This window comes from Lactuca saligna, chromosome 5, assembly GCF_052625555.1.
Source record: "Lactuca saligna cultivar CGN05327 chromosome 5, ASM5262555v1, whole genome shotgun sequence".
In the NCBI taxonomy this organism is placed as follows: Eukaryota; Viridiplantae; Streptophyta; class Magnoliopsida; order Asterales; family Asteraceae; genus Lactuca; species Lactuca saligna.
Window position 1 is genome coordinate 228142801 of NC_136421.1, and position 144179 is coordinate 228286979.

General features: G+C 35.1%; 6 protein-coding genes, 1 long non-coding RNA gene, 1 other non-coding gene and 4 pseudogenes across 12 annotated transcripts; 9 read left to right on the top strand and 3 right to left on the bottom strand.

Moving 5' to 3' along the window:
• Nucleotides 1-8623: 8623 nt before the first annotated feature.
• On the top strand, nt 8624-11094 carry LOC145046326 (aspartate carbamoyltransferase 1, chloroplastic-like; annotated as a pseudogene).
• Nucleotides 11095-11115: 21 nt separating this feature from the next.
• LOC145046327 (uncharacterized) lies at nt 11116-15817 on the top strand (annotated as a pseudogene).
• A 12695-nt stretch (nt 15818-28512) lies between these two features.
• Nucleotides 28513-31732, top strand: LOC144998727 (uncharacterized). The gene is made up of 5 exons (XR_013660413.1): nt 28513-28648; nt 28754-29486; nt 29581-29682; nt 30372-30460; nt 31438-31732. It is a non-coding gene; the product is annotated as an uncharacterized LOC144998727 (long non-coding RNA).
• A 506-nt stretch (nt 31733-32238) lies between these two features.
• Nucleotides 32239-32312, top strand: TRNAR-UCG (transfer RNA arginine (anticodon UCG)). Its single transcript has one exon. It is a non-coding gene; the product is annotated as a tRNA-Arg (tRNA).
• Nucleotides 32313-35904: 3592 nt separating this feature from the next.
• LOC145045794 (coatomer subunit beta'-2-like) lies at nt 35905-42925 on the top strand. Its single transcript, XM_078994108.1, has 24 exons — nt 35905-36138; nt 36291-36311; nt 36393-36454; nt 36661-36715; nt 37146-37182; nt 37280-37605; nt 37697-37828; nt 37907-38055; nt 38141-38209; nt 38311-38461; nt 38575-38640; nt 38762-38950; nt 39055-39195; nt 39324-39398; nt 39866-40042; nt 40112-40203; nt 40279-40395; nt 40485-40599; nt 41146-41217; nt 41298-41494; nt 41607-41700; nt 41805-41911; nt 41994-42123; nt 42599-42925. The coding sequence occupies exons 1-24, from the start codon at nt 36136-36138 to the stop codon at nt 42725-42727; spliced, it is 2706 nt and encodes a 901-aa protein (XP_078850234.1). The 5' UTR covers nt 35905-36135; the 3' UTR covers nt 42728-42925.
• A 1298-nt stretch (nt 42926-44223) lies between these two features.
• LOC145045797 (nuclear pore complex protein NUP50A pseudogene) lies at nt 44224-46361 on the top strand (annotated as a pseudogene). Its single transcript, XR_013681885.1, has 2 exons — nt 44224-44356; nt 45051-46361. The product of XR_013681885.1 is annotated as a nuclear pore complex protein NUP50A pseudogene (transcript).
• A 775-nt stretch (nt 46362-47136) lies between these two features.
• On the bottom strand, nt 47137-48127 carry LOC144997580 (thionin-like protein 2). Its single transcript, XM_078957474.1, has 2 exons — nt 47739-48127; nt 47137-47428 (listed from the first exon to the last, which is right to left on the bottom strand). Exons 1-2 carry the CDS (start codon nt 48052-48054, stop codon nt 47352-47354), a joined length of 393 nt encoding a protein of 130 aa, XP_078813600.1. The 5' UTR covers nt 48055-48127; the 3' UTR covers nt 47137-47351.
• Nucleotides 48128-55525: 7398 nt separating this feature from the next.
• LOC145046328 (zinc finger protein BRUTUS-like) lies at nt 55526-58985 on the bottom strand (annotated as a pseudogene).
• Nucleotides 58986-68430: 9445 nt separating this feature from the next.
• Nucleotides 68431-72344, top strand: LOC145045804 (Noc2p family). Of its 3 annotated transcripts, none has more exons than XM_078994115.1 (14): nt 68431-68548; nt 68621-68763; nt 69033-69090; nt 69204-69312; nt 69397-69448; nt 69527-69621; nt 69729-69794; nt 69867-70376; nt 70461-70763; nt 70894-71217; nt 71291-71497; nt 71669-71758; nt 71837-71916; nt 72010-72344. In XM_078994115.1, exons 2-14 carry the CDS (start codon nt 68655-68657, stop codon nt 72149-72151), a joined length of 2145 nt encoding a protein of 714 aa, XP_078850241.1. In that variant the 5' UTR covers nt 68431-68548; nt 68621-68654; the 3' UTR covers nt 72152-72344. The 3 variants fall into 3 exon arrangements, with proteins under 3 accessions (XP_078850241.1, XP_078850243.1, XP_078850242.1); XM_078994117.1 differs by having other exon boundaries at nt 68484-68533; XM_078994116.1 differs by lacking the exon at nt 68431-68548 and having other exon boundaries at nt 68555-68763.
• Nucleotides 72345-95774: 23430 nt separating this feature from the next.
• On the top strand, nt 95775-100464 carry LOC145045806 (CASC3/Barentsz eIF4AIII binding protein). 2 transcript variants are annotated; one of them, XM_078994119.1, is made up of 12 exons: nt 95775-96553; nt 97316-97418; nt 97580-97779; nt 97859-98580; nt 98661-98772; nt 98894-99034; nt 99114-99169; nt 99342-99387; nt 99502-99541; nt 99626-99689; nt 99995-100081; nt 100206-100464. In XM_078994119.1, exons 1-9 carry the CDS (start codon nt 95982-95984, stop codon nt 99527-99529), a joined length of 1980 nt encoding a protein of 659 aa, XP_078850245.1. In that variant the 5' UTR covers nt 95775-95981; the 3' UTR covers nt 99530-99541; nt 99626-99689; nt 99995-100081; nt 100206-100464. The 2 variants fall into 2 exon arrangements, with proteins under 2 accessions (XP_078850245.1, XP_078850244.1); XM_078994118.1 differs by having other exon boundaries at nt 99502-99689.
• Nucleotides 100465-103110: 2646 nt separating this feature from the next.
• On the bottom strand, nt 103111-105160 carry LOC145046329 (uncharacterized). The gene is made up of 6 exons (XM_078994614.1): nt 104650-105160; nt 104519-104544; nt 104231-104405; nt 103346-104106; nt 103237-103242; nt 103111-103116 (listed from the first exon to the last, which is right to left on the bottom strand). Exons 1-6 carry the CDS (start codon nt 105158-105160, stop codon nt 103111-103113), a joined length of 1485 nt encoding a protein of 494 aa, XP_078850740.1.
• A 2310-nt stretch (nt 105161-107470) lies between these two features.
• LOC145045807 (N-terminal acetyltransferase A complex auxiliary subunit NAA15-like) lies at nt 107471-114576 on the top strand. The gene is made up of 25 exons (XM_078994121.1): nt 107471-107700; nt 108990-109068; nt 109150-109232; nt 109337-109486; nt 109642-109757; nt 110174-110279; nt 110359-110430; nt 110521-110636; nt 110710-110842; nt 110916-110993; nt 111098-111151; nt 111234-111359; nt 111434-111529; nt 111633-111761; nt 111852-111934; nt 112027-112257; nt 112340-112472; nt 112557-112661; nt 112741-112872; nt 112982-113038; nt 113104-113201; nt 113296-113354; nt 113518-113632; nt 113820-113920; nt 114144-114576. The coding sequence occupies exons 1-25, from the start codon at nt 107650-107652 to the stop codon at nt 114302-114304; spliced, it is 2664 nt and encodes an 887-aa protein (XP_078850247.1). The 5' UTR covers nt 107471-107649; the 3' UTR covers nt 114305-114576.
• The last annotated feature ends 29603 nt before the right edge of the window (nt 114577-144179 follow it).

A 144179-nucleotide genomic window follows, 5' to 3' on the forward strand; every position in this document is an offset into this window, starting at 1 on the left:
TATTTTTATAGAATATACATATTTGTATAATTATTATACAAACATTATTGAACTAACATGGATGAATAGAAGTGCAAATGAAATTCTAGTTAGAAGTGCAATAGTAACACGGTAACATAAAAATTATAGGTAACAAATGATCGTAGCTATATATATATATATATATATATATATATATATATATATATATATATATATATATATATATATACCTCTTTATTGAGTTTATAACTTTTAAAAGCATATTATATTAATATTTGATATTAAGGATTAAAATAAAATTATTTGATATTGTATGATCGATAAATAAAAGATGATAACTATTATGAAGTTTAAAAAAATGAAATTAACCTCCCTTTATCCATGTATTTTCCCAAATTTCAAACAAAAATTTCATTTTAGAAAAAGGTTTAAACATAAAAATCCATTCTATTAAATACATATCATAACATTCATTTGTATCAAAAGGAAAGTGTTAAATCGAAATATATTATAAAAACTAGTGGAAGTCTCAAAGTAACCATATAACATTGATGTGAATGTACAATCATGTTGCGCCCTTCCCCTTCACACTTGATGTAATGTCACAACTAGCAATTTAGGGTTAAGATGTGAAGCTTGTTCACACCAAATTCATTTATGTAACCTTGTTGCGTCTTATTAATAAAATTCAAACTACAATGTTATTTGAATTCATACATGCATATATTGTGATTCAAGTCGAAATAGCCTCATACAAGCCCAAAAACTTGATCCAATAGCTAAGCCCAATCAACTTTGGGCATTGGTCCAATAATTCTTAGCCCAACACCCTATTGGGCCGAAAACTCTTTCTTGGGCCCTATTGGGCCGAAAACTTCTTTTAGGCCTTCCATTGGGCCGAAAAACCTTCTATTGGATCAAATAAAAACCAAAGACCCATACACACATCAAAAACTACAAACTCTTTATGGAATTAGGGTGTTTTCGGCCACCCTAAAACAGAAAACCCATTTAAAAGCCTTGAGAACGGAAAACCCCATAGTTTCGGTTGGGATTAGACAAAAAAAAGTGCAAAAAGTGAGTGACACCTCATTATTATCCCACAAACCTCTAAGTAATTAGCCATCATGTATCTAAGCACTTGTACTAATTACCACCACCATGCTTCTAGGCCACAAGAAGTCAACCATTTCCCCTATTTAGGGTGTGTTTGGTCGCAAACCCCCCCTCCCCCATACCCTCACCAAAATTCATCTTTCACTCTATTCTACTCTCAAGAACCTCTATTCTTTCTCTCCCAAAAAAATTGTGCGGGTGTGCGTGTGCCATCCTCAAGGGTGATTTCTTTAAAACCTCTCAAGAATTTGGTAAGTATCCTTGTAACTCCAAGTATTCTTACATCTTTCCAAGATAAAACTATTGTTTACACACTTTTGTTGTGTGTAAAGCTTTTAGATACACTTGAAATTTCAAGAATATCATCAAGTGGTGTCATACTTTGGGGTGGGGGGGGGGGGGGGGGATAAAAGTAAAGTTTCATTTAACCGTTGGGTAATTACATGGACCTATGTGTTATGTATTTAACCTTTGGGTAATTGCATGAACATGGATTTTATTTTATTCATCTTCATAAAAATCATGAGAAATGTGTTTGTTAACATATATGTTCATGAAATCTCGTGGATATGGGTTGCACACTCCAAAAATGGCGAAAAGGAAAGTGTTATGCTCAAACATGCTTAACTTTTAGACATATATATATATATATATATATATATATATATATATATATATATATATTTAACAATTATACTTACACAAATATTTGCATATAATAAATTTCATGGTCATATATGTATTTTTTAGAAATCGTGACTTGCTAGAGTCACAACAAATTAGAATATTTTGTGTTACAAACTCTCAAACTAATTTTTGGTGTATTAAACAAACTACAAAAGTTGATATTTTGCTAAAATTCATTTTATTAGTAAAATATTCTTAACTATGTCAACACTATTTTTGGATGGCTTAAGAACTTGAGAAATTATGCTATATGACATGTTAATTAAGGATTAGTTGCAAAAAGTGTTATAAATAATCTAACCGAAATGATATACAAAGCAAAAGTTATGACAGAAAAATAAGCGTGCGATAAACTGTGTGTCATAAAAACTCTAAAGGCATGGATAATAAATCTGCGTGTCAAAAAATCTGAAAAGCACGTGTCATAGGCTGTATAATATGAAATCTGCCAATCGCGTGTCATAAAACAGTTGTCACAAGTTTGCAATGGAAATTTTATTTCCTTAATCGATAAAGGGACTCGAAATTTGCGTAAATCCGTTAAAGCTCTAGTGAGACACCTTCCTTCACTGTACCTACCTAGCGTACACCGTAAGTCCTGTAGTTATAACAAGAGTCTCCTAGAGGGACAGTGAGGTAATTGTGTATAGATCTATACGGGGTTGACACCCCCACACCTGAGTTATTCGCTATAGCTAGACGGGGTCAGTCTAAGGTAACAAATATCTTACCGAAACTGACGCCTGAAGAACGTCATGACAGGCATATCAATCACATCAAGCATGGTTGTAATGACTCACATATGGATTAACAACGTTATTTTGGATTTACGTAAAGTATACACTTCACTGGTTTTATAAAATACAAAAGTACGCTTTATTTTTCAGTACGCTATTACCACCGCTCTAGTCTTAGGGTTTAAGATTATAATTTTTCATACAACAAAAAATATTGGATTTTATGGGGACCTACACTTTACAACTACAAACAAAAAGAAAACAAAGGACATGTATGCAATTATTCACAGTTTTAGAACGAGACTTACAAACCATTTTTCACTGAAAATATCGGATTTTCTGGAGTCTTTAAATTCATTACAAACAAAGACGTTACAAACCTTTTCTTACAAAAATGCAAATGAAGTCACCAACATTCAATGTTGATGATTTTCAAATGACTTGTATTCTTAGGGAACCAGTAAGCAAGTACCTAGGAACCGGATTCACCGCATTTTGAAATTTCATACATTATGTCATTTTTGTGTAATTTCATGAACATATACAACATGTAAAAAATGTAAGTGTATTATCTCAATGTATGTTATTTGGTTGCTACGCTTCATTTATATTCAATTGTTGTGATATTATGCAATGATGTCATCCGCCCCCAAACGTTTCCTCCATTCTGGTTCGGGGGTGTGATATGTAACATCCAAAAATATGGTCCCAAAAATTTCATTTTTATAACAGATAAAATAGTATTTTTGAATATCATCCATACATCTCAACAAAACCAATGTATTAAGTATTATAAAAAATCAGAGTAAATATCAAATGCAGAATCACAATGGTATGTGCAATGCAGTCAACCCGAGCTCTTCCCATTGGAACCGGAAGTACCTGAAACACAAACTAAAACCCGTAAGCACAAAGCTTAGTGAGTTTCCCAAGATATCTGTCACACCCCCAAACCAAGGATGGCGGAAACGTCTGGGGGTGGAGGACTTCATGTATAGTATCATAACCACAATTTCAATAGTAATTTAAGCAAACACAACCAACATATATATAATTGAAAAAGTTACATCACTTGTATGAATTACATGTTTCAAAATCAATTACAATATGTTGTCAAAATATGAAAAGTTTGACGCCTTAACGTCCCATCCTCAAAAGCACCTGATTACCTGTTTAGTGTTTTCCTGAGAATACAAGTTGTTTGAAAAGTGTCAACACAAAGGTTGGTGAGTTCATAAGCTTTTATTAATAATCTTAGTAAAAGTCTTTCACATGTAAATGTCGCGTTTGTTTCAGAAAAATCTGATATTTTCCTTGAAATCCGTAAAATGTTGCCTTATAACCAAAGACCAAAATGTATAAGAAATCATCATTACTTAGTAGAAATGTCGTGAGTTTAAAATGATATGGAAAGTAAATTTTTAATCAACCTAAAACCTACTTCGGTTTTATGAAATCCCGTAAACTTTATGAATTGTTAACTCTCTAGGTGAGTCGCTATAATCATACTGTGACTATGTGAACCTGCCACAACGTTTCTCAGGCGTCGCGAAAATGAAATGACATTTGTCACCCGTAGACCTGCAGGTCCCACTGTAGCTAGCAGCAAGGTGTGGGGTGTCAAAACCAATATAGATCTATATACAAGTATCACGTTCTCCCTCAAGGAGATTCTGATTATAACTACCAGGAATTATATCCCACACTCGGACGTACGGGGAGAGAGAGAGTCTCACAACATAGGTTAACAAGTTTACGTGAAATGTGTGTGAATATAAATCTTTCTTGTATGAATGTACCCTTTTTGTACGAGTGTGTTGAGTGATATATCATAAACTATACCTATTATAGTTTATCTAAAATGTATGTAATATGTATGAATTCTTTTATGGAAATGTATTAGTGTTGTGAATTTATCAAACTATACTTTTTATAGTTAAATAATACGTGTTCCAAAATGAATGAATAATATTTAGTATGAATGACTTAGTTTCAGTTCATAATGATAAACTAACAAGGAAACACATTCAAATATTAGAACTTATGATTATACACTTTGCTCAACATAATACAAAGTGTTATGATATTTACATGCTGTTGGCTAACTTTAGCCATTCTGCCCTGTTTTGTAAAAATCATAGAAAAATCATACGAAGTCAAAAACTAGATCCGTAAATTCTGAGAGTTCACAAAATGTGTCTAGTTTACTCATAATTTTTATCACGATTTTTAATGACCTTCAACTTGTGTGAAAAAGTCCACAATCACAGACTGGTCCGGATTGTTGTTTGAAATGATAGGCAGTTTTGTAAAAATCACCATAAATTGTAGAAAAATCGTATGGAGATGTGCAAGTAGTCATTTTAAAGCTACAAACATGAACTATTTTCACCTTTTACATTTTTGAAAACAAAAATGTTTAAGATGCCCAAAACAGTCCGTGAATGGAGTTGAACTTTTCTGATGAAGGCTGTTAGAAAATTTTAGTTATGTTCTTGGTGTTTTAACTTGTATTCCCCCCCTGAAAACTTGAGAAAACATGAAAATGTAGGGGTATGAACTCACCTTAAGTGATTTCAGTAGATGATTGTTGAAGAATGGAAGTGTTTAATTCAAGAACACTTGGAGATGCCTTGAAGGTTTTCGAGAATCTAACATTATGGTTATGGAGTTTGTGTAAGCAATCAAAGATTTGAGTAGAAGGAAGTGAAATAATAATAGGGAGGATGAATTTTTACTTACTAAGAGTGGAAGAACACTTGAAATCAGCCTTGAATCTCGAAAATTTGTGTAGAAAAAGTTTGAGAGAAAAGTGGTGTTTGTTACTTAGTGGAATGAGAGAAATGAGAGAAAATGAGGAGTGTGGTTGTTTGTTCCAGCTCAAAAAAAACGTGGGGGTGAGTGAAATTTGAGTGTAAGGGGACATTGAAGTGACATAGGTAAGGTGGGGAGGTATGGCTGGTCATAGAGTGGGTGTGGGGTGGTTGCTTGTGTCATAAGTTAAGGCAAAGTCAACACTCCACCTTAAATAAATCCCCCATTAGATCTTTATTATTTAGATAATGATTTTCATAAAAATATGTTTAAATTATGAATATTTAGAGTTTATTATGTTAAAATATAATTTCTGGAGAAAATCCCGCTTTAAAATCACGAAAAACGGGCTTAAAATGTTAAAAATATCAAAAATGGGCTAAAAGTGACAAATTCCCGAAGTCTGGCCGAGGTTCGGCCTTCTGATGCTGAAATCGAGAGGAGGGAGGGTAGAAACCGAGAGGGGAGAAGAGAGAGGGAAGGAACCGAGAGGGGGGAGGAGAGAACAGAGGGCGCGAAGAGACAGAGGGGCGGAGTAGAGACCGAGAGTAGGGAAGAGACAGAGAGGCGGGTAGAGACAGAGCGAGAAGAAGGGAGCAGATGAGGCGACAGAGAACCGAGGCTCGGTCCTCGCGTGCATTTAGCCAACAGAGGCTCGGTCCTCGCATTCTTTAGCCAACAGAGGCTCAGTCCTCGCATGCCACAGCTAACAGAGGCTCGGTCCTCGCATTCTTTAGCCAACAGAGGCTCGGTCCTCGCATGCCACAGCCAACAGAGGCTCGGTCCTCGCCTAAGAAGCCTCTCTTCTTGGTTTCGGTTCCTAAAGCCTATTTTTCTCGTTTTCGCCCCGTTTTAAGCCGTGTTTGACCCGGTTAAGGGCCGGAATGACCCAAATGATTCTAAAAAGTTACGGGAACTATTTGAGGGAGATTTGGGAGAGATTTCTCATACTTGGAGAGATTTGGGAGAGATTTGACATTCTTGGAGAGATTTCTCATACAAAGAGATATTTGAGAGAGATTTCGCATACTTGGAGAGATTTGGGAGAGATTTGACATTCTTGGAGAGATTTCTCATACAAAGAGATATTTGAGAGAGATTTCACATACTTGGAGAGATTTGGGAGAGATTTGACATTCTTGGAGAGATTTCTTATACAGAGAGATATTTGAGAGAGATTTCAAGTGTGGCATTTGTGAGTGTTTGGCTCCGCAATGCAAGTCTCTTGAGCCCCGTTAAGTCATGGTTAAGGATCCCACACACTCCCAATGAGTATGCAACATGGTTTTTATCAGTTTAGTTCATTGATTAGCACTAGGGCTTAGGAAATTTTTAACACGAGACTTTTCTCAAGTGATGTTTTCCCATTAATATAGCAAGTTATACAGTACGAACATAACACAAACCCTAATACACAAGGTTTAATCGAGTTGACCGGCTTGACCTGATGACTTGACTTGACTCAAGATTGACGATTGTCACAATATCGCATACCAAACATTTCACATAACGGTCCCTACCCACAGATATACGGGCCCCACCCACACTAGCATAACGGTCCCCGCCAAATGAGATACTGGCCCCGCCCACACTCGCAATATGGACCCCGCCTACACTCGCAATACGAGCGCCGCCCAAAAAGCATACATATACGAACGCATACAAGTATCACACAGACAACAAGTATATCAGCATAATCATCAAGGGTCGGCCTTGGTGCCTTAGACCCGCTAAACCTCGGTGAGGAAAACTCACCTCGAATGCTTAACAATAGTTGAATAGGTCCTGGGTCCAAATATCAGCTCTACCTAACCCCTAAACAGAAACAATTCCTTAGATACAACTCAGAATACCTCAACACCCCCTATAGGTCAATCTTGGTCAAAGAAAAAAGTCAAAAGTCAAGGTCAATGGTCCATGTTGACCCAACACACCATGTTTCTCCATCATATACAGATTCGGGTAAAACCAAGCCAGCACGCTGTGTTTACCAATAAACACCTCGTGTTTGCCTGAAATCCAATAACTTAATACATTAAGCTTCCTTCATCAGATCTAAGGGCTCCAAAGCTCAGATCTCGACCAAAATGCTATCTAGAAGGGTAAAGTTTCCAAATTTACCCTTAGGAACCCCCACAATGGGTCCAAAACCCAAACCCTATGATTAATAGAGTGAGGGATTAACCATTGAGCACTTAATCTTCAAAGACATAGCCCCAAAATGCAAATCTAACAGCCTAGAGCTAGAAGACCACGTAAAGTTTCCAACTTTACATTCATGCATGCCAAAGGGAAGCTCTAAAGCTCAAGAAGGGCTTAAAAAAGGACATAATGCATGCATGGAACCTATGATGTTATAAAGCTTGCACCTTTAATCCAAAGGAAGCCACAAAATGATCAGATCTAACAGAAAACCCATGAAACAACTTAACTCCTTAGACAAACCAACAATAAGCCAAAAATCATAACAAAACCCCATAAGAGAAGACCTAATCAAGAATAAATCAAGGTATGAACTTGATACCTCGAAGAGACTACAAAAAGTGATGAGATTTTGGATCTATAGCCTTCCTTCCAAGCAAGGCACCTTCAAACTCCAGAGCTCCTTCAAATGAGCACAAAAATCCATAAAATCCACTCAAAACTTCAAGATCACCACCAATAAAGCTCAAAACTTGATTTAGGGTAGTTGTTAACAAAGGAGGTTGGTAAGGAGGACGATCAAGGGGACTTAATTCCTTTAAATAGGGTACAACACCCTAAGAGTTAGGGTTTCCATCCCAAATGCCAGCACGCCATGTTGAGGCACCTCAACACGCCGTGTGGGCTTATTAAACGCCACGTCCAATGACATCTTGACAGGACATGTTAAGGCTCCAACACATCGTGTCCCAAAGAGAAAACATGAAGAACTTGGAAATAAATTCATACAAGGAAATCAAGCGTTACAATTCTCCCCCACTTGAATTAGACTTCATTCTCGAAATCCGTCAACTCAAACAACTCCAGGTAGTGCTCCCTCATCCTCCAGCTCCCAAGTCCACTCTGACCCCTTATAGCGCAGCCACTGCACCTTCACTAGCTCCACAACCTTGTTCCTTAAGGTTTTCATCCTCCGATCTAAAAATTGTCACCGGTCTCTCAATATAATGCAGGCAGTCATCCACCTGAATATCCTCTAAAGGTACAACTGCGGAATCTTCCACTAAACATTTCCGCAACTGAGAGACATGAAATGTGCTATGAGTATGGTTGAGCTGGGCTGGAAGATCTAGACGATACGCAACATGATCCACCCAAGCCGAAACCCTAAAGGGACCAATATACCTGGGGCCCAGCTTGCCCTGCTTCCAGAACCCGGTGACAACTTTCTAAGGTGACACTTTCAATAGAATCATATCTCCCACCTGGAACTCCAAGTCTGAATGACGTCTATCGACATAGTTCTTCTACCGAGTCTGAGTTGTCTGGAGCCTGCTCCGAACCTGTTAAATCAGCTCAGTAGTCTTGAGTACCACCTCAGTACTCCCTATAACTCGCTGACTGACCTCTCCCCAACAAATCGGGGTCCTACATTTCCCCCCATAGAGCATCTTAAAAGGTGGTTAATCGATGCTATAGTAATAACAATTGTTATTTGAAAAATCCACTAACGAAAGATATGTATCCTAACTCCCACCAAAATCCAACACGCATGCATACAACATATCCTGAAGAGTTTGAATAGTCTTCTCACTATGACCATGTTCTACGGATGAAATGTTCTATTGAAATGGAGGCGAGTGTCCATCTCGTCATGAAACCCCTTCAAAAATATGGAAATAAAAATAAACATCTCTATCTAAAACCACTAATATCGGCACCCCATGACGTTCCACCACCTCCCGAATATAAATCTCGACTAAATTTTCTGCAGAAATGCCCTCTTGACTTGGAATGAAATGCACAATTTTGGTCAATAGATACACGATGACCCAGACAGAATCCACTCCGCACGCAGTCTTAGGAAGCTTCATGATAAAATCCATAATGATGTCTTCCTATCTCCATACGAGAATCTCTAACGACTGCATCTTGACGTGAGGTCGCTGATGCTTGGCCTTGACTTCCCTGCAAGTCAAGCACTGCTCCACATACCATGCTCCATCCCGCTTCATGTAGCACTACAAGAAAAATAGCTTTTTACGATGCGCAAACCACGACACTCATTGATTTATGTTACGTAAAGGAGAGTGACGTTAAAAAAGTGTCATCTCTTCAAAAAATTTAAGGATTTAGGTCACGCATTATTGTGTGCCCTTAAAATAATGTCATACGAGAAAAAATTAAAAACACGGAGGGCGTTGTATCTTAAATGGGCGTTCTATGAGTGTCGCATTATAATTTTAATGAAAAGCGCGTTTAGTAGATAGGGGGAGAATGAAAACCCTAAAATTTTGAACACCCGCCTTCTTTTTTATCCTCCACTTTTGTTTCCTTCTTGCCCTAATTACGATCCTTTATTCCCCCTCCATAGATTCGACTGCCGCCTTGCCTAGTTATCGACACTCCTTCCTTCGTTCCTCACTTGCCTTCTTCGCCTGAAAAATATCTCAAGAAGTACAACTCCAAAAGCGTAAAAGTTGGACTTATGTGTCGGAACTCCGGTAGACTAAAATTCAGGCGACATGTAGCCTCGTGTGCCCTAGAATTTCACGAATCTTGAATTTGGCTTACTTGAATCTCGTTCCAAGCTTAAACTTAAACCCTTTTAGCATAGCTACTCTCTTTTACGAGCCTTCAACAAGAACCATGCTTTCATTTGAGTCAGCAATGAAGCGTATAGGTGGCGAAGTTTTAACAACATAAAATGCACGCGTATTCTCTTCTGCTGCAAAGGGAGAAACACTTTAAGGTAGTGCCTTCTTTCATCTTCTTTCTCTCATTCTGAGTTTATTTATTAGTTTTTATTCAGATTCTATTAGAACTATGGAAGGGTATTCGGATATAATTGTAATGAGTCATTTTGAAAGTGGTGCTGCCAGAAGAGCAGCGATGACAGCTAACATTCTGGGGATGGTCCAGGTCAGCATCCTTCTCAGGCTCTTCTTGATGTGTACACCATTGAAAGAGAGATAGGAAAGCTGGATGGAATCAAAGTCGCACTTGTTGGGGATCTTGCAAATGGGCGAACAGTTCGCTCTCTTGCATATCTTTTAGCCAAATACAATGATGTCAAGATCTACTTTGTCTCTCCGGAAGTTGTAAAGATGAAGGTATGCAGTTATTATATATTATATTATATGTATCTGAAAAGAAGGTGTGAATGTCTTGATGGATTAATTTAGGAGGACATCAAAGAGTACTCAACATTAAAGGGAGTTGAATGGGAAGAAAGTGCTGATTTGAAGGAAGTGGCATCGAAATGTGATGTGGTGTATCAAACTCACATCCAGAAGGAACATTTTGGAGAGAGAAGCGATCTTTATGAGGAAGCCGTGGGAAATACATTATTGATAGAGATGTATTGGGTGTCATGTAGAAACATGCCATTGTCATGCATCCTCTCCCTAGGCTTGATGAGGTACAAATTCTTGTCTTGTTTTTGTTTTTAGTTTTATATATAGTATAATATAATATAATTAAGTAGAGTTTTGTTTGTGAATTGTAGATAACAGTGGATGTAGATGGTGACCCAAGGGATGCTTATTTTAGACAAGCTAAAAATGGACTCTACATTAGAATGGCTTTGCTCAAGCTCTTACTTGTCGGTTGGTGAATGGTGATTGATTGATATGCAATGGTCAATGGTCAATGGTCTTAGTTTGAAAGGGAGAGTCCTTTTGCTGAATAACTACACTTTCTGTCTGGTCTCGTCAAAACTGCAACAAATTCCATTTCCATGTGTTAGATTAGATATATCACCTAAAGTCTAAAGATTGCAACTTATTAGATAATAATTTATGCTTATGGATTTTTGGGAATTTTTCTTGCTCTCCTGTTTAATGGTGATTTATTGTGGACACTGTTTAATGGACATTGATATTAAAGCAGACTTATTTTCATTTTTCAGTTAAATGTTGGGTTCTTGAGCGCCTATGCTTCTTTGAGCACCAATCTAAGGGTATTTTTTGTTATGTTAAACTTAAACCCTTTTATCAAAGTACTTTTTGGATGTGAATTGTAGTTTGGGTTGTTTGATGAGACTTGAGTGTTTGTTGACTGCAGATTCTGATTCTAGCAGTGCTTCTGAAAAGGAGGTAAAACATGTTAAAGCTTCTACTTAGTTTACTAGGGCAAAGGTATATCTAAAGTTATCCTTTGTAGTATATTATATGAATTATCTGGAAATTGCAAGATATGTTTTTTTTTGTCTTGGGTGGAATCTTTACGGCTGGTTTTATATATATATATATATATATATATATATATATATATATATATATATATATATATATATATATATAATCTTAGAAAAAGAGACCTGGAGAAGCCAAGGCAGCTGAAGATGCTCGGAGGCGAGTGGAGGCGGAAGCTACTGCAGAAGCAAAACGGAAAAGAGACCTGGAAAGGGAAGCAGCCAGACAAGCATTATTGAAGGTATTCTGTATTTCTATTTTGCAACATATATTTTATTATAATATGTAAATATTATTGTACTTTTCTCCAATTGAAAAGACGGTTGAGATCGATGAGGCGTCTTGGTTTCTGAAAGACTTGGAAATGCTAAGGGCTGCAGAGCCAGACCAGATCCTACCGACCTGCTTAGATGAGATAAGCCCTGGACCTGACAAATAAAATTTTAACTTAAATCTTAAATCTTATTTTTATCAATAGTTTGAAGTTGAACTTTGTGATAACTATGTAGTGAGTGTTAATGTGTTATCTGGTTATTGCTATTACCGATTCAATTAGCTCCCGTAATCTGTTATGTGATTGTATCACTGTTAAAGAAGCTAAATAAGAACTACATTGAAGCCTCTTTCCTAGTTATATGCTTTTTTATTAGCTATCTCTATTGTTCAAATAGCTTTGAAAGAGATCCCTCAACTCTGTTTTATAATTGCAACTGGGAGTGTTTCTTGTAGGGACCTTTTGATTTATCCAAGGACAACATAAAGAATAAGGAGCATAAATCACATGGGATATTGTTGTCTGGAGTAACAGAAGTATGTTTCAATATCTTTCATATGGAATCTTCTAATTTGTTTCATTTCCCTATCAGCTTGAAAGATAATTAAGCTTGTACAGATCCCAATACTAGATGGTGAAGAAGCATTAAAAGTCCTATGTGTAAGATCAGAATTTTACCTTAAGTTTTCCTAATTCAAAAATTCTATTTAAGAAAACTAAATATTCAATTATCTTTTACTTCTTAACCTTGGTAATGCAGAGTGGGATAGCTAACAAAGCTGTTGGAGAGACTCGTATTCCTCTCTCTTTCTCTCTCTCTCTCTCTCCCTCTCTCTATCCATTTTTTTTTCTAACAGCTATATCCAGGGACCAAAAAATATTCATTTTATTTGGAACACAGGACCAAAAATGTTATAATATTTTGAAATAAGGACCAAAGTTGTTAGAAAAAACTTTTTGGGACCAAAAGTTGTATAAAACCAGCCATCCACAAATAGTAGAAAGAAAAACAAAACAAAAATGTAGAGGTGAAGAAAGAAGAATAAATACCATATGCAACAGGTAATCAGTAACATCCATTCGAATTTCTCAATCATCCGTCTCCTGGTGTATATTTTTATCTTCCTCCATTCTCCAAATATTAGACATTAAAGGACTTCCTTCATCTTCAATCAGATGCTAAACAAAGGTAATTACCTAAGCTATCATGCATTCTCTCATATTGATCAGTCATCATGTTTTCTTGAAAAGGCATAGATAGAAGAAAGCTATCACAATCCCAGAAAAAAATAGATAGAGGAAGATGTAGGAACTGAACTCATATTCATCAGTCATCATGTTTTCTTTCGTATTCATTAATATATAATCTGTAGGAATTCAACTAATATAATCTGATCACAATATATTCTAAAAAAGTTCTCTTTTCTTTCATTTTTCTGTAGGTGTTCAACTAATAGTTCAAGTTCGGCTGAAAAAACCCTAGTTATGGACTCATTACCAGATTCTATATTAAATGACTTGAGAAAAGTTGAGGAGATATTAACAAAAATAGATGAGAATCAAACTCAAAGTGGTTACAGTTTAGAACATGTTTTAAACAACTCTGATAACATAAACATGAGAAGTGAAATGATGAAATTTGTTAGAAATGTTAGTTTACAATGTTTAAATGTATTTCCACATGACCATATTTTAAAAGAAGCTGCACTTGTTGCTGAAGAGATTTCAAACACAAAAATGAACTCCTCTAGTGTTGCTATTACTCCATGTAAGACATTGGCAAAAAGCCTCTTGAAAAGCAATCATCAGGTATGTTTATTTTGTTTATATTTAATTATTTATTCGATATAAAAATATGTTTTATATAACTTAATAGTAAATAACTAAATACATATAGGATGTACATTTACGTGGTGTTTATGCAAGAAGAGAAGCTGCATTTGGGAATATAGAATATGCAAGAAAAGTATTTGACATGGCATTATTATCCATTGAAGGGCTTCCATGGGTAAGAAATAAAAATCATGATTATCTTTACTTTACAAATTACAAAAACTTGATATATATATATATATATATATATATATATATATATATATATATATATATATATTATCATTTAATTTTATTTTATACGACTCACAGGATCCCAAATCAAACGCCTCACTTTTATTCTTTTGGTATGCTGAACTTGAACTTGAACTTTCAAACAACAATTCTTCTAGAAGCTCAGAATCATCATTATCATGAACATTACACATTCTTTGTTGCTTGGGATGTCGGGTAAAATTTAGTCAATTCAAAAGTCAACCATCAAGTTTACAGCTGTTAAGGGCACGTCAGGGATTTAAAGAACAAATAAGGGTAATTCAGGAAACATGGATACATGGGAGTATTAATGAAAATTCTGTTGCTTCTATTTGTTGTGCTTCATTATTTGAAGAGTTGACTTCTGGATTGGAATATGGAATAGAAATTTTAAATCAATCTCTTTCCATGGTGCTTCCAGGTGATTTCATGATCATTTTAAATCAGTCATTTTTTATCATATTTAATTTTGTTAGATTGTAGAATCTGTTTAGTTATTGTGGATAACATAATCTTTATAAATACAGAAAGGAGAAGAAAAATTCATCAACTTGAATTACTATTCAACTATTATATACAAATGCTATGGAAGCATCATTCAGAAGTAGAGCTTGCAAATATTTGGAATATTTTGGTGCAAGAATTACAGATATACCCCTTCAATCCCAAACTCTATAATACAATTATTCAAATTGGACATCTTCATACTTCCCCTAGTAAGCTTCGATGGATCATTGATGATTACTTACACAAGTAAGATCAAAATGTTAATCTGTCCTCATAGGGGTGATTGTGTCATTAGTATGAATCTTTGAAACTGGATCATGTTGTTGTGGTGTTTACAGGAAACCATCAGTGAGTGTTTATCTGTTTGCATTATCATATGAGATTAGAAAAGGAAGCTCTCATCATAGAGTACATAGAATCTTTGAAAGAGCATTGGGTGATAACATGTTGAAAAGCTGTGTACTTTTATGGCGATTATATTTGTTGTATGAAATCCATGTCACACATGACATGTCAGCAGCTAGAAGAATTTACTTTCATGCCATTCACTCATGTCCATGGTAATATAACATCTTCATCTTTTACAATTTCAAATTTCAAATTTCAAAATTCAAAATTTTTGGTTATCGGATTTGTTAGAAGTTATGCGTGAGAAAGAGATGAATGTGAGGACTGATGTATATGAAATCCTTTTGCAAGATGAGATGGATGTGTCCAAATAACTTTAGGCAAAAAAGGGATTGTATTGTATACTACAGAATATTCATCAAACTTTGCATGGATTTGACTTTTGTTGATGTAGGAACTGAACTCGGAGTCGGTTATACCTGGAGGTTTCCTCGAATGGAAAGAGACCATGGATTCTTGGGGTTCCAAAATGATATCTGCTATAAAGGTGAAGTGATTTTGCATCATAATTTCTAATATTACAGGATATAATTCAAAATTAAATTTCCTCAAGCTGTTGCTGAAATGGCAGCAATTGGTTCCACTGAGGTCACTTTTTATCTTGGACATGTGACACATAAGTAAATGGTTAAGGTCATAGAAAAGTAATATTCGTTAATTTTCACTTATCCTAACCAAACTTTGTTTCGTACTTATCATACTCTGGTTTTGATTTTATGTGGCATGTTATCTAACAATCCAAGAGCTACCCCAATTTGTTGATGTTTGAATTATATTTTTCTAGATTGCAGGGTCTGCATTTTGTTGCTCCAACAGGGAGTAACCTTGAATGCCATGGGAAAGAGGGTACTGTGTTTGTAGGATAAAATTATGACCATTCATGAAAGAAGTAGATTCCCTGGAGAGGACCCAAAGCCTTTCATTCCATGACAAGTACAAACAGGGCCTGCTATCGGTTGTAAGTATTGTATTTCTAGCACCATTTTATGAATTTAGCCACTCAAACTCAACCTGCTATTAAAATAAATCATAAATAATTAATTCATAATGTTTGTAATTATGCAATGCAATGCAGATATGGAGCACTGGAAGTTGTGTCACCTATCCCTTCCTAATTTGTTCCAATCTCCTTGCTTAGTCTAAGCCCAGCCCACCTACTTGCAGGTTGATCTTGAATAAGCAAAGGGGCAATGGACCGTATTTTTTGTATCTAATTCATTTGTAAATTTTTGTTACAATTTCTATTGATTTGTTTTATCTTTCCATGGAACGATCATTTGTATGACATTAAATTTATGCAATGGATTCTATTTTTTGTATATGATATTTATTTTATACTATGAAACCTTAAATACAAATTTAATTTGAAAATAAGTAAATCTATAAATAATATTTTTTTAAACAATTCAAATTATGATACACAAAAATGTGTGTCATCTTCATTAATGACATGGCCTTTCTTGACAGGGTTTTTTTTGATACGTACTGCACGTCATTGACACGCGCGTCGTAAGGTTACAACACACGAATGCGTGTCGTCTTCCTTTATGACAGGGCCTTCCTTGATACACATTGGGTGTCGTAAACGCGTGTTGTAATTGCGTGTCGTAAATGGGCATCGTAAATGCGCATCGTCTCTCTTTATGACAGGGCTTTCCTTGACGCGCATTTGCGCGTCGTCTGAGCCTTTTACGACGCGTAATGAGCATCGTAAAAGACTATTTTTCTAGTAGTGTAGGGCCACCAATAATTAGTACGAAGATTCCTATACATATTTGTTGCACCGGTATGAATGGAGAATCTCGACTTGTGAACCTCCTCCATCAAAACTTAGCGTACACCTCCCCAATACGGAACCCGGACTCTCCAACAATCTGTGGCTATCAGAATCGAAGGAAGCGACTTGACCCACAATACGCTCACTCTTTCGGTGGTCTTCCTTCATAGCCTCAACCTGTACGTCACGAATCTGATCGGTTTTGAGCACTATAACAACCATATGGTGCACATGCAACCCTATATGCTTTGGATCTAAGTTCTCTCTAATTATACATGCAAATTTGATTTTCCAAAGCATACTTCCTAACTAGCATACAACGCATAGGTAATTGAATAAGAAAACTAGTTAGATAACTTACATGTTGTGTAACGACCCAAATTTCAAGGCCAAAAGTTTCATTTTTGAATTAACGCATTTAATAAACATTTTACCAAAACCTTGTCAATAAAACATTCCATTACAAAATCATAATATTATATTTCAAACCATAACATCATAAGTATTGAAAATCAGAGTACAATCCTAAAAACTTATTGCAGAAACATGTTGTTGTGTGTGTGTGATGCGCTGCTACACCGCCGGCTCCTTCCCCTTCGATGAAGAGGTACATGAAACCAAAACCAAAACTGTAATCACGAAGCTTAGTGAGTTCCCCCATCATACCACATACCATACAATATCGTCGGTATCTTTCAACCGGTAACCTTCATCGGTATCTTTCAACCGGTAGCCATCATCGGTATCTTTCAACTGGTAATCAACATCGGTATCTTTCAACCGGTAACTGGGGACTATTTCACCCCTACCACTAGCATACAATCAACAGATATAAGCATACAATCAGGCATATCCGGGTACTGACCTACCTTGGATCCTAAGGACCGCTGTCAGGGAAACTAATCCATACCATACACATAACATAAACCCAGATAAACCTCATAACCAACACATAACCAGACCAAGATAATTATCACAAAGACCATTATCTTCTAAATACCCTTTTTTGGTGGGCCGACATTGTGGCCTTAGACCCACCCCTACAGGAAGGTAATTTGCCTCAATGTCGTGCAGTGTCTGAACTAGCCTCGGCGCATAAGTCGACTCCCTACGACTCTTCGATCCCTACACGACAACCTTCAAGTCAACACACATCACATACAACCCTAAACGGGGTCAGTCCAAATTTAGTCAAAGTCAACATTCAGTTGACCTGACTCGCCGAGTTGGCCTACCAACTCGTCGAGTCCATGCTTCTCCAATCCCACACAAAACCCCGGCTCCACTTGTCGAGTCTAGCAAAAACTCGATGGGTTCTCCTTCAGTCATAACATCGGGACCATCTTCATTCGACTCGCCGAGTTCCTTCTTGAACTCGTCGAGTTCATCTCCAACTTAAGAACTTGTCCAATCTATGACTCGCCGAGTTGTATGAACAACCCGTCGAGTCCATCTTCAAAGATTGGGAGATTGCTAGGGACTCGTCGAGTCTGCTCATACCACTCGCCGAGTCTCATGGCTTCTAGGTCCCTTTTCGCGTCTAAATCCACAAGGGACTTCCTTCCTAACACTTACCCATTCACAGAAAGGGTTTGGTGCACAATGGTCACCGACTTGTCGAGTGCCAAGAACAACTCGCCGAGTTCGACCTTGACCAATTCCATACAGTCGATTTAAATGAGGTCTAACACACCAAAACCATAGATTTTGACTCCTAATGTCCATTTTATACGTAAAGTTCCAAACTTGATGCACATGCATGGGGTTTTTAGCTCAAAAATCCATATAAAATGTCCTACAATGTGCATGGGGCTCTCATGGCCCTAAAGTTGGCACCTTTATGCCATGAGACCCCTCTTAAGGCCCAAATCTGAAGTCAAAACTCACTCAACACTTCCAAATCCAAAATATGACTTAGAAATCCATAAAGATTCCAAGTTATAGATGAATAACCACATAGATGAGTCAAGTTAGGGGCATTTTACCTTGAAGCTGCTGAAAATGAAGTAAGATCTCCGGATCTACAAGCCCCAACTCGATTTCCAAGCTCCTTTCTTCCTTTCAAGTTTTACAATCCACACAAGAACACCAAAAATGGCCTTAACTCACACACAAACAACTAGGTTTCGATATGAAGCTTTCAAGAGAGTGTTAGGGACAAGGGAGGTTGAGTTAAGTTGTTTATATAAGGTGCAAACCCTCAAATTTAGGGTTTCACTTATCCAGCACCTACTCGCCGAGTCAGTCTCCCGACTCGTCGAGTTGGTCACTTAAAATGTCCGCAGTCACGTCCCTACTCGACGAGTTGATCCTCCAACTCGTTGAGTCCCAGAGAAAAATACATATATTGAAGAAAACATACCAAGTGTTACAAATCTCTCCCACTTATTTTAGACTTCGTCCTCGAAGTCTACCGCTCGATCCTAAAAAGCTTTGGGTAACGCTCCCTCATCTCGTCCTCCGACTCACAGGTCCATTCCGAGCCCTTTCGATGCTGCCACTGGACCTTTACCAGATCCATCCTCTTGTTCCGCAGATCCTTTGATTTCCTATCAAGAATCGCCACCGGTCTCTCGATGTAGTTCAGGCTATTGTCAAACTGATTATCCTCCAAGGGTACCACCTTTGATTCGTCCACCAAACATTTCCGTAACTGGGAGACGTGAAAAGTGCTATGAATCTGACTATGTTCGGCTGGCAGATCCAGCCTATACGCAACCTTGCCCACCCGGGCTATAACCCTGAAAGGTCCGATATACCTGGGGCCCAGCTTGCCCCGCTTCCTGAATTGGATGACACCCTTCCAAGGTGACACCTTCAGGAGAACCATATCACCGGCCTGGAATTCCAAATCTGATCGATGCTTGTCGGTATAACTTTTTTGCTGACTCTGAGCAGTCTGAAGCCTGCTCCAGACTTTTTGGATCCTCTCCGTAGTCTTGAGTACCACTTTGGTACTCCCCATAACCCTCTGACTAACCTCACCCCAACATATCGGGGTCCTGCACTTCCTCCCGTACAACATCTCGAAGGGAGGACGGTCAATACTCGCGTGATAGCTATTGTTGTACGAGAACTCAGCCAAAGGATGGTAAGTATCCCAACTACCTCCAAAGTCTAAGACACACGCCCGCAACATATCATCCAAATTTCAGATGGTCCGCTCACTCTGTCCATCTGTTTGTGGGTGAAAAGCGGTGCTAAAATGCAAACGAGTTCCCAGCTCGTCATGGAACTTCTACCAGAACCTGGAAGTAAATCGAACATCTCTGTCTGAAATCACCGATACTGGAACCCCGTGCCGCGCCACCACCTCCCTAATATAAATGTTGGCCAACTTGGTCAATCGAGATAAATGGGTGTTCTTGGTCAATCGATCGACGATGACCCAGATCGAATCCACTCCCCGCGCGGTCTTGGGAAGCTTTGTGATAAAGTCCGTCATGATGTCTTCCCATTTGCACAGCGGAATATCCAACAACTGGATCTTGTCATGAGGTCTCTGATGCTCGGCCTTGACCTTCCTGCAGGTCAAGCACCGCTCTACGTACCATGCCACATCTCGCTTTATGCAGGGCCACCAATAGTCCAGACGAAGATCCTTATACATCTTCGTCGCCCCGGGATGAATGGAGAACCGAGATTTGTGTGCCTCCTCCATCATAAACTGGTGCACACCCCCGTGGTATGGCACCCACACCCTACAATGTGGTGTCAGTAATCCTCGGTTGTCATAGTCGAAGGAGGAAACTTGCCCCACGATCCGCTCGCTCTTCCGATGTTCCTCCTTCATGGCCTCCTGTTGTGCCTCCCGAATCTGCTCCAACATCGGAATCACCATTTTCATCCTCAGGCAGATATCCCTGATTGGTGCTGCCTTGCCGCTAAGCGCGTCGGCCACCACATTGGCCTTCCCCGGGTGATAAAGGATCTCGTAATCGTAATCCTTTACCACGTCCATCCACCGACGCTGCCTCATGTTTAGATTCAGCTGATCCATGAGGTACCTCAAATTCTTATGGTCCATGTAGATGGTACAACAAACCCCATATAGGTAATGACGCCAAATCTTGAGGGTGAACACAACAGCCCCCAGCTCCAAATCATGCGTCGGAAAATTCGCCTCGTGAGGCTTCAGCTGCCTCGATACGTAGGCGATGACATGCCCTCTTTGCTTCAGAACTGCGCCCAAACCTGAGATGGACGCATCGCAATACACAATAAAATCCTCCATGCCCTCTGGCAAGGCTAAGATTGGCGCCTCGCACAATCTCTGTCTTAGAGTCTCGAATGCGGCCTGCTGCTCAGGCCCCCAACGAAAGACCACGACTTTCCTTGTTAGCCTGGTCAGGGGTACGACTATCTTGGAGAAATCCTGAATGAATATCCGATAGTAGTCAGCTAATCCTAGGAAACTCCAAATCTCAGATGGAGACTTCTGTACTTCCCATCTCATCACGGCCTCCACCTTGGTCGGGTCCACTGAAATCCCATCCTGGTTGATGAGGTGCCCAAGGAACTGCACCTCGCGCAACCAGAACTCATACTTGGAGAACTTAGCATACAAGTTCTCCCTCCTCAAAGTCTCCAGAACCTCCCGCAGATGCTCCTCGTGCTCCTCCAGCGTCTTGGAGTAAACCAAGATGTCATCAATAAACATTATCACATACCGGTCTAACATCGGTCTACACACGCGGTTCATGAGGTCCGTGAATGCGGCAGGAGCATTGGTGAGCCCGAAGGGCATCACCACAAACTCGTAGTGGCCATAGCGCGTCCAAAACGCAATCTTCTGTACATCCTCCTCTCTGACCCTCATCTGATGATATCCTGAATGCAAATCAATCTTGGAGAACCAAGACGCTCCCTATAGTTGGTTGAAGAGGTCATCAATCCTCGGGAGTGGGTAACGGTTCTTCACTGTTACCTTGTTCTACTCCCGATAATCTATACACATCCGATGCAACCCATCCTTCTTCTTCACAAACATAATCGGGCTCCCTAGGGAGAACTACTCGATCTAATGAATCCTTTGTCTAACAGCTCCTGCAGCTGTATAAACAACTCCTGCATCTCAGGAGGAGCCAACCGATACGATGCCTTGGCTATCAGAGCCTCACCGGGGACTAGGTTGATCCTGAATTCCATCTGCCTCTCCTGAGGTATCCTAGGAAACTCCTCGGGGAATACGTCCGTAAAATCACGAACCACGGGCACATAGCCAACTGTCGCCTTACCCGCCTCCCGGGTGTCCATAACATAGGCGACATATCATGCACAACCCTGCTGCAGGTAACACCTAGCTCTCGTTGTTGAACATACCATTGGTCCTTGTTGTGGCCTCTCTCCCTTAACTACCAACTCTCCCCCGCTTAGGGTTCTGATCCGAACCAGCTGATGCGCGCAATCTATCACTGCCCCATTGGGGCTCAACCAATCCATGCCTATAATCACCTTGTTCCCCCTCAACGAAATAGGAACCAGGTCTACTAGGTAACGCTCCTCGAACAACCTCAAAACATAGTCCCGATAGACCTCTGATGCTCGTACCGACCGATCATCCGCAATCTCGACCTCTAGATGGAAATCCAACATGCCTGAAGACTCCGGAAACTTCTTGCTAAGCGCAAAAGAGACAAATGATCGGGTGGCACCCGAATCAAACAACACCTGAATTGGGATTCCGTTCACATGGAACGATCCTAAACAAGGCACATGATATATCAAAATCACAACGACATAATATAAAAGCATAAGGATAAGAAATCATACCTGTCACCACATCGGGTGCAGCGCGTGCCTCCTCGACTGTCAGCTGAAATGCTCGGCTCCGAACCACTGGAGCCTCTAACTTGAGCTTCCGTCCATCCACAACCTGCCCTATCGCTGGAGTCGGCGCCACTGCCAGAGCCGCTGCTGCTGCTGCCAATCTAGGGCAATTGGCCTTTTTATGGTCCTTCTGATTGCAATGAAAGCAAATCAGGTCTGACATCTGTATTGCCGGAGTAGGGGCAGTACAATCCCTGCCAAAATGCCCAACATTGCCGCACTTATAGCATCCTGAACCCGGCCCAGTGCGACAAGCTCCCTCGTATGACCGACCGCATTTCCCACAGCGGTCCCACCCTGACTGGCCTTTCGGCCTACCATTGGATCTCTTGGGCTTCTTCCCCGAAGCCCCCGCCGTTTGTCCCTCCTCTGCCTTCCTCTTTCGGATGTGCTCCAGATCAATCTCCCTCCCCCTAGCCTTAGCAATCATGGAATCCACGGTAGGTCAAGTTGAAAAACTGACATGCTCCCGGATGTCAGCTCGTAGCATGGCATGGTAGCGGGTCCTCTTCATATCCTCATCACCCGCATACTGGGGCACCAACAAAGCCCTCTCCCAGAACTTAACGGTGATCTCCAACACAGTCTCCGTAGTCTGTCTCATATCCAAGAATTCCCTGGCCAGCTGCTGAAGCTCCACAGCTGGCGCAAACTCTGCTCTAAACTGGGTCACATAATCCGACCATGTCATAGCCTCAACAGCCGAGGCTCCCAGAGAGTCACCAACCAACGCCCACCAGTCCCTAGTCCGGTCCCTCAAACACCCTGCTGCAATCCGTACCTTCAACCCCTCGGTGCAGAAGCTGGTCAGTTGTGCAGACTCAATGTCTGCAATCCATCGTCTGACAGCAATGGGGTCCTTCGCCCTGTGGAAATCTAGCGCACCACTCCCTCTGAAGTCCTTAAAGGACAATGTGTGTGGTCCTGACAGGCTGGTCGCCATGTCACTCCAGAACGCCCTGAGGCAATCCTCCATCAGCTCAATGATCCCCTCCTTGATCGACCCGAAGATACCCGACGTTGCATCAAGGATACCCCTCGTGATCTCGGACGTGATGAACTCGTGTAACCCATCATCCACATGCTCGGATCCTGCCCCCCGAGCCCGATCCTGACCCGGATCCTGAACCTCCTGCTCCATGTCGCGTGACTACCATTCTGAAACAATAAACATACGAATGTCAAGGTCACATATACTTTCTGGAGGTCACCCACACTTCCAAGTTTCTCAGTTCCATCTAGGCCCTCCTTGGTTCGAGTACGGATCCTATGCTTTCAGTAGTACGGGTCCATATTACCTTCACATCAATCCGTACTTTCCTCAAGAATTGCTTCGACTTCACCAAGTCCCTTTTTACCAATACCCTTTCCACTGACCTCATCCTAGGCTTCCCTAGGGCACTCTCCGACCTACTCTCCGTTATCAGCTGCACTAGAAGTCCCCACCACCTCCACCTAACTAGCTTGTGGATACTGTTACATATCCGCTCCTTAGTTGAAGCTGGCCAGAACCCCCATAGCACAAAGCAAGCAACATTCGTGCTTTGAGTAACCAAACCAGGCATAACCTACACAGGCCATCCTACTGTTGATTAAACAGTCCTAGCATACAGCTCATACAACAGGCACATAAAGCATCCTTCCTAGATCCTTAGCCCTAACTAGCATGCAATTCTCAGAATCATATATCATGCACACAAGGCATCCTCCTAGATCCTTAGTCCTATTCTAGCATGCAGTTCTCTGAATCAAAACCATATAACATAACATAACAAGTATGGGTATCTTGGGGAAAACTTACTTGAGCCCGGCCGATAGCACGCATCACACACTTCGTCTTTCTTAAAATTTCTCAGTTTAGAATTTAGAAAACCATTTTTCCTTGAAAGATCCTTTAGTCCCTCGGTTTGAGTCCAAACACCCCCGAGGGTGTGTCCGAATCCCTCAAACCAGGGCTCTGATACCAACTTGTAACGACCCAAATTTCAAGGCCAAAAATTTCATTTTTGAATTAATTCATTTAATAAACATTTTACCAAAACCTTGTCAATAAAACATTCCATTAAAAAATCATAATATTGTATTTCAAACCATAACATCATAAGTATTTAAAATCAGAGTACAGTCCCAAAAACTTCTTGTGGAAACATGTGTGTGTGATGCGTTGCTACACCGTCAACTCCTTCCCCTTTGACGAAGAGGTACCTGAAACCAAAACCAAAACTGTAAGCATGAAGCTTAGTGAGTTCCCCCATCATACCACAAACCATACAATATCGTCGGTATCTTTCAACCGGTAACCTTCATCGGTATCTTTCAACCGGTAGCCATCATCGGTATCTTTCAACTGGTAATCAACATCGGTATCTTTCAACCGGTAACTGGGGACTATTTCACCCCTTACCACTAGTATACAATCAACAGATATAAGCATACAGTTAGGCATATCCGGGTACTGACCTACCTTGGATCCTAAGGACCACTGTCAGGGAAACTAATCCCTACCATACACATAACATAAACCCAGATAAACCTCATAACCAACACATAACCAGACCAAGATAATTATCACAAAGACCATTATCTTCTAAATACCCCTTTTTAGTGGACCGGCATTGTTATATATATGGCATATCATTATATTGTAACTACTGTTGAACTCACTAATAGTCATGTACTATTGGAAGATGTAGAATAAATAATATTATAACTTTTGTACTTAGTGTATAAATTCCTGGGAAGTTATGTAATATACAAAACTTTGTAAAAATCTTAATAGTTGGTTTGTATCCAGACGATTGTTAATTATATTATAAATATGCATGTAGCAACTTTGGAGTAATAATAATACTGTAAAGTTTAGAGAAGGGGTCCTCTCATGTTTGTTTTTTCGAAACGAAAATGTCTGAAGTCTACAAACCACCTCTGCAACCTTCTGTAGCAGAAGAGGTGGACCAAACGGCTGCATCATTTAATAAAAAGTTTGTTTGTTTTTTAACGTCTGCAGACTATTGCCGTAAGATAAAGTAAGATGTGAAGAGGATTGAAGCAGTTGGTCTACTGTTGCGCCACACAGTACACGCGCAACAGTTTTTAAGTCAGAAGTCTTCTGAAAAACAAACAGTTGCGAAGGGCCAAGTGTCACGCGGTGCAACAACAAGTGGTCTGAAATGATTTTAAAAAAAAAATACCTAAAATTTTCAATCTCCCTGAACTATTGTAGTTAAATTTTATAATGCATAAAAAACACTATTCATAAGGTTAGCATAGAATTAATATATACATATATATATATATATATATATATATATATATATATATATATATATATCATTTCATTATTATATATGAAAATCCCATGCCTTAAGAAACCTCTGTTTGAAACGAGAATCATTCTGGTGAGATCGTGAAGTACAATTGCTAGCCTATTTTTTTGTAACACCCGCAGATCCGGCCTAATCAAATTAGAGGCAATAAGGGTCGAAAATGACTTTTTGGCAAAATATTAATTAGAAAAGTTGTAGTATATGTTACAAGGTTTCCGTACATATAAAGAACGCTGAAATCCGAGTTATAACGAAGAAGTTATGACTCGTCGAAGTTTCGCGACGGAACCGGCACGGTATTGGGAAGCGTAAATAGTGAATTTACGATAGAGTGAGTTTTAGACTTAGCAATATAAACGAAAGTCGTAGAATATGTTAAACTAAGAACATCGATAAAAAGAACGCCCAAATATGACTTCGTATGAAAAAGTTATGATTTTTCGAAGTTTCAGATTAGTAATGTATAGCCCGAAATTCGAATGTTAGATCGAGCAGTTTTTAGCCGACACGACCTAAACGATAATCGAATATCTCGTTAAGAGTAGCGTAACGAGAAAAAGATGAGCGAAAACGGACGTCGGATGAAGAAGTTATGAGGATTTAACGGACTAATCCTGTTCCAGTCTGTTAATAATATAAAATTTAAAATCGAGTCAAAATTAGCCGATGGAGTCTAAACGAAAGTTGTAGAGTATGTTCCCACCTCCGCGTGGATATAAAGAACGTCGAAAACAAAGCTCGTATGCGAAAGTTATGATTTTTAGAAGTCGAGAAGGAAAATGGCGAAACTGAGATGACGTGGCAACATCTTGACCCTCCTTCGCTAATCAGACCTCGCTTCGGATCATGCCACGTAGCCTTCGCATTACGCCCCGTGTACGAGGTCCGGGACGCCCCGCGTACCTTCAGTCTTATCCGGGTCTTCTTCCGAGTGCGAGCCAGTTGTGCGAAGCTGGCAACCTTATCCGAGACTACGCCCAGCGTAGCTGCTGAACGCGCAGCGTAGTCCGAAACCCCCAGCCCCTAAAAATAGATGTGAAGATGGCCGACTTTCCACACCATTTTTCACTTCTCTCTCTAACTTCTTTCTCTCTCTAGGGTTCCAAACCCCTCCTAAACCCTAGGTAAACCCCCTAGCTCCCGAAGGAAGCCCCGAGGCTCCCGGAGTCCCGAGAAAATGGGTCTTTCGGTTTCGAAACGCTCCTCCGAACAAGCCCGGTTTTCTCTAAAATCCGCTGTAAGTGAGCTACGCTTATGCAATTTTTAATATAACTTTCAAATAATTATAGGAATGTTATTAGGTCCTTAAAATAATTATTTGGGTTATTATTATGAGTTATATTGAGTGTTATTAACGCTTATAATAATAATAATAATAATAATAATAATAATAATAATAATAATAATAATAATAATAATAATAACAATAATAATAATAATAATAATAATAATAATAATAATAGTCAGACTATTAATTTGTCGCAGTTATCGTTAGACTAAACCCTAGTGGTATTGATACTAGGTTTTATTGAAGGAAAATTGTTTTGAGAGTATCGAAGCGCTGTCCGAGTGCTGAGTCACCACCTTTCAGGTGAGTCCATAGTCCCTTTCATGAACATTTTAATACAAGTATCGATTGAAGTATTGAATATATGTTTATGTGCGAATTATTTGATGTTGCCTGAGATACTTGTTAAAGAACATACCTGATTATATATGCTGATTTAGGATAAAGAGTAAACCTTAATTGATTATGAGGAATATTGGGTAGTGTTTTCTTACGAGAACGAGTGAATTATACTCAGAGAATAAAACCTTAGTATATGTCATTGATCTGGGAGCATGGATTAGACATAGTCGTTGTCCCTAGTCCGAGAGTATGGATTAGGCATAATCATTCATCATTAATACGAGAGTATGGATTAGTCATTCGTCCCTAGTCCGAGAGTATGGATCAGGTAAAGTCGTTCATTTCTGATCAGGGAGTATGGATTAGGTAAAACGACTAATCTTAGGTCCGAGAGTATGGATAGTATCGTTGTGAGGATCGACGGGGTGGGATAAGAGTTGTTTATATACATGGTGAAATTGTATATTTTGTGAGTTTTAAACTATATATATGGTATAACATTGTGGGATTGAAATCCCTATGTACTCACCAGGTTTCCCAACCTGACCCACTCAGTTTATTTATATCACAGGTGTTAATATGAAGTCACATTACACTAAGAGATTAAGGAGATATAAATCACTAGTGATAATGAATGTAAGTTCTGTTTATGCTTATGTTTCTGTATTGACGATGACATCCCAAATGTTTTAAAATGAATAAAAAAAATACTTTTTTTCGGAAGTGCTTTGATAACGTATCTATCATGTTTTACTGGGAACAAATTCCGCAACATTTTTATGAAAAGAAGTACTCTGATTTTTTATAAAGCATAAATAAAATCGGTCCTTTCTAGCCGTGAAAAATGGGGATGTCACATTTTTCAACCATCAGTTTTTAGCGCGTGAAGACATCTGCAGCTCTTTCCCTAGATTTTTTCGCCACCGATTCTCTTTTTCATTTTTAAAACCGAGTTACCTCTTTCTCTCTCTCTCAACTACCAAGCTCTTTCGCCTCCATCTCGACTCCCAATGTCATGCACACCACCTTCTTCTGTCTTTATTCCACTGCCCCATTGACATTATCTCGTTCTCTTCGTCTCTCTTTAGGAAATCCATTGTAAAGGAAGAAGACGAGGAAAATTTCATAAATTCAGGTTTTCTTTAAATTTCTCTTTTATCAATCTTCTTTTTATGCTCTCCTTCTTAATTTGTTGTTTAAAAAAATCGGATGCTTTGTTTATTTTGGGGTATTTTTGTAGGTAGATGGGATTCCTAAAAGGTTTATATGGTATGGCTTGAGCGAGATGCTCCTGTACAATCGTGGTTCTGGTTCTGGTTCTGGTTGAAAACAAAACTAGAGGTTAATGAAACTCTTTGTTGAATTATGTTATCTACTTGTTAAAGCCCTAATTTTTTTTTTCTAATATTCCTTGTTCTTCCTTGCTCTTTATAAGTTTAAGGTTGTTTGCTTTCTGTCTATATTATGTTTGAAGCTTCTTGCAAAAATTTTAATGTTTTTAGTCATTATAGTTACTAACCCCTTCTGAATACGAAGTCATTCCATCACACCTATTTTGAGTTCTATAAACATAGTTGCAAATGTATATTGAGTGTAAGGTGTTCGTTGAAATGCCTGAATGGGTTTAACTGCTTTTTTTTTATTGTGTAAACATTATTTTCTTGGTTAAATTTTCATTTTATTCATGAATACTCCATGAAGATACTTACCAAGTTTAATTAATTTTTATCTTGAGGGCCGAACTCTTTGGGTTGTGGTTGTAAAATCCCAGATTGAAACAGTAACCCCTTAAATGCTCTTCAAGCTCAAGGTTGTTCTATATATTGGGTTGGAATACTGTATGTTTTCTCTTCATATTGGCACCATCAAGTCATCAAGTCTTTATACAGAGAATATTGATCACACAAATCCAACAGATGCTATATGATTTAGCATCCATTGCATTGCCACCATTTTTAAGACAAAATAAAAGGGTATTGTTTTAGTATTATATTCTTAAATATGATTATCATGTTCCATATTTGTTAATCCTTCATTTGAATTTGCATTTGATCTCTCTTCATTCAGGGAAAGGGAGTACAATATACTAGAGGATATGAACCATCCCGAAAGCTTGTTCGAAGTAGAAGTGGTGGCAACCAGGAGTTTAATTTATCAAAACCAACTAAGGTTTGACTCTGAAACTTATTGAGGGTTATAATCAGCGCACCAATTCTATCAACACGGGAGGAAAATCAAATTAAATAAGACACACCATGTGTTTTATATCTTATTCAGTCATTAACCTCCACCAAAAGGGTTCACGTTGAAATAATAGATTGTTTACTATATCAAGCTTTGAAGCTTCTATTGTGAATGCATAAAATTATCATCCAAATACAAAGTCATTACTATAAATAGGTAGATTTTTCAAAATATAATGTCTAAATAAGAAAAAGATGGAAGTAAAATGTTATAATTGGTGGATCCTTAAAAGAATGACGCTTTAGTAAGAAAAAAGTTAGAAAGTACTGTACAATGATGTTTCCAGTTCCATTGATTTTGTAATTTATCCTTTCTTTAAATTTGGTATTTTACCTTTAAAATAGTGTTTTGGGAATCGAACATATTATAGTTCCCTACCATATGTTTGGTTATAAAGTGGAAATGGTAGATGTTTCTTAGGTTACAGAAGCCGTTACTGAAGTTTTTGAATCAAATTATAGAGTATCATATCGTCTTACTTTCATTTCTTTTTTGTTACAATATTTTACTTCCATCTTAAACACCTCAAAGTCTTTTTATTTCAAAAGATTTAACCACACCGCTTTCGTTTTTGTTCCATTGTTATGAAGCTTTATAATGTGTGTTTGTTGCAGGTTGCAAAGGGTCGTGGGGAGACTTTGGTTACACAAAGAGCAGCTGTAACGAGACTAGATGTTCCAAGACCAGCTGTTACATGGAACTTGTAAGTTATCTTTTTGTATATTGCTCAAAATGAAAAGAGGAATATGTATCTTGGAGACATTTATCGCAAAATAGCAAGCAATTGTGACATTTGGACATGTTTAGCTTATCATTTGTTCAATTGCTAGAATGAAAACTAGAACTGGTCAAATTGTTTGCCTATATAGTGGTTTCAAATTGTTTGCATGTTTGGGCTATTCTAAAACCGAATTCATGGCTTTGTTAGAAGATCTATTTACTAGAAGCGGGTCATGTAATGAAGAAAACCAAAAGTACAAAAGTTCTAAATTCCAGCAAATGGTAATCTTCTTGTCATGCGTGTCAATGTTTCTAGAATTAGAATGAAAACTAGAACTGCTCAAATTGTTTGCCTATATAGTGGTTTCAAATTGTTTGCATGTTTGGGCTATTCTAAAACCGAATTCATGGCTTTGTTAGAAGATCTATTGACTAGAAGCGGGTCATGTAATGAAGAAAACCAAAAGTACAAAAGTTCTAAATTCCAGCAAATGGTAATCTTCTTGTCATGCGTGTCAATGTTTCATTTATTTTGCCATCTTCTTAGGCCTAGAGGCAGAGGCATGGGATAGGAACCAAGAGATGCAGACCAATTTTATTTTGGATAACTTCCATGTTTTAAACATGAAGTTGAACAATAAAAGAGTTGACAAACAGAAGTTGCAAGATAAGTTGTGCCTAAATGTGCATTATTCATAAGTAGTAAGAATAAGTTGGATGTTTGTTAGAATATATAAGTATTTTAATCAACTTTAAAAATCTAAATTTATAACCTTGAAAGATTCAAGATTAACCACAATTAATGCTAAAGAACATTTCATTTATTGACTTCCCAGTTTGCAAGTTTGTTGTCTATTTTAGTATTTTTAGTCTTCATAAATAATTTAATATTATACATTTTTTATGTTGAGTACTCTTCAAATCCAGAGTTATTTTTAATAATTCAATTTTTTTGTGCAGGGATGTTTCTACTTCTCTCCAAATCCGAACAAAACAGAAGCCAAATTAAATGTGTCCTTCCTAAGAACCTCTGTAACACTTCTAAGGAATTCCATCAATGAAGGTTCAATGGTTTACTATATTTTTTTCAATTACATCAGTATATCTTCATTTTATTTTCTTATGAAAGAATCACACCAGAAAATTTTTATCTATTTACAACATTATACTTCCACAAAGTTCTTTATGCATAATTCATAACCATTATTAGGCTTGAGACTTTCTTACCATATATAAAATAACCATTTTACATAAAATTTTGGACCAATCATGGCCATGCTTAGCACGACCTTTGTATTTTTCTAGTATATATATATATATATATATATATATATATATATATATATATATATATATATATATATATATATATATATATATATATATATATATAATAACTAAATTTTATTAATTAACGTGTTAAGTTTTTTTTTTGCTGGAGAATATATAATAATGTTGATTCATAATAATTTAAAGTTTCATGTATATTGTTTGCAAAAGTATTCACACTTGCTTTTTCTTGGGAAAAATAATGATGAAACATCAATTTCATAAAAAATATCGTATTTAATTTGATAAATACTCTTTTTAAATTTGGGATACTGTAAATCAATTTATAGTTTATGTTTCAGAATTATACTTTAAAATTAGAATCTACATTTTCTTTTAATCCTAAGTTACATAATTACATTTGCTATATCATATTTGTAATCGTTTCTAATGTTATGTTTTATTACTCTGTACGCAAGAATATCACCAGCAGACCGCATAGCGCAGTGGATTAGCGCGTTTGACTTCGGATCAAAAGGTCGTGGGTTCGACTCCCACTGTGGTCGTTTTTCCATTTTTCAACTAAATATCTTCTAAATCGTTAATATTTTTTAGTTTATATCTATTTTGTTCTCAGTATTATTTGGCTCATTATATATATATATATATATATATATATATATATATATATATATATATATATATATATATATGTTCTAACTCGTTAATTCTTTTTTTTTTTGTTTAATTCATTTTGCTCTTACCGTGATTGGTTACATTTTGCTCATTACATAACGGTTTCATTTTATTCATTATATTTTATAACTTTCCTAGGTTGTGCAGATTAAATTGCATGTTATTTTTTGATAAATATATGTTTCATTGATATCAATTATATAATAATTGTTATACTAAATTGCTATTATAGTAATTGATTATATTTCATTGCGCCTTGTACGTTCATAAAATTAAATATAAATACCTCCAAGTCGGGATGGAGCTTGGAGACTTTCTTTTTAGATCTCTATTAAAGTTATGCTCTACTAGGACTGGATCTAAGCCTGGCATATCGTTATATGACCAAGCAAAGACGTCCCGGTATCGGCTAAGAAATTGGGCAACCCTTGCCCGCCAACTAAAAAGAGCGATTGAGAGTGGATTTCAGGTTCGATAGTGTCGAGAAGGTATTAGCCACCGGTGACCGTACTTTCGTAAAAGCACCATTGGGCGGGGGTTCCTCTTCTCTTCTTCCTCTTGAACCTCGAACAAAAAAAAGATCTCGCCATCAGCTCGACTAAGAGTTCCGAATCAAAAAAGTCAACTGAACTTTACTTAAGACGAAGGAACCGAGTGCCAAAAAAAACCGGTTTCGCTTCAAACTATTAGTAATTAAGACTAAAAGTAAGGAAGTCCTTTTCTTGACTTGGCCTGCGTTCATTATACCTACCCTTATTTAGTGTTACTTTTAAAAATTATGATGGTCAACTAATTAAAAATTACTTATTTTATCATTTTTAAAATTTGATTATAATATGGTTATTTGAAATATCAACAATATAAATTATAAGTAACTAATGTAATTTAATTTATTATTTTTTGTTATTTTTAATTATTATTATCATTAATTAATCATTTAACATTAGAAATTTATGAAGAATTATATATATATATATATATATATATATATATATATATATATATATATATATTGCATTAATCCTACATTAATTAACATATTTAGAATTTACGAACAAATCTCAAATTAAAATATGTTTATGAAAAAACATGAATTACCAGTAAACGTGATAGTTTTGCCATTTTCTATTGGTAACATATATTTTACCGATTTCATTGTTGATATGAATGTCTAGACATTAAATGAATTGATGAGATGGTTATGATATAATAATCAATCTCTATTATATTTTCATTAATTTATATTATTATATAAATAAATCTTAAACTAAAATTTATTTACAAAAAATAATAAATTGCTGGTAAAAGTGGTGATTTGACATTTTTCTCTAGTATATACATTTTTGCCAACTTCATTGATAACATATATGCCTAGTCATTAAATGACATGTATGTTGTGATACATAAAATTAGATAGACAATTTAAAATTTCTTATATACTTCAAATATAATGAAGTTGTTAGTTTTATGTATTATTATAATCTTTGTTTGATGCCTTTCATAGGGAAAATTCTAGAAAAATCTCAATATTTTGAATTTTTTTAATAAATTCTTAATTTTATTTTTTTAATAGAAAATTCCCGATTATTTATTTTTTTAAATAAAAAAGAACTTAAGAAATCGTCTAATTTATTCACTTTAACTCTTTTTGACATGTTCAGCAGGTCATGAAACAAAATCGTTAACTCTTGCAAAATAAGGGGACTTTTATGCAAATTTCGTCAAATTTTGTATATAATTATAAACGTATTTTTTTACGTATTTATATGTATTTTTAGGTATTTACGTATATTTTAAGTTTTTATATATATATTTCTTGAAATATGATAACAACAATGACCATATCTTTTGTGCTATTTCCATCAACAATTTCACTGGTCAAATGAAGTCTAAAGTGTTGTTTTGGACAAATGAAATTAATGGGAATTTTCGTTATTTAGTTTTAATTGTATCTTTTTTTTTTTCTTTTTTTTTTTGTTGTACAGTTATAAACAATAACTTTTTCATATTTATTTCTGTAACATTCATTCACTTCTTTTACATATTTGTTTTTCATCTCAGACTTGTGAACCCGCTTTAACTTTTAACATAAATTTGAAAGGCAAATGGCAGGAAATAGCAACCTACTTCACTATTGCTATTGTCCATAATTTGCTCTATATTTGAAAAAATAAACCCATATTTTTATCTTTCATCTTTATGTGAATGAATCTATCCGATTCAGAAGGGAAGAACTTGTATCAGTATCTCAATTTCAATTCAAACATGAGTTTGATTCACACTCCATGTTATGAGAAATATTTACCATCCGAAAAGAGGAAAAAACGGAGTCTTTGTCTAAAGAAATGCGTTGAGAAAGGGCAGATGTATAGAACTTTTCAACGAGATAGTGCTTATTCAACCCTTTCAAAATGGAATCTATTCCAAACATATATGCCATGGTTCCTTACTTCGACAGGGTACAAATATCTAAAGTTTTTCTTTTTAGATACTTTTTCAGACCTATTGCCGATACTAAGTAGCAGTGACCAAAATTTTAATAGTAATAAAGTGTGAGAGCTTTACCCTAAAAAACTTCTTTTCTTGAATATGTGAGTTTGTTTTATATTATTTTATTTATTATATTGTTACAAGATTATAAATAATATGTTAAATTGTTCCATATACTAACCTTAATTAACACTACATTTAATTTACTTAATCAATATCATGTTTTACAATAGAATACCTTCTAACCCCCGCAACGTGAAGATCTTTCTTTAGTTTCTATTAATATTTCTAATAACACAAAAAATTAAACATTAAATGAGATTGATAAGATGACGATCATGCTCTTAATGAATTAATTTTGATATAACCTACTTTTAATTATCGGGTTCTCGGAAAACTATGAGTTCTCAACTGATCTTATCACTATATAATCAACAAAAATGACTACTTTACGAGTGTGTTTGGGTTAACTTTTTTTTTTTATCATAAAAGTGATTTTTAAGAAAAATACTTATTAGCTTATGGTTTTTAGGAAAAATAGATTTTAAAAAGTGTTTGGATAAGAGAAACTTTTTTTAGGAGTAAAATGACTAAAAAACTAAAAAAAATCAAGATTTTTCAGTTTTATTTTTTTCTATCTAAAAAACTATTTTAAAAAACGCTTTTTAAATATACAAATATTTTTTTAATATTATCTTTTTAAAAGTTAAAAAACTAATAAACTATTTTTAAAAGCTATTCAAAAAACATAGTAATTTTTTTTTTGATGAATATAGGTTTTATCGTGATTTCGGCGTTATTTTGGCCAAGATAGGTAAAAGATTTTAACTTGGAGATTTTGATCTTTGCCGTACAAGTTAACAGGTTGGATCGATCAAGCAACGGTGGTGCAAACCAAAGATGACGCAATAAATCATTTTCATTTTAAATATTTAATAAAAACTAAAAACTAAACAAAATTATACTGTATTTCTTTGTATCTTCAAACCCCACCCCCTTTCATCAATCCCTCGCTCACGAATCAGAGGGGCGTTGTTACAAAAGCACAAGGAACCTTTCGATCTCAATCAAATCGCTCAATTGGGAAGGATATTCATTGTTGCTCAATCGTTTTCAGTTCGAGTTGTTTTGTGGGATCGCTCACTCGAATCTTAGGGTTCAGGAGCTAACAATCGATTTAAGGCTTAATTCTGATATTAAACAATGGTGAGCTTTCAATTTCTACTTGATTCTCATTTTTGGTGTTGTAGTGTAGATCCGGTTTTGAATCTTTGATGAATTGACATTTTATCATTGTTCAATCACATTACTAATGTTGGAACTTCAATTGTTGGTGTTTCTTTTTCGCTCTGGGACAGCCTCTCAGGCTCGATATCAAGGTACCTTTAGTTACTTCAATTCGTGTTGATATTATTGCAAAACATTTGTTCGATAATGATAAGTACTTATTTTTTATGCAGAGGAAGCTTGCTCAAAGATCAGAAAGAGTAAAATCAGTGGACCTGCATCCTACGGAACCATGGTAACGATTCACATGTCATAGAGTAGTATACCAGTATGCATGTTAGTAACTGTTTTTCTTCTTGTTCTGAAATTGGCTGACGTTGCTCCTTTTGGTTATGGCTTCTATATTTTTAATAGCTTAACTTTGAGCCTCAATGTGAATTTGTGATGAAGTGGTTATATGTTTATTTATTGATGGACGTGTCTACTTCTGTCTTTTCACAGGATCCTCACAAGTTTGTATTCGGGAACAGTCTGCATATGGGATTACCAGTCTCAGGTATGAAACCATTTTAATGATTCAAAGTAAGAGTGAGGTCTAGTACTCTAGTTAAAGTGATATACTGCAATGAAGATAATCAGGCACCTTCAAAGATACATATGTTCATCAGTTCATGTTTATCCCATGATACTTCCTATCCATGTAGTGTAGAAATGCAGTTGGATACAGTTGAGGAGCACACAATTCTGGGTTCAAATTCTTTTCATTGTAATATAAATTGGAATAGTTTTCCACTTTTCCCCACCCATTGTGTATATGGAGCTAAATCCATGGCCTGGTATAGAATGTCACGATTTAGATTTACATTGAAGCCTAGCTAACAAACTTATTGGGAATGAGAATCAAAACTGTTGATGACAGACATAATTATAGGTTCATATATACTGAATCTTAGCTAACAAAAGTTATTTGGTCTTTGTTATTGTAGACTATGGCAAAATCGTTTGAGGTTACTGAGCTACCAGGTTTGTGATTGATATTTCTGTTATAACATCTATTCCCATTCATGGTTGTACCCCTGAAACTTATATCTGATATTTGATGCTTATAATTTATTCACAGTCAGATCAGCAAAGTTCATAGCACGCAAGCAGTGGGTTGTTGCAGGTGCAGATGACATGTATATCCGGGTATACAATTACAATACAATGGATAAAGTCAAAGTATACGAGGCACATACAGATTATATTAGATGTGTTGCTGTTCACCCCACTCTCCCATATGTATTGTCATCATCTGATGACATGCTTATAAAACTTTGGGATTGGGAAAAGAACTGGCTTTGTACTCAAATTTTTGAGGGTCATTCCCATTATGTGATGCAAGTGACAATCAATCCAAAAGACACCAACACTTTTGCAAGTGCATCACTTGATCGTACCATAAAGGTAATTTCAAGAGTTCTTACATTATCCATCAGCCAAAAATGTCTTTTCAGCAATGCTGATGTCATTGCCTCTTATTTATTTCTTGTTCTAGATTTGGAATCTTGGCTCACCTGATCCTAACTTCACACTTGATGCACATCTCAAAGGAGTGAATTGTGTGGATTATTTTACTGGGGGCGATAAACCCTATCTAATTACTGGATCAGATGATCACACTGCTAAGGTTTGTGCTTATAAATTATAATCTTTATGTTCTTTTCTAATCTGTATGTATGGCTATGCTAATAAAGATTTGAAACAGGTGTGGGATTATCAAACCAAAAGTTGTGTCCAGACTTTAGAAGGTCACACACACAATGTTTCTGCTGTATGCTTCCATCCCGAACTCCCAATAATTATTACAGGTTCTGAGGATGGTACTGTACGTATATGGCACTCCACCACTTATAGGTAACTAAGTTCTTATGAATGCTTGAGGGTTACAAATGACATGGTTGCCCCTTATTCCCCCTTTTTTTTTTTTTTTCTGGTGCAGACTAGAGAACACATTGAATTATGGACTTGAAAGGGTCTGGGCTGTTGGGTGCATGAAAGGTTCACGAAGGTAACTATGCTTTCTAACTACACATTCACATGTCTAGCACTAGTGTTTGCATCTAAGGCATATTCAAGTTTCTTATCATAAGATTGATCTCCTATATACAGGGTTGTTATTGGATATGATGAAGGGACCATAATGGTGAAAATTGGTCGTGAGGAGCCTGTAGTTAGCATGGATAATAGTGGGAAAATTATATGGTCTAAGCATAATGAGATCCAGACTGTTAACATCAAAAGCGTGGGTGCTGATCATGAGGTGTGGGCTTTTTTGTCCTACAAAGACATCGAAAAATAATAATTCCTTTTCTGTCCTTTTTTTTTCTTCTTCTGTGAAATGACTTTTTTTGCCCCTTTTTCTTTGCTTCTCAGGTTTCTGATGGAGAGAGGTTACCTTTAGGAGTTAAAGAGCTGGGAACATGTGATCTCTACCCACAAGTAAGTTGTGCTTGTTTCCTCATATATCTTTTTATTTTTCTTCCTAAAACCCTAATATCAGATATGGTGACAAAAGGTTTGTAATTGTGTTGATTATGTCATTTTTTTTTTTTTGATTCAGAGCTTGAGGCACAATCCAAACGGGAGGTTTGTGGTTGTCTGTGGTGATGGTGAATACATTATATATACAGCTTTAGCTTGGAGAAATAGATCCTTTGGTTCTGCTTTGGAATTTGTTTGGTCAACAGATGGTGAGTATGCTGTTAGAGAGAGCACATCTAAAGTCAAGATTTTTAACAAATCTTTCCAGGTTTGTGAACTCCCTATACCTAATGATTTGATCAATGACGAAATCGCCCCTCTTCTATTCATTCTATTCATTTTTTATTTTTTTTGGATGGTCTTTTTAATCAGGAAAAGAAGAGTATCAGGCCGACATTTTCAGCTGAGCGAATATATGGAGGATCTTTGCTGGCAATGTGCTCAAATGATTTTATATGTTTTTATGATTGGTCTGAGTGCAGATTGATTCAACGGATTGATGTTAATGTCAAAGTAATAATTATTACCCTCATGACCTCATCTTGATTTTGCTTATATGTTACCATATCACTTTTTTTGTTACCACATCCACTTAAGTGTATGAAACAACATTGTTTTTGTTTTTCTTTCTTCATTTTTAGAACCTATACTGGGCTGATAGTGGTGATTTGGTGGCAATTTCCAGTGATTCATCATTCTACGTGCTAAAATATAATGTAAGATCCTTAATCTTTATCATTTTTCTCCATTTACATTTGTGCAAAGGGCAATATACAGAAAAGCATTATATCAATTTAGCCATTTGACTATTTTCTATAGTAATTAGACCGTTAAATACTTAAAAAAACCATTTTGCTGGTTACCCGGGTTTATATCAAGGTAAAATACATAAAAACACAATGTACTTTTACAATGTCGATTTAGCCATCAAACTATTATTATAATAAGCGTAACAGTAGTTCAGTGGCTAAATTGGTCAAAATTGAAAGTTAGTTTTGCTTTTCGGTATATTAACGTTTTTCAAAACCAATTAATGAGAAAAAATGGTTTTCATAAACAGTAAAAAAGAGTATAAATGGTTTACTTAAGTGGCTAAACCGATAAAATGTTCAAAGTACATTGTGTGTGTGTGTGTGTAGTGCAAAAATGTGATTAATAATATATAAAATTTGTTATGTTGCAGCGTGATGTAGTATCAGCACATCTGGATAGTGGAAGACCTGTAGATGATCAAGGAATTGAAGATTCCTTTGAACTTCTATTTGAAGTAAATGAAAAAGTTAGAACTGGATTATGGGTTGGAGACTGTTTTATATACACTAATGCTTCATGGAGACTCAACTATTGTGTTGGTGGCGAGGTATTATTATAATAGCAACTTACACTTCTTTTATTTATTTAAAATTATTTAATGTGACATTTGTTTCAGGTTAACACAATGTTCCATTTGGATCGACCTATGTATCTTCTTGGGTATCTTGCTAATCAGAGCAGGGTTTATCTCATTGACAAAGAATTCAAGTGAGTGGGTATAATAATCTTAAACAAACAATTGTCATCAACATTTATGCTAATTTTTTTTTTTTTAAATTTTAGTGTCGTTGGATACACTTTGCTTCTGACGTTAATCGAGTACAAGACACTTGTGATGCGTGGAGACATAGAGCGAGCTAATGGAGTTTTACCCTCAATCCCAAAGGAGCATTATAATAGGTAGAATTTGAAAAGTTATATTGTTATTAACAAATTTTGTATCTTAAATATATAGATTTAAAAAAAAATCTGTTTGTTTTCTTCAATAGTGTTGCTCACTTTCTGGAGTCACGGGGCATGGTTGAAGAGGCTTTGGAAGTTGCTACAGATCCTGATTATAGATTTGAGTTGGCTATTCAGCTTGGTAAACTTGATATTGCTAAGGTAATAAATAAATAGCTCTTTACTTGGGAAACCAAGGGTGTTAGTGGAATTGGAATCTGAGATTCCATTCCATGGGCATGTTTGGTTGGCAATGCTAAATAGAGGGAATTCAATTCTGTTGGAGTCCCTACAGTTTCTATGTTTTCTAGGGAAGGTGGAAGGAATTCAATTCCATTCTTCATTTTTTTGTTAAAAGAATAAAATATCCTTGTTATGTATATTAAAATAAATAAAAACAAAAATTCAGTTATATATATATCTTCAATAAACAAAAGGTTTGTATATACAAATATCATTTTTTTTTTTTAATTATAAATCCAAAATACCCTCATTATATGCACACTGAATTAAGTAAAAACCAAAAAATATGTAGATATAAATAAAAACTTGAACATTATTTAACTTTTATTATTGAATCCCATTCCATTCTTGCCACAGATTATGATTCCTTCAGATTCCAATTCTTTTGACAAATTATTTAATTTCTATGATTCCATTTATTTCAGTAGTTATAAAGAGCTATCTCAACTTCCTTGATGTGTGCAGGACATTGCACTAGTAGCAGAGAGCGAGTCAAAATGGAAGCAATTGGGTGAATTAGCCATGTCTGCTGGATTGGTATTTTTCGTTTCAAAAATCGAATTATTATTTTATATATTTATATATTTTTTAACAAAATATATATGATTGGAATGCAGTTGGACATGGCAGAGGATTGTTTGAAACATGCAAACGATTTGAGTGGTTTATTACTTCTTTACTCTTCCTTAGGAGATGCTGAAGAGATATCAAAACTTGCATCTCTTGCTAAAGAAAACGGAAAAAACAACGTTGCATTTGCTTGTCTCTTTATGTTGGGCAAATTAGAAGACTGTTTACAGCTGTTAATTGACAGGTTAACCCTTTAATTAATCATCCCATCCCATCCTATCCCATTTTATAATATAAAATAAAACACATTTAACATTTATCAAGATACAATTGCTGAAATATTACTGTCCTTCCAGCAATCGGATACCTGAAGCTGCTCTAATGGCACGATCTTATCTTCCCAGCAAGGTTTCAGAGATAGTCGCCCTTTGGAGAAAAGACCTTAACAAGGTTAATTTCGGAATTCCACTACTTTTTCATATTTAATTTCTTTGTTTAGAATTAGAATATATTTATATGTATATTAAAATTCAAACTTATGATGATGACAACAGGTTAACCAGAAAGCTGCAGAATCTTTAGCGGATCCTCAAGAGTACCCGAATATGTTTGAGGACTGGCAAATTGCACTTGAGGTCGAACAAAAGGCTGCAGAGACAAGGTTTCATTTGTTTTTCTTCTTACATTATAAATTATAATGGATTTAAGTTTAAATGTGATTTTTTTTTTAATAAAAAAAATAGGGGTAGTTATCTTCCAGCAGCGGAGTATGTGAAGTATGTTGATAGATCACATATGAATCTAGTGGAGACTTTTAAAAACATGCAATTGGATGTTGATGAACCCATGGAAAATGGAGGCTTAGATCATGAGGTACCTTTTCTTTCTTCTTCTTCTTCATGTTTCCATGAAGATATCTATGTAATTGCGACTTCTTGATACTACAGAATTGGTGGGTGAATAGAATTTGCTCATTCCATTGTAATATAGTATTTTTTTTTTTAATGACAAAATCCTTTTTAAGAATCATTTTTAATTAAATTTAAACTATATTTTCTAAAATTTGCTAGAAAGTATTTTTATATTTATAATCTTATTTTCTCTTTTTCATGTTCATTGTTTTAGTTCTGTAATTAATACTTCTAAAACGATGAAGTCTTGAAACTATATCTCGCATTTACTATTTACATATAATACTAAAAAAACATATAAAATTATACTATAGCTTGTATTTACATATATATATATATATATATATATATATATATATATATATATATATATATATATATATATATATATATATATATATATATATATATATATATAATATAGAAATCCATTTCAGAATGGAACGGAGGATGAATTTGTTGATGGTGAAGAAGGTGGTGTGGGCATGGATAATGATTCTACAGATGGTGCTGTACTTGTTAATGGAAACGATGCTGACCAAGACCAAGACCAAGACAAACAGTGAGTGAGTGAGTGAGTGAGCCTCTTTTTTTTTTTTGACAAAGAGTTGGTAGATGTTTTTATCAATCGAGATATTCTTTTTTGAAGCCATTTTTATTGTGATTTGTAGACACATTTTATACTTTATAGGTGTGGGAATTCAGAAACAACCAACAGTCATATAGTATTTTTTGTTTCATCTAAATGTAGTGTGCTTCTTGTCTGGGTTTGCTAGGCTTCTTTTTGTTAAAGCTAAAATGGTTACATACAAAGCAAATAAGGTTTTCTTCATCCATTCAACAGTTGTATTTGCTCGGGATATCCTATTGTTTTATCTAAGATAAATCATTTTTTTGGGTGACTCATATAACCTAATCTTTTTGAATAAGCGATTTGATTTACCAACTTAGTAATTACATCTTTTTTATATGATGTCTAAGTATACTAATTGATTAACTTGTTAATGTTACACATTATCGTTTGAATTAGAATCTGATTTCCGTCCAAATAACCTCAAACCAACCATCATCTAACCATCAAGTCAACCCCTTTAGGTAAAAAGGAATCCTTAAAGAGAGACTAAGGAAATTTTTGAAGTTTATAATGTTATAACAATGTACTCTTATCTATGGAATGTTTTTCTCCAAGTTCTGAGTTTGAAGATTTTGATGAAGTTTTGAGAAAAGAAAATTGGGTTGGATATTATATGTTATTACTTATTATGTTTGATCTGTGTTCCTTTTACATATTATTTTAGAAAGGTCTAATCCTCACATTTACTTATTATGCTCCCCAAACACCATGTTCTTTTATTATTATTATTATTATTTTACCGCGTGCTTAGGTTATTAGTTGATTTAGTAGATTTAGAGATCAAAGAACTTGACAACATTTAGAAGACTTTTATGTAAACATGTTTGAAATAGTTATGCACTTTACAATATCTCTTCTGTTGATTGTTATGCGTTCGTATACTTCTTAAAACATTTGAAGCTATGAGACTTTTACACAATTTATTTACTAAAATGGCTCTGAAACCAATTTTAAAGTATTTCTAAATGATCATTCCAAGCTATCCATACTGAGGGTATTTCAATTATAAACGAAATATTTAGATCATTTTACTTAGGTTTACATCCTAAAAAACTTTATATATTGGATTTTTTAATGTATTAAACTTCAACTTATTATTTTTTGAAAAAGACCTTCATTTTTCTTTTTAATGTTTTCGATTTGACCCTTTAAGCAAGCTGACCGATAATCTTTCGGTTTTAGACAAAAAAAAAAAAAAAAAAAAAAAGTAGAAAAACTCGAGCTTATTTTTCCCAAAAAAAACCCTCCCATATGACAAAATTTTCTTTTGAACCAACCTTTTTGTTATGGCTTATAATTATCATGTTTTTTCTGGTTGTTTATGGTATTTTTAATTAAAAATAACTCTTTAAAAATGAACGAAATCTACATTTACTAAATTAGTAATCGGCCTAAAAGCAGGGTGCCAGGTGTATTATTCCCTATCTAATTTGATATGATTTATGTCTTAACCAATTCTACTCCTTAGCCTAGGGTTCATGTATATAAACACAAGCTTCCGCACACCCTTGAAACTACGGCAAAAATAAGCATAGAAGCTCCACATCGGACCACTTTCAAGGTAAAACTTATCGCCTTCCTCCTTGTTGTAGTAACGTTGGACGTGGATTTGTTGCCAATAGATTGATTTTAAGTTTCTGCTGAACTTTGTTACGATTCTTGTTGTTATTCTTTCAATCGTGGCAATGTTCGTAATTGCCCGTCTCGTTGCTACTAGTTGTGATGCTATATCCTTCGATTGTGCTCAAATTTGATCCATCTTGTTAATTTACTTAATATCTTCCTGGAAGAGTAGAAAACCGAGTAAGATTAGGTTAAAATCCCTAATTTCTTTGCTTTCCTTAAATTTGTCTTTGAGGATACGATGCCGTAGCATGTTTCAATGTTCAATTACATTAAAAGGTGCAAAAGAAGTTTTGTGAAGCACTCGGAGGTAGATAAGTAGCCATTTTTGGAGTAACATACTGTTTGACACTTGAGAGGCCTTCTGTTTTTGAAACATTGCTGAAGGTTTCAGTAGCTTTATCGTGTGGATAACTCGTTCTTAACATTACTAATAGTCTAATATGGTTGTTTATTCAAGTTTATGTAATAAATATACTATGGAGCTACATAATTTGTGTTTCTGTTTCTGTACTAGTGTTCTCTAGTTCATCCTGAGATTACCAGAACTTTTTCTTCTATCTGTACCCAATTTACATAACATCATTAGAAATCCTAACATACAACTGTTTTTTTTTCTTTAAAACATGCAGAATAAAATTATTTTATCATCAGTCTGTGAATAGCTCTGTTGGATTTGAATATTCTGTGATGGGAGACACAGAAAACACACTTCCACCTTCCAAGAAAAGAGCTGCTGGAAGAGAATTATCAAGAGATAACCCTGGTCTTGATGATGAAGAAGATGATATTCTTGATCAAGAACCAGGCACATTCAAGAAAGCTAGTGAAGAAGTACTAGCCAATAGAAGAATTGTAAAAGTCCGCAGGAAAACACCATCTGCACCTTCATCTAATCCTTTTGCATCAATCCAATTAATACCCCCTACAGATCCCACTCCTGTTACACTCACTAATGTTGAAGAAACTGAAAAAACAGCTTCAGAAGTGGTGGAAATAGAATCTCAAGATAATGCAAAAAAAGAAACTGAAAAAATAGCTTCAGAAGTGGTGGAAATAGAATCTCAAGATAATGCAAAAAAAGAAACTGAAAGTCAAGAAGATGGTGGTGATCAACAACCTGAAATCCAAAAAGAGGAGGCTGAATGTGAGGCGAAAAAAGAGACTGAAAGCAAAAAAGTTGAAAACGATGAAAAAAGCAACAGCTTTAGCTCATTCCAACACCTTTCAAGTGGTCAAAATGCTTTCACTGGACTTGTAGGAACAGGGTTTTCAAGCTCATCATTTTCATTTGGCTCAATTACAAAAAGTGAGAATCCGAGTTTCCCTTCTTTTGGCACCAATGGAATTGAGAAAACCGAGGGAAACAAATCGATGCAAGAAGTCCATGTGGAAACAGGTGAGGAGAATGAAAGAGCTGTTTTCACAGCAGATTCTGTGCTGTTTGAGTTTCTTGATGGAGGGTGGAAAGAACGTGGGAAAGGGGAATTGAAAGTGAATGTTTCAAGAAGTGGAATTGGGAAAGCCAGACTTGTGATGAGAGCTAGAGGGAATTACAGATTGATATTGAATGCGAGTATCTTTCCTGATATGAAACTCACAAATATGGAGAAGAGAGGGATCACATTTGCTTGTTTGAATAGTACAGGTGAAGAAGGGAAAGATAGTCTTTCAACTTTTGCTTTGAAGTTTAAAGATTCTTCCATTGTTGATGAGTTTCGTGCTATGGTTACACAACACAAAGGCAATACAGAATCTACAACAACAGCTGTTTCATCTTTGAAGACCCCTGAAAATTCTCCATGAACAATGAATGCCATTTTGGTCTCTCAGGTATCTGTTTGCCTTTTTATCATATGAGGTGTTGAATTAATCAAACAGATTTTAGGAGTTATTCTTCTTTATGTAAACATTATATCCTATCATATCCTATTCCTATCCAATCTGTTGTGGGCTTTTTGCATGCTAACACGAGCTTTTCCAATTCCTAAATTCATTCACCATTATATGTTTAATTGTGTCTGTTATCTTGTATTTCCTTGTTTGAATGTTTTAAACATATCTTTTAATGAAAGTTGAAATATCACCCTTGGGCATATTCCTGTTCAAACGTCATCACTTGGGGCTATTACACCCTAATTTGTCAATTGAAGTGGTAAAAATCATCTTTAATCTTTTGAATCCAAATTTTGATTTCCTTACATAATCCAATTGATGAGTATCTAAGGAAATGACACTTGAAGAAAAAAAAAACATCAAAACTGATTTATAAAAGTTAGGACTTAATATGGGAAGTCTCATGTATGTGTCTCGTGTCTCTCAATTAAGTCAAGACATTGTATTTGTATCACTTGTTTTGTAAATGTATTTATAATAGATGTTTTTAAATCGAGGCTGTTTTATTGGACATTGTTGATTTGTTCTTGTCCGATGATCCTACAGATGCTGCCCTTTTATTGTATAGAAATAGAATCTTGGTCCGTGTGTTTTTTGGACTTTTAGGTTTCCTCGCATGCTATCATTTGTCTTTCACGGGCAGCACAGCACGCACCCAACTTCACGGGTCAAATAAAGACAAGATTACTTCATATATGTTTTTTATTATTTCAACTTTAAAATGAAAAAAAAAACATCCAAATTATATAATATAGCTTATCTTATCATAGATTACATATGATTTAGATTATTAATTATCGTATTACATAATCACAATGAACATGATCAAATTAAATTTAAATTTATCCATCTAACATTGACGTTCAATCTCATTACAAATAAAATCTCAAGGTTGATTCCTCAAATACAAACACTACAACAATAATGACTTATACAATGATCCGGGTAATCCTTTTTCATACATTTAAAGGAATGAAAACAAAATAATACATTAAAAAAAAAAAGTAAGAATCAACTATAGTTCAAAACAGTGTTTTTCAAGGTGGTGAAGATGAGTAACTCATAGTGCACTTGTCTGAACATGACCCCACACAGCTCTCCACATTCTTCCCATCTGTAGAAAAAAAAAATGTAACACAAGTATATATGTAATTTCACCTTTTAAAATAATGTCAAGGGGACAAATAAATGAGAACATATGTATATTTATGCCTTTTGTATACTTAGATTATTCCTAACATGATACACATGCATACATTCGTACATGTGTATATTCAATAGTCCAGTCTCAGTGCTAGAGTGATCATTGATGACCAAAACATCTATACATGTAAGTGAAATCACATAGGCCATATATAAGATCTCAAGATTTTTACACATATATACAAATGTTATATGTGTATACATAGTGGATATATATATACCTGGATTGTTTGGTTTGCTGAAGTTAGAACATAGGGAAGTAGCACAGCCGAGCTTGCAGTAAGCAAGGTTTTGTGCATGTGGATGATGAATAGTGGACATGGAATTGGTGGTTGTTTTAGGAGGAAGAGATGGAAAGATGCATTCTTTGAGGCATTGTGTAGTGCATGTGCAGAGGCTTTTGTCGGGTTCAATCATACAGAAAATGAAGCATTTGGCGTAGCAGTCTCTGAAGGCGTTCACATCACCCTTACAACCACCCACCACCATCGACATCACCACCACAACCTTCAATAAATATAACCCCTTCATCTCCATTTTCACACACTTTAGTTTTTCACTTTTCCTCTTAAGCTCACATGGGCCATCTGTCTATATATATAGAGAGAGAGTAAAGTTATCCGGTTTGGATAATCAAATCATGTAATATATAAAAGACTTTTAGTGCATGTGAAACCTTTTTGTTTTTTTCTCTGAATGTGATGGTTAAAACCAGTGGTACATCACTTGCATATAGAAAAATAATATAGTTATACTAATTAATCAATAAAAATAACATTACAACTAATTTTTTACATAGAAAGTCTACACATGGTCACGGGTGAACTTAAAGATAAATAAAATTGCAACAAGTAATTATATATATTTGGCTGATCAACATATATATGATCATTTGCTTTAATAATCTAAATCTATGTATTCTTAATTCAATTAGAACCTATACGTGACATTAATATATTTTTATGGCAAAATTTTGTGTATTTGTTTGATAAACTATTACTTTTATATTTATGCTAACGGTGGTTCTAACTTCTAAGGGGTGTTTGTGATTGATTATTTGAAGTGTTTATTGGTTTATAGTAATAAACTATTACTTTTATATTTATTACGTTTGTTACATTAATAAACTATTTTAAGTGTTTGTATAAAGGAATATTAAAAACACTTACTAACTTGTATAATATGTTTTTGATAAGTCTTTATTTATTGACTTAAAACTCCGTTTTTTTGACACCGAATGTAATTTCTTAGAATTTACAAGGTAAAATTTTTGTTGTAAGTCAACCAAAACAACCATATTCCTAAAGCCCATCAAAGTATAGAAAAGTATCAAAAGTTATCAGGGTACAAAATAAGTCATAAAATACGGAACACCAATGGATGTGATGCAATCACGTTGAACTCTTCTCTTTGGAACCGGAAGTACCTGAAATATAAACATAAACCGTAAACACAAAGCTTAGTGAGTTCCCCCAAAATACTGCATACCAAACATACATCGAGCCTCGCCCCGCTTGACATACATAACATGCAACATAAAGACAACTAGTATTCTGCAAACATAATCCAGATGGCCGACATTGACACTTATGGCCATGCCGTGGTGGGTCATTAAACGCTACGATCCAAAAAAATATTGCCACGCCGTGGTGAGGCTCCACCACGTCGTGGCCACCTAAAATGAAAACTTAAAATATAATGTATTAACTCATACCTGAAACAAGTATTACAACTCTCCCCCACTTGAATCAGATTTCATCTTCGAAGTCCACTGCTTCAAATAACTCTGGATAATGCTCTCTCATCTCTTCTTGGGGTTCCTATATCCACTTTGAACCCTTTCGGTGCTGCCATTGCACCTTCACCAAACCCACTTCCTTGTTTTGCAGCATCTTCATCTTCCTATCGAGGAATTGGTCTTTATATATAGTTCAGGCGCCCGCCAACCTAAATATCCTCCAATAGCATTACTGCAGACTCATCGACCAAGCATTTTTGCAACTGAGGGACGTCAAACATGTTATAAATTTGGTTGAGCTCGTCAGGTAACTCCAAACGATATGCAACCCTACGTACCTGGGCAACAACCCTGAGCGAACCAATATACCTAGGGCCCAACTTGCCCCACTTTTGAAATCGGATGACATCTTTCCAAGGTGAGACCTTTAGAAGTACCATATCATCAACTTGAAACTCAAGATCGGATCGCTGCCGATTTGCATAGCTCTTCTGCTGACCATGTGCAATCTGCAATCTCCCGTGCACCTACTATATCAACTCGGTAGTACGGAGCACCACCTTTCGTGCTAACCATGGCTTGCTGATCGACCTCGTCCTAACAAATCAGGGTCCAACACTTCCTCCCATAGAGCATCTGAAAGGAGATCGATCGATATTGACATGGTAGTTGTTGTATGAGAATTGTGCCAATGGGAGGTACGACTCCCAACTACCACGAAAGTTCCAAACACATGCCCGGAACATATCCTCTAGGGTTTGGATAGTCTGCTCACTTTGAACATCATTATGCGGGTGGAAAATTGTACTGAAGTGCAATCGAGTGCCTAATTCCTCGTGAAATCGCTTCCAGAATCTAGAAGTGAAACGCACATCCCAGTTTGAAACCATTGATATCGGAAATCCATGATGTGCAACTACCTCACAGATATAGATGTCTGCTAACTTAGATGCTATCTTGAATAGGGATAAAATGTTCACTCTTGGTCAATCAATCCACGATGACCCAAATCAAATCCACCTATCGTATTGTCTGGGGTAACTTCATGGTGAAGTTCATCATGATCTCTTCTCATTTCCAAATAAGGATAGCCAACGGCTCCATCTTTCTGTGAGGTCGCTGATGCTCGACCTTGACTTTCTTGTAAGTCAGGCACCTCTCCAAATACCAAGTTGCATCCTGTTTCATGCAGGGTCACCGATAATCAAGTCGGAGGTCTCTATACATCTTTGTCGCTCCCAGAAGAATAGAAAACCTCGACTTGTGCGCCTCTTCCATCAGAATCTACTGTGCACCACCGAAATATGGAACCCAAACACTTTGATGTAAAGTCACCAATCCCCAACTAGCATAATCAAAAGAGGACACCTGACCCACTATGCGCTCATTCTTCCGGTGCACCTCCTTCAATGCCTCGACCTGAGCCTCGCGAATCTGCTCCAACAATTGAGTAATCACTGTCATCATCAGACACAAATCTCGGATGTGAGTACACGTCACCATGCGGCTCAAGGCATCAGCCACCACATTGGCCTTCCCAGGGTGATAGAGGATCCTGCGCTATCTCATATTCATGTTCGGTTGATCCATCAATTACCTCAAACTCTTGTGTGAATAGTACAACGGACCCAATACAAGTAATGTCGCCAAATATTGAGGGAAAAAACCACAACTCCCAACTCAAAATCGTACGTAGGGTAGTTCTCTTCATGAGGCTTCAGCTGCCTCGAAGCGTACATAGTCACATGACCCTACTGCATAAGAATTGCTCCTAATCCCATGATCGAAGCATCAAAATAGACCATTAAGTCGTCCACACCCTCTAGTAAAGTCAGATCAGAGGCTCACAGCCTCACATAACTTCTATCTTGAAGTTGCAAATGTTGCCTGCTGTTCAGGCCCCCAACAGAAGGTAACTGACTTCTTTGTCAGCCTTGTCAACGAAACAACAATCGTAGAGAAGTATTGAATGAATCTCTGATAATACCTGGCCAGCCTTAGAAAACTCTGAATCTGTAACATCCCAAAAATAATGACATAAAATTTTGTTCTTAAATTAATAAATCATTAATACATATCATTTCCATAAAACCATGGTTATCAAGATTTAGTAAAACATCATCAAATCAGAGTAAATCACAGAATGCGGAAACATGTGGTGTGTGTGCCCTACAACCATCCTAAGCTCTTCCATTTGAAAACCGGAGTACCTGAAACATAAACTGAAAACTGTAGGGACAAATCTTAGTGAGTTCCCCAAGATACCTCATACCACACATACATAAATCACATATTGGGCCCCGACCCTCCTTCGGGCCTCACCAGGTCTCGAATCCCACTCGGTCTCGGTCCCCGCTCGGATTACAGATCTGTTATTCTCAGGCCTCTCATGTCACTGGGCCACGCCCACTATACACATACAATATATCACATAATCATGCTAACACATAAAATGATCATAAACCCTAGCATATGTTCCAATCATCGGGCCTCACCCATCATCGATCCCCGCTCGGTACACACATAACCCTATAACCATATAAACATAAAACCAGACTAGCACATGCAATAATCACAAAGACTATAGCATACGATACAGTCATTGGGACCCGCCCGACATCAGGCCTCACCCAATATTCATAAAGACACATACTGATAACTAACATACGATATGCCCATCAGTCCTCGCCTGGCATCGGGCCTTTCCCGGTAAGCATATCATTATATACTATGTGCAAGAGTCGAATAGACATCTAGCATCCTAACATAAAACCATGGGTCGATACTGGTGCCTTCGAACCGCTAAACATAGTGAGGAAACTCACCTCGCACTGTCGAATCATACAGACGATCCATGGCTGCTGGTTGACAGATCCCCAAACTATCAACATCAAAACAACACCCAATTAACAATTGGGTTCCAATCCATAATCCAAAAATCCATACTTGGGATAAAAAGACCATTTTACTCCTAACCTAGCTTGGCCTAAGACTGAGGCCCAAACTCGAAATCTAAAAGGCCCAAAACTAATTAATCACTTAAGGCCCATACTTGGCCTAACTTTCCAAATTGGACCGAAACCCCTTACATGAGCCTTACCCTAATGCCCAAACATAACCCAACATAACTGATGGTCAACCCTGATCTGACTCCTGGTCAAAGTCAAAGTCAACAACCCATGTTGACCAAACACGCTGTGTTCTTCCAACATGCAAATAATCGGGAAATCCTTAGCCAATACGTCGTGTTGGCCTGCAAACACGTCGTATTTGCCCGAGAGTCAGCAACTCAACCATTAAGCACTTAATCCATAAAGGCATGGCCCCAAAACATAGATCTGACCTCCTTGAGATGGATTATCACGTAAAGTTGCCAACTTTACGTCCCTACATGACTAAATGAAGTTCTTAAGCTAAAATGGGACTTAATAGAGGGCTTGAAGTATGCATGACACCATTCTTCACATAAAGCTTGCACCTTTATGCTCAAGGACTTAATAGGCCGAAGGCCCGGTGTGGCGTACCAGTCATGTTAAAGGTTTTGTAAGCGTACCAGGTAGATTGTAGGCCGGTGGGGGATTTCGGTCAGACCGAAGGCTCTGTATGCATGTTGTTGTTATTGTTATGATTATGTGTTGTGTTGGTATTTTGGGGGAACTCACTAAGCTTTTGTCTTACAGTTTTGGGTTATGTTTCAGGTACCTCAGATGATCGCGAGAAGCAAAGGTGTGATCGTGCACTTCCTCGTGTTTTGTTTTATGATTTTGGAAAACTTTGATATTAAACATGTTTTGAAAACTAGTTTGTAAACAATGATGAATTATGGATTGGTTTTAAAAAGTTTAAAATTTTCATGAATTTTATGGATGTTAAGAGGTGCCAAAACTCATATAAACTAGATCTAAGCTTCTAATAAACAAGATCATAGCTTTTTACCTCAAACAAGCTAGAAATGGAGTAGAGAATCAGGATCCTTAAGCTCGTTATTGATCAACAACCTTACACCAAACTCCTTGTTCTTGATAATGAACCAAAACACACTAAGAATCACACAATGAGCTAAAAACACAGAGGAAATGTCTAGGGTTTCGAAATGAGGTTATAAGGTCAGCAGAGGCTGAGAAATGAGGGTGACATGAGCCAAAAGTGTGATTATAAAGTTGTAACGACCCGTTATTTCAAATAAATGTAATATTTTAGATTAACTTGTAACTAGTTTTTAATGTAATAAAGAGAAATTTTTGAATACTATGTGCATTTACTTAATCAATCCTCAAAAATAAATTGCTAAACAAACATGATATCTATGAGGAAAGTAGTAATAGTCGTGACAATGATTCCAAAAATATAAAGAACACCGAAATCCGAGTTATAATGAAAAGTTATGACCTATTGAAGATCTGCGATAAAACCGACAAAACGTCGTGTAGTGTAAAAAGTGAGTTTACAATACAATGATTTTAAGCCTTAAATATCTAAATGGAAGTTGTAATATACATTAAACCGAGATGGTGCATAAAAAACGTCCAATTTTGACTTTGTGTGATGAAGTTATGAATTTTCTAAGATTTGACATAACAGTATACAGTCCGAAATTCGAAATTTAGATCGAGCAACTTTTGGCTAAAACAACCTAAACAAGAATCGGAGATCTTGTCAAAAAAATCCAATGGTAAAAAGACAGACGAAAACGGACGTCAGATAATGAAGTTGTGAATTTATAACGGACACATTTTTTGTCCCGGTCTGTTAAAAATACAATTTTAAAAATAAAGTCAAAATTAGCCGATGGAGTCTAAATGAAAGTTGTAGATCATGGTCTCATCTACGTGTGGATATAAATAACATCAAAAATGGAGCTCGTGTGTGAAAGTTACGAAAATTTGAAGTTTGAAAAATAGGAGTACGCCCCGCGTACAAGAGTACACCAAACGTACTCGGAAACAAGGTCTTGGATTGACCACGTTGCATCCTTCTTCGCATACGACACGTATCTCGCATCATTGACACATCCGAAGGCACGTAGCTACTATGCCCAGCTTACAAAAAGATTACGCCCAGTGTAATCGGACTAGTCTTGACGCGTATCTCGTAGCCTCGTCACGTCCGAAGTTCGGATAAGGATCAAATTAGTACCCCCCCCCCCCTGCGTACGAGACGTTCACCCAATGTACCAAGGTTTACATTAGTACGCCCAGTGTACCAAGGATTTGCGCTTAGCGTAATACTGGACCTCAACCTCCTATAAATGGCATGCGCGGCCTCTGGATTTGGTTTACAATTTCCACCTCTCCTTTCACCTTAAACACCCTTTTAAGCCAATTTTAACACCCCCCCCCCCCACCCACCCAAAGCCTAGGGAAAACCCCTTATCACCGGAAAAATCCCAGAGCCCCGAAGTCCTCGAGAAAATAATCTTTTCCAGTCGAAACTCTGCTCGCGTGAAGCTCGATTTTTTCATCAGAAACTCACGGCACTACTAGAAAAACAGCCTTTTACGACGCTCATTGCGCGTCATAAAAGGCTCAGACAATGCGCAAATGCGCGTCAAGGAAGGCCCTGTCATAAAGAGAGACGACGCGCTTTTGCGTGTCGTCTATAGACGACGCGCATTTACGACGCTCATTTACGACGCACAATTACGACGCGCGTTTATGACACGCAATGCACATCAAGGAAGGCCCTGTCATAAAGGAAGATGACACGCATTCGCGTGTCGTAACCTTATGACGCGCGTGTTAATGACACACAATGCGTATCATTAAAACCCCTGTCAAGAATGGCCATGTCATAAATGAAGATGACACACATTTTTGCGTATCGTAATTTTTATTTTTCTTTTAAAAAAAATTATTTATAGATTTACTATTTTTCAAATTAAATTTGCATTTCATGTCTCATAATAGAAAATAAAATACCATATACAAAAAATACAATCCATTACACAAAAGTTAATGTCATACAAAATACAAAATAAAATACAACAAATAAGAAAGATAATTCTTTGCACTAAAATGTCAAATACAAATAATCATTGCTAACTATATAACCTAGTACTACATTGCTATTAAAGAACATCATCATAACTCACTGAAGGTCTTGGAACAATGTTCTCATCATCAACTCTTACACCAACCTTGCTTTAGTAAATGACTTTCACGCAATCAATTTCAAACAATTATACAAATAATTATAGGAGGCATACAAGATATCGAAAAATTTATAAGATTATCCAACCAAAATAAAATAACATAAAAAAAAACATACCTGTTATATGGCAGTGGCAGCAGGATTTCTCCGGGTTGGCATTAAAGGTGGTCTTCCGGTGGTGGCTGGTGGTCACCGAAAAACAACACATCAGTAAAAAAAAAACAAATCAAAGAATCGTTACCTGTTCTGTGGGCAGTGGCCACCAGATTTTTGGGGTGTTCAACAGTGGTCCTCCGGTGGTGGCTTGTGGTCATCGGGGATATACTAGAACACATCAACAAACTTCAACAATTGTATACCAACAAGAAATTACTAACCGTAACTCTATATGGATGATTGCTTTTATGAGGATAAACCTCAGCACCAACAGAAAAGCACTCAACACATACATCAAAATCAGAGCAACAAGCACTCAACACAAAGAAGAGGTCCTAACTTTAACTTAATGTAATTTTAGTTAATAATAGAAAAGAATCCTCTCCCTTTGTTACTTCCTTTTCCACAACCACTCCCTTTGTTTTTGCTTTTTCACCAACACCATAGTTCCCCCCTTTTCTTTCTTTCCACTTTTATCTGCAAACATTATTAAAATTAAATAATAATAATAATAATAATAATAATAATAATAATAATAATAATAATAATAATAATAATAATAATAATAATTACCAACCCTTTTGCTTTCTCACTAAATATTCAGAGGTTCAGGGTTTTCAGGGAAAAATGATAATGACCTTTATCTTTATCTAAATTCACTCGATTGAAATTCCCTTTGTTTTTCTTACTTCGACTTGTGATACTTGCTAGAACAGAAGAAGCAATCTCATTGGCTCCATAACTAATTGAACTCAAGATTCCACTAGATGATGATCTACCAAGTCCTTTAACATATAAAGGGGATAAAATCAATTTTTAAAAAGGATGACCCCTCTGGTTGATCTATCACCTCAATCCACCTTATAGCCCATTGGTGTAAACTTGCCCAAACTGCTGTTATGAGTCTAAAGCAATATTCAGTAGAAAACTCAAGATTCAAATGAATTGTATTATGCACCTAGCTAGCTTGTTTAGCTATACATATAATTAAACAACTTTAAAAAAGGTACATAATGAGTGAACATACTGCCAACTGGCTATTAATTTTAAAGAGTATTGCATGTGTCGTGTAGTGTTAATTTAAACAAGAAAGAAATCAAGTGAAACTCCATCATATATATATATATATATATATATATATATATATATATATATATATATATATAGAGAGAGAGAGAGAGAGAGAAAGAACCTGTTGTGCCTGAAGACAAGCATATTTCCAAAAATGCCCTTGCACAATAAGGTGGATTACAACCATTACTGGATTCCAAAAATGCCCTTGCAGGACAACAACCTGTTGTGCCTGGAGACAAGCATATTTCCCTTGGACGCCCTTTGCAAGCCCAAACGGAGAACAGGTTGACAAGGGCAATATTGGAAGGAGGAGCTAACAAAAACCATGTGTTAAGAGTTAGAAACTTAGACTTCACAATGAAGAAATAAATAAACAATGGTTTGAGAAAAATTTGACAAAAATAGACAAACCTGCCATATGCATATTGTGGAGAAATGATTTTGATTCCTCTTTAGTAAGTGATCCAACTAACCATGGTAAAACACATTCAGTTACTCTAAAAGGCATTACACATAAACTTTGGTATAAGAGCTCTCGTTGTCTTTTAGGAGTAAAATGCTTGTGTGCAAGTGGGAGAACCTGAAATTGAAATCACATAAGGGCGTTATGGTAAATAAAAGTCATAAAAAGAAAGACTAGTGATTCACTATTTCACTCATTCACCTGAAGTTCTTCATTTTGAAATGTTTCTCAATGATGGACATGATATGATCAGCATGTGAGCATAACTTTGAACAAAATTCAGATAAAGATGAATTTGCTCCATCTTTTTCTATGCTTTCAATCAAACATCTAAATTTTTCAAAGTCACTCTCTTCTTCTGTGTGTTCTTGGGCGAATGACAGCTCAGCATCTACAGCAGGGAATATAACTTTATCTTCTTCAATAATGCATTCAAAAGGATAAAATTAATATCAAAGTATCAATGTTTCAATATGCAAACTTGTCAAATTCACGTGATTGCTACAGAAGGGTACCTATGGAATATGCAAACTTCTGGAATAAATTGGAGTCTTTTATTAAACGCGGATATATCTGAAAAGTCTCCAGATAACTGTATCCTTCTAGCTGTTTCAGCTATATCAATTAATTCTTTTATTATAGCTTTGTGCCAGTGTAATATTTCATCTACAGGGCGATCAGGTAGTGAATCTATGGAATCGTCAATTGACCTCAAGAAAGATTCTCGTTTTTTAGGTCTGGAAGATAAACATGGACAATAATGCCCTTCCTCACACTCTTCAGAGCTTTGTCGCTTTTTAAAACCATTTGCACCATCCATCCACATGAATATAATCTTAAATTAGTATAAGAAGTAATTTGTCAAATAGGAACGAGAAAATGAGTAAAAGATGAACATGGACAAAAATACCCTTGCTCACCTATTGAAGTAGCTTTTCTTATGGGATTACTTTGCATAAACAATTATGCATCTCATGGCGTTCTTCAGAAAATACAGAAGCTGAAAGCCATGGAAGAAACTCTGCCATCATGTTTATAGGAATGCTGCATAAAAATTGCCAAACTAACGAAGCTTGTTCCTCAAATGAAAATTTCTCAACGAGCAAGGGGAACACCTAAAATGAGAATTAACAATTTTTTTGTTTGAATATTGAGATAATAACATGATTCTTGGATAAACTTGTTAGACATTATTACCTGTTCTTCTTCTTTGGACATGTGTTGATTGATTGATGTTTGAAGGGCACCTGTGCAGGATGCTAATTCTCTTCTGAAGCTTTCTTCATTTTGCATGTCTGAATCCAGTAATGTGAACAGTTGATCAAAGATGACACTTTCGCCCTCGTGTTCAAGAGAATACATTCTAGCCATGTTCTTGACACGGTCGTCTAAGGCTGGAAAAATAACCTGAAAGTATGAAAGAAATAAACATGTTACAAATCTTATGCAGCATAGCACCATATCATTTTAGAATGAAGCCACTGATAAGAAAATTAGTAGGATTATTATGTGAAAGTGCAATTCTTCTGTAGTAGCTGGAATATCCCCTGAACACAATATTTCGAACATAACCAAGTTAACATACAAAAACCCTAACAACTTACACATCCATGAAATCAATAATAGATGTGCAAATCGCAAAAACATAATCTTCCCTGAATTCATTGAATCTTCTAAGTTTCTATTCACTAATATTGCATTCTTGAGGTCAACAGAAGGCATCAAATTCGAATCTTGACTTGTGTTCATATGATGAATAAACATATAACCAAACTCAAAGAAGACGATGATAAATGGAAGGAGAAGAGGGGTGATGGTTGAGTACACGAGTCCAAGAAAGTGTAATCGAGGCTCGGTTACAGGCCAAAGCAATGAACCAAGATCCATGGTTTCCTCTGTCTTCGCCGGGATGGTGACTGATTCAAGAACTCTTTTAGTTGCTGAAGCGCGGTTCCAGTTATGATGCTTCTGGGAAACACGTTGAGATGTAAAAAAAGATGAAAGAGATTAGAATGTCGCATACGAAGATACTTCCTCCATATGGAGCCTAAATAGAATTTGGATCAAAGAGATTAGAAGGTCGCATACAAATAGTATACAGCAAAGAATAATTTGATTTATTACCGATAGATCTTTGAGGAGGTGAAGTGTGAAGAAAGCTGTGGGGGCTAGGTTTCCTTTACGATTCTAGGGTTTGATGAATTGTGTTAATCGAACGATACATCCTAGGAGATAACTGCTTGCTCTTTCATGGGACTTTCTTTGAGAATTTTAACAAATAACGAGCATACACCGGTGTTCAACACTCTCAGGATTACGACTAAGCAATCCGATTGCAGACGCAGTGTTCTCCTGACCTTCTGGAGATTGAGAAATGAACGAGAAGAAAATGTAGAGAGAGAAAAAAAAAGTCTGAGAACCATTTGAAGAAGTTAACGAATTCAGATGAGAAATTAGGGCTCCTATGAAGTTGTATCTCTTCCGTCGAGAACCCCTATGGGTTTGATCTGTTCAAAAGACGGGATTATATTGCGATTTTGTTGTGGGAAAAAAGAGGATTGGTGATGCTATTAGGGTTTTTTTGGGTATCATAGTGAGAAAGATAGAGAGAGAAAGAGAGAGAGAGAGAGAGAGAGAGAGAGAGAAGAGAGATGGAAATAAGGCAGAGGGAAACAATGGCGGTCTTTCAAACTTTTGGGATTTTCGTTTCCCCCCAGCTGCAAAAGAAAAGAACGCGCCTTTCATTAAAAAAATATAAAGTGACATTTCTAGACGACACCCATTTTTAAATAAGTGCCCTTCGTGTTTTTTTTTTGTTCGACATTAATTTTAGGGTACGCATAAAAGCGTGTCCACTATCCTTCAAATTTTAGAAGAGATAACATTATTTTTAGGGCACACGCTTTTGCGTATCTTAAATCACCGCGTGTCATTGTTTGCGCGTCATTAAAGGGCTATTTTCTAGTAGTGCGGTTTCGTCAAGAAAATCATCCCTAGAAACGAAACATTGACCAAATCACCACTCATCAAGTGAGTTCATATCCCTGCGTTTTTACTATTTTTGACTATTTTAAGAAGAGGTAAATACATGTCTAACACAAGATTATTGTGATTACAAATAGATGATTTCCAAATATATCCAAAACAATTTTAAATGTTTTATAAACTCTTTTTAACATATATTTTACCAAAATCATATATATATATATATATATATATATATATATATATATATATATATATATATATGAATTTAAAAGTTATTTCAATCAGATTTATATTCCCTTTGTAACATGTTGAGTAAAGGGGATACTTTCGAGAATACTACATGTCGAACAGAACACACATATAAATTATAATATGTATAATTTATGGAACTCTCAAACTATTTTCACTAATCAATTATACAAAGTTTAACGGTATACTCTCGTACAAATACTTTACAGTCAAGTATTTTAGAAAAGGGACATACTATCAGTTCATTTACTTCGAAATGACTTTTCATCATTATTATATACGTAATCGTCAATGTGGTTTTTGTGAGACAATGTTCAGTTGCTTATTCATTTCGGCAATACTATTAAAGTCCTGACTAGAATCTACGGACACAGAGCGAGACAAATGTGTAGTATGCCTATGAGTAACAAATGTCGTTAACAGTTCCGACGCCTACAAAACGTCATATCAAGCCATCTAGTCATAGCATGGTTATAATAACTCACAAAAAGATATGAACAAATACGATTAGTATATAATTAATTAAACCAAAGAGTACAAATATAAAGTACTAGTTTTACAATAATACGATTTATATTATTACATTACGATTTACAATTACAACTGGTGGAGCCAGACACACTCACATTTACAGTGTTTTCAAAGTGTACAATTACAGAACTTGGAAAACATAAACAATATAGAAAACATTCTTTTTATAGTTTTATTGTGAACTAAAACTATATCATACTATTTAATAGTACAACAACACTTATACATAACAGTTTTATGGTATTAAAACTAATTTTCAGTTACAATAGAAAATATTGGATTTTCTGGAACAGTAAACATACTCATTATTCAAGGAACAGAAAACAAGGTTTTAAACATGAATACTTATGCACTCACCAACTTAAATGTTGATAGTCTCTTTTCAAAATACTTGTATTCTCAGGGAATCAGTAGATATGTACATCCCCGAGATTTTTGAGAAGACGGAGCAGTTTAGAGTTATGTCTTCTTTCTTTTGTTATATATAACTTTTTGGTGTCAATATACAATGATTGAACACACATGTAAAAACTTATACTTTATTAATGCAATGGTTGTTGTACTTTGATTATTATAATGCATGTGTTATTATACTTAACATGAAGTCATCCACCCGCGAACGCTTCCGCCGCTCCGCTTTGGGGGTGTGACAGATTGGTATTAGAGCTTTGTTTATAGTGAACTCAATATATCAATTCATAAAAGATATAGTACTATAAATACATTGGGGCTAAAGAGCTCCAATTACAAATATACTTTTAAAATACAAGTATTTTATAAGAAGTGTACTAACATTTATACATACAGGATCAACATCACAGTAAATAACAACATAAAAGTATTTGGATGTTGGACACTGCAGTTAAACCTGAACAGTTATGTAGTCATATCTGGGATAAATATAGCCTAATCAACTATAATTATTTGAGATATGACCAACATGTGTTTGGGAGTGATGGTAGTGTCATGACAAGTCTGAAACTTACCGACAAACCATATAGAGAACCTTTAACATACAAATTTAAAAATATTATAGGAGTATTTTGTAATATTATAAAACTACATTCTTTCTATGCATCTTACCTTTAATTTCTCGTATAGACTCTATGGCAAGATATCCCCCACGTGGAGATCCCTACTTCCCTGATCAAGGGAATAATGGTTGGATTGAGAATGATCTTGAATAGGATCCCAAGGAGGATTCAGAAAGTACAGACTCAGATCCAGTAGTATATAGTCCACCGCCGGTTGATCAAAACCCCGCAGCCAAACAGGATTTCCATGGTCCGGTACCAGCATGGGGCGAAGAACTACATAGGTGGAGCCAACAAAAAGGATAGTGCACACCTTTTGGTATGAACAGAGGCTTCTATAACATTATCAACGGAGGTTCAGCTGACAGGGCTCTACCTGTTATAGTACACCGCATTTCCCACCAGGTTGATCAATCGAGAATATCGATCAACCGAATTTTGGAAGTTGACGCTTCCTCCCAAGTAAACATCATTAACCTTCGTCGTCTGGATGGAGATCACGATCAAACTAGACACCATACTGAGATGCTTCACGAAGAAATGATTGCTGCTCAAGCTAAAATTAGAGCACTCAGGGAGCATCTAACCGCACTAGAGAGGCGTTTAAGAGGAAAAGAGCACCAGGATACAGATTCCATTGCCAAGAACTGTACTCGCCGCAAGTAGTGTTTACACTACTATTTTAATATAAAATGGAATCTCGGATATGGATATTACTATTATTGTTATGTAAAACTCTACCCTATGATTAAGTGAATACACTACTCGTAGGTTGTAATACTATCAAATTTTCCCTTATGTAGATATTATATAAATCTGTATCAAGGTTAAATATTTTCAATTGTACGTAGAAAAATATATATCAAATGACAAGCATCTTATTTTCATTGGGAGTTACCACAATTTTCATAACGTTTTGACTACTCATGGTAAATATATAATTATTTAATATGTATAAGTATTATGTAATTAAAATTTTATTGAACTAGAAATGGTAGGTCCGCTTTAGGGTCTGTTCCTTGTTTGGTTGTGGACTTAAGGCAGAGCTATTATGTTCAACAGTTTGTTCAATTTTAATTGCATACAACTTGTATACACTAAATAAGTGTAGAAGGACCTGGTATGAAATACATTATACAAAGTCATTACAAGTGTTGTTATAAATGATTTTGACAATTGTTTATTTATATTAGTAGACTTTTATTGTTAAATCGCTTAGTATAACACTATAACAAGTCATGAAATGATACATTTAGAACTAATCATTTTCTTGTTCAAATATTTCCTAACTCATGATCACTATAGAATACTTATCATCATTTTTCTTAAATCATTATAGATAAAGATGCCTCCAATGAGAAATCCATGTGAATGTCAATGCAGCCCCGACACCACCTCCACCTCCGTCGACGCCTCCACGATTTGACACTACTATGTTTCAGGCAGCGGTCATTACAGCTGTGGTAGCCTCCATGTCACACATAAATACAAATTATGCTAGTGGATCTGGGAGTGGTGCTCATCCCTCTAATCATGGTGAAAGTCATGGACACCCACGAGAGTGCACTTATAAGGACTTCACTAATGGAAAACCTAGAACCTTTAATGGAATTGGGGGGGAGTCATGGATCTAACTCAATGGATAGAGAAACCCGAAGTAGTCTTTGAAATCTGCTCGTGCCCTGAAGGGAGCAAGGTGAAATTTGCTGCATGCACCTTTTCTGATCGAGCTCTTACATGGTGGAATGGCTATGTAAAGTCACTAACTCTTACAGTGGCTAACTCAATGGGTTGGGAGAATTTGAAATCAATGATTATGCATGAGTACTTCTTGAGGAGTGAATTACAAAAGATCGAGCAAGAGCTTTGGGGCCTTACCATGAAAGGCACCAATATAACAACTTACACCAACAGGTTCAGTGATCTAGCAATCCTATGCCCTGGAATGGTTACTCTAGAGAGCAAGAAAATCGAAAGGTATATATGGGGATTATCACATCAGATTCAAGGGAGTGTGTTAGCTTCAAATTTTGTTACCTTCGATAGTGCCAAACAACTAGCACAGTCTCTAATAGATCATGGAGTTCGTCAATGCTTCATGATTGTTGTTCCAAAACAACCCAAAGTCAACAACAACAACAACAACAACAACAACAACAACAACAACAACAACAACAATAACAACAACAATAGCAACAACAACAACAACAATAACAACAACAACATCAAGAAAAAGTCATGGAACAAAAGGAAGGGTTAATCTTCCCAAGAGCCCTCCAAGAAACAACAGATAGTGGTTGTTCATACTGCTATTGTTCCTAATGTTGTTCCTGCTACCCCTGCACCAGCAAAGCAGTATGATGGTAAATTACCGAAGTGCAACAAGTGTAATTTCCATCACAATGGAAATTATCAAGAAATGCAATGTAGGAATTGCAACAGAAAAGGGCACACTGCCCAATTTTGTAGGTTACCTCCACAACCGATCACTCAAGTTCCTAGCGTGGGAGACGTATGCCTAGCGTACTGAGGATTTTGTAGCCCCGCCACATCCGAAGTTCGGATAAGGATCAAATTAGTACACCCTGTGTATGAGATGTATGCCTAGCGTACTGAGGTTCACATTAGTACACCCAATGCACCAAGGATTTACGCTTAGCGTAATACTAGACCTTAGCCTCCTATAAATAACATGTGAAGCCTCCGGGTTTGGTTTACAATTTCCAACTATCCTCTCACCTTAAACACCCTTTTAAGCCAATTTTAACCCCCCGGAGCCTAGGGAAAACCCTTTATCACCCCGAAAAAAGCCTAGAGCCCCGAAGTCCTTGAGAAAATAATCTTTTCCAGTCGAAACTCTACTCGCATGAAGCTCGATTTTTCATCAGAAACTCACGGTTTCGTCAAGAAAAATCATCCCTAGAAACGAAACATTGCCCAAATCACCACTCATCGAGTGAGTTCATATCCCTGCGTTTTTACTATTTTTGACTATTTTAAGAAGGGGAAAATACAAGTCTAACACAAGATTATTGTGATTACAAATAAATGATTTCCAAATATATCCAAAACAATTTTAAATGTTTTATAAACTCCTTTTAACATATATTTTACCAAAATAATATATATATATATATATATATATATATATATATATATATATATATATATATATATATATATATATATATGAATTTAAAAGTTATTTCAATCATATTTATATTCCCTTTGTAACATGTTGAGTAAAGGGGATACTTTCATGAATATTACACGTCGAACAGAATACACATATAAATTATAATAGATATAGTTTATGGAGCTCTCAAACTATTTTCACTAATCAATTATACAAAGTTTAACGGTAAACTCTCGTACAAATACTTTACAGTCAAGTATTTTAGAAATGGGACATACTATCAGTTCATTTACTTTGAAATGTCTTTTCATCATTATTATATACGTAATCGTCAATGTGGTTTTTGTGAGAAAATGTTCAATTGCTTATTTATTTAGGCAATACTATTAAAGTCCTGATATTATAACCAGAATCTCCGGACACAGAGCGAGACAAATGTGTATAAATCTATACGGGATTGACAATCCCGCACTTAGACTGTTCGCTACAGTTGGGCTAGTATGCTTATGAGTGACAAATGTCGTTAACAGTTCCGACGCCTACAAAGCGTCATATTAGGCCATCTAGTCATACCATGGTTATAATGACTCACAAAAAGATATGAACAAATACGATTAGTATATAACTAATTAAACTAAAGATTACGAATATAAAGTACTGGTTTTACAATAATACGATTTATATTATTACATTACGATTTACAATTACAGCTGGTGGAGCCAGACATACTCACATTTATAGTGTTTTCAAAGAGTACAATTACAGAACTTGGAAAACATAAACAATTCAGAAAACATTCTTTTTATAGTTTTATTGTGAACTAAAACTATATGATACTATTTTATAGTACAACAACACTTATACATAACGATTTTATGGTATTAAAACTAATTTTCAGTTACAATAGAAAACATTGGATTTTTTGGAAAAGTAAAAATACTCATTATTTCAAGGAACATAAAACAAGCTTTTAAACATGAATACTTATGCACTCACCAACTTAAATGTTGATTCTCTCTTTTCAGAGCACTTTTATTCTCAAGAAACCAGTAGACATGTACATCCCCAGGATTTTTGAGAAGACGGAGCAGTTTAGAGTCATGTCTTCTATCTTTTGTTGTATATAACTTTTTAGTGTCGATATAGAATGATTGAACACACATGTAAAAACTTATACTTTATTAACACAATGTTTGTTGTACTTTGATTACTATAATGCATGTGTTATTATACTTAACATAAAATCATCCACCCCCGTACGTTTCCGCCGCTCCGGTTTGGGGGTGTGACAATAACTTAGGGTTTCACTAAATTGCACGTATGTCCTGCGTACATATACGTACGCCACACGTATGTGTCCGGAGTCCCGATCCCACCTCGCATCCGTACACTAAGCGTATCATGTGGTACACCCTGTGTACTACACAAGTACCAAAAATGAAATTATTAAAAATAACAATGGTGATAATGAAACATACCAAGATTCAAGTGTTACACGTAAGTAGATCAATCAGTACAACAACTTGGAATTACTGATGCATCTTATTTATAGGTTCATTATAACGACTTATGACCATAAATATAAGTTATACTGAAAGCGATAAGGTGTAGCTTAACTTACAGAGCTTTTAAGCGAAACCCCGAAAAATGCATGGATAGAATCTCGAACCGTCGGGCTCCTAGAGCTCCAAAGTTCCTACTAAACAACCTAAAAGTTAGGAGTAAGCCTGACTTGAAGGTGGAGAGGTTTTTGAGAGAGATTTAGAGAAGTTGTGAGAAAGAAATGGGATTTTCGGCAACAATCTATAGGAAATCAAGGGGGAGCGTTGTGCACACCAGCCTTGCTGGCTCTAGCAACCTTGTGCCACGTGTCGACGTCCGATGCTTCCACCAATCATTACTTTGTAAGCCATCATGTGTCACTATTTCTTGGTGCCACATGTCGCGTTTTCCTTGGGACACATCTCTCGGATGAAGCGGCCCCCACCATGCCACGTGGTGCCCTCTCGTGGGGCCACGTATCAGTGCGCGCGCGAATATCCTGATTTTCAAAATGCCGTAACTTCTTCATGCGAGCTCTGTTTTGGATGTTTTTTATATCTCCAGAAAGTTGTCGATGAGATCTAAAACTTTCATTTGGACTCTACTGACTAATTTTGACTATATTTTAAAGTTATATATTTAACAGGCTTAGGTTGTTAAAGTCCATTGAAAATTTATAACTTTCTCATATGATATTCGTTCTCGAATGTCTCTATATCAACGGAACCATATAGATGAGATCTTCAATTATTGTTTAGATTGTTTTTCCTAACAATCAACTGATATCTACTTCGATTTTTTAACCGTATATTGCTGTGTTGAAACTTCGAAAAATCATAATTTTCTCTTACAAAGTCAAATTTGAACGTTCTCTATATGCACGCTCTCGGTTTAATGACTACTAAGACTATCATTTAGATCACTTAGGCTAAAGTGTAATCTATCGAAAATTCACTTTTTAGGATACGTAGAGTCGTGTTGGTTTAATCGCGAAGCTTCGAAGAAACATAACTTTTTCATACGAAATCAGATTCCAACATTCTTTATATGTATGAAACCCTTGTTACATAAACTATAACTTTGGTTAAAGTTATTTATCATAAATAAAATTCTATCAAAAAGTTTATTTTTATAGCTTATTCTTTTTAATTGATTAGCCCGAATACGGACGTTATAATTCATATGTAGGTTATGTATATAATTAAGCACAAAATCATAAAAAAAATATATTTAAATGTAGATAAACTCGAATTTAAATCAACACGCGCATAAAAAAACAAGTAAGTTTTTTAAAAAAAAAATGAACAAATATTCTAGATTAACGTCAAAACGTTGACCGCCTTGAATTTATACCGATACATCATACACATATAAAAATACACATAAAAAATTAGTTTTTTTAGGTTAACAAAACAAAATTATTATTATGAAAAACAAATTATATATAGTACGAACGGATAAAAAGGAAGTTTAGAAAAATAAGCGGTGAAAATAATATTTTATAAAATTTAAAAAGAATAGATCAAAATGATATTTTAAAAAATAAAATGAGAAAAAATTAATAACTCGTAAATATAAAATATAAACAAAATTACGTTATCCAGTTATCTATTATCTATATCACAAATTCGGTCCCTTTAATCTGGAAATTTGAGACAATTATCCTTACACTAACACAAAAAGTATGGGTATAACAAAGAGTCCATTCAAGCAGCTTTTGTAAACACAATGTTTGTAAAAAAAAATTAGCAGAATTTATGATATTTGTTAAATTGCATGGATCATTTATGTAATTTTGTAAACAATAAAATGAGTTATAACGACGTGGCATTGCCTGATTGGTCTAGTTTTAGGGGTTTTACATGTAATGTAATGTATATTCTAGGGCTCTAAAACCCTTCAACACTTCACCGCAAAAACGCTGCCAAAACCCCTCGTCGGAGCCTTCAATCTCGGTATTCGTTGCTTAGGTGAACAATAGTATCCTTGCGTCTGTAGTTTGTGTACTACGATCGTATGCTTAATTAAAGTTCACTTTATAGATTGTAGAATCGCGTTTTCGAATTGAAAAGAGTAATGGGGAAGCTTGGGAAGAAAGCTCGTAAGTTTGCCAAGAAGAATCTCCCTTCCGTGCTTAAACAAAGAAGAAAAAACAAGATTGTTTTCAAGAAAAGACCTTCAAAAAGTAATATTCTCTTCAATTTCTCTTCGCATACACAGATAGTATGTACTTTGTTGTTTCTTCCTTAATAGTCAAGAAATGCAATGTTTCTTCGGTTTGTTTATTGGTAATTTCGTATTAGTTGTGAGGATAGAGAAGTGTTGGAAGTAATTACTCTTTCATCTTTCATCTGTGTTTGACTAGTATGTGCTTGGGCTCTATGAGCTGTTAAGACTCACTCACAAGTTTTAATAATAGCCACCAAAAACTCATCTTTTAATGTATTGCTGCAGAAGATAAACAAGATGTTGCTGAAAAAGTAGTGAAAACAGCAGAGGTGTCTAATGGAAGGTAAAACAGTGAACTTATGGCATTTCTGAAAACTCTGGTTACTGTTTATTTTCCATTCAAAACATACAAATCCTTAATGTCATGTAATATCGAGCTTTAATTATGATTAACAGGGACACTGAAAGTGAAGTCACCATGACTACTTCTCTTGATGCTTTATTTGCTGAGAATGACAGTTTTATGGTTTCAGATGATTCTGACAGTGATGGATATCTTTCAGAGGTTAAAGACTTACCAATCTTTGCAATGTTTTACTTGAATTTGAAAACTTCTATAGACTTATTTTTTTAATATACATATAATTAGGACCCAAGCAGTGAAAATATCACAGGAAATGACAATGATGTTACTTTAAAAGGTTAGTCTTTTCTATTTTTCACCATATCTCCATATCACTTTTAACATTCTGTATTTTAACTGATTAACATCTTTGTAGATGACAGGGATAAACATACCTTATCTATTCAGAATCAAAAGATCTATGAAGAACTTACTGAACAGAAGAAATCATTGGACAAATTAAAGAAAAAAGTAAATTTATTCCTTCAAACAGAACACCATATGACTTCCCTTTGATCATTGTTGTTTTTCCTATCTTTAGTTATAAATGTTAATGGAAAAATTTATAAACTTTTCAGGATCCAAAGTTTATAAAGTTTTTAGAAAGCTACAACAAGGACAAGATATCAAAAACTCAGGACATGGTAAGAGATCATTCTTTAATATACATTTTCTGTTGATCACTAACAAAATGACTAAAATACCCTTGGTAACAGTATTCCGATGAAGATGAGATCGGTGAAGATCCAACAGGGTTGGATGATGATGATGATTCTGCTACAACCAAACACAAACTGTTGACATGTTCATTAATCAATTCATGGAGTACATCAGTTAAAGAAGATCACAGTGACTCAGCTTTGACTAATCTTGTAAATGCATATCGAGCTGCATGCCACCTTGGACATGAAGAAACCGAATTTATAATTCAAGACAATGAGACCTTCTGTAACATATATACATTCATGCTTTCTGAAGCTGATAATATATTCAGGGGTTTGTTAAAGATTCCTTCTGCCAATCGCAAAAAAGATAGCATATTGGAGCTAAAGAATACCCCTAGGTGGAAAAAAGTCAAACCAATGGTCAAGTCTTATTTGAGGAGTACATTATTTCTTCTGAAACAAGTCACCGATTTGGATATTTTGGCTTTCTCAATTACTCGATTGAGAGCCTCTATTATATTTTTCGCTGCTTTTCCATCTTTGCTGAACAGGGTTATTCAGGTAATTTGGTAAATAAACTTCAACGTTTCTTTTTGAGTAAATAAACTTTTTTCACATGTTCTGATTTTTGTATTTATCGTGCAGATTGTAGTACCTTTATGGGCAACAGGAGGGGGGACACTTTCTGCTACTTCTTTCCTTGTGATACAAGATGTGGTTTCTGTGTTTGGGTCTAATTACTTTGACACATGTTTTATCAAAACATACAATGCTTATATTGCTAGATGCAGGAGTATGGAAACTGTTGATGCTAAACATATTGAGTTTTTGAGGGACTCTTTTGTCAATTTATGTTCTCTTGATGTTGAAAAGTCTTGTAACAAGGCACTTGTTTCAATTCAGCAACTTGCTTATATCTTACGACACACAAAGCAGAAGGAGAATAAGGTATGGAATCTGTCAAAGGAATGGAATCTTGAATTCCAATTCCGGAATGTTTCGACTTTAGAATTCTCGTTTTTTTTGGATTCAAGTATTTCTTTTTGTCACTTATGATTGATTGGTCTCTTGTTCACAGGAAGCAATCAAGAAGATATACAGCTGGCAATATGCTCAATGCATTGACATTTGGGTTCTTTTCATTTCAACAAATGGAAATGAATCTGATATTCAGCCATTGTTGCAGATGATAATAGAGCTTATAAATGGAATATCCAACCTCTTTCCTGGATCAAGATATATTCCTTTGAGGACAAGATGCATTCAGTGGTTAAACAAACTCTCAAATTCTTGTGGGATTTTTATCCCTGTTGCTTCATTGATCTTGGACATGCTTGAATATAAAGTCACCAAAGAGGGTAGTAAATCAAGAAAATCGGTTAAGTTAGCATCAAATTTAAAGGTTAGTTATTAGTTATTACTTTAATTTGATGTTTTTTTTGTATGCTAACAAGTTTTAATTTTGTTTGTTGTAGCTCCCGAAATTTTGGTTGAAATCACAAAACTTCTTGGAGCAATGTGTTTATACAGCTGTTGAACTGCTTTCAGCTCACTTTCTTCAATGGAGTTTTCATATTTCTTTTCCTGAATTAGCAACAATTCCACTCATCAGATTAAAAAAGTTTTATGAGAGAACTACAGTTGAAAGTTTGAGACGTGTAGTGAAGCGTCTTATGGATCAGGTATTTTTAAAAATAAGTGAGATTTTTGTAATAAATATCAATGTACTTTCTTGAATGAATATTTTTTTTAAAAGTATAATACACTAATAGGTATAAATTATAAAACAAAGTAAAGTATTTTGCTATTTCTTGAATGAATATTTTTTCATTGCGTTTTGTGTTAATTTGCAGGTGGAACAGAATGTTGAGTTTGTGCAGAAGAAAAGGGATGACGTGGCTTTTTCACCAAAAGACCATGAGTCTGTTGATCTGTTTTTGCAGGTGTTTTGTCTTTTTAATGAATTTGATTTGATTTTTTTTTTATGAAAGAAAGTTTCAGAGTTTTTGTCTTTGATGCAGTTTGAAAAAGCCTTGAATACCCCATTTACACAGTACTATAAAAGCGTCGTAGAAAAGGCTGCTTCAAAGATGTCTACAAGGTGAAAATATTTCTGCTTCATTTTGATGTTCCTTTTTCAATTTATATAAAGTATTATTTTTAAATTATAGATTTGGTGATGTTTAATTTGTAGTCCTGTGGAGCCAAAAAGAATGAATGTGAAGCGAAAGAAAACAGAAACAACAGCAAATGGAAGTCTGAAAGAAGCTGATGCTAATGCTAATGTTGATTCAAAGGGGAAGAAAAGAAGAGTTGTGCTACAAGTAGAAGGATGATGAGGGCCCACTTTTTTTTTTTTTTTTTTGCATTTTAATTTATATTCTACTCCATGCAATTTTGTTTTTGTTTTTTTTTTTGATATGTTGTATTTTACAGTCATTGAATTTCATTTTTAACACTAGTTAATTTGATAGAAAACGAAAGAACACTTCCCCCACCTTAATCACTGAATGAGTTTGGTTCGCATTAGTTCTAGTGGTTTATTATTATTATTATTATTATTATTTGAACATACTGAAGTTTGATATTAGAGTCTTCACCCTCCAAGATAGTTTTATTTAGAATTTATGATAAAGTGAACTCCAATCTTCCTTTGTTTTTGTATATTACAAGTTTACAAGCAACAGGAATCCTGAAAACGTAGAGATTACTCTTAAAAAAATCGATTTTAAGGCCAAAAGCTATGAAAAAACATCAACATCAAGAAATCGTATTAAGGCCCTTTGCATTTGTTGATAACCATTCGCCAATAAATATTTGTTTATGACCATTCCCCAATTAACACGGTGCAAATGATTGATAAGCATATTATATTCATATTTAAAATAAAATAATACATTATAATGATTAGTGAAACATGGTGCGAATGATAGGTGTTCGAGTGTTTTACAAATTTTTAATATTTGAAAAACCAATTAACAAATACATAGTAATAATAATAATAAAATCGTATATTGCTTCAATATTAAAACCTACAATAAAACAATTTTTTTAATCAAGTATACCAATGTTTTTTTTCTTTTTCTTTTTTAACAAATTACTTATAATATTCACGATTGGTCCATATGCTTTGTAAAATATGTCATGTTGAGGATAACTATGAAAAGTGTGTAAGTGTTTGATCCTTATAAATTCAAAACCTTACATGATTTGTTATTTTATCCAACTCTATCAGAAATGAAACGGTAAATATAATTAAAATGACCAAAATACTAATATATCTTTTTTGTTATTTCAGTATGCATGTTATAAACTATGGCAACTACGGCAACCAAATATGTAAATAAAAGAGAAAGTAAATTACATAAATAGTCCATATAATTTAGGGTAATTTGTATGTTTGATCTTTATTTTTTTTATTTTTTTTTAACATTGTGGTTTGATTTTGTTTCAGGTTTAATCTCTATCAGACCTAAAATGACTATTATATTCTTTATTATTGTTGTTAATATTATTATTGGTTACATTTTTATAATATATTTTTATTAATATATACATCCAATTTTCAAACTGACTTTTTTCTTTTTAATTAACTAAAAACATTGTTCATAAAAACTCATCACAAGAAAAATCACAAGCATCAAATACAAATCATCATAATATCACAGTGTCCCAAAATATCCAGAATCATAATTTGCAAGCAAATGTATACAATCAAGCATTTGCCTTCGCGCGATCATCAGAAGTACCTGAAACACATGTAATTAACAATTGTAAGCACGAAGCTTAGTGAGTATCCTAAAATACTACATACAACACAACACAAATAAACAACTATGAGTTATCAGCAACACTGGAGACAACCCGGAATCTCTGTGGGAAAACAGCACGCACTGTGGGTTATTAGCAACCTAGAGACTACCCGAAGTGTCAACACACACAACAACACATATCATAATATCATCAAATAGACCCATCTGGTCAGCATGTGTGTGTGTGTGTGTATATATATATACACACACACACTACCACACATGCAATTATAGTGAAAAGACCCACCTTGTACAAAAAGAATGATAAAACTCATACCCGAACTGCCGGAACTAAACTCCGCCTATTAATCGCACCAAATAACCCTAATTAGCAATTAAGGTAATTATCCAAACTCTACTAGTCCCAAGCCAATTCTAATCCACAATTTAGGCAAAAGACCATTTTGCCCCTTCCACAACCAAAACCGTCACTAATTGACCAAAAGGCACACTTGGTCAAAAAGTTGAAGGTCAACACAGTTGACCGTACGCTCGGCATACCAAGGCTCTACGCTTGGCATAGAGCACAAGGTCTTGAAAACGAGTTTCCAGATGGCTATACTGGGCGTACCCAAATTTATAGGATCTATTGCTCTCATGATTTTAAAACGCGTTGTGATAAGGAAGGTATCCACACCACTTTATAAGAAAGTGTTTCATTTTCCTTCCAAGCCGATGTAGGATCAAGTGCAACCCACCTTCACCCTCATTATAGGGATCGACGTCCCCGTCGAACACATCAACCCCTGCCCCAACTCTGATACCATTTGGGTTATCGTGGACCGGATAACCACAACCGTGTACTTCCTACTAATTAAGGAAACATACAAATTGGAGAAATTGACCAAAACCTACCTTATAGAGATAGTGTGATTGCATGGTGTACCTATATCGATTATCTCTGGTAGAGATGGTAGATTCACCTCGAGGTTCTGGCAGTCACTACAGAAGGTACTAGGAACTAGGTTGGATATGAATACAACCTACCATACGCAAACTGACGGACAGAGTGAGAGGATTATTCAAACTCCAGAAGATATATGTTGCGAGCTTGTGTGATAGACTTTGAAAAAGCATGGGATACTCATTTACCCTTTGTCGAGTTCTCCTACAATAACAACTATCACACTAGCATAAAGGTTGCTCCAAATGAAGCCCTCTATGGCCGCAAGTGCATATCACCTCTATGTTGGGCTGAAGTGGGTGACACACAGTTATCTAAAGGAAAAGTCCCTGACATCACTCTCACTGGTCCAGAAATCATCTGAGAGACTACAGAGAAGATCATACAAATTAGAGAGCGACTGAAAGCCTCGCGAGACAGACAGATAGCTATGCTGATAAACGACAAAAACCCTTGGAGTTCCACGTTGGCGACAATGTCTTATTGAAGGTCTCACCCTGGAAGGGTGTAATACGCTTCGGAAAGTGTGGCAAACTGAATCTAATGTACATTGGGCCTTTCGAGATTATCGCGCAAATCGGCCCCGTAGCTTACAAACTTAAACTACCTCGAGAACTTCACAACATACACCCTACTTTCCACGTGTCGAACCTAAAGAAGTGTCTATCTGACGAGACTCTTGCTATCCCACTCGATGAAATCGAGATTAATAAGAGCCTTAACTTCGTGAAAGAACCCGTAGAAATCATGGATAGGGATGTCAAACAAACCAAGAAAAGTCGTATTCCGATAGTGAAGGTTCGCTAGAATACAAAGCGGGGACCAAAATTCACTTGGGAGCGGGAGGATAAAATGAAACTTAAGTATCCTCATCTTTTCCCTTAGTCCATGTGTATTTCTTAGTCTTAATTTTGGGATGAAATTCTCTTTAACGGGGGGATGATGTGACAACCTGAAATTTCTTTTCTTGTAAGAGTCAAGCTTAGTTAACTAAAGGTCAAACTTGTTTCTTCTTTTATCTTAATTAAATTACATTAATGAGTTATAAGTGTTTAGACCTTGTATACAAGACTGTTTTGGAGTTGGAGGAAAATCATTTAGGACCGAGAACCACAAATGAACCTTCGCATGGCCGAAAACACCCTTCGTTCTCGGCCGTGAACGAACTTCAGACCGTGAACCCTCGGTTTGCGGCCGTGATCTCGCCTCAGACAGCAAACACCTCCACGTATATGTGTATATATATATATATATATATATATATATATATATATATATATATATATATATATATAGTGTTGACTGATTTTACCTCACTTCTTCTTCTACTGACGGAAAACCCAAGCGGTTTTCTCTCAAAACCTTCAATCATAAACCATCTTTTCTCTTATCTATCATCCGAAGATCCTTATATCACCTTCACTGACGGACACATACTGTTTTAGTAGGGGTGTCCCTTGTACTTCAAGTTGGTGCACATAATAGAAAAAACCAAAAAAAAATTTACACTACGTATCGAAAATTGAGTAGTGGCCCATGACCCCCAATGCTCCACTAAGGTCTGCCACTCATCACCTTCGGATCTTGTTGTGGATCATCAAAGTTCATCTTTTCTTCAAATCAAGCATCCTTCATTTTGGGTTTACGACTGTGAACCCTTGATTCTCATTGGTATCACCAAGAACACACATTGAGATTTCAGCCGAAAACATTTGAATCTTCAAGGGCTGAAAACCCTTTTCGCCTGTGAACACTGAATCCAACCGTGAACATCAAGTAGCTTCTCGATTTTGGCCTTATCACCTATTTTTCAATTGATTCTTGCATCCTAGGTTGTTTCCCTAATGCCTTATAGGTTATACTCACTAATTATATATATATATATATATATATATATATATATATATATATATATATATATATATATACATATATATATATTGCATAAATTGTTATTTAAGTCTTGATTTGTCCCAGGAGCTTTATTGTGGAAAAAACATCCCATATCAAAAATTCAATGGCACTACTCACATAAGGTGAGTTCATACCCCTACAATTTGTTGGGTTTTCTACGCATAAAATACACTCTAAAACTAGGCAGCGAAAAAATCGAAACAACGATATACCTAAGTGTACATGCATCCTGTGGATCTATGGCTTCATGCCAATTACATCAACCCTAGAAAACTAAAACATAAGTAAGAAAACATACCTCTTATGTGGCCCTTGATCTCCATGCTTGAGATCTTGAACCTCCACGAAGTTGCTTGGATGAAAGGACCCAAACCAGAATCCCTCTAATGGTATCTACCCAATGACACCATAGAGTGGAATAAAAATAACTAGGAGAATGATCAATTTCACAAACCCAAAGGGGTTAGAAATCGTCCTTAAGAGGGGGGAAGAAGAAGGGTTGGCGAAACTTCAAGCCAAGGTGCAAAGAGGAATGAAATCCTTAAGGCCCTATTTATAGCCTTGGATCCCTCCTAGGGTTTAGTACTCCTTCCTACATGGGATGGAGGCCTAACCACTATATTTCACTCCTTTCCCATGTGGGATGGAGTGATTTTCATCCAACCCTAATTCCATAAGGTTCTGGAACAATCCTGATTAACCAACTATCGATTAATGAACGTTCAACCCTTTAATTAATTAAATAGTTAATTAATTTCCAAAATATAATTCCAATTAGTTTCTAATTAATTATTAATCATAATAATTAATAAACTAATTTCTCCTTTCTTATTCTACTCAATTTGGGTCTTGAGGGCAACCCAAAAGGACCCTGCTATTATTAGAAATATTACCAATAGTTAATGACCTTTGACACTATTCCAACAGTCTCCCACTTGGACAAGTCATCAACTATATGAGGACTAATATTTTTCCAATAATCAACAGAGAGTTAGCCATCCAATGCAACTACCGAAATCTTGATCTAATCAAGATTCAACCCTTAGATTATTGATCAATTATCCTTTCATTCTATGATATATATATATATATATATATATATATATATATATATATATATATATATGAATTCGAGACATGGATAATGGTCAATCTCATAATTCAAGATTATGTTTCCCGATATAGATTTGTGACGACTGCATCTGACTACTAAATTAAACACATCAATTCTAGTCAGGGCTCGACCAAGCACTTTAGATGTTAGCACCAAATCAAGGGGCCCATACATATCGCTTCTCCTGTTAAGGCATAAGGAACGAATAAACTTCGAATACATAGTTTTTGTCTATTTCATCATGGCATACATGGACATACCCTTTATAACTACTAGTTACGATCAGCGTTGGAGTAGTCCAATGCATAAGAGAATCATAGAGCAAAACCCCACATGTATCTAGGTTTGAAGAATAGAATATATTATGTCTTAGAATTACTTGTCACTGCATCCATGAAATAATCTCTAAGCGTGGGTTGGTCCAATACTTAAATCTCTATTAAGCACTCATGAGTGTTAGCGCAATCTCTATCCTACGTCCAATCATTATGGACAATCCACTAATACTCATGACAATTTTGAATCACTACTTACTTCCAAGAGTATGACTGACTGTGGACGTTTGAGTAAATTAATACTCGGGAACTGGGTTCCAAACATGTAAAAGTGAGAACACGATGATAAGCTAATTGAAATGACCGAACTCCATCATATATTAAGATCACCACTTAATAATCGCCAAATAAAATTAAAACTTATATTGCTTTAACATTCTCGTGTTTTAAAACAAACCAAGCTATGAGTATTTAAGCCAATTCATTTGCAAATATGGAATGGATTGAAAGGATTATCTTTCGATATGACATAATGACTATGATGTCTTTACATTTGACTCGCTATCAAAAGTGTTGGTACTTACTGAGTATGTGTAATATGATCTTGTTTGACTTGGGATCCATACACGAGGTAAGTTCACCCAAAGTCACAAGAAACTTCATAAGGACCATCAATGATTGAATTTCAACAAAGATGTCACTAATGAATCTTTTTCAGCCACATTGTCTTCTTTGAAATTTAACCAACCGCAACATACTCTAAGTTTTCAAAATCCACTATGGTGTAATACTTGGTACTCTTCCAAGCTAAAACTGCACCATTAAGAGAAGCACGAAATCCGACTGCAAACGGAAACGTCTTTATCAGTATGGAACCTAGCATAAATGTAACTCTTACAATGATCTCTTCCATACTATCAAGATCATATCTTCTGTCCTCCAAGGACACTTAAGAATGTTCTTGATTTTGATTCATTGATTCTTGCCAAATTAATCTAATCTAACTTGTCATGCTTAAGGCATACGAGTCATTAGATCTGGTACATGTCATGGCATGTATGATCGATCCCATAGAAGAAGCATGTGGGACACGAATCATTTGCTTTAGTTCAATAGTAGAACTAGTACATTAGCATTGCTCAATGTCATGCCAGCCTAAACTCCTTTTTGAGTTTTGCATGTCAAATTTCCTCAACATTCAATGTACTTTGGCTTAATCACTTTGATCTATCTCCATAGATCCTTATTATGTACGTGTTTCGTATCTCCCATGTATATCATAGCGAAACAATTCTCATACCAAGCCAAGCTTTTACACTTTCTAAGTTAGAGTATAGTTTCTTATGAATCGTACATTATATATGTATAATACACGGATGACTACAATGCTCCCACTAGCACTGACATATATATGGTTTATCTATGTTTCTTGAAATTCAAACTCCTTGAAGTTTCCCATTGAAAAAAAAAAGATTCCAATTACTCCCACTAGCTTTGACATATATATGGCTTATCTTTTATTTCTCAAAATTCAAACTCTTTGAACTTTCTCGTTGAAATAATGATCCATCTTGCGAGATGCTTATTTTGGTCCATAAATGAACTTGTTAAGCTTAAACATTCTTCATAACCTAATCTTGGTTTGATTATGTGTTTTTTCCTATCCATGATTGTTACTACTTGAAGATCCACTTGCACTTAAGGGCTAAGGTCAAGTGCTTGATCTACCAAATCACAACATACATGGATTGAATCTCGCTTTCCAAGTCTTCCTTCTATGTTTGTATCCTTTAGGGCCTACCATAGCTTCCGATAGCCGGTACACTCTGATTTCTATCTACCAGTGACTCACATACCTTAGTAATATAAACTATTATAATGACGTTATCTATCAGATCTATAAGGAACAAATGGAAATATGTTGGTTTCCTTAATAGCTCTTTCAGTTTCAAATTGAATGCTATGTCCAACTTTAGGCTCTTCATTGGTTGACTCTTAAATCTTATCAAGAGCAATGTGGCTCCCACTAGCCCTTTTGGAAATCATCTCCCTCTCTTGGAAGACTACCCTTAGAGCAACATACACTTTGTTCTTAGAAAGAGTGTTAAACAATTATCCAAAATGCTTGATGGGTTCTCCAACGAGATAACACATCTTTAATCAAAGTCCTAATTATTGAGCACTTCACGACGAGTGTAAGTCTCATAATCGTAGACTTCCATATATGGCAGTGAGGAAAGAATCCCATTTCACATATCATAGAGTGTTTCAAGAACCTACTTAGTTGGCACAAGACCAAAGGACTTCTTGTAACACTATTCATGGTACAATCCACGAATTGGTAGCAAACCTAGCACGACTCATCTAGTACAAAACCAATGAATGATTTGTTTCTCTATCAAACTAACACTTCCTAGTGGTAGTGTTTTGGGTGGAAACAAATCGTGAAACTCTTTCACAAAGTACTTAGATGAACGATAAAGTTTGGACTGAGATTATCACTATGAGTGTCTCATCCTATTGCCCAATTGATTCTTAACTTCACTTTATGAGAACTCTGAACACCTGAAAGGTTCCAAACTCATATTCATATGAAGTTGGTCTCACCATGTATCGTGATTATTCTGAACGGTCTATTAGTGTGAACTAATTCCAGCAGAAACTCACATCACCCAATGATGTATTCATCATCTATCTTGATAACCAAGATTTGCATTTATCATAACACTCGAGGTCAAATGATATCCAAAATCTGGTCCAACTGGATACTTGGTAATGCATTTCTCATTCATGTATCCAATAATATGATGCCACAAATACATTTCACCCAAAACTTTGGATGTATTTGAATCAATACATATTGTGGTCAATCTGAACGATCAATTAGGTAACTAAATTCAATAGATATTCACAATAATACACCTTATTCAAATATTCGAATCAACTTTGAAATATTGTTATTATACTAGTTTCATAGATTTCATGACCTTCTTTTAACATGTTAGAATGCTCTACATTTAAATAAGTCATAACTCTCTCATGAATCATAGTGTAAACAATTTAAATTATAATAACATAGACTAAACATTTGAAGAGAATTGTCCTTTGATCCTATGAATGCAGCTAGGGCTTGGCATTCATGATCAAATTATCTTCTTTATGTTTCAGTCTTCTTACTTCATTTTAGTATCTGCCCATTCTTACAAATGTCAGTTCTTAATCCTTAGTAAAATACTCAAGGTTTAAAAGTAATGTTTTGATGGCATTATAAATTCATATATTTGTTTGAATAGCAAACATAGAAGAACTAGTTATCTTTTGATCCAATGGAAAGTAGCACGGGCTCGTGATCCATAATTAAATTTAACTTCTTCATGTTTCAGTCCTTTCACCTCAAATATACATTTGGGCAAGTTTGATTTCTTTGTCCTTTTCTTGTAATGAAAACAAGCAGCTATCCGAACATGTATTAGAATAAGCCTTTATTTGTCCTAGGTATTAGGGCCAAGATTAGGTATACCCACACTAATCGCCTTTTAAACTGTGGGCAATTGGTTTTCTTCTTCTTAACACTTCTATTCATGATAGTAAAAGATGGGAGTGTTTTGAGGTATGAGTTTCTATGATTGGCCATGCTAGTTCCAGAAGGAAACCTCAACATGCTACACACCTCCTTAATAGACATTCCAAGTTGTTCATATCAAAATCAGAATGAACTGATCATTTGTACATGTTAGCTAGTCGACTATCCATAGACAACTCCTAACTAAAAGGAGATTCCATTTAATTTACTTCAATATGTCAACGTACATTTAATAATTACTCTTTCTAACAATTTAGAATGCAATGTTTGAAGTAACCTAGGAAGAGCTTTAACAAAGGCGTGATATTTCCTTTCGTTTATGAGAACTATTCCCAAAAAAAGAAATTGACAAAATTAATCATCATCATAGCTAATCCTTTCAAAGGTTTTATAGCAGTAGATTTTAGTGGATAAGGTTTTCAACATCATTCAATAAAATTCCATTATAGTTTGTTTTACTTATCCTTAGAAAATAATCACCCTAAATTATTTTAGAAGGCTAGGATCCATATTTGGCTTCATGATGTGTAAAGGGATGCCATAAACACATCATAAAGTTATTTAGGTAGACAAAGCCCTTTGCCAACTTTGATCACCACGAAATTCCAAATCTTTGAGATTCATTGACTATCAATGGCAAGTTAATCTCAAATTATGTTCATCTCAAATTCAATGACGGGGTCGTCGCGGATCACTGAACAGATGGTGAATCGACCATACAAAATCGCATGGTCCTCGACTCAAGTTACGCTTGAGATTCGCGAGTTCCACATCATTCTCTACCTATACTCTCAAATTGACATGCCGTTTAACCACCCGAGCTCCATCAACAAGTTATAAAGAGAATGTACAACTTTTATGGATAACATAAGATTCACATTAAATAGATTGAGAATTAACCTTGCAAAATCGCATGGTCTCGGACTTAACTTACGCTTGAGATTTGCAAGTTCCATATCATTCTCAACTATGTGCCGGTTAACCACGCGAGCTCCACCAACAAAATATAACGACAATGTGCAATTTTCATGGATAATACAAACTCACATTATATTAATAAAATGAGATTTTGTTTTATACATGTATTTAGAATACTTTTAGATTAACCATTATCACTATCAAACACTTTCGGTAACTCCATTCTTAAAATGCAATAGGACGGTGAGGGTGGTAAGCGCGGAGCATATTAAAAACCGACCTCATTAGGAATCAATGAGACCTTCTTAAACCCCTATATTAGAATTGGTGAGCCTAGTCATGGTAAGACTGACAATGTCATATTTAAACACACGGGGGAACATGTTGTAACTTTCTTATACATATAGGAGACACAATTCTAATATATATAAATAGAAGGGGTAAATTTAAAACTCTTTAAATTTAGTTGTCTGTTATTAATTCTAATTAAGTGCGAGGACGCAATGTAACAGTTAATAAATCATGAGGGGTTAATATTCAAATTTATAAATCCATATTATAAATAATATTAAATATTTAAATTCACTATTTAAATAACAAATAAATATTTAAATTCAAATAAACACATTTAAATAATAAATATTCAAATTCAAATAAACATATTTAAATTATATTTATCCACTATCAAATAAATATTCAAATTCAAAAAAACACATTTAAATAATATTTATCAATTTTTCAGATTCAAAAACAATTTAAATTAGGTATTTATCCATGTTTATCAAAGCTACATATTCGAAAAATGGCAAAAAAATCTGAAACCCTAAATTTTGTTGAGCTCACGTCGTGAACTCCTAGTTCATGTTGTGAGTTGTGACTAAGGTTTTAACACATTACGAAATTTTCAATTATTATTCTTCCGTTAACTTTCAAACAAGTTTTTACAAAAAAACATGGATCCAGGGTGAAAGTAACCATGAACCAATGTCTATGATACCACTGTTGGGTTTTCTACGCATCAAATAAACTCTAAAACTAGGCAACGGAAAAATCGTAACAACGATATACCTAAGTGTACATGCATCCTATGGATCTATGGCTTCATGCTAATTAAATCAACCCTAGAAAACTAAAACATAAGTAAGAAAACATATCTCTTATGTAGCCCTTGCTCTCCATGCTTGAGATCTTGAACCTCTACGAAGTTGCTTGGATGAAAGGACCCACACCAGAATCCCTCTAATGGTATCACACCCAATAACACCATAGAGTGGAATAAAAATAACTAGGAGAATGATCAATTTCACAAACCCAAAGGGGTTAGAAATCGTCCCTAAGAGGGGGGAGGAAGAAGGGTTGGCGAAACTTCAAGCCAAGGTGCAAGGAGGAATGAAATCCCTAAGGCCCTATTTATAGCCTTGGATCCCTCCTAGGGTTTAGTAAGAAAACATACCTCTTATGTAGCCCTTGATCTCCATGCTTGAGATTTAGAACAATCTTGATTAACCAACTATCGATTAATGAACGTTCAACCCTTTAATTAATTAAATTGTTAATTAATTCCCAAAATATATTTCCAATTAATTTCTAATTAATTATTAACCATAATAATTAATAAACTAATTTATCCTTTATTTATTCTACTCAATTTGGGTATTGAGGGCAATCCAAAAGGACCCTGCTACTATTAAAAAAATTACCAATAGTTAATGACCTTGGACAATATTCCAACACAATTACCCTTTTAACTGTTTTAAATGCTTTTAGGGGGGATACAAGTTGAACATAATGTAATTATGTTAATATATACATGTGAAAAACAAAAGGATTTCTTATGCTTAAAAACTATCAAAATCATTTTAGAAAACTCTTTTAAACTATTTTAGAATTCTGTTTATATAAAAATCATATTCATTTATATATTTATGTATAAGTATGCTTTAACGGACTTAGGACTAACGGTAAATACTGTAACTCATGTTCATTGTTTGGTTGTGGGCTTAGGGTAGGATCACTAGTCCGACTGTCGGCTAACTCATAGTTATACTTGCTAAATATATACATGAATATTAAACTCTATTTTCAAAGGAAATACTTAACCTAATTGCGCATATTAGATAATTGAGTCTTTTCATTAGCAGTTCAATCAAACATACTAGTAAACTATAATAGGTATAATTTAGAGGATCAAAATTTACTATTTTCTAGAACAGAGAAACACACACGAGTCAATACATAAATGCTATTACTACTCAATAAAAAAGTATATTATTCACTTACAAGAACTAGAAGGAACTTACATGCTATAATAAGAACAAGATAACTAAAATGTGAGATACTATTTCATGGCATATCAACATGCTTGCTATGTCACGTTTTGTAACCATATTCTAATGGAAGGAGAGTGTGAGTTTATGTATAGATCTATCTTGATTGACCATCTCACACCTTGTTGTTAGCTACAGTGGGACCTGCATGTCTATGGGTGACAAATGTCATACCATTTTTCGACGTCTGAAGAACGTCGTGTTATATACTAGTCTATCGAGCATGGTTATAACCTGATCACATTTTTAACCTTAATTAACCAGTTCGGTTTAAAGATAGTTAATGCATTAATAGTTTATTTTATATAATACTATTACGAATCTTCATTTTCCATTGCATTCATTCAGTGATATTCTCATATGATAAATGCATACCATTTTTCTAGTAAAGATGGTTCATAAATATGGAAAACATATATTTTATACTATTTCAAGTACAAATATATATTTTACAACCATTTTCAAGAGAACAAAATATACAATCAGTCGGGTCTTGGATAAAAGACTACTTTTCATTTAAAGAAGAAAATATAGGATTTTATGGAAGTATTCAAACTTTTCATAAACAAGTGCAACCTCTTGATACTAAAATACTTATAAACTCACAAACTTAAATGTTGATACTCTCTTTCAAAATAACTTGTATTCTCAGGAAACCATTAGATAGGTACACTGAATCAGATTTTGAGAAGACATAGCATGTTCAGACTCGTCTTTTATTTTGTTATACATTTTTGGTGTCATATTACTTTACAAAGAACACACATGTATTAACTATTTTATTAATGCAATGGATGTTGTTGTTTGTTTTACTATTATGCATTGTTATGATACTGTACATGAAGTCCTCCACCCTCGAATGTTTCCGCCATCTCGGTTTGGGGGTGTGACACTCAACATACCCAACCTAAATCAAACTTAATTTTTATGCTCTTAATCATTAAGACACTTCACCCCAACCTTATATCTGACCCTAAAAGGTCTTCTAATCCATAAAGTCTCTAACTTTATGCCTTTGCATGGCTAAAGAGATCTCAATCCCAAAACCCTAACTTCTAACATCACCAAAAACACCATAACTCATGCATGGATGAAAGGAAAGGACCAAGCTTGCATTTTTATGACATCATACACTCAAAAATGTATGAAAGAACAGCTCAAATGGGTTGGAGTATTTTGGACTCACAAAGACTAAGGTTTTGAGACAAAATAAACATAAACTTAAACCCTAAAAAGATCTAGCAAAGCAAGCCCCAATGTATGAACTTTATACCTTCTCACACACTTAGTTTAGAAGATTATTCAGTTAATGTTTCTTTCTATTAGTTTTGATTCGTTTTAGCCATGTCTTGATAAAACTCTAGTTTTCAGTTCTACATTAAATTAGTACTTTCCATGTGATTAGTTATCAGATCTGGTTTTCTTTTAGTGTTTCTATCTAGAATTTTCAAATTTAAACTTAAGAGTAAATTACTGAAATCGTCTTTAAGATTTGGTCAAAATTGCATGTTTGGTCTCTATTTTTATTTTTTTATTTTATTTATTTTATTTATTTTTTTTGCACTCAGATCGTCCATGTGGTTTGATTTTGTTGCGTTTTTTCGTCCCTTACATACATAAAGTTAGGGACCAAGCGTGCAATTTTTACCAAACCATAGGGACAAAAAATGCAACAAATCAAACCATAGGAACGATCCGAATGCAAAAAAAAAGTTAGGGACCAAACGCGCAATTCTGACCAACCATAGGGACTACCATAGGAACTATTTGAGTAGTTTACTCTAAACTTAATGAATGTTTGATTTTTAATTCTTGTTAGTCTGATTACCTAGCTATATTATTTTGGTTAATCAATTAATAGAATCTATAACTATTCTTGTCAACTGGTAATAAGTAACAAGTATCAGATTGGTTCCATGTTTGCGATTTAACTCTGATATAAATTGAAAAATCATATATTTATGCTTTCGAGCTTGTGAGAAGTATTGGGTGTTGCTAAGAAATTTACACAAAACTTAATTAATGCAACTTTTTTTTAATCTCAACTAAGAGATTGTTTAATTAGATAGTAAAAAGTTAGGTTTAACTAAAGAGCATTGTTTGGTTAATTTAGTTAGGTAAAATAGATTATACTAGAACTTGTTAGTTTTTCTGAATACCAACTTAGATAGAACACATTCCGAATAACCAGATTTGGGTTGATTGCATGATTAAGAAAATCGCAGCAGAACTAAATTCTTTTTTATTATTGATTTTCGTTTAATTTATTTTCATTGCAATTTTTAGTTTTTAGTTTAATTTAAAAACCCCATTTTATAATTTATGTTTTATTGACTAGATTGCACCTGATGCAAAAAATGCATTGGCCTTTAGGTTGTGTCCCTAAGGATTCGACTCTACTTCCATGTGCTATCTTTTAGTACAACCAACCTTGAAATTTTATTTGCTTAATACGTCCGCGACATCGTTTTAATGAAAATATTAATTTTCATTAGCAAATAACATAATATATCATATGATATGATTTATTCTTTTATAGTTATAAAAATGTTATATAAACATAAAAAAGAATTAAAAGGGTACAAAAGTCATTTTTTGTATAGTAAGGACTAAAACCACAAAAAATATATCTTTTTTTGACCATCGATGGAAGTTGAACTTTTTTTTTAACCAAATCCAAAAAACATTTATGCAAATTTTCTCTAAAATAATTAAAAAGATAATAAAGTCAACTTACATATAGTAGAACCAACCATAAAAGAAACTTAAATCATGGAGAATGCCAATGTATTGTAGTTTTCATATCCGTTCAAAAGGCATATTTGTTATTAATAGAAAAACAACAACTCAAATGTTTATTCAACGCATGGATATGGATGATCAACCGTACAAGTGTACAACAAAATAAAACAACACAAATATATGTAGTGGTTCTAATAGTGATGGGTTTTGGTCATAAGACATCCTATGTGCTCATACAAACCCTAATGTTTGGATCTAGGTTTCTCTATTGTACATGCTTTGAATCCAAGACTATAAACCCTAATTCTAGCATGCAAGTAATCATATTAACATGTAATTAGGTTTAAGATCATACCTTGATTGTTATGTAGCAATAACAATCCCAATTCCTCCTTGAATTGGCTTTGGAATGCTTAGAGTCACAAGTGTCACTCCTCTAATGGCTCACAAACACCATAAGCAAGTGGAGAATGTATAAAGAGAGAGGTGAGAGGTTAGAATTCGTATCTAGGACCTCTTGGGAAGGGATACACGAATTCATGACCCTAGGGGTGTTTATATAGGTGTAGAGATTGGGTTTCAGTCATTATCCTTATCTAGTTGATTATCCATTAAGCAACCAATAAGATAATCCTTGAATCCTTATCATACTCGAATTCTAAGGCTTTCCAACCTTTAATTCGTCCACCATATAAATAAGATAATCCTTACCTTATTTTGTAACTATCACATAATTACAAATCAGCCCCTCTAGTTTAATTAATTACATTTGATCACAAAACTAATTCTTAATTAATTATTGACCAATATTAATTAAACAAATATGATTTCTCCTTTAATATATTATTCCTATAACATATTAATAAATCATATTATCCTTTCTCTCTTTATTCATTTCTCCAATCAAGTTGCTTTGGTGAAGGCAACCCAAAAGGACCATGCACCATCGGGTCAAGTACATACCAGAATAGTTATGGACTTAGACACTAATCCAACAGTCTCCCACTTGGATAAGTCTAACAACTATTCTGCGTATGACTTCAGATCCTGATCTGCAATCGTAGCTTTCCAAAGCCGCTGTCAACTCTGATCATATCAGATACGCGTGTCCTTAGATAAGGGATCATATATTCCTCCATTCTAGATATCGTATGAGATATGATTTCAAATCATTCTCTTTATACTATATCTCGATTTCCGATTTATGACGACAGACTAATTGAACAAATCAAATTAGCCCTAGCCCGGCCGATCATTTACGTATGTCATCACTAAACCATCGAGGGGCCCAAAGATATCGCTTTTATCCTACCTTGGATAAAAGGAACGGATTAACTTTGATACAATGCTTGCTTGCACTCATTAACCAAATCACACACAACAATATGTTTTATAACACCAAGTTACTAGTGCGTTTACATATTATCAATGTGCAACCGATTAGCAAGATACAACTCACACATCTCGGTTTCAAGAATATAAGATGTTATCGTCTCACTAATCACTCGAGATAGTGATCCAAGTGAGCGTGGGTTTAATCCAATGCTCAAATCATATTCATAACCACTCATGAACGTTGCAACAAACATTTGCTTATGTCTAATACTCTTTTAGACAATCCACACACCAATTCACGACAGTCTTCATTCATACCTACTTCCAACATATGAACGACTGTGGCCCGTTCGAATAATTCGATTATTCTTAATAAACTCAATTATTCTGGAAGTCAAAACATGCAAAGTGAAACACAAGAATAATACTAATCCCATATGGCCTCAAACCTTTGAGTATAAACAAAACACATTTTATTTAACACCATATCGATTACTCATTATTTGTCGTTTCGGGTAATCAACTTCTTACTTGAATTCCAACACTTGTCCCATGCTCCTAGCATGCACACAATGTTTACCTATGGTTCTTACTTTTGTGAAATAGACAAATTGAACACGTTTCCAATCCTTCTCATTTTACAACTCCAAATCCATTTTCTTAAGTGTAAGAATATCAAATTCTTGTTACTTATAGAATATACTAGATTCTAACACTTTATGCAACGATCCTTTTGTAATGTCATTGCACCAAAGTCTCAAAGACTATTGCCAATGATATTACAAAGTCCTCTAACGTAGATTGTAACAAGACAATTCGTTAGATATGATGTCTCTCACTCAAAGTACATTCCTTTGAACATCCTTTTGCATAAAAGTTTCTAATCTAGACATAGATTTTCAATATTTACTTCCCAATATGGACACGCTTCCATATGTTCCATATGACAACTCATTTCTTAATAGAATCTTATCTATTCGTAATGATGTCGATATTGTCCATCCAATATGGAAACATTTCCATAATTTCCAATACTATACTTCCAACTACTCACAAGCGACCAATCCTCGTCGAACTTTGGATTGTCCTTTGATAGTTGTTTAATTATTTTAGTCAAAACCAATTCTAGTCCCTTTTCCCTCAAAATGCACTAGACATTTGGAAAATTTTAGAATGGTCAAACATTAAAGCATTTGCAATCGATCCTATACCCAAAGCGTATGAGACACGATGCACAATGTTTTATTTGCTATGTTCTCAAAATTCGAATTGTGAAGAGGAATGCCGTAATCATAACCGAAATTTTAAGAACACACTACGTACCTTTGACTAAATTTATTAACATTCCACAACCTAATCCTTTAGATTTGAAATGAAGCATAATATTCTCTCCCTTAATTATAGCAAAACAACTTTACAACTTTGCAAAATATGACTCTTGTTTTCTATAATTAATATTGCCAACTATGCAATACGTGCCTTAATAATCATACAATCATAACATTTATGCTCCCACTATCATGATGATTATTATAAAACATAACACTTATGCTCCCACTAGCTTCGACATGTATTTATAAACATCTTAACTTTCAGAAAAACAATACTTATTGAATTTCTTAAGTTCATGTTTCTAATACTTAGTGCTTTGATAATCTTTTATCAAGGCTTCCTGAACTTATACACCTTTGCCTTAGATAGTTTATATGTGCATCTTAACAATTAAGACTAATTGCCAAACCTCACAATTCAAATTATGGAAAGGGATGCCGTAACCATGATCGAATTCGAGAATGCAATTTTACAATCACTATCTTTTAAAATCTTTCTTAGTGAAAGCATTTTTCTCACAATCATTTTCATGAAGGAGGAAATCTTATGACACTTAGATTTAAACGGTGTATGTGTTCCTATCCATGTGAATTTGTTAAAACCAAAGTTTACGACAAATTCAAACTCATATGGACCGAACTTTCTTAATCTTAATTTCTTGCCTTATGGTAGCACAGCTGCCCACCACGTCTTCCAAGTAGTTAAGCAGCTCACCCTTTCCTATCAATGTACCTTTCATTGATCAAGGTCCTTGCCTTTTATGCATTCAAATGAGAACTCATAGGACTCACATGCATAATTAACTCGATTGGATTGGCACATAAACAAAATAATGTCTTCACAATAGGTTGTAAACCTCAACTCGTGTGCTAGTGATGATCAATAAGGTTTATTTGATTTGTTCTTGAAACTTTTCAAGACTATTAAGACTCCCACTGACTCCTTGACATATAAGATTCTCTTGTCAATAAACATTTGTTGACAACCAAATATTCAAGAGTTAGTGCAGCTTTTATCAAAACACTTCATAAATTGGTCTTAGTTGGTCTTTGTCTTATCCAAGACATCACAACTTTCCACAATTGATGAATGTTATAAACCTTCTTAACATTATTCACTCAATGTCACAATCTTGACTTTAAGACTTATTTTGGAACGAAGTATGACTGACTTCTTGATTTGACCATTTCTTCAATCTTTGATTCCTCTTCTTGGACATACAATTGTACCAAGACTCACTTAGAGGATCAATTGAGATATGGTTCTTAATCATTAAGACCTATCATAAAGCATAAAAGCTACTCTCCCTTCTTCTTAGAATGGAGAAACTCTTATCTTTCTGCCTACTTGATTCTTCTTATTCGTTTTGCTATTGATCTAAACCCTTTAATCAATTCAAAATTACACTTAATCTTGTAAGTGTAATCATATTTACTAAGCCTTTAGTAAATCATGACGAATATATTTGTTACTCTTATGGTGAACTTGATCAACACACAACTTTGTGTACTCGATCTCCTAATCCTTCACTTGACACTTTGTCAATGAATTAGTCTAATTTCCAAATACGAAATTTCTCATTCATCATGCAACCAAGTTGCGTGATTCCAAATTTCTGTCCAATTGAAACTTGGGCGATGAGAAACTCTCCTTATTTGGTAAATTCTTGACATTTCCATAACATAACTAAGAATCATATCCATTCGTTGTAGAAATATGCAAACATCAATTTTCACATAACGATTTCATTGCAAGGAAGTAAACAAATAAATAAATAAGTCAAACAAAATTTATTTTATTTATAAAAGCATCGGAAAAGCATTTGTCCTTACAATGCACAATCTATTGAAAACTATGTAAAAAGAAAATTTCTAACAACTCTATCATAACTATCTAAGCTCAAAATCCAATCATCAAGTCCATGAGATCGAGATCCATCTCTTGTGATTAGATTCATCTTGCTCTCTTATCAAGCTTCCTTTCTTTTCACCGATCCTTCAAAACATTCAAATGCAATCTTATCACATCATGTATTAAGAATCAATGAATAGGAACTTAATGGAGTTAGATAGTGGATTCTTACTTAAGGCGTAGTCATACTTTTGACTCTCCCATCTCTTAGATCTCTTAGGTAAATAGGGCAACTTCATCTCCAATGCCCCTTCTCTTGGCAATAAAAGCAAATTGACTCCTTTGGAACAACACATGGAACTACTTCAGACATCGCCTTTCTCTTATGATCAAACTTTTCGATCATTGCATGTCTTTCATTGCCATTGTCTATATCCATAAAGGTCTTGAAGGCAGATTCACCAATCAACTTTGCTTTTCTATTGCGCCAAACCATTGCTGATTCAGCAGCAACAAGCATATAGGTGAGATCTATAAGGGTCACGTCGTAGCTCATCATATAGTACTCTCTTACGAACTTACTATATGAGTTGGGAAGTGACTGAAGAACCCAATCAACAGCCATCGCTTCACCGACAACGGATCCCATCATTCTTAATCTATCAATGTGTGACTTCATCCCTAAGACGTGTGCACACACCGACTTACCCTTTTTTATGTTTACTTGCCAAAAGGGCTTGAGTGATATTGAACCTTTCAATTTTACAATCTTGTGGGTTAGGGAGAATAATTGGAGGAGGAGGAGGAAGTGAAGCATGATTCTTTGTTCCTCGATCGAATCGTGGAATATCATCTTCATGTGGAATACTTGTTCCACGGGTTTTGAGAAGACCATAGTTGTCGAACTTTGACATCGGGAGAAAAACGAATTCAAGTTAGTTGATTGATTGAGTCCTTGGTAAATCACCCAAATGAAATTCCAAGGCTAGGACCCAACACAATATCCTACAACTCGGGAGAGGGATGCCGTAACCCAAATTGCAGAACATTTGAAGGTAAGTGAATGACGATTCACTAATTTCCACCATGAAAAACGAAAAAGAAATTTAAGTTTTAAACCTATGAAAACTCCTAGATCCTTTGAGATTCATTGAACTTTCAATGGCATGTTTAAATCTCGATATGCCCCTCTTGTTTGTGACTAGGATGCCGAGGATCACAAAGCGGGTGTGAATAACCATGCAAACTACATGGTGCCCTCACATGTTACAATCACCTATTCGATGTGCCGGTAAACCACACACGCTCCACCGAACTATGACAAACATTGAGTCACCCTTTGCTACCTTTGCTTAGAACCATTTAGTGTGCCGGTAAACCACACACGCTCCACTAACGTCTTCGCAAGGGCACAAAGTGTAATTTCATGGAATTGCATCAATTCACTTTTTGCCTAAGTAACTAAGATTGGGAATTTGAAAAACATTTAGTTACTTGGTATTTCATTATACTTATAATGGAAGGTTTCGTCCTATCCTACCCGTTCGGCTAACGACCCTCCACTAGTCAAGAGTGCGGTGGGTAAGAGTGGATACCCATTCAATCGCCATTTTATAGGCAATTTCCTTAAACACCCCTTATAGACCAGCTTCGTGAATGAGGCCTACTAACGATAAGACTGACTTTTACTCATACATATATATATAATGTTAGACTTTTAATGTTATATATAGTATAGAGTGTATTTTATACTTTTAAAATACTATATGGTTAACTTTAACAATTACACTTTTAATTCAATTAAAAGGTTAACCTAAACTTTTATGGATTTATTAAACCTCTTTTAATTATACTCCTTAATTAATTAATAAAACCATAAGGGTGTGATTTGAACTTTTCAAAACATTACTAGAGTTTTAGAATTTAACATTTCTAATTAAACCTTTTAATCAACTTTTAAATTCCAAAACTTGAGGGCAAGTTTTGAAACCTTTTTCAAAACATTAGGGTTTTAACTATTTAAATTTCAAAACTCCAAAACTTTTGGGTTCAAATTTAAACTATAAAACCTAAAGGGGAAAATATGAAACTTTTCATAACAACAAGGATCAAATAACAAATAATCTAAACTAACATTTAGTTACATAATTATCCATATTTGATTTGTTTAATGATTTCTTGCAAAACAATTTATCAATTTACTCAAAATAATTAATCAATTATCTTATAAGGAAACAATTATCTTGTTAATTGATAATTATCTTTAATTAGATCAAGAATATAGTCATATATATCATAAAATCGGATTTATATTGATCTAACATGATAAGGTAACTATCCAAATGCAAAAACAGCAAGAAATCCCGAGATAAGCATTATCTGACGCTCGAACTCGCCGAGTACCACACTGTACTCGCCGAGTTGAGGTCTACTCGCCGAGTACACTGTGGTACTCGCCGAGTTCCTCAGCCATAAAGCCCAAAAAACGATTTTCCAGTTATACAATGCATCAATACAATTGAAACCAAGCTAGGCTCTGATACCACTGATGGGTTTTGGTCATAAGACATCCTATGTGCTCATACAAACCCTAATGCTTGGATCTAGGTTTCTCTATTGTACATGCTTTGAATCCAAGACTATAAACCCTAATTCTAGCATGTAAGTAATCATATTAACATGTAATTAGGTTTAAGATCATACCTTGATTGTTATGTAGCAATAACAATCCCAATTCCTCCTTGAATTGGCTTTGGAATGCTTAGAGTCACAAGTGTCACTCCTCTAATGGCTCACAAACACCATAAGCAAGTGGAGAAGGTATAAAGAGAGAGGTGAGAGGTTAGAATTCGTATCTAGGACCTCTTGGGAAGGGATACACGAATTCATGACCCTAGGGGTGTTTATATAGGTGTAGAGATAGGGTTTCAGTCATTATCCTTATCTAGTTGATTATCCATTAAGCAACCAATAAGATAATCCTTGAATCCTTATCATACTCGAATTCTAAGGCTTTCCAACCTTTAATTCGTCCACCATATAAATAAGATAATTCTTACCTTATTTTGTAACTATCACATAATTACAAATCAGCCCCTCTAGTTTAATTAATTACATTTGATCACAAAACTAATTCTTAATTAATTATTGACCAATATTAATTAAACAAATATGATTTCTCCTTTAATATATTATTCCTATAACATATTAATAAATCATATTATCCTTTCTCTCTTTATTCATTTCTCCAATCAAGTTGCTTTGGTGAAGGCAACCCAAAAGGACCATGCACCATCGGATCAAGTACATACCAAAATAGTTATGGACTTAGACACTAATCCAACAAATAGTTCTTCTCAATTTTGCAAACCATGAAAATCAATTGTAAAATTTGTCAAAATTATATATAAATCTTTCATTAAAATTCCTTTTCAGTATATATTCATTAATTAACAACGATAATGGTTAGTGAAGCATATTTGAAAATTCAAAAGATCTATACAAAAGTAATTCTAGCCTTGCATAGATTATTATATTGTTAATTTGCTAGAAATTAGTTATCCAAAACTGAATATATATATATATATATATATATATATATATATATATATAATATGTTAAGAAATTATTTTATCATCATCAGAAATTCAGAATCATTTTATCCAAATATTATTAGTGGATAACCACGATTAAAACTTATAATAATCGAGTTAGTAGTATTATAAACAAATTATAAGAGGTTTAATGAAAATATATATTTTACGAAGGTCTAATGTGATAATTTTGAAAAGTTTGAGGGACTTGTTTACCGTTTTATCGCTTCTTTCTATATATCTACCGCCCCCTTATCTTCTACTCTCAATTTTCCACCCAAATAGGTGCCCTAGAAATTTAGATATTCTACCTACAAGTCTACACCCCAGCCGGACACTTGTTACTTTTGATTTCTTGTCCATTGCTGTTGTTGTTGATTTACGGGGGAATATTTGGATGTTCTGATCTGGTTTGGTGTCTTAATTGGGGTTAGGGTTTTTGTTATTGGGGCTGTTGTGAGTTCAAATGGCGGATGTGGGTGAAGAAGAGGAGTATGAGAGTGATCCAGAGCAGGCGAAGCTATCTCTGACGATGCGGAGGAGGAGGGAGGCGAGTGACGATGAGGAGGAAGTGGATGATGACGATGATGTGAGGGTTAGGGGAAGGGTAAGGGTAATTGACTCTAGGGTTTCAGATTACGAATCGGACGATCAGGGTGCTGCGGCGGAGTATGATGACGAAGAATATGATTTAGCGGAGGAGGAAGAGTTGCTTGAGGAAGTTGAAGACGAACAGCTTGTACAAGGAGGGGGTCGGAGTGAAGTTCAAGGTGTGAGGGAGGACTTGGATGGTGTTACCGAGGGGAGTTCTTTGGGAGTCAAAAGGGAGAACGATCAAACAGATGGGGATGGGTTTTATGCACCTGAGAGTGTTGATCAGTTTGATGACAATGCGAATGGAACAGTGGGAGAAGGAGAGGGAGAGGGAGATGGAGGGCCTGAAGAAAAGAAGGAGAACGAGCCATTCCAAGTGCCAACGGCTGGAGCCTTTTACATGCACGATGACCGGTTCAGAGACAGTGCTGGTGGTAGACACAGGTAATTTTTTCACTTGATTTTGTTTCTTCTAGTTGATATTTCAGTTCTAATCGTTGTTATGACTAAGGGAATGATCCTTCAAGTGGTTTTTCCTGTTAGTTTAATCAGTCTCATTGTCACAAGGACGTGCCTTTTTCTGTTTGGTGTTGAAGGAAAACTGCATTAAAGTGCAATGGCATAAACTTTTGACCAATTCTTTCACAACATCATAAATGCTATTAGAAACACACAAGAATTGTGCAAAGGGAATTTCAAAATATAGAATTTCTGGTTTCTGTTCTTGCTAAATTATAATTGCAACAGAAGTTGTCAAATAAATCTTTTAGTTCTTCTGCCCTTTAGGGTTTTTGATAGGCATCAACATTTACAAGGGATTTTACTTGAAGAACCCGAGTATTTTGAAAAAAAAACATCTTTAATGGTCTCATGAGTTTTATAGGAATGGGTCTTTTACATTTGCATGGCATATCCTGGTCATTGCTATTTTTTATAATCAACTATTTTCATATTTATTTGTCAACCAACACTCCACATGTCCCCAAATAGTTCATATTTAACATGTTAGTGACGAATGGGTTACTTTTTTTTCATTATAACCGACAATTACTTTAAGCTACAAAAAAGCAACAAAACAAGAACATTCTTGACTTGTATCCCTTCACTAGATCTTAATGAAATTCATAATTAATATAACTCATATCATGGTTATTAATCTGGGAATTGGATCAAGATTTACACTAATTTATTCAATGTGATGTTTAGGCGAACTCTTGGCGGGAGGAAACTATGGGAATTAAGAGATGACAGAAAATGGGGACACGATAAATTTGAGGAAATGACTATGCAAGAAAGGCATTACGATGAGGTGAACTATTATTTCTTGAAGATCAATGCATCCTATAATATATATATATATATATATATATATATATATATATATATATATATATATATATATATATATAAATTACACCCTACCTTTTTCTGCATTTCTTTTTGTTCTAATAACATATACTCTATTATCAGGGTAGGAGAGCGCCCAGGGGTCGTAATCGAGGCACCCGTGGTAGAAACCGAGGAGAAGATCGTAATTTTGTCTCAGGAAACAGACCTAAAACATACAACAACAATCAAAATAATTCATCCAGACCTGTGAGAGGCCGAGGCCCTAGAAAATATCAGCCTACTTCACAAAACAATTTTGAAGCTTCTTCACAAAACAGACAGTGAGTACTGAGTAGAAAATATTTTGTGTTCTGTTTTTCCACCATTACTTATATTTTTTTTATTGCTAAATAATCTCAGACCTGCAAAGTCAATGGAGAAGACTGGGCATGCGAATTCAGGAAGAACATCTGCTGCCACATCAGCGTCAGAGTCCACTCAAGCTCCAGCTAGGAAAAACGTTCTGGCATCTAATTTAAATTCTGCTTCTCCTCCATTTTACCCTTCTGGAAATAAAGAAACCAACTTGAATCAGAAAAAAGATGTTCAAACTGGATCAGTTAATAAGCGTGAAAATTATCCAGTTTCACAATCCAATAATAACATGCGAGGAAGAAATGTTTCTGATTCTTTAAACATGGAGAAGCTTTATATTGATGATTCTGGTCCCTCCTTCATCAATCCTACCCAAAGGGCTGAGGGAAGAGGCCCAGGCCCAGTCTCTTTTGGACAGGTGTATCAACCAGTGCCACCTCATCATCAAGTAAACCGGGTTTCTTCCCCAAACCAAGTTCATTCTTTCCAACGAGCTCCTGCCCTTAACCAGCTTAACCCCAATCTGCAAAATCCCGGTCAGCAATTCGGGCAGCGTTCTGCTAGTGGGTCCCGTGCTTCTTCCCCACCACCTAAAGAATCTACAGAATTGGAATCTCCTACAGAATCTAATGATAATTCTAAAACAGCATTGGTTGGGAATGGAAATGGAAATGGGAAAGGAAAAGGCAGTCTTCAGACAACGGGTATGAGCTCATTTTCTTATCATGGTGATCAGAATTTCCCTGGAGCTCCAACTTTTTTGCCAGGTAAACCCAAGGGCTATTTGGTCATTATCTATTCAGAAAATTAAAAATTTATGGTCTCTAATCTGTTATTAAATTTGCAGTTATGCAGTTTGCGGGGCAGCATCCTGGTGGGCTTGGAGTTCCTGCTGTTGGCATGGCATTCCCTGGCTATGTTGCTCAGCCCAATGGAATGGGGAATTCAGAAATGACATGGTACTTTAAATATATATATATATATATATATATATATATATATATATATATATATATTTAATATAATAGTGAAATGAGTAAATGGATAAAATGATGGAAATATGTTGTCTTTTTGTAATAGGCTGCCTGTTTTGGCTGGTGCTGCTGGGGCTTTAGGTGCTGCAGGAGCTTTAGGGGCAACATATTGTTCACCTTACATCACAATGGATGGTGCTTATCATGCTAGGCCATCTGGCCAGACCTCTGCATTGCCTCCTACAAGGTCTGTTACTTTTGTTATTATGGTTGTGAGGGTATTTAGGTCATTTACTCAGAAAAATATCTTTCTTTCTTTATTGCAGCAAAGACAGTAGTACAAATAAACCTGGTAGTGAAGTGAAGCCTTCTCAGAGACCTGGTACGACATAGACCATGTTTCTTTCTTTCCCATTGAGTGCTGTATGCATAAATATTTGAGAAAATGGGGGTATCCTTGTTGAAATGGAATAAATGAGGGCAAATTTGAAAAAAAAAAGTCTTGTTGGTGCTAAAGATTGTAGTAAAGGTTTTGGTTTTATTTGATTTTGCAGAGCTTGCAAATGATGAATTGAGGCAAAGACAGACTAAAGCTCGCAGGCATGTTTGAATTATAGATGTCATCAGATTGTATTTGTTTTTTTTTTTTTTTTTTTTTGGTTGTTTGTAAAAGTAGTAAAAAGTACTGATTTGTTATTGGTGGTTGTTATACAGATACACAGAAATGAAGTTTGATAAGTGAAGTATTAAATAGGTGAAAACCTATTTAAAAAATTAGGTGTGAGTGTGAGTTTCCAACTGAATTCCTGATGAGTGGTACTTGCTTGTGGTGCTGCAGGCCTTAGGCCATCTATCTGTGCACTCACTCTTTGGGCAGCTGCTGTATTTCCCAATTATTTAAGGTAGTACTCAAATTCACATCACATCACCCTTTTTTAATTTTTAATTTTTATTTTTTGTATCTATCAAAAATATGAATTAACTTCTTTCATCTGTGTTTATGATTATGATAGGGCTTAACTAAATGCAACAAACAGCAACATCTTTGTTTTCATTTATCTGTTTAAACTTGTTGTACCTCTGATCTTTTTCTCATTAATACACTGTACTTTGAAAAATGAAACTAGGATAAACAAATAAATGAAAATGCATTATTTCTTGCATTTATAAGTCATAACACCTTTTCTATCTTTGTTGACATTGTCAGGTATGTGTTTGAAACGCCTGCTCATGCTTCATCTTCATAGCAAAAGAATGCAGCCTGACAGGTGGCAGGACTTTTTCTGGATGCGAGGTATTGTTTTTTACTTTTTTTTTTTCTAGTCCTTATTTGAGATTTTGTAACATTTTGGGGGACCAAAAATGTAGTTTACTCTAAATTAAGTATATATGTATTTATTGTGATATTTTGATTTCAGGTTTATTGTGGCTTTGTTTCTTTTGTTTTGTTTTGTGAAAGGCTTCCTTCTCATTGGAAAGTAGTAAAGAACAAGAGATATGGTGCAGTGGCTTTGTGTCAAGTCAAGTGTAGTAAAACATTTTTTTTTCTTTTGTTTTTACTTTTCTGTTGGAAGTTTGTCTTTTTTTGTTTACCTCATGTAAGTTGTTTTTTCTCAACTGTTAAGGACTGGGTTGTGTTTTTTTGAGGGGTTGAATCATCATCGTATGTTTTGGTTTTGCTGGGTGTTTGGTTTTGTTGTTGGTAATGCAGCTGTCTGATCTCTTCTTTAGGCAGTTAAAATTGCATTAATAAAATGAACCCCTTTTTTCGAAGTTGTTTATATAAAAAAAGTATTTAACAATCCATGTCATTGTTTATCAAATAATTATATTTTTTTATTTGAGAACTGTATAATTTTGTATGTCAGGTATTTAAGTGTTCTAAGAATTTTATAATCTTAGAACTGTTATAAAACTCAATCATTTTTTATCTGATTATAGTTATGAACAAAATGTTATATTTAACCGTTTGTATTATGGGGACTTCATTTGAACCGAAATAAGCATTTGTTGATATATAATTTTGCAGTAGAGTTGTAAATAATGACTGTAAAATAAATTATATGGTCGTCCTTAAGTACGACATAGTTACATTTCTCCTGTCTAACTATCTAATGTTCTTAAAGAAAAAAAGTACAGAAATCATCCTTAGGTAAAAAAACCTTTATGTAATGGTTATTAAGTATGACAAAGTTATAGAAATGGTCCGTAAGATAAAGTTATAAAAATGTTTCCCGTCTAATAGCAAAAATATAAAAATAGTCTTTGTATAAAATACAAAGTAATGGTCCTTGTTCTAGACAATATTATAGAAAATGTCCATATGTAATAATAGATATTACATAAATGGTCCATATAGGCATGCACAAAAAAACCGGTTCAAGATCCGAACCGGTCCACAGTGAATCGAACCGGTTTGAGAACCGAACCACCAGTTTACACCCATTTGAGATTTTAGTCGTTGAAACCGGTTTAGAACCGGCTTATATCGGGTGAACCGGTTTTGAACTGGTATGGAACTAAACCGAACCGGTTTAGAACCGATTGAACCGGTGTAACCAGTTTAGATAGGTTCGACTAATTTTTTGAGTGAACCGGTTTGAACCAAACTGGTTTGAGGCTGAACCGGTTTTGCTTGGTTAGGGAGTGAACCGAACCAGTTTAAAGAACCGGTTTGGTTTGAAAAATGAACCGATTTGTGCATGCCTAAGTCCATAAGTATCACGCCATTAAAGTAATGCTCCCTGGTGTAATAGCAAAATTATAGAAATAATCCTTATATAAAATACAGTTACAATAACGGTCCTTGAGTAAGAAATTGTTATAGAAAGTCACCTTTTATGTGTAGTAGGGATAACACATAAATGGTCCATGTGTATGAGAAGATTATACTAATGCTCATGGTGTGATAACAAAATTACATAATTTAATGTAAGAAAAAAATTACAAACAGAGAAATTAAATATTTTGCTACTCATTACATAAAGACAAGTGTTAGAATATCAATAAAAAAGGATTAAGAGAAAAGTTAGTGTACCTATATGTCATAAGCTTGTATAAGTAGGAAGAAAATGTAGGAATATATATAATTTTTCTTGCAAAAATGATGTTGACCATATATGATTAATAAACTTGTCGCAATGCTTGAGTCATCCCCGTCAGTTCAACACGTTTACGGATGGAAGAAACATTAAGAGGTAACATATTTCACACATGAATGATAGACTTGGAAAATCTCAATCATTTTTCTTTTTCTCTTCTCCTTCAACACAAAAGAAGTTATAAAGGGTAAATTGCACTCCTTGAGTGCCTATGTTTAACATATAGTGGCATAAGACTAGTAATATTTTGGTTATGTGAGAGTTTAAATAATGGACCTTATTTATTGAATTCAACACCTCAACAACTAGGGATCCTATCACGGATAAAGTTTTATAAAACATGACATATTCCGTGTTTGATTTCTCTATATTGTTCTTGAAAAATATGGGTTGTTACACTAGTCATCCTTCTTTTCCTTAAACCAAATTAAGGTTATATAATCTCTCTCTCTCTCTCTCTCTCTCTCTCTCTCTCTCTCTCTCTCTCTCTCTCTCTCTCTCTCTCTCTCTCTCTCTCTCTCTCTCTCTCTCTCTCTCTCTCTCTCAAACACATAGAAATGGTCATCTATCACATCCTTAAGCTATATTTTAAATAAAATAGTTAAAACAAATAAAAACTAATTAAAAATACATGATATTAATTCAAAAAACATAAAATAATAAATTAAAACATTTATTTAAAACAAAATACATGGTAAATAACAGAAAAGACATAATTTAATAAAAAGATAAAATAAAAATATTAGTTGTTGAGGTTTGGAATGCAGGCATTTGCTACATGTTCCATAAGATTTAATCGACCGTTGTGGTGGTTTTGTTGGTAATCCCAATTCCTAAGAATATATTTATTTACTTCCTGATAGGGTTGGAGGATCAATCATGTGATTGTGACATGGTGTTCCATCTTTATCTCCAGAAAATATATCGTGTAAAAATAATGCATATGTACATTATTTTCCTAATTTTTTCTCGGAAGCAACATGTGTTGGGAATGCAGTATACCCTAACAATTTTTTAGTATGCCAAAAACCCGTTCTACGTCATTTCTTGTTGATTTATTTGTATTACCTTGAATTTGTTTCATTTTTCATCACTTGGATATGTATATGTTTTCACAAAAGTAACCAAAGTGGGTTATATCTCATTAGCAGGATCAGGGGCGGAGCCAAGATTTTCGGATAAGGGGGGCTTATATATATTTAAAAAAAATCAAATAACATAATCACGTCTGTAAAATTGAAAGAGATACTAATAAAGAAAAAAAATCGTCTAAATAGAAACTATATCGATCTTTGTAAGAACCAATCTTCAAAAGTTTTCCAATGATTATAAACACCGATTCTCATACATTAACCTAAAATTATAAAAAGAACGAGTTAGACATAAATACATATGATATCATGCTCAATTGAGAAGAATACAAATAATTTTTTTTATTAAAGTATAAAAAGTAGTACCTTGCTCACTTTAAGTTGTGCCCGTCTTTGCTTCATAGAAGAAAAATCATCTATAATTTTATCTGTGGAAAACGTGTCAGCAATCTCTCTCTCAATGTTAATAAGCAGACAACTTTTAAGAAAATCATCATTCATGGTATTCCGAAGTTGCGTTTTCACGATTTTCATTGTTGAGAATGCTCTTTCAGATGTCGCGGTAGAAACAGGAAGCGTCAATATAATGAGAATCAATCTGTCAAGCAAAGGATAAGTACTTGACTTTCCTGTTTCATGTAGGCCCCTACACAACTCAGAAATTGTAGATAATTTTTTCAATTGTGGGTGATTGCGCACATCTAGCTCATAATGTTGTAACTCAAATTTCAGCAAATTAATTTCATGCTCTGTAATGTCCAAAGGATAATAAGTTGTTGCCAATTTACATATATCTTCAACATTCAAGGATTTTTTTGGATCTCGTGCAACACTAAGACGAAGAAGCTCCGTTACAGACTCATTAAATCTAGAGTTTAACTCTTGTAACTGACTATCAATAGCAATAATAAACAATTCAACTCGGTAGTGATGCTCTACATTAATATCATCTTTATCACGCCGTGTTCGAATTATATATCTATAAGTTTCATTCATACCAGGAACCAAAATGTCATTCCTCTTACAAAAGCAAACCACTTGATGCAAAAGCGATTGCCAACCTTCATCTCTTAGTTTTTGAAGCAATATTTTTGTTGTGGAAACCAAGACCAATGCATTAACAATATCTATAGATTTTTTTTTGTAAAGATTGGCAAAGTTTGTCAGTTATCTCCATTATTTCTTTCATCACATGTAAAACAATGACAAAAGCAAATGACAATGCATGTTTAAGTGAAAATATTGCATCACCTTTTTGAGAAGATGTAGAACCTTTTGTAGTAATGTCAGTCAACACTACACAAAATGGACCAAAAAGTCTCATCAAACTACATATTGATTTGAAATGAGAACTCCACCTAGTATCTCCAAGCCTTTGTAATGTTTGCATTTGATTTGTTCCTTTTCCACTCTCAATCTCATCAACCTTAATTAAATGAGAAATTTCAGCAATTTGAGCATCTTGTAATTGATCAGTACGCTTGAGGAAGAACTTATGACATTAACTATAAAGTTTAAAGTTTTGAAGAAGTTATGTACCTCAGCCGCATCTTTAGTCGCTGCAACTAGAGCCAATTACAATTGATGATCAAAACAATGTATGTAATAAGCATAAGGGCATTCCTTTAATAATAAAGCTTGCAACCCATTCCATTATCCACGCATGTTACTAGCTCCATCATATCCTTGACCCCGAATATCTTGGGCACTAAGTTTATGATAAGACAATGAACCCATTATTGCATTTTTCAAGATCAATGAAGTTGTATCTTTGACATGAATCAAATCTAAAAATCTTTCTTTGACATGTCCTTCTTGGTCAACAAATCTCACAACAATAGCCATTTGTTCTTTCTTAAATTCATCTTGAGACTCGTCAACTATCAAACAAAATTTTGCCATCCTGATTTCATCACGAATGGCTTTTTGTACATTTGTAGCTAAAACAGGTAATATTTCTTTTTGGATATCCGGTGATGTGTACTTTGCATTTTGAGGAGCATTTTCTAACACAACATCATCAATAGTCTTGTTATAAGAAGCAAACAACTTTATAAGTTCAAGGAAATTCCCTTGATTTATTGAGTTGGGTAGCTCATCATGACCTCTTAAAGCACATGCTTGAAATGTGAGCCATTTAATAGCCTCAATAGAAACTTTAAGGCGTAATCTATTATCCATAACTTGTTGAGTCGTTTGTTTCTCAATCACATTTTCTATGTGACACAACTGGTTTTTTTAAATCTTCATAGCATCTAACAGGAAAATTATGTGCTGAGGCCGGAGTCTTACCTTCATGGACGATGAAAGCACAATCTTTGCCACAATTCACCTTTTTCCACCTATTAAATCCTATCACAGTAAATGTATCTGACCCGACTCTTCCAATAGGTTTCTTATTAAAAAAAAGCAAGGGAAACAAAATGCAGCATCTTTTTTCTCAGAATATTCCAACCACTAAATTTTTTTAACCAAACTTGTTGAAAACTGCGCATAGAACCATTTGGACCAATGGGACTAGAAGGATACTTTGATTTTTGAATTTGGTATGGTCCAAGTGTAATATACAATCGTCTAATCTCATCCCGTTGGTGACTTGGATAGCTTAAGATCAAAGGCCGTTCTCTGGGATCACGAATCAAAGAATCTAAGTTTACGTCTCTTGAATTTGAAATATCATTTTTTTTCAGGTTCAACATTAACCGGATCTTCCATATTACTATTCCTTTCTGGTTGTGGGCATGTATTAACACTTTCCCCAATATTATCACTAACAAGATGCGGTTGCAAATCATTAACATCTTCTATTCGTTTGAAAAAAGAATTGCTGGTTCTTTTTTTCTCATAGTTTACCATATAATTATAAAAATTAAGAAACCAATTAACCAATCATAATACCATCATTAATTACAAATTATAATGTTCAAAATAAATATTAACCACAAATTACAAAAAGCTTAAATATATATTAACTAGTAAGAATTAAAAAGTTACTTTTTGGATGTCCGATAACCCTACAGGATGACTAATTGACTATAATTTAAGACTTGAAATACTCCCTTTTAAGTATTATACTATACAAAATAAATATTACCGCAAATTACAAAAACTTAAATATGTATTAACTAACGAGGATGAGGATTGGAATTACCTTTTGGGAGTCTTGAATTTAATTGTGATGAATACAACTGAAGTAATCCCTTCGAAGTAATCCACGATTTGCCGGCTGTCGATAAAGGTTTAATGGTAAATGTATACTGCATACGCCTAAAGTATTTAACATAATATTAAATAAATGGGTTGTAATAAGGGGGGTGGGCTTAAATTAATTGGGGGCAGCGTATCTGCTATCCCTTGCATTACCTCCGCGCCTGAGCAGGCAAAAACTTCAAGTATAATCCTCAGATGATCGTAATCACCTTTGATGTTTTAACCTCACCATGCAATTAGACAATTCCTCCATACCAAATGTATACAATTAATGCTACCTAACATTTCAGAAAATCCATACTTGGATTCATGTACAACATGTAAAAGTTGTATGTCACGCAAAGTTGATTTTACACAAATAAATTTTTTTCATGCAATGGAATAATATTTTCATAGCAGTTTTATATACTTGTTCTTTCAAAAATATTCAAATACTCATCATGCACTTCATGAATTGTCCAATATGTTAATTGACACATTGCATATATGCAATGGAGTAAAACTTCTTTGGATCCTAGCATCATGAGTTAATCTAAACAATAGATCGTGTGTTTCGATATCATCAAATATTCGTAAGAGTAATTGTCTTTGCATATGGAAACTTCTTATGAACACCTCAACACCAAATACATGATTTGCAACAAAGTAATAATTCACTAGACAATCATGTGTAGTTTCACGGCCTTTTTGAACATGAGTTATATTCATTGGTCCACTTGAACTTATGTTATCTTAAAAAATAAGTAATGTAGCTTGAGAAATTGTTGCCATTAACGAGAATGATACACAAATTTGATGAAGTTGAAAACGCAATGTTAGATACATATTAGTTAGACACAAATTATGAGCTTGATGAATCTATTTTCTGTTGCTAGAATTTTGAAAGAGTTAATTATTTTATATATTAAAGAAAAGAAAGATTGGATTTTTATTTATAGGCTTTTTAAACTAATCGTTTAAAGTCTAAAATAATCGATCTATAATTCTGTCTCTCTTATTTCTTGAAACAAAAGAACCTTTGTTTCTGATAGAAATGCCCTCCATGAAACCCTTTCCCCAGCTTCATATGCATTGTATTGTCCACCCTAACATTTGTTTTGGTGCTTGAGTAAATCCCAATCCCAATAATCTAAAATATTTGATAGCATTACAATCACCGACAAAACACCACTTAATTAAATTATTTTACTCTAAATAGAAATTACAAACACAACGGAACTTACAAATACACCCTTTAAGAAGCGGAAATTATAAACGCACCCTTTGCACCTCCGCTCCCTTTAACTTTCTTTTGTGAGTAGGGTTGCAGAAGATAAACGCCACCAGTCACCCCTTTCACCCCATCTCTTTCACATCACACGTCGCCTTATAAACCCTCAAAAACTATCAAATCTCTCTCTACTCTCATTCTCTATACATACTTTCTCTCTCTACAAATCGTCTAATCTGCAACACAAACAATGGGCGCTTCGCTTCCTCCTAAAGAGGCTAACCTCTTCAAGCTCATCGTCGTAAGCTCTACAATCTTAATGAGTTTAATAACTTTGCCAATTCGTAATATCTTCCTCCCCACTCTTTAAAACCCTAGTTATCTTTATGTGCATGAAAAAAATTGTATTGTTGTCTGGTTAGGCTTGTATTGTGAAGATTTTGGATCGTAAATTGTAAATTCTTAAGTATGTGTCTCGAATTAACGTAAACATACGATTTTTCTGTAATCTTGATTAGCTTTCGGTTCAGGAGAATGGCTGGATGTTGGTTTCATTGATTACTAATGTGTTTTGGTTTATCACATTGAATGAATTGTGGAGATTTTGTTACTTTTTTGTCGATGAAAACTTAAGGTTAATGTCACTTGGAAGTCCAGTGAAATACGACTGAGTTGGGATCAGGTGCTATAGTTTATCCGCAAAGATTATGTAACAGCTGGAGTCATCGTGGTGAAGTTTCTTACAATATACTGGAAACAGTTTATTGTGCAGCTAGCTAACTGGACTAGTGGTTTCGTTTCAGAAGCACTACCAAACCTCAAAATCTGAATGCATTGTACAGAACAAGCCTTTTCTCCCAAACTAGTTAGGGGTAGGTTAAAAATGACCATAGAAGAAATCTAAAACAGTAGAACTCAAAAAGAAAACACTAAGAAGTGAACCCTAATTGTTTAATGTCAATGAGAACATCATGTACTTCTATATAACATCAACTCATTGGATGTTCAATGCCCTCAAATCTCCCTCCAATACTTTTCCTGTTTTAAGTTTTCAGACCTCTTCCTCTCCTATCATTGTTTAATTTTTTTGTCTAAGGACATTAGACTCTTGGTGAGACTAATTAGCTATTGACTTTTTTGATGTGCCCTTGACCTATATTGATCGAGTACAAAACTAATCTAAATGAAAGCATTTCTACAAAAATGAAGCCTGAATGCACAATATCCTGCATCTTTTCTACATCCTTAAAGATATGTTGATGTCAGTTTCATGCCCCCTTTGTCTTCTCATAAGCTGTCTTATTATCGATGATCTCTCTTGTTTAAAACCATATTGATTTCCCTATACCTTATCTCAACCCTTAATTTATTCTCAATAAATAACCCTCATGTAGTTCTAGGTTATACAAATTCATCTTGATATTATTTAGGATAATCTTTGATCCTATCACAACTCACTGGTGTTAACCACTATTAATCACATTTTACATTGCATTGTTTTGTTATCCTTTTGAAACCAGAACTGTTGTCTATGTATTGAGTTGTTTACTGGGGAAATGATGCATGCTCTGTTGATTGTCTATTTGGCAGAAATCATATGAAACAAAACAGTATAAAAAGGGGATAAAGGCTGCAGATGCTATCTTGAAGAAGTTCCCAGATCATGGAGGTTTGTGAGCTGTGTTCATTATTGAATAACACTCTTGACCTCTAAATTGGTTCTCATCTTTATTACTTTTCTTGTCAATAGAAACTCTTTCAATGAAGGGATTAACATTGAACTGCATGGACCGAAAGCCAGAAGCATATGAGCTTGTACGCCTGGGATTGAAGGTTGGATAACTTCTAAATTAAACTTTTGAGTATTTTTATTTGAAATTTTTTTTTTTTTATATCAGTTACATTGTCATAATGTTTATTCACTTACTCAATTGTAGAATGACTTGAAAAGCCATGTTTGTTGGCATGTCTATGGTCTTCTCTATCGGTCAGACAGGGAGTACAGAGAGGCAATAAAATGTTATAGGAATGCTCTGAGGATAGATCCTGACAACATTGAAATACTTAGAGACCTATCACTTTTACAGGTATCTATATTCTATACTATAATATATATATATATATATATATATATATATATATATATATATATATATATCCTTACAATGAAAGGAGTTATTATCTATGTAAGATTTTCACTGATACAATTGTGTAATGGTGCCTTTTTCCCACCCGATTTTAGGCACAAATGCGTGATTTGGCAGGTTTTGTTGAAACTAGACAGCAATTGCTGACTTTGAAACCTAATCATCGGATGAATTGGATTGGTTTTGCAGTTTCTCATCATTTAAACTCAAAGTAAGTTGTGGGATTTTGTCTTTTTTCAAAAAAATAATGTAATTAAAACGTTTAACTTTTACAATCTTTTTATTATTTATATGATCAGTGTATGCCTGTAAAAGTTTCTTGCTTATGCCCTGTGTCTTTCTCTGTCCTTATGGATGATTCTGTAAATATTATGTAAACACTTAGGTATATTTTTATTTGAACTTTTGCTATTATTATTAGTATTTACATCACACAGTGTTAAAAGAGGCATTCTTATATAAACTAGCTATGCATAGATTCACATCTATAAGTTGGTTGTATGAATATTAACTCTCTTTTGATTATTAAATTGTGAGTTCTAAAAGTCAGTAACATTGTATTATAAGCTTTCATGTTATTATTAGTAAAGTGTAAATTTTGTAACTTCTTTATGGATGTTTTACAAGTGCATCGAAAGCAATTGATATCCTGGAAGCATATGAAGGAACTCTTGAGGATGATTATCCTCCAGAAAACGAACGTTGTGAGCATGGGGAAATGCTGTTATACAAGGTAATATTTGTGATAAATAATAATGCTATCTTCATAAAAATGAGCCTTACTTATCTTGTTATAATTTTCTATTGTCCAGATATCTTTATTGGAGGAATGTGGGCTTCTAGAGAAAGCTCTAAAGGAGTTGAGAAAAAAAGAGTTGAAGATTGTAAGTTTATTTTATACGTACTTTGTATTTGTATAATAATGACTTGGCTTCATTTGATAATAATATATTCTTTGTTATAACTTATAATAGGTTGATAGATTATCCTACAAGGAAGAGGAAGTTTCTCTCCTTGTGAAGCTCAATTCTTTTGAGGAAGGTGAAAAGTTGTACAGGGTGCTGCTTACAATGAATCCTGACAACTACAAGTAGACTTCAATATTCCTATTACTTCATTAAATTTGTAAAAATCCAAAATTAATTTGATCCTTTTTTATTAAGATACTATGAAGGATTACAAAAATGTGTTGGACTACACTCGAAGACTGGTGAATATTCCTCTGACGAAATAGATAAGTTGGATGCTCTCTATAAATCTCTTGGGGAACAATACACCTGGTCTTCTGCTGTTAAGGTGATTAAAAAAATTTAAAACATCTCTACTTTTATTCCAATTAGATTATCTAACTCACAACATTTTCTTTTAGAGGATCCCACTAGATTTTCTTGTTGCTGAAAAGTTTCGTGATGCAGCAGATAGTTATATCAGGCCTCTCTTAACAAAGGTACTCATACTTTGCTTCTTTTTAATATCTATTCCTTTTATGAATTATCATCTTTCTTTTTTTTTTTTTATGTAAATTTATACTCCTATTAATGACAAATGCAGGGAGTCCCATCACTGTTTTCTGACCTCTCTCCTCTGTATGATCATCCTGGCAAGGTTTGTGCCTCTATAAAGGTTTTAAATTTCAATACTTTCTTGCATTGTTATTTCTGACATATATTATTCACCTTTTTTACAGGCTAATATACTTGAAAAATTGGTGCTTGGTTTGGAAGAATCACTTAAAAAGACAGGTGGGTACCCTGGAAAGTCAGAAAAAGAGCCACCTTCAACGCTTATGTGGACATTATTTTATTTGGCTCAGGTTTGTTTCTACAATAAATCTGTTTTGACTTTTATAAAATTTCATATTCTTATTCTTATGTGGTTGTAATGCAGCATTATGACAGACGGGGTCAGTATGATGTGGCGCTTGCGAAAATTGAGGAAGCCATGCAACATACTCCAACAGTTATTGATTTATACTCTGTCAAGGTCTGCTTAATTAAACAGATTCATTTACATTTTATGTGAGAGAAAAAGTTTTAGTGATTATAATAATCGGAATCATGACTATTGACATTTTTTTTTTGTACAGAGTAAGATTCTAAAGCATGCTGGAGACTTTGCAGCTGCAGCTGCATTGGCAGATGAAGCTAGATGCATGGATCTTGCAGATCGTTATGTAAATAGTCAATGTGTTAAAAGAATGCTTCAGGCTGATCAGGTCCAAAATCCAAATATATTTTATTTAGTTATTTATTTTTAGTCTTTATTATTATTTTTTTTTCTAACTTTTCACATGATGTTTTCACAGGTTTCACTTGCGGAAAAGACAGCTGTACTCTTCACAAAAGATGGTGATCAACATAATAATCTTCATGACATGCAATGCATGTGGTTAGTCCTTGTTACAAACTTTATGCTGAAGTTTATATCTTTTACCTTTCTAATAAAATGTATTTTTGATAATAAAAAAAAAAAATTGAAAGGTACGAACTTGCTTCTGGAGAAAGTTATTTGAGGCAAAATGAGGTTGGACGTGCATTAAAAAAGTTTTTGGGTGTTGAGAAACATTATGCAGATATAACAGAAGACCAATTTGATTTCCATTCTTATTGTTTAAGAAAAATGACTCTTCGTGCTTATATTGAAATGCTAAGATTCCAAGATCGTCTTCATGCTCATGCTTATTTTCGCAAGGCAGCTGCTGGAGCTATAAGGTCAATCAAATTAATTCATTTTTTTTTTTTAATTTTTAAAAAACTTCTTGTACCTAAAGTTTTAGTTATTGTTGTTATGCAGATGTTATATCAAGTTGTATGATTCTCCTCCGACATCATCAACTGAAGAAGATGATGAGCTGGCAAAAATGCCTGCTTCACAAAAGAAGAAAATGAGGCAAAAACAGAGGAAGGCTGAAGCAAGGGCAAAAAAGGTATATTTTCATTTTTGTGTGATTTTACGGTTTTGCCCTTGTGAATGACATATATATATATATATATTTTAATGGGTTGTTCAGGAGGCGGAAGTGAAGAACGAGGAAGCTAATGTTGGTGTTTCCAAGTATGGGAAAAGAAATGTTAAGACGGTTGATCCGGATCCAAATGGAGAGAAATTATTGCAGGTTTTTACTAATATCATTTGTTCATATTAAAATATTATATATGTATATTGATATAAGGTTTTGTATATGAACTTACTAGGTTGAAGATCCTTTAATGGAAGGTGGAAAGTATCTGAAACTTCTTCAGAAGCATTCACCTGATCACTTGGAGACACATCTGCTTTCTTTTGAAGTTAATATCAGAAAGCAAAAGATCTTGCTTGCCCTACAGGTAAACTCTAATATAATATTTGTGAATTGTGATACAATATTATTAGGATTTATTTATATATATTTGGGTTGTGGTTTGAACTTTTTAATGGCTTTTCTATTTTGTGAAGGCTTTGAAGCACTTGGTACAGCTAGATGCTGAAAATCCAGACACTCATCGCTGCTTGGTATGTCTTATATTTTGTTTTGCTTCATAAAATTTTCATTAAAATTGTGGGTTTCACTTTCACAGATAAGATTCTTCCATAAAGTCGCATCAAGGCCTGTTCCCACTACTGATTCTGAAAAACTTATTTCTGGCGTATTAGAAGCAGAAAGACCAAGTTTCAGGTTATTTCTATAATTCATGCTCCCTTGTCTTGTTTCTATAAGTCATTTCTTCTTCTTATTAAATATTTTTTGTCTTTTTTTTTTTTCTTTCTAGTCAGCTGCATGGTAAATCTCTAATGGAGGCAAATACTGTTTTCCTTGAGCAACATAAAGGTAACTAACATTTGTTATAAAAAAATCCTGCTCACCTGATTCTTTAAAGACATATATATATATATATATATATATATATATATATATATATATATAATTAGATAATACATGTTTGTCTTTTTCTGTATTAATTAAGAGAGTTTGTTTGTTGGTGATTTTGTAGATTCATTGATGCACAGAGCAGCTGTAGGTGAAATGATGTATTGTTTAGAACCAAACAAAAAGGCAGAAGCAATCACTTTGATCCAAGAATCACTCAATAACTCCCCCATTTCAAGGTAAGCCTACATTAAATAAAATCAGGATTAAATTTAATTTATCAGGCGACTTTCTTATTTAACTTGAATGAGAGTCATTATAGTAATCCATGATAACTTTTTTTTTTTTTTTTTTTTTATTTTTATTTTTTTATAATGTATGCAAACACTCGCACATGCTTGAATGTCTGTTTTACCCCTGAATCAGTAACGGATCACTTGGAGCCGTGAAAGAATGGAAACTCAAAGACTGTGTTGCAGTTCACAAGATTTTGGTGTCTACTTTTGATGATCGAGATGCTGCTCTGAGTAAGCCTTTTTTTGTTTTTTCCTTAACTATCTTGATATTTAAATGCAAGAATTAGCAAACATACTTTCATTGAATTTTTCAATCCCCAAATAAGAAAAAATTGAAAGCACAATGCTACTACTATAGTTGAGTAGGTTTTTCAGAACACAAGCCTTAACAACAAAAAAAAGAAAGAAAGTAGAATGCTATAATCATAGAAGTATGTTGCTATTTCTTTTGTAGGATGGAAAAAGCGATGCGGAGAAGAATTTCCATACTCAACCTACTTTGAAGGGAGCCTGTGCTCCACTCAAACAAATGTTTCTAAAGCTGAAGAAAACGGGGGAATATCAAATGGTAAAATAGAAAAGTTAGATGCAATGAAGAATTTAGCAATCATCTAACACAACACAACCACTTAAAACTTAAAAATCACAAGCTGTAGGATTATATTATGTTTGCGGTTGTAGGATAAAGATTCCTGACCCCATGAGAAAAAAAAAACTCCACATATCTTGGAGAGACTACTATTTTTTGTTATTTTTAAAGCTGTTTTCTTTTCTTCATGGGATCATGATTCCCTTGAAAATGTGTATAATTTACTTGTTATGTCTCTTTATGTTGTATAAATGCTATATTTATTTGCAAAAATTTTGGCATGATTTTTGAGTGATTCTACACTTTGTATCAATATAATGTCCTGCATGGTAGTTAAATGGTAATGTATTTCTTTTATTTGTTTATTATATAGCATTCTCATTCTGATGTGGAATCAAATTGAAGGGAACGGAAATAATCACAAAATATTTTATTTTTTAAAAAATAAAAATATATATAGTTGAAGTTTTGAAAGTTATAAAAAGATTATTGCCGCTGAAAAAGGAAAATAATTTATAAATATAAATATGTGCAAGATGTCAACATATCAATTTATAAATTCTCCAAAAACAATTAATTAGAAATGATGACGTAAAACTGTAGAACTAATCATAAACAGAAACTAACTCGTGAATTTTTCATTAACAGTGAAATTCTGCAAATAAAAAAAAAAAAAAGAAACATTGGTTTAAAAATTCAATTTGTGTTTTCGATTCAAAGTTTAAGATCTTATTAAATAAAACATTCTGTGCTATTTAACTTATTTTATAACAAGTAATATATTCATATGTTGTTTGTAATACATAAAAAAATATAATATAAGCAGAAAAATAAATATTAATAAAATCAGATGTGATAATGTTGATAGCATACCTTTTAAAGAATAATATATGAAATCATTAATTTGATAATGTTCTCTGCATAATGATGTAATTGTTTTGAACATACCTTAGAAATAAACTTCATGTTTGATGGCTGGGAAACAATAAACCGAACGAATATTTATTATGGTGAGGAAGTCAAAGATTTTTGGATTAAATCTTAGACTTATTCTGTAATGCAATAAGTCTTTACACGAATAAAAAGATATTTACATATTAAATTAACGACAGATTCTTTCACATCCACTTCGAACTGATAATCATTGCATACTAGGGAGTAGGGAGCCAGAAATTATGTTAAATAGAAACAAAATTTACAAATTTTATGCATCGTTATATTTGTTGGGATATTTACCTAAACTCTGTTAAGACCTTTTTTTTTTTTTTTTTTTTTTTGGTATTTATTACAAAAATGGTTCCTATAACTTATAAAACGGTCCCTATTTTAATGGAAAATTATAAAAATGTTCCTATGTAAAAAACAAATTACAAAAAATCTCTCTAATTTACAGAAAATGTCCTTACACATAATTGTTTTACATAAATGATTCTCGCAAAGCGGTAGAAAATAGAAATGGTCCATGCCTAAGAGAAAATTTACAAACATAGTTCCTATGATTCATAAAACTATAGAAATGACCCCTTCCTATTAGCACATTTAAAGAAATGATCCATATATTTCACAATGTTTTTTTTGTTTTTCATACAATTAGAGAAATCGTCCCTATCTAAAAGCAAAATTATATAAACTATCTCTAAATTTTCAAAAAATTACATAGATGGTTATTGTCCAATAGCAAAATTATAGAGACGACTCTCATATAAGAGAACATTAAAAAAACTATGTCGAAAATATAAGATTAATATATTTATTGTACCGTGCCAACATCCTACTAGTTAATATGAAAAAATTGGGAGGTATAAAAACTATTTAATTTAAATTTGTGCACGTGATGTTAAGGTCTCTTTGGTCGCTTAATAGTTTAGATAGAATTGAAATGATTCAAGGAAATAGGATTTTAGAAATTGAAATATGTCACACGTATAGAACAACAAAAAATCAAATAGAATAGATATACTAATGACAAATAAAAATTACTATTTATTTATTTTTTATAACTTATTATTGTTTTATAAATGCATATATGAAAACAAATTATATATATATATATATATATATATATATATATATATATATATATATATATATATATATATATATATATATATATATATATATATATATATATATAGGGTTAGGTTCATTTGAGACCACCTATATTTTATGAGACCGTGAGACGCATTTTTTTATTTATTTTATTTTTTTTAGTTAATTCATGTTCCGAAAATAATATTTAAAAAAAGAATTTTTTGATTTTTCCATTTATTTTGCATTTTAAAATTATTTTTAGAATATGTACAATGTAATATTCTATTTAGAATATTTCACGTATTTTAAAAAAAAAATAGAATTTTTATTTATTTATTTATTTTTATTTTTTTTAGTTAATTCAAGTTCCGAAAATAATATTTAAAAAAAGAATTTTTAGATTTTTCCATTTATTTTGCATTTTAAAATTATTTTTTAGAATATGTCAGTGTAATATTCTATTTAGAATATTTCACGTATTTTTCAAAAAAAAAACGGAATTATTTTTATTTTTTTAAAATTTTTTTTTAAATTTTTTTTAGTTAATTCAAGTTCCGATAATAATATTTAAAAAAAGAATTTTTGGATTTTTTCATTTATTTTGCATTTTAAAATTATTTTTAGATTTGATCTCACGGTCTCACAAAATTAAAATGGTTTCAAATGAACCTGAACCTATATATATATATATATATATATATATATATATATATATATATATATATATATATATATATATATATATATATATAATAAGAAACCATTTTAAACCTTAAAACCATTATATTTTCAAGTTTTAGAATTTATTTTTTATCGAAAAAAAATCTAAATTCATAACTTTTTATCTTCTTAACATTGATATCAAATTCGATATATATATATATATATATATATATATATATATATATATATATATATATATATATATATATAATCAAATGTAAAACAATTGGTTTTGTCATTGATATCGGGTTGGCGAGTTGACCCGCGAAAAAAATCTAAATTCATAACTTTTGATCTTTTCACTTAAACATGCATTGTCATTTGATTTTGTCATTGATATCGGGTTGGCGAGTTGACCCGCGAACCTAAACAGATAACTCAATCCAACCCATGAAATAAACGGGTTGGCAGGTTAGTGGGTTGGCGGGTCAAAAATCACAACCCAAATCCGTTTATTTTCCTATTGGGTCACTATCGGGTTACGGGTTGAATCGATGATTGCCACCCCTAGTTTTGATTTCATAATATTTACTGCCATGCCCCTGGTGTTTTATGTTTATTAAAATGGACTAAGATTTGTATTTATTTACGATTATACCGTTATTTACTTTTAATAAATAATTGACAAAAATGTCTTGTAAACATGTATGTCATAAATTACAAATAATTATAAGCTAAAATAATAGTTCTTAGGGTTCTTAATCTTTTTTGATTCTTATTTGATCTTTTACCTCTCTCTCTGTCTCTCTCTCTCTCTCTCTCTCTCTATATATATATATATATATATATATATATATATATATATATATATATATATATATATATATATATATATATATATATATATATATATATATATATATATATATATATATATATATCTTTTACCTCTATGTTGGGCCGTTAATTATTGCTCTTTATACCAAATAAAGTGATACAATAAGTGGTTGCATAGGGTTGATTAGCTCAAAGGAAAGAAAAGCCTCTAAGATTAAGTACGAACGTAGTACCTAACCGTGATTAATATTTAATTATTTGTGATAATATATATCATGTTATCATATATTTTTGAATCTTTAGATTTGACTAATGAAGGCTCTCGACTTTTAATATCAATTCGTGCATACTCGATAAATCAACTTCCATCAATTGATGTTTTAACTTAATTGCCTTGTTAAAATAAGTTTATAGTAATCAACAATGATTAATAGTTGTGATAATATCGTGTTACGTTAAATTTTGACCGATAAACCTAGACTTGTTGGAATGACCGATGAGGTACAAGTTTGAAGTTTTAACTAGCGGAAATATTTTAATTATAAACATCGAGACTCTTCAACTACATGTAGTCACCCATTGTTTTTGAAAAAATCTTGAAACCGGTAATGAAAATTTTAGACGCAACGTAACCCACTTTATCTTTTATCTTGTTTTTTCATTTAGAGAAAAACAACGATGCATGTATGTATTGCATATTGTTTAGCCGTAATTAGAAGGTTTTTTAAAGAGCCAAGCACTACATGCATATTCTCACATGGAAAGAAAACACCCATGTGTTATGACTCAGTCGTGTCTTTAGTTTCTAACCCTATTTGGTCAATACACGAAGTTGGCCGAGCCCTATTGACATCTCCAAAAGAAGCAATTGATTTAAGAGAGTTTGGTTTCCATAACATTGGTTTGAGCTCAATGATCGATGTTCTGAACTGAATTTTAACGAAATTATATTTATAATATACAAAAAAAAAAAAAAAAAGCAAAACATATTTCTAAACATTAAGTAACAAAAATAGTGTACCGCTTGAAAACGGAAATATTTGTTTATAAAGGTTGGGTGTTTCGTTAGCTTGTAATGGGATGTTTAAGATCTGCTTTTGTTACTTATTATAATTTCCACCAATTCTTCCAACTCTCTCTCTCTCTCTCTCTCTCTCTCTCTCTCAATTTTTGTCAATTGTGATTCGACTTATCGTTCTGTAATCTAGTTAGTGAAGCTTTGGAGATTTCAGAAGGATAACTAAGGAAAGAAAGTAAACATTGAAGTTCTACTCATGACTATTTTGACCTTATCAAATAGAGTAAGTTACACTTACTCTTATCTAACCTACTTAGTTGTTTCAAGAATACATGTGAATTAGTCCATTCATGTAACTCTATTCCAACAGCCCTCACATTCTAACATACAACGTACATATATTGCCACACATAGTATAGTGTGATAACTCAGATGGATATTCTTGAAACAACTAAGTAGGTTAGATAAAGTAGGTGTAACTTTATCATTTTTATGAGGTCTGAATAGTTGCGAGCAAAACTTCGAGGTTTACTTCCTTTCTTTAGTTATCCTTTCGAAACCTCCAAAGCTTCTCAAACTAGATTACAAAATGAGAATTCGAATCACAACAGTCCGAAATCTCGAGATATATATATATATATATATATAGAGAGAGAGAGAGAGAGATAGAGTTAGAAGAATTGGTGGAAAGAAATAAAGAGGGCGACCCTCCTTTTATAGGGAGGTTTTTGCCTCGCTGTCCCGCACACTATAGAGGGTTGCGCCGCGACCATAAATTAGACTGAATTTTCTTTCGTGCATGCAATGTTGGATGTATGGAGTCAGGTGCATTTAATAAAATGCTTTGCGACACTTAGAGATGTGAGGTGGCTTCCACGTCACAATATTGTCATGTCATTTATTTAGTAATGTGCTAAATTGATGGTAATCGGTCATTTGGCTGATATTGCAACAAAAATTGTAAATATAGTGACATAATTGAGAAAAAACATAGTGTCAAAATCGCAATTTTGTTAAACATAGTGACTTTATTGCAATTTGGGAAAAGTGTTTACCGGGAGAACACATAGAACCGGTCATTTGGTTGATATTGCAACAAAATTATAAATACAATGATATAATTGCGAAAACAAATAACACGTTGTCAGAATTGAATTTTTTTGGTAATATAGTGTGACCTTTTTGCAATTTGCCCTAAAATTTTAAGCATAACATGTGTATTTTTGACATAGACTCGAATTAGAGGACTTGGGAAGAAGGAATGTAGATTTAGCATTGAAATTAGAAGACCATTTAATATGTAAAGACTCTTGTACTTAACTTTTGATTTGTATTGCTTCATACATCCTTAGATTTAGCAAATTTGTTCTAACATAATTTTTGGGACCAAATATCACAAATTAAACACTTTTGTTATTATAACTTTCGTTTTGAAAATGTTAATTTAAAATAGCACTTGCGAGTCAATTGGTATCTGAGCATATATGCACTAGGTGCTTAAAGTACTATTTAGACTTAAACCATAATGCTGAATAAGGATTAAAGAAGTAAGTGGTATAACATTAGGTTATGATGTATGATTCTATATTTTTATATTTTCAAATAATTTATTATTACGTAATCATTGATATATGGAAATCCTCACAAACAATGAACATAAATATTAATCGTGTTCAAATGGTTAAAAAAATGTTGTATATGACAACAGTGAGGTCCAATCGACACCAACACTAGTTGAAAATTTTGGAAAAATTGTAGAGGTGATTATTTCACACTAAGATGAAAATATTTAGAAGATCTCAGAGAATGATTGAGATGCATGAAGATAAAATCAATGAGGATGTGAAGAGAATGATAGGAAAAAATCAAGCTAATGGGTGAATGAAGTAATTGGATGGAATTTTGGAGTAACTTTTCATAGTATGGAGAATGAACCAGCATCAAAGACTTATCCAAGGAAATAAGAGGTAGTGAAGAAAGGATTTTCCTACAAGGAATTTAATGGATGCTAACCCCCGAGTTATGATGAACTAAGCTCAAGCAATCTTCTAGTAGCGTGGGATGATTTCTTGGAGAAGCTTAAAGAGCAATTTTGCATGGCGGAAGAGATTCAACAACTAGAGGAAGATTTCTTTGGATTGATGAAAGATAACTTGACCATCACAAAATACAATATGTAGTTCCTTAACGTGATGAGTTTTGCAAGAATATTGGTGTCATGTGAAAAGACGAAAGTGAACCAATATGTTGACTACCATGCAATTATCATGTGTCCTGGGTGAAGCTACCAACCTTGACGTGGTGATGGAAAAGAGAGGGAAATTGGAAAGTGTTATTAAAGGAGACACAATGAAAAACAAAGGAGCCAAAAAAACAAAAGAACGAGGGAAATTGAAGAAGCAAATGTTTTCATGAAAATAAGAAAAAATTAGTTAATTATAGAAATAAAGGTGGCAATTCACAAACTAGAGCAACTGAAGACATCATTTTTCATAAGTGTAGAGAAAATGCATTACATGAATTCATGTTGAAAGGGTTCAAGTTGTTATAGTTTACAAGAAATTGGTCATACAACAATGAACTATACGAAGAATAGAAGAAATATGACAAAAGCATGAAGAAAGATCCTCTAAAAGCTAAGGATCGATATTTGGAAATAACTGATGTTAAGGCCTGGAAGACCACACATGCTATCTTAGGTAAACTTTTGTTTAACTATAGGTTTGTTTCTATTCTATTTGGTTCCAGAGCAATATATTATTATGTGTCCAGTAGCTTTGGTAGTAAATTTAATGTCCCCTTAAGTTATTTAGAAGCAGGTGTACTTGTATAAATAGTCGATGGGAAAAAGATTACTACTAGAAAGGATTATCGTAATGGAATAGTAGAGCTTATTGGATTTAAATCTCATGTGAATCCCATTCCTATATAGCTTGAAGGATTCAATGTAATTTTGGGAATGGATTGGTTAGGTACTTATAAAGAATAATTTTTTTCAGTAAGAAGATGGTGAGACTAAAATCTAATGAGGAAAACCCAATCACCATTTATAAATACAAAAGAAGATTAGCTACAAGTGTTATAAATGTGCCCAAAGAAGAAAAATTGTTTGGCGTAGGGGGTGTCAATATCACTTAGGTTATATACTGGATGTCAATAAACACAAGAAAACAATGAGTGACATTGATGTGGCCTAGGATTTTCCCAACGTTTTTCTCAATTATTTTCCAAGACTATTGTTTGGGTGTCAAAGCCAACAAATAAAAAGAGTAATACTAATATGAAAATCGCTGCTACAATATACTAAGAAATAGTACACAGTAAGTTGAGTCGAACCACTGGAACAAGAGTTAATTATTTAACCATTTTTTTGGCAAGACACAACATTAACCATTAAAAAAGGGTTTGTTGATTTTAAATGAAATTTCATAAACAAATGACAAAAAAAAAAAAAAAAAATAATGATTAAGCACTTGTTGTTGAATGTGATGTAATATCAAGTTTCATTTTATCTAAACTGGTACTAACATATTTGTATGCTCTAACATTTTATAATTACCTAAATTTCTTAACTAAAATAAGTTCTATAACTTAAGCTTCATCTTAATAATCTAGTTAAACAAGTTCTTAAACCAAACCATAAATGACTTTATGTTTCATGCAATTATTACCAAAAAAACCCAATATTCCTCATGTTCTCAGGAATGTAAAGGTATGCAATCTTTGATTCATTCAAAACAAATTAAGTGTTTGTTAACATTTCCAAACTACATAACATGTATGAATTTTATAATTTGAATAATATGAATAACTCAACCTATAAATCAATTCCTTAACTAAAAAGAGTATGAATCAAACATATGATGAAGAACAAATAATATACTACTAGATAAAACATAAATTGGCATCACATCATAATACAAAAAAACAAGTACTCTAGAATTTAGTAACCGGAAATGAAAGAAGAACTAGCCATACATGACTAGTTTGAAAGACAAATTTAACAAATTAAAGTCTCAAATTAAACTTAAAAATTCAAAGTAAAAGTGTTTCCAAAGTGATACTTGATAATAAATTCTTCGAAAATCGCCTCTCTAAAGTCTACGATCAAAGTTATCTCTGAAATGGACACAAAGAGAAGTTTAATCGGATAAAGGGAACCGAAAACTTCCAAAATTCAATTACACAACCCATCTAATGATTGGCTTGTCCAAAACATGGTTATGTAATGATAAAAGTACATTTCTATAACTAGTCTCTAGACCAAACTACATTTCTCAAATTTGGCTGCATTTTTTAAAACATGGTCATGTAATGAATTGCTCTTGTGAAAGCTTGACCGTGCAATGCACATCTTCTGCTGATTTTCCAAGAAACACACCCACATAATGGTTTGAAGAAATAAAACATGGGTTGTGTTTTAATTTGAGAAATGCCCAAAACTTGATTTTCCAACTTCTCTAACTTTGCCCCAAAAATTATGAAACTTCACATAGATCTTCCTTTTGACTACATGAATTAATCTTCAAATGGCCCTGAAATACCCACAAAAGATGCGAAAATTGATGGATCATCAAAATTTTCCTAAGTTTATTAAATGTATGCAAAATTTATCTCAATGCAATGCATGAAATAAACATGAAACAAACATGAGAAAGAGGTGCATTTTATGCACCTAACAATTACCATCACAACATCACGTTTAAATTATATATTTATTGATTTCGGGAAACATATATATTGCAAAACAACCATATCATTAGCTAAACAATTGAAGGATTTGATGACTCAATTTCAATAACTAATGGATAAGGCCTCGTTCGACCAAGTACCTTACCTTTGGGCTCCTCTATCTTATTCGTAAAGAAGAATATGGTTCAATAATAATGTGCATTGACTATCCTAATCTCAATGAAGTGACTATAAGCAACCAATATCCACACCCTTCAATCAATGACCTCTTTAATGAATTGCAATGGTCCAATTTTTTTTTTTCTCTAAGATTGGTTTTAGCTCTACTTATCTTCAACTAAATGTGAGAGATGAAGATATTGAGAAGACGTCATTTCCGACGACATATGGGCATTTTGAATTTTTGGTTATGCCTTTTGGGTTAACCATCGCACTTGCAACCTTCATGGATCTCATGAATCAGGTAGTGTGTGTGTGTGTATACACACACATATATGTATATATATATATATATATATATATATATATATATATATATATATATATATATATATATTGAAAGATATATATTCCCTGAATCATTATAGAATGATCTTTGCTAATGACATATGATCCTATAAAGTCACACCTAATAGCAAGTTATCACTAATTGGTTATTTATTAGAATTTGGTTACTAATAACTACTATCAACACTTGAATTTAATTAGGAAATTATTTTTTATGGAAATAATATTTTCTAGTGAGAAAAATAACTTGTAAATCATAAGGTATAAATTTATATGTTGTATACATCTTTTTGGACATAGTGGAGTCCATTTATATAAAGTTAGTTTATTTATATAAAAGATGCATATGTTATAAAATTAAAAGGAATAAAAGAAAAAAAAACTATTTCTCTTTCTTCTCCATATCGTGGGTAAGAAAGAAGACAAGAGATTTCTTGTGAAGAAAAGTCTTTCTCACCCATACTTCCTTACATTGCTATGCTTTGACTTGTGGAAGGTATGGTCCAATTGTACATATGTGTAAGTATATAAAGAGAAATAAGAGGCTTTATTAGATTTATTTTTTTTCTTATCTTTCTCTCTTTTAATACCAAGAGCATTGTGCTCTCTTCCCCCTCATATCTGTTGCAAATGCTGTGTGGTTTAGAGTCTTTTTGTCGCTTCTATTTTGAAGGCTTATGTGGTATAAGTTCTCTAAGGCATAATAAGAACAAACTACAAGTGAAGACTAACATCTTGAAGTGATTTATCCTTGCTTGGTGGATACACATAACGGGCCTCTATTTTTAGTCTTATGCCACACTTCATCAACTTCCAATCTCCCGCGAGAATCATAGACTTCAAAGGTTGTAATCTTTTCCTTTCTATGGTTGAAATCTTTCCATGATTGAAAAAATCTCCTTGGTGGATATAAAATGGTTTTATTAATTTTCAAGTTTTATTGCTTTTGTTATTGTTTTTAGCGTTTTTGGGAAGATGATTTTAAATAAAACCCAACACACAAACACAAACACGCACACACACACACACATACATGTTGGGAAGACGACTTAAAAGGTTGTAATCTTTTCCTTTTTATGGTTGAAATCTTTCCATGATTGAAAAATTCTCCTTGGTGGATATAAAATGGTTTTATTAATTTTCAAGTTTTATTGCTTTAGTTATTGTTTTTAGCATTTTTGGGAAGACGACTTTAAATAAAACCCAACACACAAACACAAACACGCACACACACACACATACAGGTTGGGAGCCTGGTGAGCATATATGGTTTTCAACCCACAATAAATAAATTTATTAATTTCATCAACCAACAATATGTTCATTAATTTCATCAACCAACAATAACCCTGATTACCCGTTCCCGTTATCCTCACTTTACGTCCCTAAACACCTATACAAGGGACCTAGCCTAAGGATCATCATCGGGATGGACGATACTACTAAGGGGATTCCTCAGCCACATATATTCGTAAGGCAACCATGAGAGGGATGTTGTACACTAATGAACACATCGTTCACAAACACCTACAGGTTGCGAGTCTGCTAGCGTTCAACTGAACCGTCTAGAAAGGTCCGTGGTCGTCATCTATACTCCGCTAGATGAATGGAACAACAACAACATCGAGGCCTCTCATCATTTTATCACATATCAACTATTTCATCCACCCATGTTTTATCCAACATATTTGTAGATAAAAATACATATACAATTTAAAACCTATATAAAACATTCATTCAACACCCATCTCAAATAAACAAACAATATATATACGCATAAAACGTATTTTATAGAAAATACTTCATATCTATGTCTAAGATGAAAGTGACTGCACACTCACCTGATAAGATGGTGACTGGACAACACTTCGCCCTTTCAAATAATATTTTTTTGATGAAACTGGGAGGTTTGCTAAAAAACCGGGCTTTGTGCGGGCAGAGTTTCAACTGAAAAGATTATTTTCTCGGGGTCTTCGGGTGCTCCGGGGCTTGCTTCGGGTGTTAGGGTGGTTCCCTAGGCTTCTAGGGTTTTTATTGTAACTTACAAGAAAGTAGAGGGTGGAAAGATAGAAATGTTTTAAACAAAGATCGGGAGGTCTCGCTCTTTATATATAGTGGCCGAAGCCTTGCATTACACGGGGAGTAATCTTCAGGTACGTGGGGCATACTGCCTTACAAGGCTCTATGTTGGGCGTACTCACGTACGCTGGGCGTAGGAGTGGATTACTTCGGACGTGTTCATCAATGTGTCAAGCATGCGAAGGGTGTGTCGTGGGTAATTATGGACCGGGCAAATATAAGTACGCTTGGCGTACAAATTTCGTACACTGGGTGTACATCAATACACTTAGCGTACCCCTTAGTACGCTTGGCGTGCTTCCAGCCTCGGAGTTTGTGCCTCAAAATTCAAAAATTCATAACTCTCGCATACGAGCTCTGTTTTCGATGCTCTTTATATTCATGCATAGGTAAGACTGTGCTCTACAAATTTCGTTTAGACTCCGTCGGCAAATTTTGAATTTTTTTTAAAGTTATATTTTAACAGGCCGGGACAGGAAAAGTCTGTTAAAATTCATAACTTCTTCATCCGACGTCCATTTATGTCTGTCTTTTTACCATTGAACTACTATCGACAAGATCTTCAATTCTCGTTTAGGTTGTGTCGGCTAAAAATCACTTGATATTTAATTCGAATTCCGGACTGCATACTACTATGCCAAATCTTAGAAAATTCATAACTTCCTTATACGAAGTTTGATTTGGACAGTCTTTTATGCACACTCTCGGTTTAACATATACTATGACTTTTATTTAGATTGCTAATGCTACAAAGCACTTTATCGTAAACTCACTTTTTTACATTATATAACGTCGTGTCGGCTTTGTCACGAAACTTCGTCAGGTCATAACTTCTTCGTTATAACTCTGATTTCGGTATTCTTTATATCTCCAGAATCCTTGTTTCGACCTCTAAAACTTTCTTCATTGATATCGGGTATATATAACATTTGGCGCTTATTTTTTATCCTTAATTTTTTAAATCATAATAATTAAGTATAAAACACATAAATTCGCATAATTCATTCTTATTACTTCAAAACGACTTACAAAGGTTGACCTAGACTATTACATCATTATGAATGCCTAGCCTAGAAAAACGGGCGTTACAAAATCCCAAGTGGTAAAATGGTAAATTTTGGGGTAGGAGGTGTACGATGAGCGTACATGTAAGTACGCTAAGCGTACTAGGGCGTGCCCTAGTACGCTGGACGTACACATATGTACGCTGGGCATACTAGGGAACGCGCCATTTTTGGGCATTTGTTGGATTATCTGAGTATGAGCTTTTTGGGCCAAGTGATGTTTTGGACCTTAGGATAAGGCCCAAAAAGGAGTGTGGGCCCAATTTGGAAAATTGGACCAATGATTGGTCTTAAATAAATTTGGGCTTTTGGATCAAGAATTGGGCCTGAGTCTTGGCTCAATTGGCGAAGGGTAAAATGGCCATTTATTTTAAGTAGGAGCTATTAGTCATGTAACGCCGTAAAAATTAAAACAATTTTTCACATTTTCAAACATAATTTCACAAATTCGTTCATTCATAAAATGTCATAGTATCATGTATTTTGTTTCACAAATATCTCCCAAGATCAAATAAGTAAAATCCCATGTGTGTGTATGAATCAAGCCGGCACCTTCCCGCGGTCATCACTGGTACCTGAAACACATAACACGTAACACTGTAAGCATAAGCTTAGTGAGTTCCCCAAAATACCACTCTAACACATAATAGCCACTCGAGGCTGTAACTCTGTTGACCCCCTGGTCAATGTGTCTCAGTGGGGCCCTCCAGCCCCAACTCTCCGTGGGCCCTCTGGCCCTAACTCTAGGGACCCGAAAGTCCCAACTCTGTAACTCTGAATCATGCATATCACATATCACAATAAATCACAACACATTAATAACATGCAAATACACTGACATATAATTCTATCGTACTCTGTCACATAACTCTGTTACCACACTAGGTAAAGTAGAGTGAGAAGACTCACCTCGGGTATCTCGGTAAATCTATGACTTTGTAAACGCTGGCCTAGCCTCCGCCTAATCATATGAAATAAATACTCTATTTAATATAATTCTCACGGGCTAGACTATGCTCTCTTATGACACTCTCAGAAGGGTAAAAGACCATTTTACCCCTCTCATAACTCAAAAGCCCCATAATAGACCATACCCTAAAAGTCAACCAAAAGTTAACTTTCCGGGTTACGCTGCGCGTACCAGATGTGTACGTTGAGCGTACTCGGCTGCATCTCAGAATCGGGGAATGCCACCCAGTACGCGGCGCGTACTGGCATTATGTCCGGCGTACTCTCTTGCTTCATCCCCTTAGCTCTTAAGGTCTTAAACAGTTAAGACCCATGTCCAAATTTTAGATCTGACCACATCTAAGCCTCTTAATCCATAAGGTTGATGACTTTGAGCCTTTGCATGGCTAGATAAGTCACCAACTCTCTCAATGTTCCATCCTTTAACTCTAGAAGGCTTATTACACAAGCATGACCTCAAACTAACATCCAAGATGGAAACTTTATGGTTCTAAATCACTAATACCACTGAAAAGGGATAGATCTCGGACCATGGAGCACTTTACACTCATAAAGTCTCCACCTTTGGGGTTTTTAGCCCTAGAAATGGCACATGCAACAACAACCAAAAGAAGAGGAAAGTTTTGAACTTTATACCTCCAAGTGTAGCCCTTTTCTCTGTAGATCTCAGATCCAAAATGGCACCTCAAGCTTTAGCTTCCAAGAGCTCCTTTCCTTCTCCTTCACTAAGTCACCAAAGCACAAAAAGCTCCAATCAACACTCTCACACACTAAGGACGATGGGGGCTCTCTTTTAGGGTTCCACTCACTGATATGGAGGCTAAGAAATGAGCCTTAGTACCCTTTAAATAGTGCACAAGATGGATTAGGGTTTTTGCATCTGGGCCAGGTACGCCCGGTGTAACTCTGGGTACGCCCAGCGTACCTTGGTGACACCGCATCCAATTTAAGCGCATGAGTACGCGCAACGTACCCCTCTGGTATGTCCAGCGTACTCACTTGCTATACCTTCCACTTAAGGACTAAACATGACTAAATAACAAAGAACAAGGATGAAAGAAATGTACCTGAATCTCGAGGTGTTATAATTCTCCCCCACTAGAACCAGAATTCTCCCCCGAAGTCTCATTCCTCGAACAACTCTGGATGCTGCCCTCGCATCTCCGACTCTGTCTCCCAAGTCATCTCGGACCCCTTCCGATATTGCCACTAAACCAAAACCAAAGGTACTTCCTTGTTCCTCAAAACCTTGATCTTCCGATCCTTGATTACCACCGGTCTCTCAACAAAATTCAGGCTCGCATCCACCTGAATATTCTCCAATGGTACCACTGCCGACTCATCGGCTATACATTTTCGCAACTGCGACACGTGGAAAGTGTCATGGATCTGACCTATCTCTATAGGTAGCTTCAACCGGTAGGCTACCCTGCCTACCCTCGCGATCACTCGAAAAGGACCGATATATCGGGGCCCCAACTTGCCCCTCTTCCTGAATCGGATCACTCCTTTCCAAGGAGAGACCTTCAGGAGCACAAGGTCGCCGGCCTGGAACTTGAGCTTGGACCAGCACCTGTTCGCATAACTCTTCTGACGACTCTGAGCGGTCAATAACCTCTGCCTGACCTGCTGTATCTGCTCAGTCGTCTGATGCACGATCTCGGTACTACCCATAACACGCTGCCCGACCTCCCCCCAACAAATGGGGGTCCGACACCTTCTCCCATACAACAACTCAAAGAGTGGCATACCAATGCTCGAATGATGGGTGTTGTTGTAAGAAAACTCTGCTAAGGGCAAATACGTGTCCCAACTCCCACCGAAATCTAACACACATGCCCGGAGCATATCCTCAAGCGTCCGAATCGTCCATTCGCTTTGTTCGTCAGTCTGGGGGTGGTATGCGGTACTAAAGTGCAACCTAGTACCCAGTTCCTCATGAAATTTCTTCCAGAATCTGGAAGTGAAACGCACATTCCGGTCTGAGATAATCAAGATCGGCACTTCCCTCATGTACATCTCTGCCAACTTTTCTGCGGAAGAGCTCTCACTGATAGCAAGGAAGTGGGCGCTCTTTGTCAACTTGTCCACAATCACCTAAATTGCATTGACTCCCATAGGAGTTCTTGGCAATTTGGTGATAAAATCCATGGTAATTTGTTCCCACTTCCACTCGGGAACCTCCAACGGCTGCAACTTACCATGCGGTCTCTGGTGCTCGGCCTTAACCCTACGACAGGTTAAGCACCTCTCAACAAACCACGCGACATCCCTCTTCATACAGGGCCACCAATACTCCCTCTTCAGGTCTAAATACATCTTAGTGGCCCCAGGATGAATTGAAAACTTCGATCGATGAGCCTCTTCAAACAAAATGGTATGCGTCTCGCCCACAAACGATACCCAAATACGACCCTGAAATGTCATAAGCCCCCGACTATCGGTAACGAAATCCGACATCAACCCGACAACTCGCTCTCTCTTCTGGTTCTCTAATCTCACGGCCTCAACTTGTGCCCCACGAATGGTGTCCAACACCAGAGCCATCACGGTCAATCTCAAACATATATCTCGCAATGGGGCGCCCTCCGCCATGCGGCTCAGTGCATCGAATACGACATTAGCCTTGCCCGGGTGGTACAGGATCTCACAATCATAATCCTTTACCACATCTAACCATCTCCTCTGGTGCATATTCAGGTTGGGCTGATCCATCAAGTACTTCAAGCTTTTGTGGTCCGTGTGTATCGTACACCGAACCCCGTACAGGTCGTGACGCCAGATCTTGAGGGCGAACACCACTGCCCCCAACTCAAGATCGTGGGTGGGATACCTCGTCTCATGAGGCTTCAACTGCCTCGATGCGTATGCTATTACATGCCCTCTCTGCATCAGCACCGCTCCTAACCCTAAGATCGACGCATCACTATACACCACAAAGTCCTCCATTCCCTCTGGTAGGGCTAAAACCGGGGCTTCGCATAACCTTTGGCGAAGTGTCTCGAAGGAGGCCTGCTTCTCGGGCCCCCATGAAAAAGCGACACCCTTCTGGGTCAACCTGGTGAGTGGCACTGCGATTTTGGAGAAATCCCTGATAAATCTCCGATAATAGCCTGCCAACCCTAAGAAACTCTTGATCTCGAAGGGTGACCTTGGCACCTCCCAACTCATCACTGCCTCAACTTTGGCCGGGTCGACTAATATCCCTTTCTGGTTAACGAGATGCCCTAGGAACTGGACCTCTCGTAACCAGAAATCACACTTGGAGAATTTGGCATAAAGCCTCTCCGATCTCAGAACTCCGAGGATCTCCCTCAAATGCTCCTCATGCTACTCTCTAGATCTCGATTACACCAAAATGTCGTCGATGAATATGATCACTGACCGATCCAACATCGGCCTGCACACTCTGTTCATGAGGTCCATGAACACTGTCGGGGCATTGGTGAGTCCGAAAGGCATCACCACAAACTCGTAATGCCCATAACGCGTCCTGAACGCTGTCTTCTGGATGTCCTCATCTTGCACCCTTACCTGATGATATTCAGACCTCAAATCGATCTTGGAGAACCAAGATGCTCCCTGAAACTGATCGAACAAATCATCGATCCTCGGCAACGGGTAACGGTTTTTGACCGTCAGCTTGTTCAACTCCCGGTAATCAATGCACATCCGGTATGAACCATCCTTTTTCTTGACAAAAAGGATAGGCGCTCCCCACGGCGAGCTACTCGGCCGAATAAACCCCTTTCCCAGCAACTCCTGAAGCTGTGAGGATAACTCCTACATCTCTGAAGGTGCAAGGCAATAGGGTACCTTGGCAATAGGCGTGGCCCCCGGAACCAAATCGATACTAAACTCTACTTGCCTCACGGGAGGTACGCCCGGTAACTCCTCTGGAAATACGTCCGGGAACTCACGCACTATCAGAACCTCATCAACTGACCTCGGTCTCTCTGAATTAACCCGCGTATCCGTCACATACGCTACAAAGCCCTTACATCCCTGCTGTAGACACTGTCTCACTCTAGCGGCCGAAAAAAATGCTGAGCTAGAACGTGTAACCTCACCGTACACCGTAAGAACTCCCCCACTAGGGTCTCGTATGGTCACCAGCTGACGCTCGCAGTCGATAACCGCTCCAAATCTGCTCAACCAGTCCATGCCCACAATGACACATACACCACCCATCGCAATAGGAACTAAATCAATTGGGAACTCAGCACCGAAAATTTCGAGTACGCACCCTCGGATCACCTCTGTGGCATATACCACCCTCTCGTCAGCTATGGAAACTCTCATAGGTCGACTCAACGCCTCACGACTAACACTGATGTGTTGACTAAAAGCCAAAGATACAAAAGACCGACTCGCACCCGAGTCAAATAACACCAAGGCAGGTATAGAATTCACAAGAAAAGTACCTATGCATAACATAATATAAGCACAATATCTCAAAACAAAGTAAATATACGAAAGAATACATACTAGCCACGACATCGGGCGCTGCGCGGACCTCTTCCGCAGTCAACTGAAAGGCTCTCCCTCGTGCCTTCAGTGCCTCGGCCTTCACTGGCTGACTCTCAGTAGCTCTGATGGCAGAAGGGGAAGATCCCTGAAATGCTCCATGTGCTGATCCCCGCAGCTACGGACACTCTACCTTCCGGTGTCCGGTCTGGTTGCAGTGAAAACATACTGGAAACCGCTTGGGGTAGTCCTTGGCTATATGCCCCTCCTTGCCACATTTGTTGCAAGACCCTGCTCTGCACACCCCATCGTGGATCTTGCCGCACTTGCCACAAGCGCGGCCCCTCTGGCTCCCTGATCTCGAATCAGCGGGCTTAGCCCGCTTGGCTACCGGCTGAGACTGCACCGGTCGCCAATCCTTCCCCTTAGACTCAGCCTCCTCTCTAGCCTGGGTCTCCAGCTCTATCTCCCTCTTCCGGGCATTTGCCTGAAACTCGGAAAATGTCCGGTACGTCAAGTTCGCCACGAACTCACGTATATCCCTCCTCAGAATGCTCAAATATCGACTCATACGTGCCTGCTCGGAGGACACGTGCTCTGGGCAGAACATCGCCCGTTCATGGAACATCCTCGTAATCACTGTAACAGACTCAGTACCCTGCTTGAGGGTCAGGAACTCCTAGTCCAAACGCTCCATCTCCACCTAGGGAACGTACTCATCTCAGAACATAGCGGTGAACCTCTCCCAGGTCACCGCAGCAAGCTCAACAGACGTAAAGTGCGCAGTCACAAACTTCCACTAGTCCTTCGCTCCCAAGCGAAGCTGGTTCAGCGCGAACCAGACTCTCAAATGCTCTGGAGATGAGCAAGTAAAGAAACACCCCTCTATGTCTGAAATCCATCTCATCGCTGCAATCGGGTCCTAGGTCCCGTCAAACTCCAGTGGTTTTGTGTTGCTGAACTCTCGGAACAGCAACGCATCACCACCCTGCGGCCTAGTCGCAACTATAGCTGCAGTGGCCGCAGCAACAGCAGCCTCAGAAAGAGCAGCGTACTTCTCATCAAATGTATCTATCAGTGTGGTCTTAATAGACCCGAACATCTCTGGTATCTCTGCCCTGATGGCCGCAGCCACCTCCTCCTGAATGATCCTACGGATCTCCTCATCACTCGAACTGCTGGTCCCTGGTGTGTGGTGCATCCCAACCATGATCTTCCTCTCTTTGAAATACAACACAAGAATAAATATCAGGTACTCGCTCGAGTATGCTCACACTTGATTACTCCACCCTACTTGTCCCTTGGTACTCCGAAGATTTTTACTTGGACTGTGCACTCACCCGGTGTCTTCAGTAGTACGGGCCAGATACTACCGTCCACACCGCATCAACATTCAACCCAAGTCCTCCTCCCAGAGTCCCAAGTCCCAAGCACCCTACTCTCTCTAATCATATAATACTAGATCTCTCACAACCTCCTCGCTGCTACCTAAACACTCTGAAGTATTCCTAGCATCTAGACTCCTAGACTCAGGTATCACATATCAGGCCACTCTAGTCCTAATAAAAATACCTATTCTACTCTAGCATGCATAGCATAGCTGATCATATAACATATCACATCATATCTTATAACACTTATAGTAATGGTATTTTGGGAAATCACCGTTCGGGCGCTGGTTGTTCGTACACATGACTCTGCTTTGTTTGTCTAGTAAGTTCTTCTTTTGAAAACTTGTTTTATTATTAAGATTTCCTCAAATCCTCGGTTTGAGTTCAGATGCGCCCGAAGGTGCACCCGAATCCTTCAAACCTAGGCTCTGATACCAAATTGTAACGCCGTAAAAATTAAAACAATTTTTCGCGTTTTCAAACATAATTTCACAAATTCGTTCATTCATAAAATGTCATAGTATCATGTCTTTTGTTTCAAAAATATCTCCCAAGATCAAATAAGTAAAATCCCATGTGTGTGTATGAATCAAGCCGGCGCCTTCCCGCGGTCATCACTGGTACCTGAAACACATAACACGTAACACTGTAAGCATAAGCTTAGTGAGTTCCCCAAAATACCACTCTAACACATAATAGTCACTCAAGGCTGTAACTCTGTTGACCCCCTGGTCAATGTGTCTCAGTGGGGCCCTCCAGCCCCAACTCTCTGTGGGCCCTCTGGCCCTAACTCTAGGGACCCGAAAGTCCCAACTCTGTAACTCTGAATCATTCATATCACATATTACAATAAATCACAACACATGAATAACATGCAAATACACTAGCATATAATTCTATCGTACTCTGTCACATAACTCTGTTACCACACTAGTTAAAGTATAGTGAGAAGACTCACCTCGGGTATCTCGGTAAATCTTTGACTCTGTAAACGCTGGCCTAGCCTCCGCCTAATCATATGAAATAAATACTCTATTTAATATCATTCTCACGGGCTAGACTATGCTCTCTTATGACACTCTCAGAAGGGTAAAAGATCATTTTACCCCTCTCATAACTCAAAAGGCCCCACAATAGACCATACCCTAAAAGTCAACCAAAAGTTAACTTTCCGGGTTACGTTGCGCGTACCAGATGTGTACGCTGAGCGTACCCGGCTGCATCTCAGAATCAGGGAACGCCACCTAGTACGCGGCGCATACTGGGATTACGCCCGACGTACTCTCCTGCTTCAGCCCCTTAGCTCTTGAGGTCTTAAATAGTTAATACCCACGTCTAAATTTTAGATCTGACCACATCTAAGCCTCTTAATCCATAAAGTTGATGACTTTAAGCCTTTGCATGGCTGGATAAGTCACCAACTCTCACAATGTTCCATCCTTTAACTCTAGAAGGCTTATTACACAAGCATGATCTCAAACTAACATCGAAGATGGCAACTTTATGGTTCTAAATCACTAATACCACTGAAAAGGGACATATCTCGGACCATGGAGCACTTTACACTCATAAAGTCTCCACCTTTGGGTTTTTTAGCCTTACAAATGGCACATGCAACAACAACCAAAAGAAGAGGAAAGTTTTGAACTTTATAACTCCAAGTGTAGCCCTTTTCTCTGTAGATCTCAGATCCAAAATGACACCTCAAGCTTTAGCTCCCAAGAGCTCCTTTCCTTCTCTTTCACTAAGTTACCAAAGCACAAAAAGCTCCAATCAACACTCTCACACACTAAGGATGATGGGGGCTCTCTTTTAGGGTTTCACTCACTGATATGGAGCCTGAGAAATGAGCTTTAACACCCTTTAAATAGTGCACAAGATGGATTAGGGTTTTTGCATCTGGGTCGGGTACGCTCGGCGTAACTCTGGGTACGCCCAGCGTACCTTGGCGACACCGCGTCCAATTTAAGCGCATGAGTATGCGCAGCGTACCCCTTTGGTACGCCCATCGTACTCACTTTCTATACCTTCCTCTCAAGGACTAAACATGACCAAATGACAAAGAACAAGGATGAAAGAAATGTACCTGAATCTCGGGGTGTTACAAGTCAAGGATGGGAATCCAATTATTGATTGGATGTTTATTTGTTGTGATAGTTCGGGGATTTTAGTGGGCTAGCAGGCAGAGGTTTTCTGTGCGGTTTGTCATTGTGAGGTGAGTGTTCCTCTCATTATTTTTGGGTCGAAGGAACCAAGGCCGACACTTTTAGATTGTTATACTGATTATTGCATGATTAAGAATTTTAGTGATCTGTTAGATCTGTATCCTGCTTGATAGAATGATGCTATGCTTAGTGATCTGTAAGATCTGTCTATTTGTTATTGGCTGGTTAACTGCATGTTTATCTATTATATTTATATGTGTCGATATGGTGTATGAATGGTTGGGTTGAGGTGAACCTGCTTTGTGATGAAGGCCAACAAACCTTGTGCATCCCAGATAAACTGAAGGCTAGTGGGGTGTACCAGTCAGTCCGAAGGCCCGAAGAACATTCCAGATAGGATGAAGGCCTGATGTGGCATACCAACCATATTGAAGGTTCTATGAGTGTACCAGATTGACCGTAGGCCGGTGGGGCATTCCAGTAAGACTAAAGGCTTTGTATGTATATTGTTTATTGTATTATTCTAGTTTTGTGTTGTGTTGGTACTTTGGAGGAAACTCACTAAGCTTCGGGCTTATAGTTTTGGATTATGTTTCAGGTACCTCAAAGGATCGCGAAAGGCGAAGGCATGATTGTGCACCTCCTCATGTTATGTTTTGTGATTTTGGGAAAACTCTGATGATAAATATGTTTTGAAAACTATAATATAGATAATTATGTTTTTGGTTGGTTTAAAAAGTTTAAATTTTTATGAAATTTTATCAATGTTACAAGTTGATATCAGAGCCTTGGTTTGAGTGAATTGGAGGAACACTCGTGTGAATCCAAGCTCAAACTAAGGAAAAAGATTTTTAAAATGATTTTCAAATGGTTTTCAAAATAATAGAGGAGGATGAAAGGTGTACGATCAACCGGAGCCAATAAGTGACCCCAAATTACCGCACAATTTATTTGAGATTATGATATGCTATGATTAGAACAACATGCTAGTAACAAGATAGGGATCCTCACGAATCGTATGATAGCGTTGCCTGATATTTGATGCCTTATCTCCTATAGAGTACCATATTGATTGCTGTATGACTCCTTCTTGTGTTAACTAACTATTTAAGGATTGCGCTAAGTCGCATACTGCATAGGTTAAATGATCTTGGGGTAAGGGAATTGATCCTGCTGTGCAGCTCTTGTTTGAGTCTGACCGTTGTAGGATTGAGAACTTTAGCCTACGATTGTTTAAGTCATGTACTATGTGATAGTATTCATGCAATAGTTATCTGGCACCAATGGAGGGTCATGTGGCAGTTAGTAGTAGGATGAGTTATGTGGGATCAGCCGACTAGTCAATATGTGTAGCCTTCCATTAGGAAGTAGGGGTAGAGTATATGAGTATGCTAGAGGGAAGTTTATTTTTAGGGTTGTTGTGATGATCCTATGAGACAACTACGGGTTGGTGTGGAAGATAGTATGGGCGCATACTACTTAAAACACAAGACCCGTACGCATATCATGGAAGTCACAACCCTTAGGGCTTTATTGGGAGTTGGTTCCCATTTTGGTTATATGTGTTATCTGATATCTCCCTGGTGTATTTCAGTATGGTGACTACGAGGAGATTTGAGACCAGATCTGGATCGGGATTAGGAGCTAGGAACGGTCATTAAGCTTGGGTTGTGAACTCATGAATTGACATCATGGGAACCATGGACATGAATGAATGGGGCAGGAACGGTCATTAAGCTTGGGTTGTGAACTCATGAATGGAAACTTGATGCGTATACGAATCTTATATCGTATTTTAGTAACGAAACTTGTATACTCATTTTCGCAACAAACTTTGTTTCTCATTATAACAACAAACTTTTACTACTGGAAACTTATATACTTGCTTTAGCAATGAAATTGTTTGCTCCTTGTAACAACGAAACTTGTTTGCTCATTGTAGCAACGAAACTTGTTTACTCGCTTTAGTAATGAACATTATTTCTCATGAGAATATGAACGTTGCATCTCATTTGGGCAACATACTTTATCTCTCATGATGACAATGAACTTTGTTTCTGCAAACTTATTTACTTATTTTGGCAATATATGTTTATTCGTGGAAACTTTTATCAAATTTTTTATTTCAATTTATGAAACCAATATATATATATGTGTGTGTGTGTGTGTGTGTGTGTGTGTGTGAGTACTCACCAACTATTCTTATAGTTGACGCTCGTTTTACATGCTTTTTCAAGAATTATCGATTAAGTGGTACTTAGGGACACTTCACTTTTAGGAGCATTCACATGTGTTGTATTTCAATTTACATTGTACTTTCTTTTAAAAGTTGTTCAAACCCATTGTTAATTTGTAATGATTTTTAATACTATGGTTGGTGTTGTTTTTTAACTTTTGTTATAAAACCCTTTATACTGTCACGCTTCATGTTTCCGTTTTAGCGGGGTGTGATAACTTCCCAACATTATCTTTCAAAAGCTGAAGAATAGTATTGAGTTTGTAGTTCATAATATTATACTACTTTCCTGATAGGATTGCATTGTCATCAACATTATCTTCTTTAGGATCAAACTCTAGCTCAAAAAATTCAACCAATTCATCTTCTTTGTTATTCAGCTCTTGATTTTACGACTGTGAAGAGAATAAAGAAGCGATAGTCTCATTTATGATACTTACAAATGTAGGAGAAACAACTGGAATTATTGTTGGTATGCTAGTTGAAGTTGGTGGTGGAGATGAAGGTGGTGGTGGTGGAATAGTAGAAGTGTCGATAATAGATGTCGATGTTTGTATCCATATTAGATATATTTTCAGTGACATCAAGATTGCTTGTCTCCTCGGTATTCGATTCAACAGTGGCATCCTTTCATGGTGAAATATGGAATGTGAGATTATCATTTCCAAAAATTTCAACTTCCGTCTCTTCGCTATCATGATCTGCTTCAAAAGTATTTTGTAATGGCGTAGCTGTGGTAGAAGGCTCTTCAATTTTCTAAGCCCTTAACTTAAATTTTTTAACAACCCAACAACTTTGCATTCCTATTCTTTTGTAGTAATTTATTTTACAACAACTCCAGAAGACTTAGATTTCGAATTCAACTTCTTTAATCTTGTAACAATTTTCTTAGGTACCATCTTCTGTAACACCATCTCATAATCACCCTGATTTGTCTTCGTAGAAACATCTTTTACAACTTTATTCGAACCACCTTTCACATACTTCTTAGAAACACTTGTGTTAGAACTATCTTTATCAACAATTACTTTTGGATTCAATGTTGACTTCTTCTTAATAACATTAGAATCTTCAGATGATCCCTCTATCACCTTCTTTGGGATAGGACCACAAGTGGTAAGATCGATTGAAGCTTTCTGTTGAATCAACAACTGATTCGATATAGACACCAGTTGGAGCATTATATCAAGAATCCTTCCAACAATAGGAAAAACAACTGGATCATCAAGAGTAGCCTTTGGAATATGAATATGTGAGAATTGATCAACTTCAACATCATCAAGAACTAGAATTCCTACTTGACTATATGCTTCTTGAAAAATAAGACTCCAAAATCGAGCACTGGATATCTCAGTAATCTTCTTCGAGTGGTTGACAGATGTGGTAAATTCATCCCATAATAACAAAACATAATCAACTTTCATCTTGTAATATAGACCATCCATAACAGAATAAAATTGAAGTTTCGCCTTCTCCAGACCACAACTGCTTCCAGTTAAATAACGAAGGGTAACTCCAAAGAAAAAAACTCCATATGCTTGGAAGATTTAATTTCCTAAAGCTACTAACAAAAGAAATGGGAGGTTGATAGCCCATTTCATTAAAAAATTGAAGTACATGTACAGACAAGGGAACTTCAAAAGATCCTTCAGAAGGCAATTGCAATATTTGGGAAAACTTCTTCTTGTGTAACATCTTGTTGCCTTTGGATTCCATCTAGAACGTAACAACTTTAGCTGTCTTATTGTGTACTGCAATAGAACCAACAAGAGATAAGAAATTCACCGGAATACCAAAAGAAGCCGTCAAAGCATGTACAAAAATAGAACAATTCAAATGTTGAACCGGCATCTTCAAATCCTCAGGGTATGCTTCAATCGGCAGATTAAACCAAACATGAATGGATTGAATCTTCATTTGAGGCACCTAAACATCATCGTCGGTTGTGCTGAAGTTTTCGACATTAGTATTGGCAGTAGACATGATGACCAGGAGAGAATTTTGATAATGATCAGAAAATACAGTTAGGGTTCTTGCATAAATTCAGGGAATTTGAAAGATTGAATTGAACCACCGGGTTGTCTTTTATAATTGGCGTGAAATTCAAATTTGAACAAAGCCCTATTAAATAACTGCCATGTGTAAAGTTGGTAACTAAAACGACACCATCCCAATCCTCCACATATATACGTAATGAGTATTCTTCTTGAACAAAAAAATAACATGATGGATTTTTTGCACATCAAATGATAATAAGTTGAGTTTTCCAGATGTTACAAATGTAAGATAACCAACTTTCAAGGGTTTGTCGGTTACAAAACATTATATTAAACATGATCAAAATAAAATGTTTTTATCATACACAAAAATAACATAATGGTCTACTCAAGCATTGAAGGATAATATATTTGGTTGAGTTTTTTCGTTGAATTAGCCAAAATATATTCGGTTTATCGATAAAATAATAATCGTTTTTCAGCAAATCTTGTAAATTAGTAATTCATTTTGAATGAATTCTAAAGTTATTTATTTATTTATTTACTTTTGTAGAATTATTTCTTTAAAATAACATCATTTTCTTTAAAGTTGACATGCCATCTAAGGCTTATATTTGACGTCAAAATTTAATAAAATATCGACTTAAGTCATATATGAATATAAAAATGAATAATATATATATATATATATATATATATATATATATATATATATATATATATATATATATATATATATATATATAATATTAATTATATATAAAATTATCGTTTTAAGTTACACCTTACAAACGATACGGTGTTACTCACCGCAACTTGTAAAAACTTAAAACTTGACATTTAGGACCTTGTTTTTTTATTTATGAAATAATGATGTAATTTCGTGATTTTTTAATAAAATTCTTCTTTTTTAATTTTAGTTTTGAAGATTTTATAATATGAAACTATTAACAAACAATTTTGAAAAAAAAAAAAAAAAACTATACAAACCTTATTTTATTAATTAGGTAAATAGTTGTTCTTTAAAATTTGTTAAAAATAATTCATATTTTTCTAAAATCCTACTCATTTTGATTAACCTTTCGGCCTAAAAAGTAAAAACCATGTATAAATTAATAAATATCCTAAATCGCATGGTTAATTACACGCTTGAACATGCACATATCGTTGATTCGTTTCATAAAACAGGTGCCCATAGTAACCCGACAAACGAACACCTTCTCATGCTTGTCTGGGACCGACCGATGTTATTCCTGTCCTTTTGAAATAGTTTATAGTCAAACTTCGAGATTATACGCTCGTAATTATATATATTTGTTTTTATCATCGTCTAAAAATATCTAAAATAATTCGAATGTAATTTAATAAAACTGCATAATAATAAATATTTCATAAATATTATTAAAGTAAATGTTACATTTATTTTAGAGCAAAAACACAATTATTATTTGGTCGGTTTGATAGGTTATCGATTTATTTGGTCGGTTTAATTGATTTTTGACTTTCAAATGTTATAAATCACCTCACTCATCCTTTTCTCCTCAACACAATTATGGGGTTTTTCGGTATTTCTCAATGTTTTTTAAGAACTCCAATACTCATATAATATATTTCATCTCCCTTTCATGAACTCTCTTAAACTTTAAGCTCTTTTGATGACTATGACATGATAATGTTTTAACAAAAACAAAATGCTCAGGATAGATATTCACAAGATAATACACGTCCAATAAGACGATCAATGCATTACAAACGAAAAATTTGGTGTAGTTATATTATACACGTCTTTGAATATTGATGAAATATTAATAACATTGATATCATTATGCGAATCCGGAGCACCAAAGAAGGCATATCATATCCACAGACCTATTAGGCCCAAGAGTGGATTTACTATGTTGCACGAGGTATTATGAGCTACCATTCAAATTTTCCCGTCAAATGTAAACTTAATGAAAATTCGTAAAAATTCGTTATGAATTCGTTGGCAATCCATCACACAGTCTAATTATTGTGAATTTAGTGTAAATTCATAGGTTTATCGACAATTTTGTGACGAGAATTGGCTTCATAAATTAGTTTTTTTCTAGTAGTACAACCCTTAAAAATTTATGCAACCCCTGATTTTTCTTTCTAAATCTATCACTTATTAGACCACAACTTCAAGTATGATCGTTTGACAACTTATGTTTATTGATCATGGTATACATTCGAACAATTACCGTATTTTCAGTGGAGGTGATCTAAACTTCTTAACATTATAAGGAAGCCATGCACGTTTACACGATGAACATGCAATTGTTGGATGTCATTATAAGTATGTTAATGCAAATATTGTAGACCATACAACTTCATGACATACTTGCAAATTTTATGATGATTTTCACGTGTGATACTTGAAAACATCCTAAGATTATCATCTAGTGTATCAGGTGGGATGTCATCTGTTATCATATGAAATTTAATTTTGCATTTTATTAATGGATTAAAACTTATTGTACCTCTTGTATTGGACGTTGTTGAAAATATGAAAATGTTTTCGTCACATCTTCAACTATATGTTGAAAAAAAATATTTGAAAAACTGATTGTTTGTCAAAATAATCACATATGAGATGTTGATGGACAGTTTGATGATCTCTCTATATATGTTTTTCCCTTTTTGCACTCGCATTTTTTGGCTTCCTAGTTGCGTAGTTTTTCAATCATGTTCACCACTATTTTAGCAAAGCTCACTAATGATTGTAGCCTCATGTGAAAAGATAAGTTCTTGAAGATGAAGTTTAATAAGGCACTTTAAACGAATAGTTGATAAGAAAATATTGATGTGTTATAAAATAGTATATTAAATTAGTATTTATAATGTATTGGAATTAAAGAAGAAAATACAAATAAAATAGCGGTTATTGTCTAGTCAACATGCAGGTCAAGAGTGGGAGACTTATAAAGGTCAAAAGTGAGAGACTCATAAGAAATGTGCCGAACTGGGCTTGTTGCCTCGACATACCAAATAGAAGGGACTATGTGGGTCGAACCACTCTGTAGAGTTTAAGGTTTGGTGGTGGTGCGGTAGAGGGAGTGCTTGCCACCTAGGCAGCGAATATCGTCCCCTCACCGCGGTTTGGATGCAGTTTAGAATGCACTACGATACTATTTAATCGCACATCTCTCTCTTATCTTTTAAACCGTCTCTTTCTCTTTCTTTTTTTGTTTTCTCTCTCTCTCTTTTTTTTTTTTTTTTTATTTTTTTATTTTTTATTTTTAATTTCCTTCATATTTATTTTTCTTTAGAAATCTATTTTTTATATTAAGACCAATTCTTTTAATGTCTATTTTCAACAAATATATATATATATATATATATATATATATATATATATATATATAATTTTCTTTTTCTCAATTTAACTTTTTGTCAATTCTTTTAATGTCTATTTTCAACAATATATATATATATATATATATATATATATATATATATATATATATATATATATAATCTTCTTTTTCTCAATTTAACTTTTTTCTCCCCCCCTTCTATTGTGACATCCTCATTTTCACGGCTAGTATAAACCGATTTTGTTTATGCTTTATAAAAATCATAGTACCTCTTTTAATAAAAATGTTGCGAAATATGTTCCCAGTAAAATATGATAAATACGTTATCAAATTATTTCTGAAGAAAAGTATTTTTATTCATTTTAAAACATTTGAGATGTCATCATCAATATAGAAACATAAACATAAACAAAACTTACATTCATTATCACTAGCGATTTATATCTC

Coding starts and splice junctions, on each gene's coding strand:
- LOC145045794 (XM_078994108.1), top strand. Junction 36,716..37,145: donor TATGGGATTACCAGTCTCAG/GTATGAAACCAT, acceptor TTGTTATTGTAG/ACTATGGCAAAATCGTTTGA. Junction 37,606..37,696: donor CACTTGATCGTACCATAAAG/GTAATTTCAAGA, acceptor TTCTTGTTCTAG/ATTTGGAATCTTGGCTCACC.
- LOC144997580 (XM_078957474.1), bottom strand. CDS start 48,054: ATGGAGATGAAGGGGTTATATTTATTGAAGGTTGTGGTGGTGATGTCG. Junction 47,429..47,738: donor CAGCAAACCAAACAATCCAG/GTATATATATAT, acceptor TTTTTTCTACAG/ATGGGAAGAATGTGGAGAGC.
- LOC145045804 (XM_078994115.1), top strand. CDS start 68,655: ATGGGGAAGCTTGGGAAGAAAGCTCGTAAGTTTGCCAAGAAGAATCTC. Junction 71,218..71,290: donor AGTTAGCATCAAATTTAAAG/GTTAGTTATTAG, acceptor TGTTTGTTGTAG/CTCCCGAAATTTTGGTTGAA. Junction 71,498..71,668: donor TGAAGCGTCTTATGGATCAG/GTATTTTTAAAA, acceptor GTTAATTTGCAG/GTGGAACAGAATGTTGAGTT.
- LOC145045806 (XM_078994118.1), top strand. CDS start 95,982: ATGGCGGATGTGGGTGAAGAAGAGGAGTATGAGAGTGATCCAGAGCAG. Junction 99,170..99,341: donor GAAGCCTTCTCAGAGACCTG/GTACGACATAGA, acceptor TTGATTTTGCAG/AGCTTGCAAATGATGAATTG. Junction 99,388..99,501: donor AGACAGACTAAAGCTCGCAG/GCATGTTTGAAT, acceptor GTTGTTATACAG/ATACACAGAAATGAAGTTTG.
- LOC145046329 (XM_078994614.1), bottom strand. CDS start 105,160: ATGGATAATAGATTACGCCTTAAAGTTTCTATTGAGGCTATTAAATGG. Junction 104,406..104,518: donor CGACTAAAGATGCGGCTGAG/GTACATAACTTC, acceptor CATTTAATTAAG/GTTGATGAGATTGAGAGTGG. Junction 104,107..104,230: donor TTCTACATCTTCTCAAAAAG/GTGATGCAATAT, acceptor AAAAATCTATAG/ATATTGTTAATGCATTGGTC.
- LOC145045807 (XM_078994121.1), top strand. CDS start 107,650: ATGGGCGCTTCGCTTCCTCCTAAAGAGGCTAACCTCTTCAAGCTCATC. Junction 111,360..111,433: donor CATTATTTTATTTGGCTCAG/GTTTGTTTCTAC, acceptor GTTGTAATGCAG/CATTATGACAGACGGGGTCA. Junction 111,530..111,632: donor TTGATTTATACTCTGTCAAG/GTCTGCTTAATT, acceptor TTTTTTGTACAG/AGTAAGATTCTAAAGCATGC.